Source organism: Neoarius graeffei, chromosome 12, assembly GCF_027579695.1.
Source record: "Neoarius graeffei isolate fNeoGra1 chromosome 12, fNeoGra1.pri, whole genome shotgun sequence".
NCBI lineage: Eukaryota > Metazoa > Chordata > Actinopteri > Siluriformes > Ariidae > Neoarius > Neoarius graeffei.
This window is the reverse complement of record NC_083580.1, coordinates 70,801,157-70,945,335: the sequence shown is the minus strand read 5'-3', so window position 1 is coordinate 70,945,335 and position 144,179 is coordinate 70,801,157. Positions and strand designations below refer to the sequence as shown.

Sequence of the window (144,179 nt, the reverse complement as noted above, 5' to 3'; positions counted from 1 at the left end):
TACTTGGGGCATCATCCAAAACTGGACAGCTGAAAACTGGAAAAACACTGCTTGGTCTGTCCAGTTAATGTCCATTGTAACCTCAGATTCCTGTTCTTGGCTCACAGGAGTGGAATCCTTCTGCTAATGTAGCTCAGCCACCACAAGGTGGGTGATATGATACGGTATGCTTTTTGAGATGCTTTTCTGCTGACCACGGTTGTAAAGAGTGGTTATTTGAGTTACTGTAGCATTTGAACCAGGCTGGACATTCTCCTCTGTCCTTTCTCATCAACAAGGTGTTTCCACCCAGGGATCCCTGCTCACTGAAGAGTATTTTTGTATTTTGACTGAATGTCTGTTGTGCTGTGTTTCATTGTTGAAGCGTTTCTAGACATTAATACAACCCCGATTCCAAAAAAGTTGGGACAAAGTACAAATTGTAAATAAAAAAAGAATGCAATAATTTACAAATCTCAAAAACTGATATTGTATTCACAATAGAACATAGACAACATATCAAATGTCGAAAGTGAGACATTTTGAAATTTCATGCCAAATATTGGCTCATTTGAAATTTCATGACAGCAACACATCTCAAAAAAGTTGGGACAGGGGCAATAAGAGGCTGGAAAAGTTAAAGGTACAAAAAAGGAACAGCTGGAGGACCAAACTGCAACTCATTAGGTCAATTGGCAGTAGGTCATGAACATGACTGGGTATAAAAAGAGCATCTTGGAGTGGCAGCGGCTCTCAGAAGTAAAGATGGGAAGAGGATCACCAATCCCCCTAATTCTGTGCCGACAAATAGTGGAGCAATATCAGAAAGGAGTAAAACAGTGTAAAATTGCAAAGAGTTTGAACATATCATCATCTACAGTGCATAATATCATCAAAAGATTCAGAGAATCTGGAAGAATCTCTGTGCGTAAGGGTCAAGGCCAAAAAACCATACTGGGTGCCCACGATCTTCGGCCCCTTAGACAGCACTGCATCACATACAGGCATGCTTCTGTATTGGAAATCACAAAATGGGCTCAGGAATATTTCCAGAGAACATTATCTGTGAACATAATTCACCGTGCCATCCGCCGTTGCCAGCTAAAACTCTATAGTTCAAAGAAGAAGCCGTATCTAAACATGATCCAGAAGTGCAGACGTCTTCTCTGGGCCAAGGCTCATTTAAAATGGACTGTGGCAAAGTGGAAAACTGTTCTGTGGTCAGACGAATCAAAATTTGAAGTTCTTTATGGAAATCAGGGATGCCGTGTCATTCGGACTAAAGAGGAGAAGGATGACCCAAGTTGTTATCAGCACTCAGTTCAGAAGCCTGCATCTCTGATGGTATGGGGTTGCATTAGTGCGTGTGGCATGGGCAGCTTACACATCTGGAAAGACACCATCAATGCTGAAAGGTATATCCAGGTTCTAGAGCAACATATGCTCCCATCCAGACGACGTCTCTTTCAGGGAAGACCTTGCATTTTCCAACATGACAATGCCAAACCACATACTGCATCAATTACAGCATCATGGCTGCATAGAAGAAGGGTCCGGGTACTGAACTGGCCAGCCTGCAGTCCAGATCTTTCACTCATAGAAAACATTTGGTGCATCATAAAACGGAAGATATGATAAAAAAGACCTAAGACAGTTGAGCAACTAGAATCCTACATTAGACAAGAATGGGTTAACATTCCTATCCCTAAACTTGAGCAACTTGTCTCCTCAGTCCCCAGACGTTTACAGACTGTTGTAAAGAGAAAAGGGGATGTCTCACAGTGGTAAACATGGCCTTGTCCCAACTTTTTAGAGATGTGTTGTTGTCATGAAATTTAAAATCACTTAATTTTTCTTTTTAAATGATACATTTTCTCAGTTTAAACATTTGATATGTCACCTATGTTCTATTCTGAATAAAATATGGAATTTTGAAACTTCCACATCATTGCATTCCGTTTTTATTTACAATTTGTACTTTGTCCCAACTTTTTTGGAATCGGGGTTGTAATAATAATGTAAGTTAATTAATGTAATGTTATTATACATACTTTAGAAAGACTAAATGAATGCTGTGAAGCTTTACAGCTTATTAGTTTACAGCTTCTGGTCATGTTCTTCTGGCCTGGAAAGTAGCTCTCCTTCCATTTAAAGCTTCTAATCTTGACCACTTTTTTAAAAAATGTAGCCAACAAGGGTTATCTCGTTCCACATGGTGTGCACTCGACTGTTTAAATGGGAAGGCTTGTCAGTTTCTTCTTCATGTTTGCAACTCAGAGGAAAGGGTTTTAAAATTTACAAATTGCTTGCAGCAAATGAAAAAAATGTGGCATAAAAAGGCACAGTAATAGTCCTGCTTTAAAAATGAGGGTAGGATTTCATGTGTGTATAAATATATTATATGGACACAAGTGTTGTACTGGGCAGCATGGTGGTGTAGTGGTTAGCGCTGTCGCCTCACAGCAAGAAGGTCCTGGGTTCGAGCCCCGGGGCCGGCAAGGGCCTTTCTGTGTGGAGTTTGCATGTTCTCCCCGTGTCTGCGTGGGTTTCCTCCGGGTGCTCCGGTTTCCCCCACAGTCCAAAGACATGCAGGTTAGGGTAACTGGTGACTCTAAATTGACCGTAGGTGTGAATGTGAGTGTGAATGGTTGTCTGTGTCTATGTGTCAGCCCTGTGATGACCTGGCGACTTGTCCAGGGTGTACCCCGCCTTTCGCCCGTAGTCAGCTGGGATAGGCTCCAGCTTGCCTGCGACCCTGTAGAAGGATAAAGCGGCTAGAGATAATGAGATGAGATGAGATGAGAAGTGTTGTACTGGGAAATATACCACTCATATTTTTCATATGAATTCCATCCAGGATGTGGAGAACTGAAACCGTGACATAAATCTCTCTATGTCACTGATGAAGAAATCGATGAATAGTTTTGATCAAATAGTTTGATAAATGTTTATCTTCTCGTTTTGAAAAACTTGCACTTTTCATATGAAATACATCGCAGATCTGAGTGACATATTTCAATAATATTGGCTGGTGTTGAGTGGTATATCAGATATATTCCATTCAGCTAGCATGATATTGAACAAGTCAAAGATGAGTAGCTGAATGGAATATATCTGATAGACCATGAAAAAAGTCAGCCAATATTATTATTATAATAATTATATATACGCATTCCTTTCGGGTGTTCAACACGTCTTTTTCAAAATTCTCTCAAAATCTTCCGTATTTAACGAAGCAAAACCTGGCAGCCATTTTTGTTAACAAATTGTCACAGTCGCTCGCTAGTGTTGAAGTTTTACATCTTCGACATGTGATGTCATGTTGTCTTGACAACCATGCAATATCGTAAACCATATTCAGTGCTCAGCCTCCGTTAGGTAGAGTGATGTAATACGCATAGGATAAGCAATATGCTAACAATATTGCATGCTATCAAACCAAATGAATGAAAGCCACTAGAAGAGAATAGAACACGTGTTTTTATTCCATGGAAAATGTGTCCTGTGTGTATAATATTTCCCAATATTTCACTCGGATTACGTCACTCCCAGTCAGGGGTGCAGATCCGATGTCAGGATTGGGGGGGACACAAAAGTGATTTTTTTTTTTTTTTTTTGCCCGTATGCAACTCATACCATGCAGAGATGGAATGCAGAGTCAGAAATATATTTGTCAAACATTATTTGTTCCACCATTTCTATCTAAAATGTGAAGAATGTGAAGTCTGAAAATACATTTGTTTGTACAATTTTGAATAATTTAGAGAATTTTTATTGGGGGGACAATTCATGTTTTTCAGAAATTGGGGGGGGGGCATGTCCCCCCCGGGATCTGCACCCATGCTCCCAGTGTTTTCCTGCTGACTAGATGCACATTGTCAAAATGGTGAACTGGTTCAAAATTAAAATTCTTCTGATTAACTTGTGTATTTATTTTTTTTTGTGGAAGTGTCCATATAATATAAACAACATTACATGGTGGTGCGAAAATATGAAGTTTATCTTCTCAGGTTGAAAATATTTTCACTCGTTCACTTCACTCACTATATATATATATATATACAGTGCTCAGTGTGAATGAGTACACCCCCTTTGAAAAGTAACATTTTAAACAATATCTCAATGAGCATGGGCGGCACGGTGGTGTAGTGGTTAGCACTGTCGCCTCACAGCAAGAAGGTCCGGGTTCGAGCCCCGTGGCCGGCAAGGGCCTTTCTGTGTGGAGTTTGCATGCTCTCCCCGTGTCCGCGTGGGTTTCCTCCGGGTGCTCCGGTTTCCCCCACAGTCCAAAGACATGCAGGTTAGGTTAACTGGTGACTCTAAATTGACCGTAGGTGTGAATGTGAGTGTGAATGGTTGTCTGTGTCTATGTGTCAGCCCTGTGATGACCTGGCGACTTGTCCAGGGTGTACCCCGCCTTTCGCCCGAAGTCAGCTGGGATAGGCTCAAGCTTGCCTGCGACCCTGTAGAAGGATAAAGCAGCTACCAGTGAGCACAAACAATTTCCAAAATGTTGACAAGACAAAGTTTAATATAACATCTGTTTAACTTATAACGTGAAAGCAAGGTTAATAATATAATCTTAGATTACACATTTTTCAGTTTTACTTCAAATTAGGGTGGTGCAAAAATGAGTACACCCCACAAAAAAACTACTACATCTAGTACTTTGTATGGCCTCCATGATTTTTAATGACAGCACCAAGTCTTCTAGGCATGGAATGAACAAGTTGGCGACATTTTGCAACATCAGTCTTTTTCCATTCTTCAACAATGACCTCTTTTAGTGACTGGATGCTGGATGGAGAGTGATGCTCAACTTGTCTCTTCAGAATTCCCCAAAGAAAATAATTTCTTTACACCACAAAGGTAAAGGCTACAAGAAGATCAGCAAAGCTTTACTTATCAGTCAGAACACTGTAGCAAAAGTGGTACAAAAATTTAAGAAAGATGGAACTGCAACCATCTCACAGAGACGTCCAGGTCGTCCACGGAAGTTAACACCTCGACAGGAGCGTCTTCTGATGAGAAGAGTTGAAGAAAATCGGCATGCAAGTTCACTGCAGTTATCTAAAGAAGTAGAAAGCCAAACTGGGGTGACTATTTCCCGTGACACAATACAGTGTACACTGCAGAGGAACGGCATGCATGGATGCCGTCCACGAAAGAAGCCTCTCCTAAAGCCCAGGCACAAAAAAGCCCGCCTAGAGTTTGCCAGGGCCCATGCTGACAAAGATGAAGACTACTGGGACTCTATACTCTGGAGTGATGAGACCAAGATAAATGTTTTTGGAACTGATGGCTTCAAAACTGTATGGCATCGCAAAGGTGAGGAATACAAAGAAAAATGCATGGTGCCTACAGTGAAACATGGTGGTGGCAGTGTCCTTATGTGGGGCTGCATGAGTGCTGCTGGTGTCGGGGAGCTGCATTTCATTGATGGCATCATGAATTCACAGATGTATTGCTCTATACTGAAAGAGAAGATGCTACCATCACTCCATGCCCTTGGTCATCATGTACTTTTCCAACATGACTAAACACACATCTAAGGCCACTGTTGGATTTCTGAAGAAGAACAGGGTGAAAGTGATTCAGTGGCCAAGTATGTCTCCTGATCTGAACCCAATCGAACACCTATGGGGAATTCTGAAGAGACAAGTTGAGCATCACTCTTCTTCCAGCATCCAGTCACTAAAAGAGGTCATTGTTGAAGAATGGAAAAAGACTGATGTTGCAAAATGTCTCCAACTTGTTCATTCCATGCCTAGAAGACTTGGTGCTGTCATTAAAAATCATGGAGGCCATACAAAGTACTAGATGTAATAGTTTTTGTTGTGGGGTGTACTCATTTTTGCACCACCCTAATTTGAAGTAAAACTGAAAAATGTGTAATCTAAGTTATATTATTAACCTTTCTTTCACGTAATAAGTTAAACAGATGTTATATTAAACTTTGTCTTGTTAACATTTTGGAAATTGTTTGTGTTCATTGAGATATTGTTTAAAATGTTACTTTTCAAAGGGGGCGTACTCATTTACGATATATATGAACAGGATAAAGCGGCTAGAGATAATGAGATGAGATGTTCACTACTCAAAGGAAAACTTCATATCTCCGTGCAACCATGTAATATCTCACACTGTATGTATTGGTGCATTACAACTTTGATGACTGACTATTGTTCATGTGCTACTAAAGGAAATTCTGTTGTCGCACTGCAAAGAGTACAAACAGCCACCCACTAAACAGCTCACAAGAAATACAAGAAGTCATAAATTATGTAATTAATGATCAGGATTATCAAGAACATAATGATGTTGAGAAAGCTGTAGAATAAATTCAACCTTTTGTCCAAGCAGAACAGAGTATGAGTTCTTTCCAAGAGGAAATTATTTCCTTTTTTGGTGTCTATTCTAGGAAGAATCAATGCCTCTCCGACCCTGAACCCATGTGCTCTACCTTCAGTCCAAATAAAATCAAAACATTACAAGTAAAACATCAACTTCTATACAGGGTAAATGTGACACTTTCACATTTGAGTTGTTTTTGATGGTAAAGTCTCCATTATCCTGTGGGCTGAAACTGGGGGGGGACATAAAGGAAATAATTTGACCAAAAAAGAAAGTGATATAATTTCCCCTTATCATAAATATGAATCAGCTCAGACATATCCATCCATTCATCCATTATCTGTAGCCGCTTATCCTGTTCTACAGGGTCGCAGGCAAGCTGGAGCCTATCCCAGCTATGGGCAAGAGGCGGGGTACACCCTGGACAAGTCGCCAGGTTATCGCAGGGCTGACACACAGAGGCAAACAACTATTTACACTCAAATTCACACCTACGGTCAATTTAGAGCTGCCAATTAGCCTAACCTGCATGTCTTTGGACTGTGGGGGAAACCGGAGCACCTGGAGGAAACCCACACAGACACGGGGAGAACATGCAAACTCCGCACAGAAAGGCCCTCATCAGCCGCTGGGCTCGAACTCAGAACCTTCTTGCTGTGAGGTGACCATACTAACCACTACACCACTGTGTCGCCCCTCACTAAACTTGTGAACCAATTTTCGACTACAGTGTCATCCAAATCACTTCTAACATACAGATGTTAGGCTGTGCAGCAGTTTGCTAGCATACAGCATTCTTCTGATCAAATTTATCCTATGTTGATAAACTTTCTATCCTGATGGGAGTGCTCTGATCCAGTATACAAGCCTATCTGAATGGTTTGACATACAGTACCAGTCAAAAGTTTGTGCACCTTCTAATTCTATGTTTTTTCTTTATTTTTATGAATTAAAAGTCACTTCACGTCTTAAAGTAATGATGGATATAGTTTCTCTTTACTTAATTGAGCAGTTCTGTGTATTACTATAGTTGTAGAATAGGGCTATTTCTTGTATTTTTATTACCTCGCCCGGGATGGAGTCCACCAGGGGGCGAGGTATTGTTTTCGGTGGGGTTTGTTTTTTTGTTAGCAACATTATGGGAAAACAGCTGGACCAATCTTCATGAAACTTTCAAGAAAGATGGGCACTGGTCTCAAATAGAACCTCCAATATTTTGAGGGCCATCCAGTCAAGGTCAAGAAAAAGGTCAAAATCGTTTTTTTCGTGATACCTTCCTTCATATTCATATTTATTTCAAACCAATTCCAAAATGTTCATCTTTCAATTCTGCTTCCATCGATATGCTACATGACAGCGTATCTCTCATAGTTTTCTTTCAAACTCTCATTTGTTTGTTTGTGTGTGTGTGCCTATCTGTTAACAATCTAGCGTCCAGAAGGTTGCACCAATTGACTTCAGATTTTCAGGGCAGGTGGGCAATGTTCCATAGATTACCTTATTAAATGTTGGGGGTAATTGGGTCAAGGTGAAGGTCACCAGAAAGATCAACCTTTTGGTCAAAATAACATTTTCCATTATAACTCAAAAACAGTTGCTGATAGACAGATGTTTACTATTATGAGCATATAGGAACTCCCATATGGCCTTTCATTTGGCACCATGATATTTGACCTTGAGTGACCTTGAAAGGTCAAACTCAAGGTCATGGATTTTCAGAGGGTTGTAACTTAAAAACGGTTGATAGTAGACAGATATTTACTGTTATCAACTTATAGGAAGTGCCATATGGGCTTTCATTTGGCACCATGATCTTTGACCTTGAATGACTCTGAAATGTCAAACTCAAGTTCATGAATTTTCATCGGAATATAACCTGACAGCTGATGATTGAGAAACATTACCATTATCAACATGTAGGTATAAAATAAGTGCTGCTGGGCAAGGTTTGTTTTGCCTGGCAACACTTGTTATTTACTATTTCATGTTTGGTCTCAAATGCATTCAGGTAAGAAATTCATCCACTAATGTTTGACGAGACACACCTGTTAACTGAAAAGCATTCCAGGTGACTACCTCATAAAGCTGGGTAAGATAATGTTAATAGTGTGCAAAGCGTCATCAAGGTAAACGCTGGCGACTTTGAAGAATCTTTAACATTGTTTTACCACATAAACAAAACAAACATGTATGTTCCGTTTGTTATTTTATAGTTTTGATGTCTTCACTGTTGTTCTACAATGTAGAAAATACAAAATACAGAAACACCTATGAATGAGTAGGGGTGTACAAACTTTTGACTGGTACTGTATATCACAATGATATAATATATCCAGATATTAACCCAGTCGAACAGACATTTGCTAGACAGTGCACTCCATCACCATCATCTCAGCCCCTAATGAGGGAACATCTTTAAACAGACTGCATTTGTTCCTCCAGTATCGGTCCTGAGATTTCTAGAATCTGTGACAAGGTGCATTGAAGCTTTCGACAGTTTGGAGAACACTGACTTACAAGTGTCATTTGCAAGATAAAACTTTTCCTCTGCAGAAATTGTACACCACTGATGTACAAGAGCAAGTGACTTCGAAACACTGATGGATAGCGATTGGACACAATTCTCACAACGTCTGCTCCGAATCCATGTGATTATATTAAAACACAAATATATAAATGGTGTTCTGTAAAAGCTTGAGTTTGTTTGAAAACGTCAGCAAATTCTTGACAGATGACTAGACCAAATACAATTTATAATCTATAACTGTGGATCAAAAATTGGAACAAACTGATTTCAAAGTTACTTAACTAACCGATTTATCCTGTGTTCTCTGACAGGCTCCAGGTTGAATATCAGCATTCTGATCATAATCTGTTGGAATAAAATATGCTTTTTTCTATCACTTTTATTTCATGCCAAAACATTTCTGCAATAGCCCACAAAAACTAGTGAAAGGGCCTCAAAAGGGAAAGTGTAGATGATTCTATAAACATGCCAAGAATGAGGTAGTGTCAAGGCACGGTAAATACTGTCAAACTAAAGGTATAATCCTGGCATTGACAGCCCAATCATGTGCCCAAAATAAGCTTTAAAAAAAAAAGCGTGAACAGCAGTAAACATTGAGGTATGGTTGATTGGTGTTGATTCATCCATCCGAGTGGTTTTAACCATCCATAAACATTAAATGTTGTTACAGACTGCTATCCAAGTCCTTATAGTCCTCTGACGAGGAGATGGGTTTAAAAAAAAAAGGTTTGAAGATACACTACATGAACGTTCCCAGGAAATTAAAAGTACCACCCTAGTCAAGTGTTTGTACCCCAAAATGTACTCAACTCCATTAAGTCAGAAAGCTCCAGCTAAACACGAACATACAGAGGCCATTAACAGAGTTACTGTTGTACATACAGAGGCCATTAAAAGAGCGAGTCTTCTCCATAAAATCTGTGCTACCTGCATATGACTCATTCACCAAGCTGCATAGTCTTCCTGAGGTCATGCCCACGTAATGCTGTTATGAGTCAGCGTGACACTGCTGCTATTTTAGACAAAACCCACTTGTCCTGTTAGTGCACCGTGGAGTTCTGTAAATACACGCAGCAAATCATGGGGAAGGCAGTGGGGCTATTAAAAGTTTTCAAAAAAAAAGTAGTGTCCCAGTCATGCAGTCGCACATCTTGAGGGGATCACATGAGAAACATGAGAAACACCAAATCAAAGTCAGACCACACACACACACACACACACAAGGGTTTATCGTTAAAAACATCAAAGCTGAGGCAAAAATCAGAATCAGAATCATGTTTATTGGCCCAGTATGTTGACACACACAAGGAATTTGGTCCCAGTGGTTGGTGTCTCTCTAACAATACAGGGAAGGAAAAAAAGAAAAAAAAGTGTGAATATGTATATGTAAGATATGTATATGTAATAAGAAAAATGTATATATGTATATGTAATGTACAATATAGACATTACAAAAGATAATAAATATGCAATCTAAAATAACTAATATAACTATTACAGGGCTTTCCCCAGAAAAAAAATATATATATATCAGAGCGGTGCTACTGATGTGGCCCAGAGGCCCCAAAGACTGCCAGCGGGGTCCGGAGACATGCTCCTTCAGAAAATTTTTAAATTAGAGACTTCAAACGGTGCATCTTAGTGGCATCTAGGGCTGATTTAGGCACAATTCAACATTATTAAATGTGCTGTTTTTTTATCTTATCAAATATGCAAGGGGAAAAATTTAAAGGTCAAAATCATATTTGAAATGAAAACACTTCGTAGCGTGGGTGGCACGGTGGTGTAGTAGTTAGCGCTGTCACCTCACAGCAAGAAGGTCCTGGGTTTGAGCCCCATGGCCGGCGAGGGCCTTTCTGTGTGGAGTTTGCATGTTCTCCCCGTGTCCGCATGGGTTTCCTCCAGGTGCTCCAGTTTCCCCCACAGTCCAAAGACATGCAGGTTAGGCTTAACTGGTGACTCTAAATTGACTGTAGGTGTGAATGGTTGTCTGTGTCTATGTGTCAGCCCTGTGATGACCTGGTGACTTGTCTAGGGTTTACCCTGCCTTTCGCCTGTAGTCAGCTGGGATAGGCTCCAGCTTGCCTGCAACCCTGTAAAACAGGATAAAGCGGCTAGAGATAATGAGATGAGATGAGACACTTCATAGCATGCCTTTTCATTTTCCAATTCCAGGATGCCAGAAACAGAATTGAGGTCAAATCATGCAACAGTTCCATCTAGTAAACAATGCTTAGAATGTGGTTTTATGTGTGGTTATGAATAGCAGTCAGTTTATGCGGGAAAACCCTTTATTTTCACTTCTGGGTTGAGTACAAGGATAACCTAGACCTATATATTACAATATCTTTCTATTTCTATAGTTATTACTCATTTTCAGATGGGAATAGGAGATATTTAGGTGCGGAAAGTATCCTTCATTGTTCAATTTCTGGTATTTTTTTGTGTGTGTGTGCAAGTGACAGCGCGGCGCTGATGTCGCACAGCACAGTGGAGCGCCACATATCCACGCTTTGGGGAAAGCCCTGCGTAATATACAATATGTCTAAAATATCTGTATTTAAATAATATTGGCTGGCTTTCTTTTTGGTGTATCAGATATATTCCATTTAGCTAGCATGATATTGAACTCGTCTTCAACTCGTTCACTATCATACTAGCTGAATGGAATGTATCTACCACAAAGAAAGCCAGCCAATATTATTTGTAGGTGCAATAGGCTTATCAAATCAGTCTCATGTAAAAAGGGATCAGTCTCATAAATTCATTAATCATTAATTCAAGTGTCGAATAGTTTATAGCTAAACTATTAAAATCAATTGAATAACTTAGTGATGTTGCTATAGTTTTAGTGAGTATTGTAGCTCTAATGTAATACGTTTACTCTAGATCTATAACATTCATATAACAACCAAATGGGCGAAGGCAATTAGAATACTTGTTTGGCAGAGGTTGGCACTCAGTGAATGTTGTAGCAATAGACAGGGCACAGTTTATTCCAAAGATACCATTTATTGAAATAGCTGACATGAATTAGCAAACTAATACTGATCAGATATAGCAACAATAGTAGCCAAGGAATAATTCAATATAAATGGTGATACAATGTATACAGGTAATAATCAGTAGTGTATATGATGATAACTAAGGCACTAATGGTGATCAGAAGTAATAAGCTATATGCAAGTTTACAGTGTAGGGGCGAGTGGATGTTAAAATGTGAGAGGGAAATCACGTGTTTATGTGTGTCTGTGTGAGTGTGTGTGTGAGTGTGTGTGTATGCAGCTGCACAATAACAAGATGAGGAGCTAGGGAGAGAGGGTGTGCGTGACAAGGAGGGGAGTGAGAGAGAGAGAGAACGCATGCACAATCTAACTAAATACGGATAGTAAACAAAGCAAATCAAACGCGGTCTAAGACCGACTTTCATGTGAATCAAAATGCATACATTTAAACCATGAATGAATTCAAATAAATAACAACACTCTTCACATTAACGAGCCACAACTAAGACTAACAATTGCCCAGATGCCAGCCTTACTTGAGATCGCTCTTGCTTGGCGACTGAAAGTACACCGTCTGTTATCCAAAGACAGTGCGGAGCACAGGTCCAAGGAGAAAACAGTTGTTTCTTTTACTTTCACAGCTTGTCAGGTGAAGATCTTTGGTGTCCCGTCGGTCGTCTAATGATCTGGAAGGAATCTTGTTTGTAGTTTGTCGACGTTGTGAAAGGGAAAAGGGATCTGGTCGCCTTTTCTCTTTAAAATACTGCGTGGGCTGCAGTAACTAACCAGTTCAGTTATTATTACAACTACGTGAAGATCAAATACATTGAACTTTGGCTAAAGGTCCGGTATCAATAGCTCGTTCTTTGTCCTTTGTTCTCCTGTAGCAGAGATGTAACGACGTTTCTTTCACGCGTGAAAACCCACCACCAGAGAAGAAGAAACCTTTATTTGTCACATGCACAATTCAAGCACAGTGAAATTCGTCCTCTGCATTTAACCCATCTGAAGCAGTGAACACACGGATGCACACCCAGAGCAGTGGGCAGCCACACTACAGCGCCCGGGGAGCAGTCAGGGGTTAGGTACCTTGCTCAAGGGCACTTCAGGCCAAGGCCGCCCCACGTGAATCTAACTGCATGTCTTTGGACTGTGGGGGAAACTGGAGCACCCAGAGGAAACCCACGCAGACATGGGGAGAACATGCAAACTCCACACAGAAAGGCCCCCGCCGACCACTGGGCTTGAACCCAGAACCTTCTTGCTGTGAGGCAACAGTGCTAGCCACTACACCACCGTGCCGCCCAAAGGAACTGGCCAGAACAGGGAGAAGGAATTTCGATTCCGCCGCGGGTTTAAAGCACAGTCGTGACGTCACTGTATTTGGTATCCGGTATCATCTCTGTATCCAATACCATTACAGGGAGTCAGAAGAATGGGCAGAGATAGAATGTGGCATTGAGTACAGGGATTGGTGTGTTCAATGCTGTACAGTGAAAGGGAGAAGATGGTTCATAAATAGTTACTATGGCTACGGCATGGCAATCCATCACTACATATTATACATACATACATTCCTTTCAGGTGTTCAATGCGTCTTTCTCTTTCAAAATTCTCTCAATCTTCTGTATTTAACAAAAGCAAACTTAGTGGCCATGTTTGTTTACAAATTGTCACAGTCGCTTGCTAGTGCAGAAGTTTTACGTCTCTGACATGTGACGTCATGTTGTCTTGGCAACCATGCAATATTGTAAACCATATTCAATGCTCATCCATTGGGTAGAGTGACGTAATACACATAGGATAAGCGATATGCTAACAATATTGCATGCTATCAAGCCAAATGAATGAAACCCGCAAGAAGGGAATAGAACACGTTTTTATTCCATCGAAAAAGTGTTCTGTATGTATCATAATATAGAATATCTGTCTATAATCTAAATATCTATAATAAAAAAATCTATATTCTACAATATCTAATATACAGTATACATAATTTCTTTTTTAAATCATATTTTCCTGTTTTAGGGGCGGCACGGTGGTGTAGTGGTTAGCGCTGTCGCCTCACAGCAAGAAGGTCCTGGGTTCGAGCCTCGGGGCTGGCGAGGGCCTTTCTGTGTGGAGTTTGCATGTTCTCCCCGTGTCCACGTGGGTTTCCTCCGGGTGCTCCGGTTTCCCCCACAGTCCAAAGACATGCAGGTTAGGTTAACTGGTGACTCTAAATTGACCGTAGGTGTGAATGTGAGTGTGAATGGTTGTCTGTCTATGTGTCAGCCCTGTGATGACCTGGTGACTTGTCCAGGGTGTACCCCGCCTTTCGCCCGTAGTCAGCTGGGACAGGCTCCAGCTTGCCTGCGACCCTGTAGAAGGATAAAGCGGCTAGAGATAATGAGATGAGATGAGAATTAAAACATAATAGAAAGGTAGTAAATACAGAAAGTTTACCAAAAAAAAAAAAAACCCCGAGGTACTGACTAAATCACCCTAACAGAGTTTTAACTCTCCACTTCAACCCACTGGAGAAGCAGTATAAAAATCTTTATTGGAAAAAATCCCAACTCATTATAATACCATCTTTCAGATGAGTGGAAAGTTGTAATTAAATAAAGCAGAATTTTGCCTTTTGATAACTGAAATTATCAAATTCCCACCCATAATCTTCCACAATCCCGGTGCATTTCATTTTTCAATACGACACAACACAAAACAGCATGGGTGTTTCACAGAAGAAGAACCCCATGGTTTCCCAGATCATGAGTGCAACAGACAACTTCTCCACAGGAGCCGTATCGCACCATCAGATGTCCAGGATGAACTGACTGTCATCAGCTGTAGAGAGAGAAAGTAGTGTGAGTTCAGAGCCTGGAAATAGTGACTCCTCCCTGCACGTGGTGTATAGTACACAGCAAGGTTACAGGAACCAACTTGCCAAGAAATCACATGTATTTTTGTTTGCTTGTGTCATGAAAAAAACCCCACCAAAACAATTATTTACCTAGGCCTCACAAAAGGTGACCTTCAGATTAAGAGAAATGGGCAACATGAAGTAGAAGTGAACATTTATGAATGCTGCCCTCTGCCAGAAATCAGGGTGTTATAAGGGCAATTTAAGAGGCACAAAATTGTCTATTCACTGCAAGATTATGTTAGTGATTAACAAGTTTCCCTTTCCTGAGGGGAAAGAAGGAAAAAATGGATTTACTCCAAAAACTCACTTATGTTGGAAGGCCAAGTTAAGAAAACACTTGAGTAATTGTACTTTTTACTTTACATCAGTGTTGAAATTGAACACTTGTACTCGTCCCATGCTCTATGGATGGGAGGAGCATACACTCTCTGCCATGTCAATCAATCACAGTGAGACTAGCCAATCAAAAGCCATCTATATGTTCAGGTATGTGGAAGAGGGCAGATATCGCTTTCTTCGGTGTTACGCTGCCTTGAGTCGCATCATGAGAGGAGTTTGGAAAGATACGGTTGGCTGGCTTCATGCGTCTTGGAAGAAGCCTCGATTTATAGCTGGTGGGTGGAAATTTGCAAGCAATCATATTGGAGAGGAAATAAATGGTAAGGGAAATTATTTTTTTCCATACTCGAGTAACTTTTAGATTGGAGTAGCTTTTTGGTTGGACACTTCCCCATTTAATGGAGTAACGTTTTGACATCTTGAGTATAGTTTTTCGGTATTTTAATCAACCCCTGGTCTAATGGCAGTTTCTATGCTGATTACTTTCATGTAAAAGTTTGAGTGTTACCAATGTAGACACATAAAACCAACACCATGTCCAATGGCGCATCAACACCATGTCCGGCTCACGCCAAGCCCTTTATCGGTGAAGTCGTGTGTTCGCATTTTTTTTTTAATCATTTATTTACCAACATCCCTTAGACATCCATTATAATTGAGTTCAGAGTAAATAAAGTATTCACAAACGTGAAACAAAAGTAAACACAATACAAAAACAAGAGGACAAGAGTCTCACCAGGGAGGTCTTTACAGTCCTCGTTCTGCTCCAACACCTTGTCCAGTGGGTGTGCGGACGGCATGGTGACACCCGGAATGTGAGGGAGACAACACGGTGGAGTTCGTGCAATTGGCGAGTTGCGGAATTCCAGGAGAAAATTCCTATTATAGATGATTCTTGTCCCTGAAAAGAACGGCGTTTAAATAATCAAAAGAACGCCAACATGCATCATTCTTGAATTGCTTCTGTGTGCAAGATCGAGTTAAACACAATCATGGCATCTACAGGGGGCAAGGTGCTTGGCCTTGATTTGCATTTCACTGTGCTTTCCAAAGTGTGCACAGTGTTCAGTTGAAGGATATACAAAAAACATGTTGCATAACAAGTAACCAGAAAGAGAAGGGCTCATTGAAGTACTGTGGAGTCAAGATTTGAAGACACAACAGTTCTGTTTATCTGATCTGTGCTGCCCGAAGAACACCAAACACCGCAGAGAGAAAGGAAACATGATTATAGAGCACTGTACTGGCAGCAAGGACAAATTTATCCAGTACTCTAACTGCATGAGGTTTAACTTCTCTACTCAATTATGATATTGGTTAGCTTAGTAAAACCAAAACGAACTGGCTAATTTTAGATTGCTACATGCTCCCCATTGGTGGTTTAGATGCAAGAACAAGGACCACTCCTCTAAAACATATGAACGCGCACCACCTGATTACTGCTGGAGGTTAAGTCCATGAGAGAGAGTACTGGGGGGGAGCTGTAGAGAGTCGTTGTCATATTCAACTAACTCGTGTCTCATTCACATGTCAGAAAAAAACCTAACATTATCATAATGAATGTAAACAATGAACATGGCTATTGTTAGTCCTCACAGTTGTTGAGTAGCTCGCTAGTTTAGCAATATGTCTACCTAGCCTTGTGAAAGACTCTGGGTCACATGCAACGAATGCACGGGCAGTGCGCGCAGGAAAGTAGACAGGCAGGTAGGCCATCCGATCATGGCAATAACTGGATGGGCTTTTTACAACCCTGTGACTGCCACAGATAGCAGTAGCCACTATGCCATCGTGTTGTAAGAATGAGCGTAACAATAGTGAAACTTCGTAACCAATCCACACTTATCCTGATCAAGTTCGATTACCCATTCTACTCCTTGATAAACTTCATAATCAATCAGAACCAAAAATGAAATAAGAGAAACTTCGTTATAACTTCGTAGTATTGGAAGATAATAGGCAGATAGCTTTAAAAAAAAAAAAAACTTTCATTTGACCTTTCAGAATGACCAAACAAAAGCTGTGATAAGGTAAATTTTCTTTAAATAAACACCACTTGATATCGAATCAGTAGCCTCGGCGAACCACGAGGTGAATTTCGAAATTCACCTCGTGGTTCGCCAAGGCTACTGATTCGATATCAAGTGGTGTTTATTTAAAGAAAATTTACCTTATCACAGCTTTTGTTTGGTCATTCTGAAAGGTCAAATGAAAGGTTTTGTATTTTTTTTTTTAGCTTTTTGGCCGATATATTGAGAAGCCGATATCAAACTTCTGCTATTCGCTTTAATTTTTTTTTAGTCTTTACACTACACTTGTGGCCGGCAAGGGCCTTTCTGTGAGGAGTTTGCATGTTCTCCCCGTGTCCGCGTGGGTTTCCTCCGGGTGCTCCGGTTTCCCCCACAGTCCAAAGACATGCAGGTTAGGTTAACTGGTGACTCTGGATTGACCGTAGGTGTGAATGTGAGTGTGAATGGTTGTTTGTCTCTGTGTCAGCCCTGTGATGACCTGGCGACTTGTCCAGGGTGTACCCCGCCTTTCGCCCGTAGTCAGCTGGGATAGGCTCCAGCTTGCCTGTGACCCTGTAGGACAGGATAAAGCGGCTAGAGATAATGAGAGGAGATCTCAAAAGAAAATTGGTAACCAAAATACTACAAGCCCTGATGCTGCTTGCAAGAGATGACGCGAATATCATTAATAACATGTATATATGCTAATTTACTATATGGACATGAGATCAGAAAAAATTTTCTTTATAAGCAGGAGCCACATGGACCCATAGGGTACCCATTTTTTAATTGTGGCAGCAGAGAGAATGTCTTTATAATGCCTCATCACTTAATTCATCACAGGACAAAAAGGAATGCGATATGCAAAGAAAAAAAAAACAAATTACAGCTTCCAGGTGTGGAGCTGGCCAACTTGCATACAAATGCTCTGTTCAAGGAGTTTATTTAAAGCGATTAAGCAGGAAATTCTGAAATTAGGGGGTTATGAAAGGTCATCGTTATACATTAATACAAGATGTTCTAGACAAAAAATTAACCAGATTTAGCTTCAAACACGTTAAAGTTGTAACATCAGTCTGTTGGGCCATTTCCCTGGGTGCGACCATACTGGATTAGCCAGATACATGGATGTATTAGGAGACGAAAACGAGGGTGACGCTGCATGACGTAGGATTTCGTACGTCTTCCTCGTTCCGTACTGGATCCAAGACGTTTGGTCGAGTGGCTTCAGCAAGTAAAGCGAGAAAACTTTACTCCTGGAAAAAGCAGCAAATTGTGCAGTGAGCATTTTACAGAAGATTGTTTTGTGGAGGACTTGGATGAAATAAATAAATTACTGAGAAGAAGCGAGACGAGGCAGAAATGACAACTGAAGCCAGACGTGATCTCAACTTTGTTTAGCTACAAAACACCGACAGCATACTATGTCACACATCAAACAGATGGAAGCAGGTAAACTTTTTTTTTTTATACAAACTAGCCACTACTTTATTCTGATTCCTTTTTTAATACTGCATTGCCATATTTTTTGTGGAGAAATGTAAAAACTTGACAAAGAAGTCACGCTAGACCATAATTTTATACTATAGTCTAGTATAGCAGGCGGCACGGTGGTGTAGTGGTTAGCGCTGTCGCCTCACAGCAAGAAGGTCCGGGTTCGGGGCCGGCGAGGGCCTTTCTGTGCAGAGTTTGCATGTTCTCCCCGTGTCCGCGTGGGTTTCCTCCGGGTGCTCCGGTTTCCCCCACAGTCCAAAGACATGCAGGTTAGGTTAACTGGTGACTCTAAATTGACCGTAGGTGTGAATGTGAGTGTGAATGGTTGTCTGTGTCTATGTGTCAGCCCTGTGATGACCTGGCGACTTGTCCAGGGTGTACCCCGCCTTTCGCCGGTAGTCAGCTGGGATAGGCTCCAGCTTGCCTGTGACCCTGTAGGACAGGATAAAGCGGCTAGAGATAATGAGATGAGATGAGTCTAGTATAGCATGCACTTGTACACCTCCGCTGTACTCATGGAAAATGATATCACGCACAAAAAAAATAGCCCTGTCTATTTTCATCACTTTATTGGTTATATCGTTAAGAACAAATTCAACATGCAGCTTTTTTATAAAGGATGGATATAAAGACCGACTTTTAGCTCAATTTGTTTATTTGCAAGATGTTTTCTTGAATGTGAAATTATTTTTGTTTTCCAGTTGAAGAGCTGCATCACTGTGCACTCAGTATGGCAGAACACTAGCCATCTTTATTGTTTAATCAGACATGAAGAACACGTTCTCATACAGTCTGATCATCTCACATGATGGGACAACTCATATTTGTAAAAAGCTGCAGGAATCACTCAGTGTAAAACCAGCTTACGTGAGTTTGATATTTGAAATGTTTTTTTTTACTCCCAAACTCACCCATGTTCATGAAGCTCCACCCCAGACCAGGATCTAAAGTGGCCTACAGAGTGTCCGACTGACACTCATGGCTCATCCAACCACAAACAAGTATTCAGGACTGGAAATCAGTTTTCCAAATGGGATTTCTCAGGCACTTAATAGACTAAAGTTTATGACATATATATATATATATATATATATATATATATATATATATATATATATATATATATTTTTTTTTTTTTTTTAAATCATGTTCTATATATATTTCAGGTTATTTCCACAGTTAAGAAAAATAAATAAATAAATTATTGCATCTTTAAGTCATGTTAGATTATTTTATGTAATAAGATAATGGTGGTGTAGTGGTTAGCACTGTTGCCTCACAGCAAGAAGGTTCTGGGTTTGAGCCCAGCGGCTGGCGAGGGCCTTTCTGTGCAGAGTTTGCATGTTCTCCCCGTGTCTGCGTGGGTTTCCTCCGGGTGCTCTGGTTTCCCCCACAGTCCAAAGACATGCAGGTTAGGTTAACTGGTGACTCTAAATTGACCGTAGGTGTGAATGGTTGTTTGTCTCTATGTGTCAGCCCTGTGATGACCTGGCAACTTGTCCAGGGTGTACCCCGCCTCTTGCCCATAGTCACCTGGGATAGGCTCCAGCTTGCCTTCCTGTAGAACAGGATAAGTGGCTACAGATAACGGATGGATGATAACAGTGGCGTGCACAGATAGACACGAGGTGGTGCTCAAGCACCTGCCCCTCTGTCCAAAAAAGTGCCCTTTTGAATTTTTTTTTTTTTACAGTTTACTGAGGCCAATGTCGACATGATCTTTTAGAAAAGCCGCGGCATTAAAAGCGTGTGTGAAAATAATGTCCTGATGTGTGCCCCCTCCGCGCACACACCGGACCTCTGTCTCTCTTGCTCTGTCACGTGAACAAGCATGCAGTGCATTCAATGTGAGATTGCAGCAGCATAGCGTCCTGGAAGCCACGGCCTTGTCGTAGCACAGACAACACATCGGGCAGTCAGTCAGCTCTTCCCCTGCCCCACCAGCCAGGTAACACATGAATCGAGTGAAAATGTATTGTTTGCCCTCTAAGCCCAAGCTGTAATTATTTTGTCGTGAAGTAGCCCGTCACATACAGAAACAACTGCACATAAGTATTATATTTTTTGCTAGACCATTTTCAGATTTAGGAAAACAAAAATTTCTTTTTCTATTTTGTTCAACTAGAGATTCCTGGCAAAGTCAAAAAGCCTTGATGTAATAAATTAACATTAAGTGGTTGTTTTACACCTTTAAAAACTAAAACGGGTCAGTGGCGACCCGAACACAAGAGGAGGGTTAAATCTCAGACTTTTATAATAAGATGTTCCACATGCGCAAAAAAGTGCCCTTTTTTCCCCCCAGAGCACTTGCCCCCCAAAATGTCTGTGCACGCCAGTGGATGATAAGGGGATAAAACTCAGCAGGAAACTTTCAGTTTTAATCATTCTTTTGATGGTAAACAGCTGTTATGATTTAAAAATAAAAAAGTGATAAATTTAACAAATTAAGCCGTTTCCTAATAAACAGGAAAACACTTGATGTGAAAATTATTGTGCGGTTTTTGGATTACTCTCATCTATGAAAGTTTGTTTCCACCATCATTATAATGGTGACTTCTCACAATAATGACTTAATATCTCAAGGAGATAATTTATTTTTTAAACTGTTTACGGTGCATCTTTCCTGCTTTTTTGTTTCTATTATCTCTGTTCTAATTTTTTTTTTAATATCCCTGACTTTTTGTCCTGTTTGTTATTCCTGTAGCCTGTGTGTGTGTGTGTTGGGGTAAAGGAAAAACGAAAAGGAAAAAAAAAAAAGGGGGGGGGGGGGGCTAAATGGTTTTATTTTGAATAATCTAAAATATGGAACTTTTAACACTTTTTGTTTTCTACATAATTCCATACGTTTCATAGTTTTGATGTCTTCAGTGTAGAAAAATCTATGTATGGGCGGGGTGTACAAACTTTTGACTGGTACAAAATCACTGACACTGGATAAAAGTCACTGAAGGATTTATTTTGCAATCTAAAAAAACAACAACTACCTTTTCCCTTTGTTCATTACACATCTCTGGTATTCCCGGTCTATGCACAATTGTCTATTATTTTGTTATACTGTACAGTCTTTGTGTTGGTATAATAATAATAATACATTTGTTCAGAATTATGATTCAGTATTTCATAATTGTGACATTATTATGAGAAAAAAATCTCAATCATGACTTACTATCTCAATTACGACTGAAGGTCTCATAACTTGAGGTAATTCCCATAATGAGTTACTCTCATAACCAGAGATTAAGTCATACTTTTAAGAATGTTCTTATTACTATGGCTTAAGTCATAATTATGACAGGAGATTATTATAAAGACAGTCATTATGACGTACTGCGACTTCGGAAACAGGCTTTCAGACGTCTTTGAAGAGATCTGGTGACATGCAGTCACTATTTTGGAAAATTATGTTAAAATATCCCATGGAAACTTCTTCGACGGGAGCGCGCACTGACTTGTCGGCGTCGCGCAAAAAGGATTGAACCGGTTGCGTTCGAATCCCCAAAGCAACTCGTTCTTTATTTAATTAACACTTTAGATGAGAGAATAAAGCTCTTATCTGGATAAAGACATCAGGTCAGAGTGGCTACTTGCCTCCAGGAGTGGTGGAGAACACGGTACCGCCCGGGGTCTGGCTGTAGGAGTCGGGCAGAGAAGTCCAACACTGTGGGTTCGAAGCAGCTCGGCTGGGAATGGGGCAGCTCGACATGACCTCTGCTCGGGGAAAGCGGACTAAACAAGGCTGAGCAGTGGAACTGGGAAAAGCGACCAGCTGACACTTCAGGTTTTGAGTTCTGTCCGTCGTTCCTGGAGTCAGCGCACCCGACCTGTCTGTGCTGTGTTCTACAAACACAATGTTGTTGACTCCAGCCCGCGCGCAATATTAGAACCCGTACTGATGGGCGGAGCCTAATCATGACGCCATGTTTTATTTATTGCTGTCATTGTGTAACAGCATCACGTTACTGCAATTTCTTTTTAATCTTTTTTTTTTTTACCCCCACAGAGAAATCAACTGTCCCTTTTACCACTAAACTTTAATGTCTTACTTTTAAACTCTTTTTTTTCCCCTCCAGCCACTGCTCCCTTTAACTGCAAAATGACATGTTCCACAAACCCCCTCAGATCAGATAGCTCATGAAACGAATAGTAAAATTTGTATAATTATAAAGCTTTTTATTCTTTTTCAATAATATTCATTGATATTGCTCGGCCAAACATGGACTCTTCCTAAAGGTGTATCATCATATACACTACTTTTAAAGAACCTTTGTTACACTGTAAAAAATAGAATTACGCTTTGTTCAAGTAATTCCATATTCACAATTGAATGGACAAGAAAATATGAATAATTATTAACAAACAGAAAAATCCACATCAAACTGATAGGGTGCACCTCAATGATGTGTAAATATACAATAGTGAATAATCTGAATTGAAAATACATAATTGCCACAGGTGTTTATTCAGCGCATGCTCTTAATGACCAAGACACGGGGTTTCCTCTTCCAAATGCAAGGGCTGGGCAATGTGGTTCTCTCTCCAGTTGAAGTTCATGGCTCAGGTGGATAAGGTGCCATACCATAAATCCGGCGACCTGGGTTCGATTCCGACCCAAGGTCATGTCCTGATCCCTCCCTGTCTCTCTCTCCCGCTCATTTCCTGTCTCTACACTGTCCTATCCAAATAAAGGTGAAAAAAGCCCCCCAAAAAACTTGTGATAACCTCAATTGCCTTTTTGTACTACTGTGAATGCCACTGTTCAGCAAAAAGAGAAATCTATGTTGGCAGAATGAGGAATTGAAAATTGAGTTAATTAAGAATTCTTAATAAAGATAACAGTGTTATCATAGTTTGGATTATCATGGGCGCATCGTTGGCAAAACATAAAATTCTTAATGCAGACGGTTGCCTTGAAATTTCAAGTATTCTCAACTATTCTTTTTTTACAGTGTACATGCACACTTCAAGCACAGTGGGTTTCATCCTCTGCATTTAACCCATCTGAAGCAGTGAACACACACACACACATCCAGAGCAGTGGGCAGCCACACTACAGCACCCGGGGAGCAGTCGGGGTTCGGTACCTTGCTCAAGGGCACTTCAGCCCAAGGCTACCCCATTCATCCATCATCTATAGCCACTTATCCTGTTCTACAGGGTCGCAGGCAAACTAGAGCCTATCCCAGCTGACTATGGGCAAGAAGGGGGATACGCCCTGGACAAGTCGCCAGATTATCGCAGGGCAAACCACCATTCTCACACACAGTCCAACTTAGTGTCACCAATTAGCCTAACCTGCATGTCTTTGGACTTTGGGGGAAACCCACGCAGACACGGGGAGAACATGCGAACTTCACACAGAAAGGCCCTCGTCGGCCACTGGGCTCGAACCCAGGACCTTCTTGCTGCGAGATGACAGTAACCACTACACCACCATGCCGCCTCATGTTAACCTAACTGCATGTCTTTGAACTGTGGAAGAAACCCACACAGACAGACTTGATTTACCAATAATAAGTGTCTTCTGGGCTTAAAAAAAAAAAGCAGTTATATTTGAAAAAGGCAGCTTTATTGACAGTCTCATGTGTTGTATAGTACAATACACATCCTAGCTTCGACAGATGAGGTTAGAGCACAGGGTCCAGCAGTTCATGTTGAAGTTTGGTGGTGTGAGAAGTTGAACCCTGAACCTGTGCAGCTGAAGAATCATTGATCACATTCATAAAATGCAACGTCAACTCCAAAGCTAGGTGGTACAGTGGTGTAGTGGTTCGTACGGTCACCTCACAGCAAGAAGGTTCTGGGTTTGAGTCCAGTAGCCAACGAGAGCCTTTCTGTGTGGAGTTTGCATGTTCTCTCCATGTCTGCACGGGTTTCCCGCCACAGTCCAAAGACATGCAGGTTAGGCTAATTGGTGGCTCTAGATCGACCGTAGGTTTGAATGAGTGTGAGAATTGTTTGTCTCAAAGCATCAGCCCTGCGATAACCTGGCAACTTGTCCAGGGTGTACCCCGCCTCTCGCCCATAGTCAGCTAGGATAGGCTCCAGCTTGCTTAAGACCCTGCACAGGATAATCAGTTACAGATAATGGATGGATGGAACTCCAAAGCTTGTGATCACATTGTAATGTTGAATCAAAGCCAACCTTGAATCATGGGTGATCTTTATGCTGGTGCACATCAGGCTACATGACACCCAAAATTAACTATGTGCTTCAGTATCTATTTAGAGATCACAGTTTATCCCAGACTTAAGATTCATCACTTACAATGGTTGATATATTGGATAAGCACTTTTCCGAAAAAAAAAAAAAAAAGTGTACGTGTTGTGTATTTTATTATGCATCATTCTCATTATCTCTAGCCGCTTTATCCTGTTCTACAGGGTCGCAGGCAAGCTGGAGCCTATCCCAGCTGACTACGGGCGAAAGGCGGGGTACACCCTGGACAAGTCGCCAGGTCATCACAGAGCTGACACATAGACACAGACAACCATTCACACTCACATTCACACCTACGGTCAATTTAGAGTCACCAGTTAACCTAACCTGCATGTCTTTGGACTGTGGGGAAAACCGGAGCACCCGGAGGAAACCCACACGGACACGGGGAGAACATGCAAACTCCACACAGAAAAGCCCTCGCCGGCCACGGGGCTCAAACCCAGGACCTTCTTGCTGTGAGGCGACAGCGCTAACCACTACACCACCGTGCCGCCCTGTTTACTGATGTCCGTGAGTTATCAGAAATCAAAGAAAAGAAAAATCTGTTTGCAGCATTTTAATGTTTCTGTATTTACAGTTGTGCTCAAAATCCTTATAATAGTTTTTATTTCCATGCATTGGGAACACTGCACATTATATTCTACATCAAAACATGAAGAAAAATGTATCAATATTTTAATTACTTTACAGAAAATGAAGAAAAATGAACATTGGGCTGTTCAAAAAAAAAGCAGTGTCTGCATTTTTCATTACAAACTCCAAATATTTACTGTATAAACTGAAAAAATCTTAAGGATTTAATATTCCTGTGAATCACTAAACTAATATTTAGTTGTATAACCACGGTTTCTGAGAACTTCTGGCACCTGTGAACAGGTATTCCAGCCCAGGATGATTTGACAACATTCCACAATTCCTCTGCATTTCTTGGTTTTGCCTCAGAAACAGCATTTTTGATGTCACCCCACAAGTTTATCAGATTAAGGTCCGGGGATTGGGCTGGCCACTCCATAACTTTCATTTTGTTGGTCTTGAACCCTGATGCTGCTCGCTTACTGGTGTGTTTGGGGTCGTTGTCTTGTTGAAACACCCATTTCAAGGGCATTTCCTCTTCAGCATAAGGCAACATGACCAAGTATTTTGATATATGCAAACTGATCCATGATCCCTGGTATGCGATAAATGGGCCCAACACCACAGTAAGAGAAACATTCCCATATCATGATGCTTGCACCACCATGCTTCACTGTCTTCAGAGTGTACTGTGGCTTGAATTCAGTGTTTGGGGGTCGTCTGAAGAACTGTCTGCGGCTCTTGGACCCAAAAAGAACAATTTTACTTTCATCAGTCCACAAAATGTTTTTCCATTTCTCTTTAGGCCAGTCGATGTGTTCTTTGGCAAATTGTATCCTCTTCAGCATGTCTTTTTTTTTTTTAAACAGTGGAACTTCGCGGGAGCTTCTTGCCGATAGATTAGCTTCACACAGGCATCTTCTAATTGTCACAGTACTCACAGGTAACTTCAGACCGTCTTTGATCACCCTGGAGCTGATCATTGGCTGAGTCTTTGCCATTCTGGCTATTCTTTGATCCATTCGAATGGTAGTCTTCTGTTTTCTTCCACGTCTCTCTGGCTTTGCTGTCCATTTTAAAGCACTGGAGATCATTTTAGCTGAGCAGCCCATCATTTTCTGCACTTCTTTACAGTATACGTTTTACCTCTTCAATCAACGTTTTAATCAAAGCACGCTGTTCTTCTGAACAATGTCTGGAACGACCCATGTTTCTCATGTTTTCAGAGAGAAATGCATGTACAACATGTGCTGGCTTCATCCTTAAATTAGTGCCACCTGACTGACATCTGTTTTCACAGAATGAATGATCTCACTAATTAAACTCCACACTGCTATTATTTTGAACACGTCCCTTTCACTTAATTGTTCGATTACACAGACTCAGGAGCATGCATATCATGAATGTTGGGTCTGTTGGTTTTCTATGACTCTACTACACCTACTGGTAAATTATTTGCCATGTAGTAATATAATTTCCACCAAAAACAGTGATTGATCTGGTTAGTCGTGTTGGACTGCTATTATTTTGAACACAAGTGTATGTGACTTCAAAGTAACATTGCTATACATGAAGTGATGATCCAAAATAATCTAGAAGTATAGACAGAAAAAAAATCATAATTAAGAATGATTATGGTCATTTCTAGTAAAATACCATTTGTTTCTGGGTTTTGTTCCTTGAGCCTTTAGGCCAGGGGTGTCCAAACTGATCCATAAAGGGCCATGTGGCTGCAGGTTTTCATTCCAGCCATGCAGCAGCACCCTGATTTGGCTTATTCAATCAACTGACACACCCACCCTTTAATCAAGGGTGGGTGTGGCTGCAAGTATTTGACTGTGTGAAGACAGTTCAGTTGATTGAATGAGCCAAGTCAGGTGTGCTGCTGCATGGCTGGAATGAAAACCGGCAGCCACACGGCCCTTTATGGATCAGTTTGGACACCCCTGCTTTAGGCCAAAAAAAACCCCAAACAAAAACGACTATTTTTCATTGTGGCGGACTATAAAAAGTGTGTAATTGCACCCCCTGTCCACACAGCTGTCCTTTCTGTATGTAATATAAACATGGTGGACAACACTGAAACCTAACACCAACTGCAAATCAGAGGCATGACACGACCTGTATACATTTCCAACTTTTTATTGAATATTAAGGTAAATATTTCACATTAATACAGGCTACATAAAGTAGAGCCACTATACGACATGAAATTTACTCTCATTTTAACCCTTTTTCAGTATGTAAACAATTATACATGTATTTACCACTCTAAAAGGTCTGATTTCTCTCGTTGTGTAATCATCTAGTTCTTGGCCGAGTATAAATAGCGCACTGTCCTATTGAGCCCTGCAGACCAAGAACGCTTTACGTGGGGCTTAAATGTCAAAATGGCTATACTACTCAAAATGTATCCTGTTGAACAGGCAATCAATTTGTTCATAGACAGTGGTAAACACGTTAAAGCCCACACTGGATTCTCTTTTTTTTTGTTTTGTTTTTTTTGTTAGGCACATCAAAGGTGTCCGTCTCTCAAATTTCATGAAACTGTTTAAAATTTTAAGGGGACACGCCTAGGTTAACATTTTGGTAATTAGGTAATTATCTTGTTCTTTAACGTGTACGTCTTGTTACTGCTCCTATGCCTCTCGGTCTCTAGGTTTGTGTTTAGTTGACATGGTTCAGATGCACATTTCCCACATGTGGAGCCCAAGTCCCAGGCCACACCTGAAATAACAAGGTAGACAAATCGGAAAAAGGTGATTAGAAGGTAAATTGGTCATATTCACAGTGATATCTTAATGGATTAAAGTGTACATGTTAATGCAGCTTACTGCAGCTACATATCTCTTGTTCTTGTTAACTAGCTGGAAGGTTACTCAGTTCTTTTACCTGCTGTGGGTCTGAATTCTCAGCTGAGCTGGGGACGACTTTTAAGATGGGGTTCCAGGCAGGGTCAGTGGTGTGGAGCCCATTATACATGGGGCCTCCAGGAGCCTCAGCCATCTGTGGGTGAGGAGGAATCATTGTGCCTCCGTACATGGACATCGGCAACCCCTAGTCATGAAAAAAAAGAAAATTTACATTAGAAAATCAAGCATCTTGAAGGAGAACTGAAGGCAATTTTTTTAAATTGAAATTCAATTCCTCTCATTTTATTAAAAATATAGGAATGCATTTTTGATAGCCATTTTGTCACTGCTACAGCAAGTTATGAGTGTTTGAAATACGCTATGTAATATACATCAGTCCATATGTCAAAGCAAACGAGATTCGCTGAGACCTGTGTGAGACATCGTAGGACGGAAGTAAAACGTACAGCGGAAAATCAAAGTGACGAACATCTGCCAACATTGTCAAAAGACGCACGTGCCCTCTTTCAAATGCTGATGTAATCAAGCCGGAAGTTTTGTTTGTTTTGATAGCAATCAGGAAAGTTTGAAAAAAGTAAGCAGTAATCGTCATTTAAACTTGTTTTTGTGCAATATTTCATTTGGAAAAGTTTTCAAAATGGCGGCACTGACACTTCACATTTCGAAGTCTCGTGAAGATCGCGCAGATAAGTGACGCCTGCCATGGACCAAACGAACTAAATTCAACATGGCTAAAAACCGAACAGGCCGATAAGTATAATGTTTAATTGCAATTAGTTGCCAATACGAGTCACAATATAAGGTTACTAAAACTGAATAACACGTTAATTAAGAAATAAAGCAAGTTTTAAAATGACTTCAGTTCTCCTTTAACACAGGTCTTGCATCAATTACATTATAGCAAAATCCACATTGAGAACCAGCTACATGGGTCATTTCACACAAGTGAGGCAATTCAGGGTTGGTAAGTTTGAAATGCTTTCTTCTTTTAAAAGGTTTTTTTTTTCTTAAAGGAATACGCCACCCCCAAGTGAAATTGAGTCAGTCCCTGCAGTCCCTAGAGTTGGATGAGTGAGCCAAAGCGTTTTGTAGCCAACCCAGCCATTGTCCTGATCTGGAAATGTCCCGGTTAGCTTAGCTTAGCGTAGTCGCTGTAATCCGGCATGTCCAGATAGGATTGTCATTGCAAAAGTGAATCAAATAACTCAAGATTTTTTATAATTATTTCTCATGACCTGTACATTCACATCGAGTACACATATCAATGCAAATTAACACGAAGGGATTTACTAGACCAATTTATATCTGGAACTATTTTCGGCCACAGCACAGGCAAAACACCGCTGCAGGTGCAAAGACACCACGCAGCACCGCAACTTCCGTCAATACACCAGTGTTACCAGGGAAACCAGGGTTTTCAGGTGCTGCGTGGTGTCTTTGCGCCTGCAGCGGTGCTTTGCCTGTGCTGTGGCCAAAAATAGTTCCAGATATAAATTGGTCTAGTAAATCCCTTCGTGTTAATTTGCATTGATTATTGTGTTCTAGAAATGGCACTAAAACTTAGCTTTGAAGTCACAAAATGCAACTTTGATGGAAAAAATATATATAATAAATTGCTTAACTCTCTTCACGTCCAAAGGAGGAGGAAAGTTTTGCTTGTTTTGACATGGCGAATTATTATTAACACGAGGAAATACTTGTAATTAGCAACTAAAAAGACTGCAGCTACACTGGCAGCTTGAACATGCTTTCTAATGCGATTGTGTTGCACTTGCGCAGAACGGTGTCAGTCCTGCGCACCTTAGCTCGTGCACCTGAAGGCGTGCCTTGGGCATGCGCGCCTAACGAGCTTTGGCACGTGTGCCGTTAACATAGAACACCTGTCTTTAATCAATGAACTATATTTGGGCTATTTAAGGACTGCGCCCATGCAAGGATGATGCGAAGTATTATGCCGCGTCTAGGAACGCGAAAAATCTGAAAAATAAATTTCTCCATTCGGGAAACCGGAGATTTTCAAGAGTTTTGTCAAATATCCGGATTTCCAGGTAAATCCGGAAGACTTTCATCTATATAACCTTATGTGCACACTAAAATCTGCATTTTCACAATTTTATTGAAATGTGTCAGTACTGAAGCAGTGCAGAAAACCAGGAGAACAACAACGTCACAGCAAAATATAGCTTTAGTCCAGAAAGATTTTTTTTTTTTTGCCTGTTTTGGTATTGACGACAAAAAAAAAAAAAAAAGGGGGACATGTTTGACTTTAAAAAAAAAAAAATTATATATATATATATATATATATATATATATATATATATATATATATATATATATATATATATAAAAAAAAGCTACGAGACATTACATGCACATTATGACCTAATTTCAGGAATTTAATAGCGGGGTGGCCCTCCCAATTCTAATTTTTGGGGTTCGACCTCTTTGCACCATTTCTGTAGAAAAAGACAAAAATGCAATTTTAAAAAGCATTTTTAATGACTGTACATTGCAGATGTTCTCGGTGCTACTCAAACCTTGGGAAAATCCATGAAGTTAGTGGGCATGGGCTGGTGGAAGGTGTTAGATGGAGCCACAATGCCAGTGTCATCTCGTTCCATAGCCTGGTGCTGGGAGAAGGCAGACTGCTCCTGCAGCTGCTGGTGCATCACGGGTCCTCCCATCATGGGCTGAGACCAGCCTGACATTGCTTCTGTAGAGAGGAGCAATGGAGAAAGAAAATAGGGGTTTCAAAGTTTTATTTGTACCATAGACTGGCTCAAAGCTGGTGATGGAATCAAAATTTTCCTCTTTGTTCACTCACCAGAGGCACTGCCCACTCCGAAAGACCAAATGCCACCCTGTCCGACCGGCGGTGTGTAGCTGGTGGGCAGCATGGCATGGTTAACGGAGCCAGTCTGCCGGATCCGAGCCAGGCGCTCAGTCCCGATAGGCGGGGGCACTTTGCGGTCCTGCTGACTGGAACTGCTAGGCTTGGCTTGGATCAGTGCAGGTGTCACGGTGGACGTGCACAAAGGAGAAGATGCTCCAGATGACACAGAGGGCACTGGAGATTCACCTAAGAAAAACAGACGATACAAGGAATGTCAGAAACATCTGCCTGCAGGTATTTTTTGAAGTACAGCAATGTAAAGGGATAGCTCTACAGCATACAGGACGTAGAGGCGCTCCAAGGATGAGGGGAGAAGTGCTGGCGGCTGAAAGAGGGCGTTCCTACAGGAGCCGGGCCCTGCAGGAAAACAGGGCTAGCTGACATGCTCGTGGCAAAGCTGGTGAGTGCAGTGGAAGAGGAGATGGAATTGCCTGAGGGGTCCATGGGGTGCATGCCTAGGAACAAAGATACCACAGAGATGGAGATCAACAGAAGGCACAAGATTAGCCTAACAATAAGACAGAGTTAATAAAGGGCAAGAAAAAAGAAAAAAAAAAAAAGCACAGGTAAGTTTCATAGCTAGATTTAGGATATGACTGGAACTTAAGTTAAGGCCCACTTTACACGGGGACGGTCTGAAACAAAAACGCAAAAGTCCGTTTTCGTTCTCACTTTTTTCCGCGTCTACACGACCTGTTTTCAAGGAGGAAATCTGCGTCTATACGGTGACGCATAAATGTGTGGAATTCAATTGGATGTGCATGCCAGGCGGCTAGGTGGTGCTGTGAAAGACCTCCGCTATGTCTGCACGCATGCGCGACGTCTTCCGTCTTGTCTGATCTGCACATCTGCGCCGCGAAAACTTTGACTACTCTGGCTATGGTAAGTAAGGTGGGGTTTACATTAGACCGTATCAGCGGATCATCAGATTAACGTTTTTAAAACGATTAGCGTGCACACAGCAACGCCAATACACGGATACGCTAGGCTCCGCAGGCATCCTGCGCTCCAAATCACTCCGCCCTGAACAGCGAGTGCCCTCTGGAGGGTGTGCACTCCGGCCCTGCGCAGCTCACAGAGCGCGCGAGTGAAGTGCACGAGCAGTGATTTGGGACTGAGCCACTGTGTGTGTGATCCCAGTGCATATCGGGCATGCGCGTCACTTACCACTTGCAAGTGGAAGGATGGCAAGCCTAAAGACAATCATAACTACACAATGGGCAGTATTTGCATCAGTATTTGCAGTATTTTCATACTTTTATACTCTTTAATGAAAGGTGATACAAGGCGGAAGTCCGCACCGTTTTTCAGCAGTCGTGTCACATGACCAACGCCAGCGAATCAGGAAGGTGGATGTCACAGTGACGTTGTCCAATGAGACGCCAGCTAGAGCTCAGCACAGCGTATCCGCGCATCCTCAATGTTTACACAGCACCGGACCAGACACGATCTGGATTGAATACGTGGACCCTGGCGGATTCCCGTTTCCCGGCGTTTTAATGTAAACGGACAGTGCATCCGCGAAGAAAACGAGACAGATACGGTCTAATGTAAACTTGGCCTAAGAAAGTAAGTAAAAAAAGTAAGCGCATACTATACCCACCTCTGTTCATTAACGGTATATGTGCAGATTCGGTATAGATGTTCGAAGGACTCCTGGACGTTTATTAAAGCTGCCAGAGCAGCTTGAAGGTCCGTTGGATCGATGTAATCAGACATGCTCTTACTTTTTTACTTACTTTCTTACTTCCCGGGCTGGCATGTACAGTATATGACATATGTATGACGTAAACGCGTACCCGACGTGAGCAGATCCAAGCAGTGTTTCGCGTATTGGGTAGTTTAGACGGATATGCAACGGGGGCTGTTTTTAACTTATCCACTCTGAAAGGCGTTTTCAATTTTTTCCGTTTTTCAGCCTCGGAAACGCCGTCCCCGTGTAGACGAAAGGCACTTCCGATAAAATATTTAGTCGTTTTTACCCGACAGCGTCCTCGTGTAAACGGGCCCTAAGATTACCAGAATCACAGTACAGTAAGGGCTGTGAGAACAGATCGAATTATTCAAATACTGTCTGAATTCATAACACTTGCCTATATTTACCCATCTGATTAAAAAAAAAAAAAAAAAGTGTTCTACTTTAATGTAACTATATACACACAAATTTAAAAACTTAAAAAAAAAAAGTGTAAAAGTGCATTTAGTTAAACTCCAACATCATAAAAATGACTAAAAGAGCAAATCAAATATTTCTCAAATGCCGTTTTGTTGGACATACAGTGCACCATGTAGATTCCAGAAAGCTAGGTTATACTGTAATGCTTGAGAAAGCAATACAATGTGATTTACGACACTGGACACAACGTAGCCCTACTGTTAACATGCCATCTTTTGCAGTAAAAAATAAAGTAAAATTTAAACCAAATCTGAGAAGTTCTTTCTAGAGGACTCACCAATGGGGCTAGAAAGGACTCGCTGGGAGGTGCAGCGATATCCCGGGGCCTTCGAGCCATCAGGAGGGGGCATAGTGCTCTCCATCTGCCCCATCCCTCCGATGTATGCAGGTGGAGCACTGTAGGGCTGTTCTGGCGGAGTGCGAGTTGGAAGGTGACAGGCCCCCCACACCTGGTTGTTGCCTACCTGGTTGCTATCGAAGATGCTCGAAAAGTGATTGAAAAGGGCCGCAGGTCCGAAGTTGGGTGGCAGCTGAGCTTTACCACTGTGAAGGTGCACCTGTGAACCATTTATCATGCCCATCTGAAGTGAAGGTGGTGGCATGTTCGCCGTGGCTAAGCTAGGCTGGGTAGGCTGCTGTTGCTGCTTAAGGGGCTCCTGTGAAGCACCCGGGGGCACAAAAACAGACTGCTGCTCCTGCAGAGGGGCTCCGGGTCCCATGGGGTAGTACGTGGTTGGGGGCTGTAAGCGAGTCGACACCCCAGGTGCAGCAGGTGTGGCGTAGTGAGGTAAGGTGCTGCTGGTGTTGGCGACTGTGCTGCTGACCGTGCTGGGTGGTACAGGACGAGAGACGGGCAGGGTGACGCCTGGTTGGACTGTAGAGGAGGAACTTGGTTCTGTGCTGGAGGTGAAAGGCAAGGGCAGCTGCTGTCTGCCCTCAGGCTGGACAGGTAGTGCAGGCTGTGTAGAGGGAGATGCAGGGAAGTGCAGGGGAGTCGAGGGGTTGGAGCCCTCACATGGGGCGCTAGAAACAGGAACAGCTAGATCAGCCACCGGCTTCTCTTTAGCAGGCGTACCAGCAGGAGCAGATTCTGTCTTCAGGGCCTGAGTATGCTGTGTAGGTGGGGCAATAGGGGCAGGCATAGGTGGAGGGGTCGTGGGAGTGGTGGGAGCACAGCTGATGGAAGCAGGAGGGGCCTGCGCTGCAGGAGTACTGCTTGCAGTGGTGACGATAGCAGGTGCTGCTGTAGGCTTGGGCTCGGCAGAGAAGAGCTGCTTCCTTACAGAGGTGGGTGTGGGTGTTTTGGAAGGGGCAGTGCTGGGGGAAGAGGCAGTGGAACCAGGAGCAATGTTAGCACTTGACACCGGGGCAGGGTGCTCAGCGGTAGCAGGAGCAGAGCTGGAAGGGCGTGGAGGTGCATTGCCACTGTGTTTGGGGGAACTGTTAGCACTGCCAGGGCTCACAGGACGCACAGGGAACGGGCCCCACGTGTTGGGTGAGGGAGAGAAGGTGCCGCCAAACTGTGCCATTGGCAGACGTGGGTGACGAATCTGGTGCATTGTCTGCGCTGCCAGCAGGGCCAACTGGGGGTGTGTGTAAGCCAATGGCGGTAGAGACACAAACGGAGGTCTAACACCAGGTGCCATATTTTTGCCCATTTTGCCAGCCTGCTGAGTGGTCGCGTTGGAGGAGGACTGGAAAGACATACTGGACGAGGGCACAACTGACGACAGGCCTTTTGAACTGGCCGCTGTGGTGCTGGTAGCCCCTGTGGAGGTGGTATAGGTAGAGCCAATTTTGGTGTTTGTGCCGGGCTGACGAATGTGGTTGCGAGGTATCAGGTCCTCTAGCTCTTTGGCAGGGTCCTGGATAAGCGCATTGATCAGTTGGACAGCATGTCGCGTGGACTCTGTGCCACCTCTGAAAAACAGCAGACAGTGTGTCCAAGTTACTGCATGTATAATACATATGAAGAAATAAACATTCACTGGTAAACCAAATATACACGTGACTCAATAAGATTAAATAAATTAATTCAAGTAGAAATAAAGGCCATCCACCTGATAGTGATCATTCTCTCGCCATTTTTGTCTTTCTGTTTGTCAACATCTATGTGCGCACCGGTCACATCTTGAATGGCTGTGATATTGCAGCCACCTCTGCCCATGATCCGAGATACTACAGAGGCTGGGACCGAGAGTTTCTTTGACCTGAAAACATCAAATTTTGAGTGTTAGAACGGTAATAAAGAACCAGGAAAAAGGACAACAGCCAATTAATCTGTTGGTCAGTTACCTTCGTACGACCTCTTTCCATCCTTCCTCTCTCTTTTGGCCCCTCTTTGGGCTGGTGAGGTTCATCTTGCTGTTAGGTGAGGTGACTGGCAGTGAAATGGTCTTGAAAGATGAGGGCAGGGAACTGGGGGTCAAGTCACTAATAATCTCATGACATCTGCAGGAAAAAAGGAACACCGATACCTTATACATGCTTACTGAAACTATACTGCATGAAAAAGGTCAATACAACAGATTAATATTCTGCATAAGTCAGGGGAAAGGGCTGGTGTCCTTCTAATAACTATTAAATCATTAGAAAGCGAAATGTTATTATACAAAGTTCAAAACCAAGCACAGCATGTTCTAGGACCCCAAATGCATCCTAACTTGCTGCTGTTCCAACTTGATACAGGACTCGTTTTGCTCCAATAGCAAATCGGTTTAACCCAAATTGCACAACAAGCAGTCAAGATTTCTGTCTACGCTGGCGAAAGCTCTTACTTCTGTTGTGGTTTCGAAACGGACACGGTGACCTTCTCTTCCCGAGAAGTGGGGTGTGATTGGCCCTGCCTCTTTTCAGTCATAAGTAACGGCTGGCTGGACCCTGTAGGAGCAGAGGAAGTGAATGAGGTGGATGAAGATGACAGGTCAGCCAGGTCCTGGCTTTTACTGCCATTGCTGCTTTCGCTGTTGCAGTCTGTGCTGTCTAGGTTGTCCGAGTCACTGGTGCCTCCAGGTGCCCCGCCACCTCGTGGTTCACCATGGATCTTGTTTTTGTCTGCCTTTTGTTGCGCTAGTGCCACCTGAGGGTCCTGTAGGATGATGGGCTCACTGGATGATTCCTTGGTCTTATTCTTTTTATTCTTTCGGTTGGTGCTGGGCGTAGTAACCACGCTGGCCCGCTTCTTGCCAAAGGCATTGGTGAAGGTGGTGGAGGTGGCAGATATGCCAATGGTGGTGGTGGTAGTGGCGCTTGGGGGCTCAATGGGAACCTCTGGCTCTGCAAATGTAGACAGAAATGATAAAATATGAAGATACCATGCTAAAGTATTTTTTAATGAAAAGTAGTAATCAAATTAATCTATATACCTTCAGCAGAGTCCTCCTTCTGGTCTTGAGTCTCAGAGAACGTATCCTTCACTTTTGCCTCCTCTTCCTCAAGCTTTTTCTTCTGTTCTTCCTTTTTCTTCTTACGTTTCTCTTTGCGCTTCTCTCTTTTTGCTGCCAGAGCTTGTTTTTTGCTTTCTTCACGGGACTATGGTTGAAGAGAAAGAGGGAAACATGACATCCAGTCACTCACTACCAAACATTTTCTATCAAATAAAAAGGGACAGGGTGGAGTTGCTAATTTTTTTTTTTTTAATCCTGATGCATAACCACTATATTGTATTAAGAACTTAAACTCCTAATCAGAATTTCAAGTGTAAGACGCACCTTCTCAAGATCAAGTTCCTTGAGCAGAATACTGGCGTTCTTGTTCGCCTCAGCAGCCTGTTGGTCTTTGGCTTTCACGATAGTTTCCATGCACTGATGACACTTCTTCAGCAGCTCCTGGATGCAAAAGACAAGTCATTAAAACAGTCGCATCAAAATTCAAAAACAGACAGGCAGACATACGACAAAAACTCATCCTGCTGGCTCCAAAAACTTAAGACCATACCTTGTCTGCAATGGTGGCGATGTATCTCATGCACTCTATGTCAGAGGGGAACTGATTCACCTCTTTCACTAAATACTGGACCACTTTCACATGCCCCTAAAAAAAATAAACAAAATCATTCCCGTTCGGAATTTTAAAATCTGACATTTATGCGTCTAACTGCAGTGGAATCAGATCCTCAAGGAGTTCTGCCTACCTTACGGAATGCTGCCATGAGAGGTGTGATCTTGCGGTTGTCTGCTGCGTCCACATCAGCTCCAGCCTGCACCAGCAGCTGCACGACATCAAAATGTCCCCCGTTTGCAGCCAGCCACAGAGGAGTGTTCCCTTTCTTATTACGCACATCAATGTGAGCCCCTCTACAGGAAGAGATACAAAAAAGTGCAACACAATCACCATGGATTAAAGCAAAAAAAAAAAAAAAAAAAAAAAATCATCTGACTGAAAAAAAAAAGCTCCATGTCGTTGGCCCCTACCACGTCAGTGATGCATCAAATTTTAAACGCCGTGTTGTCCATTATCCCCTAGGCCCCTACTTATAGTACATTTACATAATTTTAACAATCACTAAAGCTAAGGCAAGACTTGACCATTGTCATTACTGGCTATTCATGATGAAACATCAAGTTTTCAGCACAAAGTGCAAATTTATTTCAACAATACTTTAGTAATGCACAGCAGTGGTTAAGAGAAAAGTGCAAGTGCAGCCAAACTTGAACCATGCTTTCAAAAGGGTGGAACAGAAAGAAAAATAAGAATCTGTTGAAATAAAGCCAGGAAACAAGAAAAGTAAGTGAAAGTTCACTTTTTCTGCTTCTTCGCAGTGAAGCCAAAGGCATCTAGTTTGGCAACACCTGATGCCTGTTTTTGTTTCTTTTTCCTTGGCACAGCAGCAGGAGCTTGCCATTATCGCCCATTTCATTTCGCCAAGCCCATCTCCACTTATTCTTTACCGTTTTGTCGATGTCTGACACATCTGTGCCTTCATTTAAAAGAAGCGCGTCCATGCTGGCAAAACCGAAAGTAATTTGACGCGCTCTAGTGATGGAAATTGAAGGGCCTATATCCAGTGAAATATGGCCTTATATGCAGTACTCGAGTTGAGGGGGGGGATGTGGGGGGATGGCATCCCCCTTCTGAAATAAAAATCTCAAATATCATCCCCCTTATAAAACGGCCATCCTCCCATCACATCCCTTGGGCCATTTTACCAATTAATGTGGAAATTAGCCTACTATTATTTTAACAAATATTACTACCATTTCAACATTAGAGGCTTTGCGCAGTGATAGCCTACATGTAGCCGGATAAAAAAGATGCATATTTATTTATTCGGTTGCACCTCTCATTCACACCTATACGGAGGTTTCAGTCACTGAAAACAGCTACTTTTGCAAACTCTGGGCAGAGTGGATATTTCTGAAAACTCCATCTTCAGACATGCGTGTAAATCGGGAAAACGAAGCAACAGTGGGTGAGAGGGCGCGCGAATATAATGAGTCATAGGTGTGAATCTTTCACCGAATGCCAATTGTCCCAGTTCTTCATAAAATCGCACGTGCACGCACAAATTCATTAGGTTAACTTTCAAATAACTGTTCTTGTGCACTTGCGACACCGGAGCCACTTTCCTGAATTTTGAGCTTTGGAGTATTCGCTTCTTTATCTATTTAATCAGTGAATTTGTCACATACGTTAAATTACTAATGTAAAACATTAGTAGCCTATTTAAGCAATAGCTGTTTTCTCCACTGTTTTCCGACCTTTTGTACTTGGTGAATGAGATACTTCATTACACTCCACTGACCGACTTCCAATTCCGGACCTTTTTGAAAATGTAAAATATAGGCCTACGAGATGTTTTTTTGGCACTTAATTCACGTTGGTCCGTCACTATTAATTTTTGAGACTGACGAGGCACTAAATACTGCGGAATTATTTTCTCCTTACTATGAAGTTTGGCATCTTAAACAAGTGTTGGGAAATCTTGCAGCCCGACTCTGCAGCCTCCAATGTTTTAGCGAACTGCTGAAACCATAATGTTTAAAGATTAAATCGTAGGCTAATCAAACCAAAGAAAAACACAGCCTTTCCAGAACGCTGTCTGCCGAAGCCTGTTTAACCTACAAAAGGCTTAATAGCATAGATCTTGCTGCGGCTTCAACAGGGCTGTTTAGATTTTTCACCTGATCACCTTTCAATAGGCAAATATTATTATTATTATTATTACTACTACTACTACAACAATAGGCCTAGTATTAGTAGTAGGCAAGTAGTTGCCTAGTAGTAGGACAGCCAGATTGTTTCATCAGTGGAGCCGCCGTTAAAAGGAAATTGATGCGGAGTGCCGCAGCTTGCCTCGGGGTGAATCGCGTCCCAAGGCGCGGGGCTGGCCCACCCTGGCAGCGCTGGTTCGTTGGGGAGAGGGCAGAGGTCGCTGGCTGCCAAGTTTGGAGGGGCTGGGACCTCCCTTGGCCGAGTTACGAGCATCCAAAGTCGGGCTGGAGCCGCCGATAGAAACGAAACTCAAGCCGAGCACCGCGGCTCGCTGCCTACGCCGAGCCTCCCCGGGGCTAGACAGTAGCGTAGGCTGTATTTATTTATTTAGGCCTATCTAATGCAACAACTTATTCCTTTACATATACTCAAACATAGCACAAGAAAGGGTTCAACAACAGGCAATCACAGCAGCTTGGTGAAGTTCTAAATCACATCGGTGTCAGACCTATGGGCCTACCCCCCTTTTTTTTCCTCGGATCTGCATCACTCTCATTATTGACCTTTAGCACTTCCAGTTGACGGAAATCCGTCGTAGCGACGGAAAACTTTAATCCATGGATCACGCAATACTGACGAACGAAAGTACAGTAATACGCTTATCCTAGGCTTGTAAAAGAACCCTGCTGTTTCTTCTAACTCACCTGTTAATGAGAAGCTCACAGAACTTGTAGTGACCCTTGTCTGCAGCGATAGTGAGGGCAGTGTCACGAGAAGAGGGGACAGGAGGGGCGTTGACATCAGCACCTTTATCCAACAGCACACGGCCCACCTCAGCATAACCACCAGACGCAGCTTCCATAAGAGGGGTGAGTCCCGTCTGAGAACGAGAGGTTCAGAATTACTCCAAAGCAAAACATCTCAAACAGTCAAAAGAATTAGGGTTCTAGTTTGGCTCTTTTTCAACCAGCCTGAGAAACAACTGTAAGGTGAAATCATTTAATCCAAGTAGTGGTATATTATTCCACAACGCCTGGATTAATATTTGTTCATGTGCATGTTGCTGAAGGTCTTTTTTTTTTTTTAATATACAAAATGTCCAGGGTTCCAGAATTAAATTGCATTTTAATTTCAGTTAATTATTGATGGAAAATATTGAGCAACCAGTACATTAAATATACACAGTCAACTCAGAATCTGATACAATGCAAATGATCTTATGCTTGTTAGTTCTGGTTTTATTATTTTGTACATCTTGCACAGGTGCAGTTGGGGGGGAAAAAAAAAAAAAAAAAAGTTTATTGCAGTTTTTGTGCATGCTGAAAAGTAAGGTCACCAGTAAAACAGTCTATGCTGTATATCGTATCACAAACCGTGCAAAGCATTGTGGGAAAATCAGTCCGGAATGAACAGTGCTACTAACACTATGTTCACACTGCAAGGCTTAATGCTCAATTCCGATTTTTTTGTGAAATCCGATTTTTTTGTGAGGTCGTTCACATTTAACAAATATATGCGACTTGTATGTGATCCTCAGTATGAACGAAAAGCGACCTAAAAGTGTTCCGCATGCGCATTGCAGGATACGACGACGTCACACGCAGTGAGCATGGCCAGTGTTTACGGAAGTAACCTAAAGTTTCCTGTGTATGACAGTAGCCAGCATGGAGTACCTGGCGATGATGCAGTTGTTGTTGCGACGGAGCCAGAACATGCACAATAGCCTGATGTTAAGGAGGAGGTTGAGAAGGAAGAGGGCAAGGGTTTTGGCTCAGGCGTTCTGCGGGGTAGTGACTGCAACCTCCGTTCAAAGGAATGTGTGGGTGCGGAGTCGCATTGATGTCATGCGCCATGTTGTTGTAACTTTTTTTGAGAGACCCGCCGCCTACTTCAGCGCAGAATAGTGACGTTTGTGGCTTGTTGATGACGTGTAAGTCGGATGAATGCGACCTGGCGGTTCAGACTGAAGTCGCATATGAAAAGATCGGATAGGAATCCGAATTAAGACCACATATCCAAACGGCCTGGGTCGGATTTGAAAAAAATCGGATCTGTGTCGTTCATATTGTCAATAAAAGATCGGATACAGGTCACATATGGGCGAAAAAAAATCGGATTTGAGTCACTTCAGCCTGCAGTGTGAACGTAGTGTAATTCAACCCTCAACTAATAATCTGGCATTGTGTGCAGTTGAAAAAGTTTTCGAAAAATACAAAAGGGTCAGGTAAAGTAGCAAACAGTGTTAAAAACACCCACATATAAATCTAAATTATTATTTTTTTTAAATCAGTACACACCTAACCATTAAAAGATGTTAGTAGTAACTGACCTTGGCGCGATGTTCCACATTAGCCTTGCGGTCCAGCAGCAGGCTGACCACCTCGGCTCGACCCTGGAAGCAGGCCAGCGTCAGTGCGGTGTTGCGATTGGTTTCAATCTGAGCGTTGATGTCAGAGCCCATGTCTAGCAGAAGCTTCACTGCAGGTACATGGCCATTCATGGCTGCCAACATCAAAGGGGAGATGCCCAGCTTGCTGCCCGTCCTGAAAGAGGAGGGGGGAGATGAGCAAAAATATAATGCAACTAACTCTCACACGGTCTCTCTTCAAAGTCAAGATGAATAAAGAACAGAAACAAGGTCACTCCATATACAGTAGATGAGATTGTCTGACCTGGAATTGATCTCAGCTCCAGCATTGAGGAGAATCTTGATTATATTGACGTATCCTCCTGAAGCTGCCAGGCTAAGTGGGGTGTAATCAGACACGTTTCGGTGCTCCTTGTTAGCACCACGGAGAAGCAATAGTTCCACCACCTGTGAACATGAAACTAGAAGTTACTTTCCCTTCTGCCTAACAAACCAACCTGAAGGAAGGTGGTGAATTTCTGTTGTCCTAGAGAGAAACCGAATATTCCATCGGTCCATAATGGCAGTAATATATATTTGGTTTAACACAAATCTGCACTATGGATTTGTTTCAACACCTCTTGTCTGCCGCCTGAGCACGCCAGGGAGAGAGGGGTGTCTTTGGTCCTCTCAGACTGAGCCTCGATGTCTCCTCCTTTGTCCAGGAGGATCTCAACAACGCCAACATGACCCGCTGTGGCAGCCAGGATCAAAGGAGTGAATCCTGTAGATACAGAAGGAAGCAAGCAAGCACACAAGTCAGAAGGAGATTTTACATTTAAGATATAGAGGAGTAGAGGAGGCTGAGAGGGGCCCTACCCTTCTTGTCCCGATGCTCAATGTTGGCGCCACGTGCAATGAGCACAGACACCAGCTCTTCATGGCCACCTGCACAGGCCAGAGTCAGAGCCGTATCATGATTACTCTCCGTCTGGGGGGTAAACCAAAAAAAAAAAAAAAAAAGGTCACCATCAAACCTTTGCACAGTCCAATTTACCACCATTATGCTCATTGCTTAGCTTTCTGACATTTGAATTAATTACTCTCACTTTGTGCATATTTTGTGCACAGCATGAGTAAAACAAATACAAAATTTGACTAGTTAAACTGTAGTAGTAACAAATTAACCGAGGGCTTACATGTGCATCGATGTCTACCGATGGATAGAGTGGGAGCATGGAGGGTGGGGAGACAGTGTTCATGGGCGTCTGTGTTGTGGGCTGAGGTATGGGTGAGGTTGTAGTGTTTAACATGGGCACTCTGCTGCTCACTGCTGCAGACAAGAATCAAATCATGAGCGTCATTACTTACAAAAAACAACCACCACTTAAAATCGTTCCAGTCGATCCAAAAAGAAAGAAAGCTGCTGCTCTAAATGTACCTGCCATGATGTCATCCAGCGTGTCTGTAAGCGTCTGTGCAGGCGTGGCCACCATGAGGCCATCTGGTGCCTGTGCGAGGAGACCAGGCCCGAGTCCAGACAGCTGCTGGCCCAACATTACCCTCTGCAGGTCTGGGCTGCTGCTGCCTGGGTACTCTGCGCTGCCGAAGTCTGTGGACTGCTGTGCATTCATAGGCTGAATGGGGACGAAGCTGGACTGTAGCGGTGGAGGTGGGGGGCCCTGTAGGCTGAGAGACTGAGGTGGAGGCGGTGGTGCTGGTTGTTGTCCTCCCTCCCGGTACAGGATAGTATCCACCTGCGGGAGCTCGGCATAGTCTCCGTCCTCCTCCTCTTCTTCCTCATCTTCCTCTTCCTCCTCCTCCTCCTCTTCATCGTCATCGTCATCATCATCTTCTTCACCCTCCTCGTCGTCCTCATCAGCAGGGGGTGGCTGCTGGTCCTCGACATCGTTGCCATCCTCACACCCTGTACTGGAGCCCAGCTGCGTGGCCTGGGGTGGCAGGGGGGTGCTGGGCGCCTCCACCCCTGCCGCCTGGCCCGGCTCTTCCTTCATCTTGCCCTCCATGTACTCTTTGGTGAACTGTTGCTGCGTCTTGAGCTGCAGCTGCCTCTCCACCTTTTGCAGCTCCTTCAGGATCTTCTTCTTCTTTTGGACCTGCTCCTCCCGGCTCTTCTTCAGCTCTTCGATCTTGTCTTTGGTGAGCGGCTCGCCCTGGATCAGCTCCAGCGATTGCAGTTGGGCCTTCTCGATAGCACTGATGCGCTGGCCCAGCTCGTTTAACTTGCCTTCCGTCTCCTCAACTATGCACTCGAGGGGCTGGTACGGGTGGAATGGAGGGAGGAGGTCAGCGTCCAGCCCGCCTGTGGCCACAGCGTTGCTCTGCAGGGTGCTCAGCCTTTGCTTGGACATTCCTTAAAAAGCAGACCATGCATGGAGTTAGACCGAGCTCATATAAAAATCGCTTGGACAAAACATAACATGGTGTCATACAGGTGACCTTATGGCCATTTTGACACATTCTGGGCTGCGACCAAACTAACCTTTGTTTGTGACGGGTGGGGGAGTGGCAATGGTGGAGGGCACACTGTCTGGCTCCTGAGGGGGTACCACCATGGCCAGAGATTGGAATGGGACACGAGGAGCCTGCATAATATGGACAGGAAAGAAAATTCATGTTAAATAGTCGAACTTTTGCCTTCAAAACAACCCAATGCATTTTTTTTTTTTTTAGACATTTACACGCGCTTCCATAATCAAAGTCGTCTGCAAATGAAGGCATGCTTGTCAAACAGAGGGGTGTATCTTCTAACCTGAGATGTGTCATGGGAGGGGGGTGTGAGTTGAGACAAATCTGGTGCAGGGACTGACAAAATGTTGTTTGGGTAGTCTAGCAGGTAGGACACCACATTGGTATGACCACCCTTAGCAGCTTCAATCAGCATCGTTGAGCCGTCCTATGAGGAAGAGAGAAAAGATGAATTAGCATCCGGTACAGCAGCTACGCAACCAAGAAAGCACTTGGACACCGAACATTACCTGATGGATTCAAACAGTTTACTTTGCCCTTTCTTCAGACTACAAAATAAAATTCCCCAAATAAGTAGTAGCTGTACTTGGGATGTATACTAAAAACCAAATGTACTAGAGCAGGGGTTTTCAAAGTGTGGGAGAGTCAGCCCCCCCTCAGAGAGCAAATAAACAACAGCGCCCCCCTCACAATTTTTGTTGTTGCTATACTTAGGCTACGTTTACATTACGTCGAATCAGCGGATCATCAGATTAATGTTCTTAAAACGATTCGTGTTTACACTAAAACCGTTAGCCGTGCACACCGCAACACCAATACGCGGATACGCTCGGCTCCGCAGGCATCCTGCGCTCCAAATCACTCCGCCCTGAACAGTGAGTGCCCTCTGGAGGGTGCGCACTCCGGCCCTGCGCAGCTCACACAGCGCGCGAGTGAAGTGCACAAGCCACGATTCGGGACTGAGCCGCTGTGTGTGATCCCAGCGCACATCACTTACCACTTGCAAGTGGAAGGATGGCAAGCCTAAAGACAATCATAACTACACAATGGGCAGTATTTGCATCAGTATTTGCAGTATTTTCATACTTTTATACTCTTTAATGAAAGGTGATACAAGGCGGAAGTCCGCGCCGTTTTTCAGCAGTCGCGTCACATGACCAACGCCAGCGAATCAGGAAGGTGGATGTCACAGTGACGTTGTCCAATGACGACGCCAGCTAGAGCTCAGCACAGCGTATCCTCAATGTTTACACAGCACCGGACCAGACACTATCTGGATTGAATACGTGGACGCTGGCGGATTCCCGTTTCCTGGCTTTTCCAGGGGGTTTAATGTAAACGGACAGTGCGTCCGCGAAGAAAACGAGACAGATACGGTCTAATGTAAACGTAGCCTTAATGTTCCATTCGTATTTAAAAAAAAAAAAAAGTTGTACATATTTTTATTTTTTTCTTTTACACATTTTAAACATCTGTGCTTTTTAAAACATTTTTTTTACACATTAAAACGTGCTTTTCTTTTTAAAACATCTTGTTTTACACGTTTTAAACATCTCATAGCATCGTTAGCTAGCACCTCTTGGCAGACAACACACTGTGGCAGTGGAGCATCTTCAGATCCAGTCCATGAAAATCCAAACTTTAAATAATCATGGTCATACTTCCTTCTTTTTTCAGTCCCCCCAGGATTCCGCGGGCCTTTTTTGTGATTGTTGCGGGCTAAAATGTCTGATGTGGCAGGGGGGTTTCCAAAAAATTGCGATGAAAGTTGCGGTGTTTTTTAGGTTTTTGTTGCAATTACATTGCGGGAGGAAGTGAAAGTTGCGAGAAATTGTTGCGATTTTCTCTTTTTGTGATTAAAATTGAGTGATATGTTAAATATTAAGTTATTACCGAAAAAATATTGATCAAAAAAAACAGACACTGAGAAATGGTCCTATAAACAACTTTACCAATATAAAAGATTACCAGGACTACAAAAATGCAGAAAAATAGGCTTTACTTATCCAAATGCTCCTATTGGTTCAAAAAAGTTAGTGCATAGAACCTCACAGCACAACATGAAGTTACCTTAAAATATAATATAAATGCCTCAGCTTTCATGTAAGAAAAAAAAAACTATTAATACTAGTACTGTGTGCAGGCAGTCTCTCCTGAAGACTAAATTAAACAATAATTATAAACTAATAAAATAAATGGCTCAGGCTTCATAGAAGAAAAAAAACAATTGGAACAGAATCTCACAGTATGATGCTGAAGCTGCCTAAACAATGGAAAATAAAATACCATTTTGGCAAAAATGTTGGCATCCATTAATTTCTTGTATTAAGTAAAAAAAATAATGTCAAGTGCACACAGTCCTTCACTGTAAACATAACACACTTTCAGTAACAGAATTTAAGCCGACATAAACACTGACTCGCACATCATGCAATGTTGCCAGATACTGCTGACGTTTTCCAGTCCAAAATATGTTCAAAACCCGCCAAAATGCACTTAAAGCCGCCCAATCTGGCAACACTGCACGCATGCTGCTTCTCTTGAAAGTATACACGGAAGTAAGGCGGAAGGTAGTTTGTCGATGTCACCTCAAGACGACGCCAACGATTGGTCAAATTTGCGGGAAGGTTGCGGTGATTGGATATAATTGCAACACCGCCCTGAATTCGCGGGGATTGGTTGAATTTGCAAATCGCAACATCGCGAAATCCTGGAGGGTCTGGTTTTTTGCTTGGCCCAGACTCTGTCTCCTCACTCACTGTAGCTTTAGGTACTAAAAATCAATCCATTTTGTCTCTGGCAAAGGCTAGCTGAAGTTCGCTAAATGTCCGCAATAGTAACTTATTCTGGTTTATGTTTCCTCACGTTACACCCCCCCCGAAGAACTCTGGCGCCCCCCACACTTTGAAAAGCTCTGTACTAGAGTATTTTATATACCACCTGCAAATCTGTTACAACTCCCTGTTCATAAAGTCCTTATAGATGTTTTTTCATTTAGTGAGTCCAACTTGTTCAGTCCATGTTGTGTTAGCTGCCATTTTAAGCATATTGTGATGCACTTCTTTATTGCAAGTAGTACAGCAAAGTTTGGTGCAATACATTTTAAATGCTAAAAGGCTGAAAAACTGCCAAAGGAAATTTTTTACAAACTAAATCAATAGCCATTTTCATAAAATTTAACACTATATCCACAAGCCGTATTGACAGTCAGATTTCACATAGTAAACGAGAAAGAAATGATTTTAAACACACAATATCACCCAAACCCATCAGTAGGCAAGCAAGATGGAGTTTGAACTTGAACTCACCTTCAGTCTGTGAGTAGGGTCTGCACCATGAGCCAGCAGCAGCTCCACTACAGCCAGGTGACCTCCAGCACAGGCGAGAGACACCACTGTGTGATCATTATTGGCTGTGGCTCTGTTCACGTTAGCACCTACAGGCACACAAGTTACGAATTAGAGGAATTCTAAAGCATTAGACATTGATTTGATTAGTCCTGACATTTAACCATAGTATTTAGGTATACAAGTACAGTTACATTGTATTACGCTGTGTTCTCCCAATCATTTAATTAAAAAATAAATAAATAAATAAATAAAAAGCCCTATAATAACCATCTTTACCTCCACCAAGGAGATTATGTTTCCTGTGCAGCTGGTTTGTCCATCTGACTATAAGCAGTATTTTGCAAAACCAACCAACCCACCCAATTTCCATGATACTTGGTGGAAGGGTGTAGCATGGGCCGAGGAAGAACTGATTACATTTTGGAGTAGATCCAAGTCACAAGACAGATCCATGAATTTAGTTTCACCTCTGCTAACGCTGCAAGATAAGAGCATTTGGCCTTGGATGGAAGTCTGCCCTCAACAATGCTATACATCTTAAAATCCAGGAGATGGCAGTAAAGTTTAATGGTGACAAAACATAACCAATGTAGAAATACACTGACTCAGCACCAAAAGTCATATTCATGGGCATCAGTAATCCTCTGGGGTACACATGCAAGCACATAATTCTCAGTTTTGGAATTATATCCAGACATTGAAAATGGTCACGGTTGCAGACTTGCACATCTTAGAAGAGTCAACTATTGGTGCATCCCGAACAATTACAATCATGAAAAAGTTCATTTTTTCAGAATTCAAAAAAAGGTAAACATTTATATAAATCTATATTCATTACACAAAGTGAAATATTTCAAGACTTAATTTTGATTATGGCTTATAATTCATGAAAATCCAAAATCCACTCTCAAATTATTAGAATATTTCTCAAGATTAATCAAAAAAGGATTTACAATACAGAAAATGTCCAACTTCCGAAAAGTATGTTCATTTATACACTCAGCACATGGTTGGGGCTCCTTTACCACAAACTACTGCATCAATGCGCCATGGCATGGAGGCGATCAGCCTGTGGCACTGCTGAGGTGTTACTGAAGTCCAGGTTGCTCTGATAGCGGCCTTCAGCTCGTCCGTATTTTGGGGTTGAGTGTTTCTCATCTTCTACTTGACAATACCCATAGGTTCTCTGTGGGGTTCAGGTCAGACAAGTTGGATGGTCAATCAAGCACAGTAATATGATCAGCAAACCATTTGGTCATCGTTTTGGCACTGTGGGCAGGTGCCAAGTCCTGCTGGAAAAGGAAATTGCCATTTCCATAAAGCTTGTCAGCCGATGGAAGCATGAAGTGCTCCAAAATCTCCTGGACTGTGATGACTTTGGACTTGACTGGGGGGGGGACAACACAGTGGACCAACAGTAGCAGATGACATGGCACCCCAAATCATCACACACTGTGGAAACTTCACACTGGACTTCAAACACCTTGCTCTCTTCCTCCAGACTCTAGGAGCTTGATTTCTAAATGAGATACAAAATTTACTTTTCATCTAAAAAGAGGACTTTGGACCACTAAGCAATAGTCCAGTTCTTTCTCTCCTTAGCCCAGGTAAGACGCTTCTGACATTCTCTCTGGTTCAGGAGTGGCTTGATATTAGGAATGCGACAGTTGTAGCCCCTTCCCTGAAGACGTCTGTGCGTGGTGGCTCTTGATGCACTGACACCAGCCTCAGTCCACTTATGAAGCTCTCCCAAGATCTTGAAATCAACCTTTGACAACCCTCTCAAGGCTGCGATCATCCCTGTTGCTTGTGCACCTTTTCCAGCCAGCCTTTTCAACAATGACCTTCTATGGCTTACTCTCCTTGTGGAGGGTGTCGATGAGCGTCTTATGGGCAACTGTCAAGTCAGCAGTCTTCTGCATGATTCTGGTTGCATGTATTGAACTAGACAGATACATTGGATTTATGCTGTTTTCCTCAAACTCCTATTTCGAGGTTTTTGTTTTTTTTTTTGCACTGTAGGCCATAATTATCAAAATTAAAATAGAAAAATGCTTGAAAGATGTGTATATGTAATGAGTCTAGAATACATTAAATTTTCCCTTTCTTAAATGACTGATGGAAAAATACTGAACTTTCTCACGATATTCTAGTTGTTTGAGATGCACTAGGTATTATCCTTGTCAGAGGTCCGCACTCCGAGTTTTTTCTTTTGGACTCCCCCCAATTTGGTCATTTGTCAATTCCCACCTACTAGCCAGCTCTCCCCCATCAGCTACCAACCAGGGATGATGAACACATTTCCTCCAAGGTACATGAAGCTGACCAAAGCAGTTTTTCAAAACTGCTGCGATGCAGGACAGAGTAACACTCTTGGATTAAAGTACTACCTGCCCTCTTCTGCATACATGAGCTCATAGATGCCCACATTTCTTCCTAACCATCTTTTATTACTCAGGACTGTGAAATAGAAATGACAAAATCCGAGGAAACAATTTTAGCAGGGGGTCTGGGGGGCGCAGCTCCCCAGGAGCCGTGGGCCTGGGGGCTGCAGGGCCCCAGAAGCTGAACGGATTTTGTGTATATTGATAGATTTGAAGCATCTCCTGAAAGCAAATATTTTCTCAACCATGCCATTTAATTTGAACTGTTATTATTATGTTGAAATAATACAATTTGAACTGATTTACCTTTTAACTGATAAGGGTTCACTGGAAGAATGAAAATACATCAATAACATACCTCATATTGTAAATTCACTCATATTCTTGTGTCGATTTGTATCAATTCATTGGGTACCATAATGTCTTTTCCAGGGGGGAAATTCTAGACTGACTATTAAATAATAGTCACTAATGTTCTTGTTTTTGAACTGATTCAATACCAAAATGTCTTTCTTGTTCATGTTAGACAGATTCTAGTCAAAAACCATATACAACTATTTACAAGTCAATATTTATATTTATTTCCTTTTCTTTGTTAGCAGTTTCTTCAGCTTAGAAAGCCTACTCTTTTCTTTCTGACTTTCTATATGGCTTTTCCTTGCTCTTTTGGTCTCTCTTTCATTACATATTCATGATAACAATGAACAATAACACAAGTTAAAACTACATAAATAATAAATGTGAATTAAAGCCGCAAGCGGCCTCGACGGGCCCTCGCGCCAGCGGCCAAGGGGGGCGGGGGCATGCGTCCCCGCGAAATACCTTCCACAGCTTCTTCGGCAAGAGACATTACTCCCACAATGGCGACAAAGCACAGAATCGGACACAGAGTACACGGTGCGCTGAGATGTTGTCATGGACAGAAAATTTTATGCCATGGCTCCCCAACCAAATTAATGTATTTACCTCCTCAGTCACCAAGCTATAGCTACATAGGATTGTCTTCTGTTAGACATCTATTAGTCTGTATGTAACGCTACACCACTTGCTCCCGACTGCCTACCCATTCCCCACAAGTCATGTGTGTTTAAGGCAACCAAAACAACATACTCCTGGTGCCTCATGATTGTAAACACCTCTCCTGCAACTGATAGAGCGCAATGAGCGCCCCCAGTGGTGAAAGTTCACCAAAATTGGTATACATGTCAAGGGACGTATGAAGAGTTGTTGTGTCAAGTTTGATCAAGTTTGACCAATCAGAAGCCGAGATATAAAATGTTGCCTGAAAACAGCGCCCCCAGTGGCAAAAGTGCACAAAATTTGGGAGATATGTCAGGTGACCTGTTAAGAGTGTGCGTATCAAGTTTGATCAAGATTGAGTAAATAGAAGATGAGATATTTATTTTTGAAGAAAAATGTTTTGGTTTTTCCCATGTCAGAAGGTGGCGCTATGCTGTACATGACCGATTATGAGTTGGAAAAATCAGTGTCTACAACAGCAACGTACTATCACAAGGTAGTGGTGTGAAGGAAAAGCATTAAGGAATTATTTACCAAAAACCCGTTTTGGAGCAATTGCGTCGGCCAAAAACAGCGCCCCCCATGGACGAAAATTCCCAAAATGGGGTATACATGACATGGGAGGTAGTAAGAGGGTGGCCGTGAAGTTTGACCAAATTTGAGGAAAGATTGGATTTTTTGCCCAAAAATAGCGCCCCCAGTGGCGAAATATCACAGAATTTGGGTAGCATGTCAAAAGCCCAATGAGTGATTTGCCTGTGAAGTATGAGCAGTTTTGAGCAAGTAGAAGATTTGTTATGAATTTTTAAGCATGTAAAATTTTGCATTGAAAATTGATTGACGTATAACTTCTGAACGGCTTATCCTACGTGAAAGGTATTTAGGAAGTTTTGTCAGCCATGTCTGTAGATGATGTGTATCAATTTTGGTGACATTCCTATGAACGGCCTAGGAGGAGTTGCGCCGTGTTCGTGGCCATGCATTTCGCACAAAAGTGAAATTACCTCACTTCCTGTTGGGCGTGGCTAATGCATTGGCATTACATTTTTGTCCGGCTTAGTGAGATACATATCCGTACCAAATGGCATGCCACTACTACAAACTACATGGCAACCAGGCACGTTTATGCGGGAGGCCAAAATCACAACGACTTAGGGGGCGCTATAGAGGCCTTGAGGCCCGCCTGGATCTGGGCTTCTGGTTCTCAGTAGCGGTGGCAGTCTAAGAAAAAGGAGCCAAATTTCGTGCGTTGTCGACCATGGCAAGCGCCCCAATAAGGGTCTTGTAAAGAATTTGCTTGCCAAGTTTGACAAATCAGAAGCTGCAGTATCATTTTTGCCATAACCAGCACCCCCAGGGGCGAAAGTGCACAAAATTTGGCGTATATGTCAGGTGAGCTATGAAGAGTTTGCGTATGAAGTTTGATGACAATTGAGTAAATAGATGATGAGATATAGATTTTTGAAGAATAAATTTTTTGGTTTTTCCCATGTCAGTAGGTGGCGCTATGCTGTACATGAGCGATAATGAGTTGGAAAAATAAGTGTCTACAACAGCAACGTACTATCACAAGGTAGTGGTGTGAAGGGAAAGCATTATGGAATTATTTACCAAAAACCCGTTTTGGAGCAAATGCGTCGGCCAAAAACAGTGCCCCCCATGGACGAAAAGTTCCAAAATGTGGTATACATGACATGGGAGGTAGTAAGAGGGTGGCCGTGAAGTTTGACCAAATTTGAGGAAAGATTGGAATTTTTGCCCAAAAATAGCGCCCCCAGTGGCGAAAAATCACAGAAATTGGGTAACATGTCAGAAGCCCAATGAGTGATTTGCCTGTGAAGTATGAGCAGTTTTGAGCAATTAGAAGATTTGTTATGAATTTTTAAGCATGTAAAATTTTGCATCGAAAATTGACGTATAACTTCTGAACGGTTTTTCCTACGTGAAACGTATTTAGTAACTTTTGTCAGCCATGTCTGTAGATGATGTCTATCAATTTTGGTGACATTCCTATGAACGGTCTAGGAGGAGTTGCGCCGTCTTCGTGGCCATGCATTTCGCACAAAAGTGAAATTACCTCACTTCCTGTTGGGCGTGGCTAATGCATTGGCATTACATTTTTGTCCGGCTTAGTGAGATACATATGCCTACCAAATGGCATGCCACTACTACAAACTACATGGCACCCAGGCACCTTAATGCGGGAGGCCAAAATCACAACGACTTAGGGGGCGCTATAGAGGCCCGGAGCCCCGGCCAAGTTTGGGCTTCTGGTTCTGAGTAGCGGTGGCAATTCTCGGAACTGGTGCCAAATTTCGTGCGTTTTCGCCCATGGCAAGCGCCCCGAAAATGGCCCAACAGCGGAGAAAAATAAAGAAGAAGAAGAAGACGGAAGAAGAAGAAGACGGAAGAAGAAGAATAATAATAGTGAACTCTTACAAGAACAATAGGGCCTTCGCCCATAGGGCTCGGGCCCTAACAAGATGGTCTACCTGGTAATCTATAGTTCAACAGCTTCAATTTCACCAATTCCGCATGTTTTTTTCCTTTAACATGGTCAACCAAACGTGTTCTTCCACCAGAACCATACTTCACATCCTGATGGCACAAGATGCAGTAAGCTTTCCCTGGTTCTTTCATCTTCCGTATGTGCTCATGGAGATATTCACTACCGGCTTTAAACTCCAGCCATCGCCAATTCCATGGATTTTTGATGCCGTTTTCCTTGTCAATGTTTTTGACATCGTCGGCCTCACCGTCCTCCCTCTGAACGATGTCCCTCCGTGACGCGAACATACCGCGAAATTCTCCTTTTCAAAACCGTTGATATCGAAAGCGTGTTTAAAGAGCACAATGGTAAAACGAAAAGAACACAAGATTCGCGCCATGGTTTGTAAGCATGGCACAAATGCCGTAAACTGGTCTGTCATTGTCGCAAAAGGGAAAAAAAAAAAAAAAAAAAAGATACCAAAAAAATTACAATGTCGTTACAGAAAGAACAATTTGCGGTAGGCTCTTTCCCAGACTCGCCGGCTTGGTGACACTCGCTGTACGAGACTACTAGCGGTCGGTAGACAACAACCCCTACCCCCCCCCCAATTTGTTATTGCAAAATTAGATGATTTACTAAAATTATATTTTTGGCGGCCAAATTCGCGGAATTCCGCGGATCCTTCACAGCCCTGATTACTACATCTACGATGCAAATATTCAATACAGGAATCACTAAGATATTTTTTAAAAAAACCACAAAATCCAGGAAGCTGTGTACACTGATAAGAAAATTTCACATGCTCAATATATTACTAGGAGTACTGAGCGATAAAAGATACACTACGTTCCTGGCTAACTTTTAATTTTACCATTCAAGTGGATGATGGGTTACGTATCGTGCAATATATCTTTTAGAAAATACAATCTCGCTGTTTGATAAATTAATACTATACCAGGAATGTTAACACCATGTCCTATTCTTCTCTAAAGAGCTTAAAATAGCTAGAGGAGCTTAACAGCTAGTACTCCAGCTCCTTACCTTTACTGATTAGGAATTGCACAGTACAAAGATGTCCTGCTCTGGCTGCTTTCATCAGTGGAGTTCTTCCACCTTCTGACTCGTGCTCCTACAGAAAAAAAATGAAAGGAAAGCAGAGTTCAAGTCAAAGACACCACCACACAGCGGGGGGTAAGAGGGAGTGGAATAAACAACCCTGGAAAGCCACTCACCAGGTCGGCTCCGGTCTGAAGCAGCACATCGGCCACGTCTGTGTGCCCGTTTTCGCAGGCGTACGTCAGCGCGGTGTCCCCCGTGGCTGTCGTGGCATGGACGTTAGCTCCTAAACACACAGGAACAGCGACAGTCAAGGCCTAGAAATCCCAGTACAAAAGCAGCAACTTGTATACACTTGTGTAATTTCAGACAGTAGCCTCACCAGCAGCCAGCAGGTACTTGACCAGCTCTAGATGTCCCTCCTGCGCAGCCTCCATGAGAGGAGTGGAGCATCCAAGCTCGATGTCTGCTCCAGCCTTGATGAGGAAGTCCGCCACCTCCAAGAAACCCCCACAGCAGGCCAGAGTCAGTGCCGTCTCCTGCGTCTCCTCTGTCTGAGCATTGATGTTTGCACCTAATCACAGCACACCGGTCATAAGTTGCAAATCTTATGTCAACATGCTTGCAACTAACAGAATAAAAAGAAGAGGGAAAAGAAAAAAATTAGAATAAAAATATTAGAAGACACAAATTTATATACGTTATAGAAAAACTATAGAAACAGTGCTGTCAAATTACTTCTGATTTCTGAGAACATTTAGTATTTAACTGCTTTCCTTTATTCATGAGCCCATGATTTTATATGGCCAAATAAACACAAATTCAACAATAAGAAAAAATGTTGGTTTGTTTTTTAAAGCGAGACGGCCTTCCGATTTCATAAAATCGGTGAAATTTAGTTCCCTCTGAAATGTCAGTGTGATGCATCTTTATTTCTGTAACATCTCACAAAATCAGGCCGTTCTGTGGCTGGGAAGTTATTTAATTTGAGGGGATTCCCGAGCAAATAATGTGCATGAAATCGCTCGCTTCGCGCACTCAAGCAGACAGAGGAAGTCCGTGTGCGCGCACACGCATGCGCAAGTTTACCTTTGACCGTGCACTGACCGTTACATCATTCTGTCGCTAAACAAACGGCTGATCACACCGAGGTGCTCGCTGACCGCCGATATTTATTAGTTTGATATTTCCTGCGTTTCCTTTCCTTCGTATATAACGACGTCTTTTCTTCTCGCTTTGTTACTGTAGTCGGTCTTTCACGTTTCATTCACGTCCTCCATTTTTCTCTCCCGTTGCAAATTTGTATCCCACAATGCCTTGCACGAACAGGGAAAGCCCACCACGTCATGCATGACGTAGTATCTTGAATTGGATCATGGTAAAGCAGGAAAAATAGCAGAGAATTAAGAGCCACATGGCCCAAAATTCATGAACCATTCTTTTAAAAAAAAAAAAAAAAAAAACCTAATAAAATTGGAAGTCTGTGGTTTGAGTTCATAAGCTTTCAGTTCACGAAACAAAAAATTAAGTGTCAGAAAATTCTTTTCACGACCTGCTCTTGAAAAAATCTGAAAGGCAGAATAGCTTTAATGATTTACCCACAGTAATGCTTGCTTTGTCACTGATATTTAGATTTTTTTAGGCTGTGAGAAATCCATGGGGGGGAAAAAAAATATATATATATACAAACAAAAAAACTTGTACCATCCACGAGAGTAAGCTTCGTATTCACAATATTTTGATACACAGGATAGGGGGTCATCAACTAGTGGACCGCAATCCCAGCAAAGTATTCCACTAAAAACCACTGACGCAGAACTGCAGCAGAGTCAACAAATATATGGAAAATCCTGATTGTAGTCTTTGGTAATTAACTACTAATGTGAAATAAAGTACACCATTAAATGATGCAACAGATGTCATTTGGTTAAAAAGCCAAAAAAGACTTTGGCTCGGTGATACAGGGGATCGGAAAACATTCAAAAGCAGATATTTCAGGTACGTAAAATTATGTGCATGAAGAGTTCAGACCTCAACCAGAAAACCCAGTTAGTGCCAAAGCCATGGTGGGAATCCGTGTACCTTGTGCCAGGAGCAGAGCCACCATTTCCTCGTGACCCTCGCGTGCAGCCTCCATGAGTGGAGTGTATCCCTCATCATTGACCTCCTCTAGGTTGGCTCCCCTCTCGATCAGCAGTGCTGCCAGCTCCACATGCCCTCCGCAGGCTGCCAGGGTCAGCGGCGACTCAAACGAATCCGCTGGCATGTTCACCTGCGCTCCGCTGTCCAACAGCAACCGCGCCACCTCGACGTGCCCGTCCTGCATAAAGGACAGAAGAAAACCTTGCGAGTCACACACTGAAGACTAAGCATAGTATGCACACAGTTCTCGTGCATCAAGGGGTTTCCTTTTATGCTGCATTACTGCCATTATTACACCCATTAGCAGATACTACTACAATATGACAAACCTGCCCTTTCATGTACTCCCGTGAGGTCAGCATTTTTACAGTATGAGATGCAAACTGCAGATCAAAAATGTGTTTTTCATAATGATTGCCTAAATGAACACAGCATTCACAACGAAGAGGAAAATAAAACATGTCAAATGGGAAGCAAATGCGTGTATTTACATGCGAATTAAACGAATCAAGAACGCAGTGTTCTCACCATGCAGGCTTCCATGAGTGCCGTGTGCATTTCGTCTGTCTTGTGTTCCTGGTCAGCTCCTGCCTCCAAGAGAAACCGCACCATGTCCAAATGCCCTGTATTAAAGCCAGAGGACTCACACTCTGTGCCTTCCCACAGCATAAACGTTTACTTTTTTAAAAATACTTTTTCACATGGAAACATTTGCAATTACACCGAGTGCACTGGTTATTCCAACACACACCTTTATAGCAGGCTAGTGTGAGAGCGCTTTCCTTAAACTCATTGGAGTGTGTGTTGATCCCTGCTCCGTACTCCAGGAGCACGCGTGCCACCTCCACATGCCCAGCGCTAGCTGCCTCCATCAGGGGCGTGTGGCCGTTCTCGTTGTGATCTTCAATGTTGGCTCCCTCCTTTAGCAGAACTTTTACCACATCCAGGAAACCGCCAGCACAAGCGTACGTCAGTGCCGTGTTACCTACAAAACAAGCAAAAAAGAAAAGTTAATTCTAAAAATACACCCTGTAAAGTGAATGGCCTTTCAGAGAATTCATATCAGCCATATCGCTTCCGATAGAACCTTGAGACATACCATGACGTTTCTTAAATTTATCCTTTTTAACACATTTTCATGTCGTACCCTCGCCCTTACCGCTAAGGTTGATTCTGACCTCATCCTGCATGTGAGATCACAACCAATACGGGCAAATAAGCTGGCTGGAGGAAAAAAAAAAAAAAAACTTCTCCATTAGTAGGGTAACGTTCCACCTAAAGAATTCACTGTACCTGAAGAGGACTGTGCATTGACGTCTGCTCCATGCACTAGGAGCAGTTTGACAATGTCTACGTAACCACCACTAGCAGCAGCCATGAGAGGCGTGATGTCTCCCTTGATGCCTCGGTCCTCTACGTTAGCGTGCATGGCCAGCAAGACCTACAATTAAAAAATAAATAAATAAAATATTCAAGACGAAAATATATAGCCAACTCCGAGTAAAAACACAAATATTAGAATAAATTTGGTAGAGCAGCATGATAAAAGTTACTTTGAGGTGAGCACTTAAAGAGAAGAACAGACTCAGGAGTACTGCTTACGAGTGTAGTTGGTCAGCAGCAGCATAAAAGAGCAGTGTGCGCGCATAAGGGAGGTGGTGTTTGAGTCTTACCTGCGCGAGCTCATAGTATCCAGCAGAGCAGGCCAGACAGAGCAGGCTCTCTCCTTCTTCTGTGTGCTCGTTGACGCTGTGGCCCTCGTCCAGCAGCTTCTTCACCGCGTTCACGTCTCCGTCGGAGCAGGCCTCAGGCAGGCTACGGCTAAAAATAACCAGACTGCTACAATTACCGCGACTGTGCAGGCAAAGCTAAGCTAGCTACGCTGACTGGCCTTCCGAGAATACGGCTATACTACAGAGATGAACTACAAACATACCATAAACTAAAGCTTTAAGATTACTTAGATATACAGACAATAGCTGACTAAGAAATACTTTGATGGAAACAAAAGCACATTCAGTTTAAAAAATAAAAAAAATAGGGATTGTTTTAAGCCAGCATACAGACAGGTGACAAATATTTTTTTAAAAAAAAGCGCTGGTGGCATCCTGAAAGTGAATTTTCCTGGCCATAAGCCAACCAGCCAGCTAACATTAGTAATCATAAGTTTACAGGTACAAATATACATCACTTTCACCTTGTGTACATCTGGAGGATTAAAAGCGATGACACGGCAGATCCAAAAGACCTCTGTCCATCAGGTTTTAAAGGAGACATTATGAAAAACTTACATTTTCAGTGCTTGTGGACATACATTTTAGATATCTAGAATGCCTACCAAACTACAAACTGGCAAGACAACTCGGACAGTTTATTCTGCGCTGCCCATTTCAGAAAACATGTGCTTCAGACAGTTCAGGTTTGTCTCCTCTTTCTACATCATAAAGGAAGCTCATCAGAATTATGGCACCTCTTCATCTACTCTTACCCTGTGTTTGAAAATCGCTCACTCGTTCCCTACTCCCTATATAGACCCCTTTCACATGACGTCACCGCGCCGCGAGATTTTGTTAGGCGCCATATTGGAAGACCAAGTGCATGCACTCACAATATAAAACAAAAGTACGAGCGAGAGTAAAGTGACACGATGGATGATAATTCGGGTTACGTGAGTACATTACCAGCTGCAGAAAGGGCACGGTATGTGGAGAAACTGGCTGTGATTGATGGGTTTGACCCATATGATAAGACTCAGAAAAAATTATGTGAATCCAAGCACACAGTTTAACGCAACAGTTCATTTATATCCCGACCTTGTCAGCTGTCAGATTTATGTTAATGGACCCGGTAAGCTGGTAAATAATTTTCTTTTTCTCTTTACCAAATTCTAACAGAAAACGAGAGCGCCCGAAAGGGAAAACCGAGCCGAGCCGCCTCACGGCTGTAATGCAAATTGCTTTCCTCCTCGGTATACAAGTGCGCTTCCATGGCAGGGGAAAAAAAAAAAAAAAAAACCTACATTTTGCCGCCTATGTAGTCCCCTATTTAAACAAATAGGAGTCATTCAGGATTCAGCCATGTTTTTGCTCCGTGTTTTTACTCGACCAAAGTTATACAGTATTATGAGCTTTAAATTGCATAAATAAAACCATTTGGTGAAACTTTGAAGAAGAGATTGTACTGGTTTAGTACTAGTTTTTACCGAACGTTTTCATGTCGACTCCAATTAATACACTAGTAGAATCGATGACTAGTTTAGTAGGCCAAAACTTTTTTCAATTTGACTGTACCAGCCTGAAAAAACTTGCGACAGTCAAATGGGAAAAAAAGCAAGCTGGTCATGCTGTACTGGACTAATCTATGACTGATGAGTATAGTAAGTGATACTAGTACTGATACAATAAAACAGACGACTGTAATCTGGTAGGCAGCACGATTTATATTATTTCTCCGTGTCAGATACATAAGGAGGACCGGACACCAATTCTGCCATCTGTTTGCTACCCAGACATTGTAAACTATTTGTTGTTTACACCCAGTGCCTACACTGCTGATGACTTGAAAGCCTACAAAGGGCTACAGGCTTACAATTATGTTGTTAGTGGCTTGGTTCGTGATATTACAGCTGTTATTAAGAATAACCTACACATAGTTATGGCCAAGGTAATCTTGTTGATATTTATCTTTTAATAATATATCTTTTCAGTTGAAAAATTAATACTTTTTGTTACTATTAAGGTATCCGTAATTTAGGTTAATTTATCCAAATTATACATATGTATTTATGATATATGCCTACACCACAGCTATGCTTTATTTATATAATAGGAGGGAGAGCAAGCTGCAAACCATCCTAAATTATTATTATTAAATTGTAGAAGTCTGGGAGGCTTGCTCCTCATACAGTTATCAACTTGAGGCCAATTTAGCATGTTTTAAATCTGAATTTCTTGCGTTTGCTTACCTCAAAGTGTCCACAGATCATGCACAGACTTATCCATTATATCCACAGTTTTTTGCCAAGTCTCACACAGGTTTCTTTCAAGTCTACTGTTGGGCCAATAAATCATAAATAAAACAGCTCAGATGTGTTTGTTTAAGTCGTTTGCCACTCCACTTTATTCTCGTGGGTTCACATACCGCTGCCATTATCACGAGTTTGTTGGTCTTCCAAAATGGCGCAGGGTCTGTTTACTTCCGGTTTCGGGTGACGTCAGTGAAAGGGGTCTATAGGGAATTACTATATAGAGGACTATATAGTGAGCTCATTGGTAAAATGAAAAAACGCTTTCGGACACTAGCCCATCATGCTGGGATTTATGTCGTTACTGTCACACAATTAAAACGTGCCAGATCAGATGGCTACCGTGAGTTGGCCTAGTGGTTAGCGTGTCCGCCTCTCGATTGGGAGATCGCGAGTTCTATTCATGGTCGGGTCATACCAAAGACCATCATAAAAATGGTACCTACTGCCGTCTGGCAAGGCACGCTGCAATACAGCTGCAAGTGGGGAGTCAAACTCTCGCGGTTATCAGAGGACTAGCACCCCACAGTAACCCTAGCTATGTAATAGGCGAGAGGCCGAGGGCTACGGAAACTGAGATCGGCACCACCCTATGCGCCACATGGCGTGGGAAGGGCTTTGATTTGATTTTTTTTTTTGAGATCAGTTGGCTGGTGGGTTTTCAAAATAATAAATACATGCATGTATTTTTGTGATAAATCCATCTTATACTTAAGGTTGCAAAATTCCTGGGAATTTTCAGAGTGGAAAATTTCCATGGAAATTTTGGGAATTAACAGGAATTTAGGAGAACTTTCAGGAATTTTCAAAACCAACTTTACTTAATTGATACAAAAAAAAAAAAAAAAGTGTCCTTTTATTCAGATTAGGCTATTTCTCTGGGTCTCTGTTCTGTTCAGAAGAACATACAAGCAAAAACAAGCATGTAACTAATTAAACAACTGAGAAAATTAATAGCCACCAAATGTTTTACAAAAACAATACAGGTTTTCCCTGGTACACGTACAATGAATTAAACAATAACCTTAGACTTTGTGAGAACTTATCTTCAAAAGCAACTTTAACTCCACTTATGATTTTGAAGACTGCTTCCTGTAACTTTTTTGTTTACTAATTATACTTCAACAACTTGAATTCCTTTTTCATTTTGCAACTGGTTTCTAAACCGTATCCTGTCAAGTAATTTGCTTGCAAATTATCAGATCAGAAGCAACGATTAGGGTATACAACGCTATTAAAACAATGACATTAAACAGCCTTGTTCCAGATTCAAAGAAAAAAGTGGCACTGATATTTTACAAGCAGAAAAACTTTTCATTTCAAGACTACTAGTAATTAGACATTTTTAATTTTACTTTTAATATTCCTTATTTTATGATGTGATACCTGTGATTAAATCTGTAGACAAGTCTTCAAGTTTTGTAAAATTGTGTTGTAAAAATGGTCAAAATTGAGTTTTTGCAAGATTTTTAGAAATCACTGTGTGTTATGCAAGGAGTTAGATTTCCACTTCATTCTTACCAAAGGGTACACTCTAGAAAAATAATGTACTCAATTCAAAATTACTAGATATCTTGTCCGAGGGACACTTAATAGAAATCTATTCAAATGCAAATTCGAGAGGTCCCCAACACACACACACAAAAAAAAAAAGGTATTCAAAATATGTGTAGTAGACCAAGGGATACAAGACCTTCTACATTTTTGTGGTAGGGAACATTGGAATGAGCATTTGACCTTTGACAATTTTGACTGGATTTCTATTAAGTGTCCCTTGGACTAGATAATCGAGATTGAGAAAAATAATTTTTTTTTTTCCCACTGAAAAATCTGAATAATATTGAAAAACTAAAAGCCATTTATTAATTGGCCTTTAGCAATATGTCCTATTCTTAATTAGCACAAAACAGTACATAATTGAAAGAAAGGCTAACATGGGTCTTTGTTTTTCTGGGTGATATGTTTTAAAATGTTTAAAACTTAATAAATGCCAAAATCGAAAATTCACAATATTCCCGGGCCCTTCAAAATTCCTGGAAACTTTCCACCCCTTTGCAACCCTAATTATACTGAGCGTATTTCCCACATCAATTAATGCAAAGCACCTGCATCTTTCAGTTTGTTTTTTTTTTAAATCAAGGCTGAATAATTTCTTCTTTGCCGCTGCCTTTTATTAAATCAAATTTGAAACTTTTAATTTGGATTTCTTTCAGCGCGACCGCAATGCATGACGGGATCTATTGCTTTGGTTCCTGACCGTTGGTTGTGCACTACTTTTCGTGATGCATTGTGGGATACTTTGAGTGCACTATATAGGGTGTAAATAATCCTCACTAAGGTTTCGGACAGCGCTACAAAATGGTGTCCTCACTAAATAGTGAGTAGGGAGCGATTTCAGACACAGGGTTAGCTTGAGAAATGCCTTTCTGAATAATTATTCATGAGGAAGTGCTACCTGATTGGCCAGCAGAAGAGCAGGGTGGAGCAAGCAGTGACTCATTATCATTTAAAGGAACAGGCACTCAAATGAGCCGTTTAGACAGTGAGAAATGAGCTGTGGTCCTTATATTTTGACCAAAGCATGGTCACAGACATTTCATTAAGACCTCAGAGAACTGCGTCAACTTGTGGAAAAGGGGTGTGTCACCTTTAAAGTGTAATATTTATCGATTTCTTGCAAAATACATACAACAGCTCTGTTTCTCTTTAAATTTTTCTGCAGTGGACAAGTCACTGAGCTGCATCTCAAACTTAAAACTCTGATCTTACATGAAAAGTATTTTCTAATCCAGAAGAGAAGAGTGGTACTTTCACAACGTTTAAGAGACTTGTAAAACTCAAACAGGAAAACTGGTTGGTGTTGGTACTCAATAACGGTCAAGAATAGTATATAAAAGTATGTGATATGAGACACATTATTTTGTTTATTCAGTTGTGGACACTTGCATCATGCTACAATGCCTTCACTATTTACACTAGTATTGCACCATGTAGACACACCCTAATAATATGAAGTTCACAAGCATCAGGTCAAATGATACACGCAGCAGCCATCTTGTGTATACATAGTTAACAGCAAGTATAAAATCAGCCTTGTGATGCATTTGCTTTCTCAAAATATAGAACTGTACGCATTAAACAACTGAGTCCATATTGATTTCCCTCACATAAATTTGACAAACCCATTTTAAGTAGTGAAGTGGTATTTAATTTATTGTGGACCGAGTGTGGCCAGGTTGATTTATAATCACATCACATGGTTGAAGACACCTTGATTTTCAGGGTAGGAACTCCAAGGTGAGAAGGATGTTCCCTTTGTTTGTTTTTTTTCCCCCCCAAATCAGCGTTCTGAAAATTTACATTACATGCTTCAGTTAAACACGGCATTATTTGACTCATCACCTTTATCTTTCAGTGAAACGGTATTGCTGGGTTTCAGTCACGTGACTCTTCTTAGCGGTTTTACCTGAAGTGAAATAGCTGGTGGTCTAAACGGCTGCCGTAGTGCAAACAACTAGCAATAAGTTATCAGAGTACGCTCGTAATCTAGAAGCCACTGCTCGCTTTCGATATATTCAGAAGATTACTATGTGCAATGGAATCGACCTCTACAGTCTGGGAAAGAAGGATGCATCATACGATCTCGAAAACTACCCTTCAGTCAAGTTCCCGGACATTTCAAACTATCTGGTGTTGCAGACGTCCTTCTACACCGCAAAACAGATGAAAGCGTGGAAGAGTATGGAGGCTTACAACTTTTTTGTCTGTGGGTGGGTAAAGGACCTCGCTATCAAGTCACTGTCGAATGAATCCTGTTGCCCGTGCAAGTATGTTTTTTTTTTAAGCTTTTCGTTCGCATCTTTACAACGAAGCGCTGCAAGTTGAAGTCTAAACAAAATAGTTTCCTTGATTCTCACTTGTGTTGGCTCTTATCTCTGAGGTAAATCATTCACAAAGATCATCAGAAACCCCTTTAAAGACCTGGATCTTAGTTAAACAAGACGGAGAAGTGATCACGGCGCATTGTAACTGTACGGCTGGGGAAGAATTTTGTCGCAACCTTCATGCATATGGACTTTGTGAGGAGTAAACAAAAACAGTGGGGGACTTTAGCACTTCATGACTTAAAAAAAAAAAAAAACACACGCAGTAAAATAATGACACATAGCAAGTACTTGGAAAACACTAAGGATATAGCCGAGAGGGAGATACAAACCTTTCACGAAGTGATCACTGCAAACTCGAGCATGCTTCGACTCCGCTCCCTTCGATTTCAGTAAGCGGTTCAAAAGCCACCTTTCTCGACGTCTTTGTGAAATCCTGTTTGCTCACCTTTATATTAGTTCACAGGGAACCCTGAAGAAACCTCAGTTTCATGGTTTGATCGATTCGAATAACCTAAAACAACGCAAGCGTAAGGCATTTTTCATGCGAGCAATGCACCTTCTCTGTACAAACGGTTCGTCAACTGAGCTTTGGTAGACCACCAGCTAAAGTTTTGAATAACTAATGAGGTGGATGTGACGACACATGAAACCCAGCAATTATCGTAATGGGCGTGGTCTCTTCCAGGAGACCATGTACAGGGCTCACTGAATGACACCGTTTTTAATACAGCTAACCAATGTTAATCATATACTATGGCTGTCAGTCAGCAGATCTCAACCCAGTTGAAAACCTGTGGGAGATTTGGACAGCATTCACCTCAATCATCATCATCATCATCATCCCACCACCAACCGAGAGACTATCCTTTGTTAGAACGGTGTTCATCGCTCCAGTGACTTGCAGAATCCAAGTCAAGGGACATTGAAGCTACTCTGACAGCTTGCAGCGGTGTATGTTGTTTATCCGTTTAATTTGTCACACATCCATATTACCGATTTAAACAAAAGCAATCCTAATGCATCCCAATTCCAAATGAGGGGTTGTATAAACAGGGCCAATGATTTTCCGTGATCGCGGAAAAAACGGACAGAAATTACGGAATTTTTTAAAGTGAAACGGATTTTTTGACCGCCGAACGGAATTTTTGGAAATAATGGTGTTTTTTTTTTAGTATATCCGCGCTTGTATTCATTTTTTTCAACATTGCTCGTGTGTCAAAGTGTAACTGCCGCAGAAGGCTTCTGCGTAACTGCCATTAACGCCCAAGCAGACATGCCTTTCCGGTCAAGGCAGCTTTGTCGGTGATTGTGACTGGCTTGTGGCACACCTAGCCAGCCAATGAGCTGCTCGTTTACAGATTCGCAACCAGAATGGTGACCGCGAAAAAGAAACGAATGCATCCTATCAGTAGAGTTACAGCTTCTGAGCACGAGAAGCAATTTCAAGACGATTTCTACACTGACAAGGACATTTTATTTTGTAAGTTTTGTGACCACAGCATTGATTTCGTCAGGGTTGACACATGCAAGGACCACCTGAAATCCAAAAAACACACGCTTCATAAACATCTTCTAAATGACAGAAGATTCAGTCTCACGGAGACCAACGCTAAACAACTTATGATGCTCTATCATAATGGCGATATCGAGCAGCGTTTCTAGATACTCAGAGCGCTCAATGATTGATCTGCAAGGAATATTCAGGACTGTCATTACAATCAAAGTTAAACTATTCTAGTCTGTCTGAGAGTGTGTTCTGTGTTTTGTTAGGAAACACTGTTTCATGAATTTGTCGTGTACTAAAAAAAGATGGATATGGAGTAATATTTTTAAACAGTCAGTTATGAGTATTGTCATTACAGGCTCAGTAAGTATTACTGAATATTAATTTATCCCTATTGATTTATCAGTACTCATTATATTGCGATATTATACATGCTATTATATTGCATATATTATATATGAGATGGGTTTTTAGTAGTGCTGTCAAGCAATTAAAATATTTAATCGCGATTAAATGTCGCGACTGTCATAGTTAACTCACGATTAATCGCAATTTAATCACACATTTTTGTCACATGAAAAACCATGCAATTCTCTTATCAGCATAAAAAAGTGAATGGGCTTGCTCACCGTTCGAACGACGGGGGTACTCGGGGGATCCGAGATCCCCTGAAACAGACATGAGATCCCTTGAAAACATGATTTGGGAAATGTTGGGGGGTCTCTAAAATATTGGCAAAATGATGTTTGACATAGCAATCGTGTGTAACGGGAAGCATTTGCATATCCGAAGTGAGCGCGCGATGGAGATCCGCGCTCTGAGACAAGCGCAAGCACCTCCCTCCCCAAGGGAAAAAAAGGGACCCCCCCCCCGAAAATATTGGCATAGTTCGAACACTGGTTGTACCAATGTTTTGGGTTTTTTTTTATTGCAGAGCATAACACGTCTTGTCACAGCCACTGCAAAGTGGGGCTGGAGCCGCCGATGGGAAAACGAAACCTAAGCCGAGCACCGTGGCTCTTCGGGGGAGGGCAGAGGACTCTGGCTGTGCGTGGCGTGGCATTACAGTCTAGTTGCTATCGTTTTTCTAAGCAAAGTCTCTGTTCCAAGTTCCTGGCAGTTTCAAAAGCTTATGAAAAACCTACATCATGTCACAGAGCGTTAATCTCGCGATAAAAAAAATTATCGCCATTAAAATTGAGTCAAGTTAACGCGTTAATAACGCGACATTTTTGACAGCACTAGTTTTTAGTTAACTGTGATCCTAGTTTCTTGATTTATCTGTTATCAGTATGTCAAGTATTTTGAGTTGTCTCAATCTGTGATCCCACTTTAATTTTTCTCATTAATGCAATTTATCAGCCTACTGTCAGTGTAATCGTTTTATTATAATGAATGACTTCATCATGCAAAGGACCATTTGTGTCTAGAGATGCAATACTTTGAAACCCAAGCAAAATTATGCCAGCCAGAATTACTAAACTGGAGCCAAACAGAACAATTTTGAACTGAAATTGTGAAACGGAATTTTCATTGTCCGAAACAGAAAAGGCCAGATTTTGAAGCGGAAAATCACTGGCTCTATATAAAAAGGTGCTTGCATTTGGGGAGACGATTTCATTGCAACTTTCTCTTCCAAAATCCCAACTTTAAAAATGGAGAAAATAACAACCAACAATGATACTTTGGATACACGCTGACAAGTGGCCCAATGATCAGTACAATGATTTCAAATAGAAAAATAATCATCAGTTCCCTTGTTGTACTTGTGTCTTTGGGGGAAGTCAATTTTGATTGTGTAAAAATAAATAAAAGCAAAGCACTGGAAGTAATGAAGTATATAAGAGAGAGGAGATGCCTACTTGTCTGCCTGGTTGGCGTTGAGTGTGTTTTCGGCCCTCATGCGTGTGAGGGCGGCGGCGGCTTCGTCCAGTGCGCAGCTCACCGATGACGTCAGGCGGCGCAGCACCTCAGGATCTGCGAAGGCTTTGCCATCGGCAGTGGACAGTTTACCAATGCCTGCAGCGTCAGCCACACGCCAGCAACACACAGCATTCAAGGCCAAAGGCATCCAGAGTTAGTGCACGCCCAAGTCGCACAAGCACACAATCACACACACAAACACACAGGAAGACACCAACACTGGTTAGTCATGTCCAAAACCATGCAGCGTGGTGGAGTACACAAGATTATAAAAAATTGGGAACTGGTGAGCTTAATTACATACAACAAACGTCATTACACAGCTACAGACTAAACTGTAAGGCTTTACCGTGTATAAATATTTAAAAAAAAAAAAAAAGACAACAGCAACCAACCAGGATTGTGAGATCACTTGTTTCTTCCCTGCTACTGAACAATTTAACCTTCAAGCTTGGCATCTTAAACGCAAAACTGTTTTCAGACAATATGACAAGCAAAACTGGAACATGACAACCTGAAATGAAGAAGTGATTTAAACCTACACAAGACGCATATTCAGCAGTACAGGGCCTGAAATGAACTTCTGTCACTTGAAGTCATCCGAGAGCGGATGTCACAAATATGAAAATCATAACTTTCATGCTGTGTGTATCCGAAGCTTGGCTTGCTATTAACGTAACCTCGGATTCTCTTATCATAATCTTAAACTCTTAGTTGACTTAAAGGCCAAACGTACCATATTTCTTCATCTTTCTCACCGTAAACAAGCATCAGGATTAAAGTTTATGATCTAGGACACAAGAGCTGGAGTTTCAAAACGCTTACTACAGCCACTTAAAATCACTCTCGTATACAACTCTTCACTGATTAATTATATGCAGCTTGTCTGATTTATAATCTCTGGACCCTGATAAAACCAAATCAGATGTGTCTACAGAAAACACTGAAAAAAATATTTCTATATTTCTGCTTTCGTCAAGAACCCTAGACAGGAAGATAAGCTGTTTGACATCTACTTAAAAGCTCATAGGCAACGGTTTTAAGTTTTATGCACATTTGAAACTTGATATGTTAAAAAACCCTCCGTAATTTTCTTCTGGTCCCAAGAAGTATTGTTAATAAGTAATAATTAAAATAAGTTAGCGCAGATCGCGACGAATTTCTGTTCGGCTATTTTCATGACCACTCGGCGCGTGACGTCATTCAAGACAAACCACTTGAGTCGAGTCCACTTCCGTTTACTTACATTGCCGTTTGGCTTGAGTGCAGACGTGCGTTCAGGAATTTCCAAAGAAAAACCATGCCTTATTGTTGTGCAGTGAACTAACAACGGGACCGGTTCAGGAAGAAGTTTTTACCTTTTTCCGAGAGAGGAAAACAGGCGGAGCGAGAGGGTTGGCTTTTTCCGAGAAAGGAGAAGAGGCGGAGCGAGAAGGTTGGCTTTTTCTGGAAGAGGAGACGAGGCAGAGAGTGGACTGTGTGGGCGGCGGGGGAAAATCAAGCAGTCAAAGAAGAAATGGAGCAGCAACGCTCAAGCAAAAAGGAAAAGATTGGAGGTAAATATTTTTACTTTTGCTTGCAATTGACAAGCCAAGAATCCTGAGGGATCCTTTACAATCATTGTGGAAATAAGACAAAGGGATATTTCCTCGCTTAGAATAGTCTATAAATAGTATAATGCCGCGGATGGCAGGCTAATGTGGCCTACCGGCGCACTGTCCAGTAATCGTTCCCTATATCCACTAGGGAGGGCGGTTTAATTATTCTTCAAAAAGGCTCTTGTTTAGTATTATGACGACAGTAGGAATTTATCATAACTAGCAGGATAAATCGTTTGGGCACGAGTCTTGTTGAGGTCCGGGGTCACCGCGATCAGAGTCGGCCAAGTCGCTGTCCGATTCCGAGACAGCACGGTCAAACCAGTGAGCCACATTCACAGATTGCTTCGCAACGGCCATAGGTTCATACATATACCTACGGTTTCACCTCTCGATATTCAATTTGGAGAGTTCCGACTTCAAAATCGCTATCAGACATTTTACACAACCTCTCACGACCAAAGTCCGTACATGTGTGCTCGGTTCACAAGTAAACACAGAACTGCTCCCAGTCTGGCTTAAATGACGTCACGACGACGGTCCCCTGGCGGTGAAAGTGCGCATAAGTGAGATGTAAACAAACCTTTGGAAATTGGACAAAACAGTATATTTTAACTGTTTTATTCAATTTTAGGGTGCAAATTAGACACTAGGAAGATTGAACTTGCTTTTTTGGGTCGTTCTTCTAGACAATAAAAGTTGATATTCTATGTTTCACCTCCGACTGTTGCCTATGACCTTTAAATAAACAAGGAGGAAATTTCCAAACCACCGAATAACGTAGCAGCTCGCAACACCGTCCAGGTACAAACGTGGGTCCGCCAAGTAGAAAGAACTAAATACGTGTGTAACTTAACACTGCTGTTGGATGGGTTGACCACTATATTGACAGACAGACACGCACACGTCATGAACACCACAACTTGAAGAAACTATATGGGGGAATGAGGAGGACACAACACAAGACTCTACACGGCCACAGAGGATTACATGTACACAGATACACACTTCCAGCAAGTTTACTAAATGCCACTGCTGAGTCATGATCAGAGCCGAGGCTGCTGTATTGAAATCTATTGTTCCTCTTAATCTCCCCTGGTGCAGCTCTGAGCTCCCCGTCAGCTCACGGGAGCAGGCTCGCCCCGTACCGCTTAACCCGTCAGACCCAACACGCTGAGCCTCGTCTAGCTAATCACAGCTTCACCACACGTAAATAAATTCACAACACGCTTGAATGCAAACACAAGCACTAAAAGTTGCATGCTAAAAATACACCTTTCACTAGGTCTGTGTAGTTCTATCTCCATCACCTCTAGCCTGTTCAGCCTCCTATAGACACATCACTAACACCCACACTGCGTCTTTGTTTTACCCCGGGGTCAAGTCCTAATATACACACGCAGCATGTTTTCACAGAAAGCTGCTTTACTGTAGCCTATATGTACACCGTCAACAAAGTGCGCTATTTAACAGAGACGACTCGTTACAGCCCAATCTGCTAACGTGGCTGGTGAGACCATAGGTTTTCCAAGATAAAGTGACTGAACATGAAAATCAGGAAAGTAATTTATACGTCAATTCTGGCCTTTGAGTCTTGAACAAGGATACAGAGCAACAGCTTAACACAGCAACACTAATTTGCTTTGAAAATAACCTAGAAAACAGGTGAGTACAGGCAGGCAGGCAGGCGTGAGAACTGTGTCAGCGCTGCTGTTATAAAAACACACGGCTGATGGTGGGCTGAGACACAAAGAGACGTACCTGCCGCCTCTAGTAACGCCTCCAGTCGCGCTTGTGTCTCTGGATCTACTGTTCTGAGGTCAGCTCCGTCAGCTGCACTGGATAGGAGCAGCTCTGACGCCGTCTTTAGCACTGGGTTATCCAGATCCTCCTGGTCCAAGATGAAGGACTCCACCTGCAGAGTAATAAAACAACTATTTAACCAGAGAACACATTTTAACAACCAGTTACCTCATGAACACATCGGAAAAAAGGGGACAAAAACATTTGCACATCATACCAATACACTACTTTCTCTCGTTAGCAGAGAGTTATAGCATACATAAGATCAAACATCTAAAATGCATTTATCTTTGTCTATTACCATCTTAGGGCTGTGCGATGTCCCCTTAATTGGCATCGACGATGTTTACAGTGCAAACATCGTGATGGACGATCATATCGGGGGGGGGGGGGGGGTTAATACCACATTATTAAATATATTATTATTATTATTATTAAAAGTATTAGACACTCATCCGAAGCTTTGGCACATAAAGAAAAAAAAAGCGCTAGGTGATGTGGAATATTTGGCCTTGACAACGGATATGTGGTCCAGCTGCAACATGATGCCCTACATGTCAGTTACCGTACATTATGTGCACCGAGAGTGGGCAATGCAGTCCAAATGCCTGCAGACGAGTTTCATGCCAGAGACACGTTCAGCGGACAATTTAGAAGAGGCATTGCGCGAGACACTTGCCGAATGGAAAATAGAGGAGAGAAAGATCGCCTGCATAACAACGGACAACGGGGCGAATATTGTCGCAGTCATCAGGCAATTGAAATGGCCGTGGTTAAGTTGTTTTGGGCACAATTTGAACCTGGCCATAACCAACTCGCTTGCGCAACAGAGGGCCGGTACAGACCGAGCGTTTGGAGTTTGCCAAGCAGTCAACACTGCGTTTGCGCACAGCTGAGCTGCGCAAAGCGTAGGTGGAAATGAACCTCCCCGAGCACTCACTGATCACGGCAAGATATTAATCAGCTCCAACAATGAAAGACTAGTATTCAAACTATGAGAAGAAACTACACTTAAGCTATTACTCATTGTTTATTTACACATCAATTGAAGATGCGTTTCGGCCTTTAGTGCGCACTTGAACGCGCTAATTTTTCAAATTTATTAGTGTTTGAATTATTGCACCAGCTTTTAAAATCATGATTTAATATTTTTTTTTACTGTCTTTACATTGGTCAGAATCACCTTCATTCTTCTATTTGGTTTGACAGTATGGCTTAGAGTGGACCATTTTGAGTCTGAAAGTAGGCCTATTTACCAGATTAAAGTTATTTGACTTCTGCCGAAGTCTGCGCTTCACTGCCGTTTGATAAGGTGCAATATTTCCCGACTGAAGTCGTTAATAGGGGCTATTTGTTTGAACAACATGACAAATTTTACATTAAAAGTATAGTGTAGGCTAAAAAATGAAGTCAAAATTTATTAGTAGCATACTGTATTTGTGTAACCACATGTTATGTTCACTAGCACGTCCCTGCACCATAGCCTACGTGAACAAGCGGTAATAGGATATTACTTTATAATGATTTATATAATTATGTATTTATATATAATTATATGTTATATAATATATTTATATATTAAACAAAACTAACTAACTAACTAACTAAACAAACTAACAAAAAAATAACTTTTTAGGTTATATTGGCCCAGATGATATATGCATGTTTATGACAGGAGGGGGCGTGGTATCACGATGGTGGCTCTCCATCGTGATGGATGACCACCATCGTCGATGGACGATGGCATCGTCTATCGGCACAGCCCTATACCATCTACCCATTTTTTTTGCCCCCCCCCCCCAAAAAAAATCTAGCTCGAGTGGTTCTCATCCCTTTTCATGTCCAGATGAAAAGACTTCCCAATCCCTTCCCTCAGGACTTGCGATAAATCATACAACCACCACCTTCAGCTCTGTTCACATCTGGTATTAACATCCATCTCAAGAGATCAGATCACAACTAGACCGATGAGACATCGCCATTCACGGCTGGTATTACGAACACGTTTCTAGTGAACGCCATTGATGGTATTTCGTACGTCATTTCTGCTGAAGGAAAGCCATCACTTCCATTTATTACTACTACGCATTTATTTCTCAGCAGAAATATTCCATGAATCATCTCTCATACACCGTTATGGGCTGTTAATCATTTTTGATCTGTGAATGAAATTTATGAATCAAATGACAGAGGAGATGATGAATGAAATGATAAAAAGGAGCTGCTTTCATCATTAGACCGCTTTACTGTTCAGCGCCATTTCCAAATAAACAAATCAAAAACAGTCTGGCAAATGATTACATGTTCACATTTAGTGCCATGTTGATCCTTTGTTGCTGTCGAGGACGCACCAAGACACTTTCATGTTCACACTACAAACATGATGCCCTCCTATGCATCTCAGGATATCTCTGAATGATTGGATGACTGGGTGTCTTCAAGATGCTTTTGACCGCGTTCTCTCTTGTACTTAGTGTTGAGATTTGAGTCTAGGTAGTTTTTTTTTTGGCTCAGCAAACCAGCCTTTCCTCACAGCTAGTCTCGCTTTCAGCTTCAGAACGATAAGATAAAACACCATGCATTTTTGAAAGAAAATTCGATCTCTGAAAATATCGTGACTGGATTAAATCTTTTGTCTTTTTGTTCTAAACACAAATGTCCAAAGATGGTCCTTTAATTTCATAAAGCCACAAAAGCGAAGTTTTAAGATGAGGATCTCATACTGTCACTATTTTTAAACCATAACATTAAACCCTATTTCTGGTTGATTTCATCATGAGCAACGGTAATACTAGTTTCCAACTTGTGCCATTTATGCTGGTTTGTCCTGATGAAGTGAAAATTATTTTCTGTTCAGTCTTAAAGCAGAACAAACTCAAAACTGGTCAGTTATTCGTGATGGGTCTGATGAACCAGTGACCATGTTTGACTTCATTATTACCAGGCTCATGCCAAATCACCTCAAGTGCACACCCTGACTCAGAGACCACAATGCAGCAGTAGATGATCTGACACCAAACGGTTTCTATTTTTAAATAGGACTGGATGACAAAACTCATGCCCTGATACTAATAGGGCTTCTCGTCCAGCAAAGCCAGTTAATTAACACAAAAGGGCTCTCGTGACAAAGTTCACGTGGGCCACGAGGTCCAGCCCTGTAGGCGTGTTGCCTGGAGATGGAACGTGCAATATTTAGGCCCTGAGCCTCAGTGGAATTACAGTAAGCACCAAGACGAGCTGATCAGCGGGTTTGTCCCTCCCCTCGCCGAGCCACGTCCTTGACCTCCACACACCTGCCAAGGCACTACCCCCAAAGCATAACATCCTGTACACACACTATATGCAGCACTCCAGCGAATGCAGGTGTGTAGGTGTGCGCATGTGCGCGCACACGAGTGAGTTGTTGACCCACAGAGTCTCTTGTGATTGGAGGAGCAGCAGTTCAGGCACACAGCAGAGCTGATCTCCATAATTACGAGTGACTTTGACAATAGTGTGCATGGGAGCCCATAATGACCTTAAATGTAATGTGATCCAATTTAACACTTCAGTTTTCCTTTTCTAACACACAGACGTTATACAGCATTTCAGTGGACCTTTCCTGGGTTATGCTGCTTCTACCTGTATTCAGAAATAAACAAAAATCCTTTAATATATCTAAGAAAAAAAGTGTTACTATAGGATTCTAAGCCATATTGCTAAGCATGGATATGATTTAACACCTCCTGGAATGACTGAATGAACATATTATACCATCCATCGGAAGCATCGGCCATCATCTTGACACCAGTTGGCTTTAAAGCAGCAACAATAAAAGGGAAATGAAACCCACGAGATGTCGTCAATGATGGATTTTCACATGTACAACTAATAATAAAATCCATGATAATTCATATGCATTGCAAGTAAAAAGCACATTTATTCTCTCTCTCACACACACAAAATGTGAAAAGGCAGGCCACTGAGTTCCTCTGTGCAGTTAAAAGACAGCCATGTGTAAATAATTCAGCATCTCCCCCCCACAAGCTCTGCTATACCAGCATGGGGAAGTGTGTGTCCGGTAGACACGTGTCCCATCAACCACATGAGAACCAACATTATATACACTTTTTTGGCCTCCTTTCAGAACTCCAAGATCACACACACTATCAAATTGACTGCTCGCTCGGTTATCTGTCTCGTATCATCTAGGAGATCGAGCAATTCCTTCCATTAAGCTGAAGGACAAAATATGACAAGCTGCCGCTCGTTTATACCCGAGCAGTGGTCAAACCAAAAGACACTAAATGGGAGGGGTCTTCCATGAAAGCATTTCCACAGAAAAGACTCGAGGAAGAGCTGGCCCACCAAAAAAAAAAAAAAAAAAAGAAGTGAGTAAGGCAACAAGGGTGGGTGTGGTCAGCAAAGAGTCCATCTGCAGGCAGAATAATTAAAAGCATGTAGAGCTCAGATGGTGGGATGGTGAACAGTCAGTCATACTTTTCTGCTCTCCACTCTGCTTCTGGGATATATATGCGCATCAACAAAAAAAACAAACAAACAAACAAACAAACAAAAAAGCTGACAGGATGAAAGGAAGTGCCCAAGAGGCAGATGGAGACACAGAACGCGTATGGAGATAGAGTCAGGGAGAGGCTGAGTCACGCAAGAGAGGCTTATTACCTCATCAATGCTCTGAAAGCAAGATGGGTTGTTTTTCCTCCAGCTCGGCTCACAGACAGGACAGGAATATTCCAGTTATGGAGAGTTCTGGCTACAAACACACCGGTAAACACACAACTGCAGTTTGGGTGAAAGTTTGGTTATCTTGTGCTGCTGTGACTTAATGCACTCGAAGACACAACTTGGGTTCCTCGTCCTTTACCTCCACCCTAAAACAACTGGAAAAACAAAGGGAGGGGGAAAGAGGGAAGGGGGGGGGGAGCCTTTCCCACAGTCCTACCAGGTTAAGCCTAAACCGAGAATAGATATCGTGCTAGGATTGTGTTTTTATATTCTTCGTCTTCAGTAAAGAAGCAATACATTGTTCTGGACAGTACAGAAGTGTCATCTAATCAGCATCCACTACCGATTCGTTATAAATAACCTTCAAGGCTGAGAGAAATGTGTTTTTTTGCACTAAAACAGAATAGCAGTTAAACTCAGCAAGGTTTATTGAGTCCCTGGACAGAGGCAACTATTCTCTAAACCGCACGGTAGCGGATATATTCACAGACAAAAGCCAAGTAAATTTAGCCCTTTTAGAACCACCCGCCAAGCAACCGGAAGTAGCAGATGAGAGCCGCGTGACGTCGAGTGTATGTTGGCTACCAACAACATGAGCAACTAAAGCAAGCAGGAATTTAGTGAGGGAAAAAATTCAAGTTTTAGCAGTTTTTCATCAGTTCAAGTTGATGACGACGTACTGACAGAAGAGGCCAGCGATAGGGAAGAAAAGAGTGGTATCGAACCATACAGATTCAAGCGGGGGTCAGTGCCGATGACCGGCTTCAGCCGGCCTTTAAACGCCCATAACTTGGCCACCAGAGGTCCCAGCAAAGCCAAATTTTGCAGGAACCTCCCTCTACACGATCCCCTACGAACCAGCATGGGCACGGCCCAGTAGGACTGCGCCTCAGGACTTTATTCGCCCTGGTGCGAGCTCTACTCCGCGCTTCAATTTTCTACACGATTCACAGCAAGGGAAGCTCGCAGCGAGTTGAAATTTCGCAGGCACGTCCCTCTCCCCATGCCCTCGCAAACCAGCACAGGCACGGCCCGCTACGACCGCGCCTCGGGATGTTATTCGCCCTGGTGCGAGCTCACCTCTGCACCTTAAGGAGTTTGGAAGACTGGAAGTTGAAGATGCATTCCTCAAGTTAGTAGCATTACAGCATGTTGGAAACAAAATGCTTTGCAGTTCATTGTAGCAAAGTTTTCACTAATTAGCGATTATCTTTCAGGAAAAGGAACAGGGCCATTCCCTCCATAGCATTTGTGTTGCTGCACCCGGCAGCGATACATCGCTTTCCTTCCCCTTCTCCATAACAGCCATAGATTGTAGTTTAACGACTTCTCTCTTTCTAGATCATGTTCTGTTGCAAGTTTCCGTCAAAATGAATGTAATCTAGCAGATAGTTGGACAGAAGCTACACTGTGTTGAGGTCAGTAGAAAAACCGCCTATAGACCCTTCCCACTGACGTCACCGGAAACCGGAAGTAAACAAACCCTGCGCCATATTGGAAGACCAAATCGGGTTTTCAGAAAAGGAAAGAAAATAAACGCAGGGTCGAAAATACAAAAAAGGAGGCAGAAAAAGCAAAACGAGTTAAGGTAGGACAAATGGTTACTTTTCTGAGGCAGCCCGCCGTGGCTGCAGGCTTTCAGTTGTGTCATTGAATGGTTACTTTTCTGAGGCAGCCCGCCGTGGCTGCCTGCAGGCTTATTTATTATAGCCCATTTAGTTAAAATAGTTGATATAAAATGTTTATAGTTATGTGATGGTTGTCCTCAGTGTTCGAACTATGCCGATATTTTCGGGGGGTCCCTTTTTTTTCCTGGGGGGGTGCTTGCGCTTGTCTCGGAGCGCGGATCTCCAAACACATGAGAAGCCTATCTTGTGCACATATCACACGGACTCCACACCTCCACACACGCATCGCGTCTGAAGTCATAACTCATCAGGGGAAATCGTGTCCGCATTGGCATGTTCAAAAAACAACCTCGCGTCAACAATGATACCACACGCAAGAACAAAAAAAAAAACAGTCAGGCTACTCAACAACCAACCTGGCAGCAGCAGTCGTTGTCATATCGGTTTATTTTATCTTTGATGTAAAACACAACACTTCGGATATGCAAATGCTTCCCGTTACACACGATTGCTATGTCAATAAACATCATTTTGCCAATATTTTAGAGACCCCCCAACATTTCCCAAATCATGTTTTCAAGGGATCTCCTGTCTGTTTCAGGGGATCTCGGATCCCCCGAGTACCCCCGTAGTTTGAACACTGGTTGTCCTGATTTAGACTGGTGTTTTTTTTTTGGGGGGGGGGGGGGGTTTGCACGATGTTGCACCCGGGTCCAGATTAGGGCAGAACCGGCCCTGGCTACATTTCAGGTGTAGTTTGTTTTATGTATGTATGTACTTGCATAGATGTGTACTTGGTCTTCCAATATGGCGACTACCGAAATCTCGCAGCACGGTGACATCATGCGGGAAGGGTCTATAAAACCACTCACACTTGTGATGTCACGCCAAAGCCAGCTAATAATGGAGACAATGGTACTGGGATTCCCTTGGCAGGAAATTTAAACTCGACAAATTCTGAATGTTCCCGACATTTACGACGTGGGTTTCAATGATAAGTTCATATTGTCGGGACTTGTACTATTATTATCCAAGGGGGAAAGGGGTACATTTCTCTCAGCCTTTAATGAAACTCGCATGTTAAATTTGTCAGAAAAGTAAAATCAAAACTTAAAATTATCCACCAGGATTAGGTTTGGAATTATCAAAACGGGATTCACTGATGACTATCGAATTGGGCAATTTAAATGTCTGTCAGAAGACCATGTGTCTGCAGCTTTAAGATTGACAAAAATTGTTTTTTTTATAATATGCATTTGAGTTTTTCATCTGGTTTGTGTCCTATATGCACCTTAATAAACTTCAGTACAACAAAACATTTTTCTATGATGCATCTTGGGGCTTATTTACGTCCCACACCGCCACCGTACTTCCACGTGTCCTTCACGCCGGAACAGACGTTATGCAATACATCCACTACAGGACAACCCAGAGTCAAAAGTTTGATGAACATGGCAACAGTGGAGGAGGTTGCATTAATGTATTGATTAAGAAAGAGGCAAAAGCAGAGGCAGTGGTGTTGATGGAAAAGTAACATACAGATGCTTAAAATTTCTTACTATAAAATCATTACATTTGCTCAAAAAGTTGCATCATTTTAAAAACATCTTCGTTCTGTCTTGCTTGAACCCCACGATTTCTATTGGTTCGACTCCATTTCATCCGTAGACGTAATTTTCAGAAAACGTAGACCAAATGAATGCAGGGTACGGACAGAAGGCTCCATTCATATCCGTATTTAACCCTGAACATAAATAAGCTTCCCTTGTTGTTGTTACGGCACAAACAAAGCCACACCTTCGTCTTCACTTTTCCCTACAAGTCATCATCTAGGATAAATTAAGAAAATGAACCAGCGTGCTGTTCTTCAGACATCTTCACTATACAAGAATGAAATCAGCATCTCCGCTACTGTTCATCGCACAGCACACGTATAGTTTATAGAATTTTATTTACATTTTAGTATGGTCTTAGTTACAGCGAAGAACTCATTACCATTTATCGACAGTCCAGACTAACAAGCATTCCGACCTCGTCAACAGCTAATTTAAGAAAAACGATTAAATGATAATGCTAGCAAATGCAGCTACAGCCAACTCATAACCACGGTATTTTACAGCTGCGATGATGCAACACGCACATGGTACATGTTACATCTATCTGGCCACGCCCCCTCAAAACAACAGACAGTGATTATTCGGGAGCACAATTTGATGAGGGCATATTATACACAACCTCACAAGCCTGGCTAAAATATCGTGATGGATAGTCTATCGTGATGCATCAAATACAGAAGGATTACAAGTTTCTTTATCCACAAAATAAAAAGTGGAACAAGACGTAAAAATGGATACCTTCAGACACGTTTTCACACCTCATACTTGGTGTAAAAATAAGGAACATCTGTTCTCAATTTCAGAGTGTATATTTAAAAATAAGAACACAGATGCAAAATGAGTGAAATGGAACCGATATGGCAATATAACATTGATAGTGTGTTAAACTGCCACAATATGACAATTTTCTGAGTTATCAGACACCATGATGTATTATTTCTTTAAGAATTACAAACAAGAAGCAACTGATGTCAAAATTTAGTTCATCTTTAAAATGATAAAATGTTATTTTTTTTTATTTTGAAATCTCATTTTCCTCAATCATTTCTGTAGATATTAAAGTATCACTGTTTTGCTGGCAGTTTGTGAGCAAACAGACATGACAAAATCAAGACGAATTATTCTACAATAGACTTTTGTGATATGATGGGTATCCTTGACTTGCAAGTGACGTCTAAGCAAAATAGAAACCTGGATGCCGGCCATGTTGGTGGATATATATAAAAAAAATAAAAAACGCGGGGTCAAACGACATTCCATACAAAACAGTCACGCGTGTGCAACTCCGTTTTTCCACTGCTTTAAGCGTTCTTTTAGCTATGCCATCTCTTTGTGCTGTATACGGTTGTAGTCACAACAGTACTCGTGGCACATTCAGATTTTTTAGAATTCCATCCGTGATTCGGAAAGAGGGCGAGGAAACTCTGAGGCTTAGTACGGAGAGGAGACGAGCACGGCTGAACAACAGTCTGGTTAACACCAGACCATATCACAAGTGAAATATGGTCTGGAATCCGCCTATTGAATTTCTCGTAGGGGAGGTGTGGTTTACGATTTGTCAATGGCCGTTTATTGGACGTTGCGAATGTATCATTTGGCGTATACGTAGCCCATGGCCAATCATGGCAGTTGTACCCGGTGACGTAGTTAGAGCGACGAAGAGGCGAAGAAGAGAAGGAAGGAGAAAGAGAAGGCAAAACAAAAATAGGAAAACAATGGCACCGAACGATTACTGCCGTTTGTGCAAGACAAAGCTTGATCGAAAGTTTGGTTCGTATCGCTCGCCGCCATGTTAAACGTGATCCGTAAACAGTCTCAAATAAACTACAAGCTTCCGTTTGTCGAGTAGTACGCGTCACCGTCTTTCCACCCCTCCCCACTCTCTGATTGGCTCCCTAACTCAGGCGAGCCTTAAGACCATAGTTTCCATGCTGTCTTTTCAGATCGGAACGATTGTGCAAAGCAGCATGGGATTTCCCAGGCTAGATCTAACAGAGGCTAAAACCAAAACGACTCGTGTTTGCAGTAATCATTTTTTCTCGATAATATCATGAATTTTATTTCACGTTGCTAGAATTTTGCTACAAAATAAGCGTTCACTTGCCGTGGTTCACTCGGTCGTTATTTTAACACGTGTATTACCATTTCGCTTCTAGGAGTGCCAGCAAAATTATACAACAGACACAATCCAGACTGGGCACCCACTCAGAAAATGGGCTACGTTTCATCCAAGGTCGGACTTGGTTCTTCAGCAGCCGAACCAGATATCTGGGTACTCGATGGTCAGTAGAAGCATCTCATCTCCAGAAAAGTCTGACTTTTTTTTTTTTTAATTAATATAGGTCAAAACCACACATATCCATCTTCGCTCAACTGTTCAAATCATGGCAATACTGAGAAAATTCAGTATTGTTTACAGACACTTTCAGCAGCTGCCATCCTAGTTGCTTTGTATATCCACCATCATGGCGAACGCTCATGACGTCACACATTTTGATCACATGGTTGCAAGTCATCTATCGCAATCTACAAGTTTGCTATTAAAAATAAATTTAAAGCAATTAAAATTGCTGGAAGTCAGAGTTTTTTTAACTTCCTCTTTTTAAATGTAAAATTTTTTTTTTTAAATTGCAGAAAATTTTTAAATAAATTTAAAACTAAAAAATGTAAACAATTAATTAAAACAATAAAGCTTTTTTTTTTTTTACAGATAACTTTTTTTTTTAAATGTGGGAAAAAAATTTGTATGTTTGTAGACATTAAATAAAACAAATCAAAACCATTTTTTCTTTAAATATGCAACACTACTACGTTGTTAGGAAATTATTCGTAAAACCTTTACAACATGATACACGTCACACAAAAACTGCTTGAGAATCACAATATCATTTTCGTCATATCCCCCAAACCCTATTGTGAAATCTTACATTCATTATCCACCAGAACTGCAAAAGTAATGACTCAAACTCAAATAAAATAAATGAGACGCAAATCCACAAACACTGATTCAGCACCTGATTTTAGATTTGGGAATTACCTTTTAGATTAGATTGATAGATAAAAATGGCACACTGAAAATAAATAGGTAAATAAAATATTTTAACGTCCTCATCGTCATTTATATATTTAAAAAAAAACAAAAAACAAAAAAAAACACCACACTGCAAATATATTTAAACTAAAGACCATTTTGTGAAATGTGCCTGAACAACGCAAGTGTCAGATTGCTGGACATAAATGACGAGACGCAATCATAATCCAAGACTAAGGAAAAAGGGATTCGTGTAATCATTTCTTCACACTGGGCTCTGAAACCGCTATGACTACTTCCACTAATCTGGGATTAGTTTTGTTCACACTGACGTTATCAGACACTCGACAAACCAGTCCAATCCACCGTGTACAAATTATGCCCTTTCTCCTCAACTAAAGTCTAATTTAAAAAAAATCCAAATAAATGACAAGTTAACCTGAGTGATACAACTGCATAAATAAAAAGTATATTGTACTATAGTTAAATGAAATAAAATACGAAATGGTGACACACGGCACATCCTCCACTGTGCTTTTATCACCGATCGCTGGTCTGTTCATGCAAACACAAAAGCACCTTTTTTTGCATGTAGTTAACACATTTCGGTTTCTCCCACTCAGATCCACACACTTTTCAGTCACATTTCAACTAACTGATCACGTGATCCAGTCGTGTTACGCATCTACACAGAGTTTGTTCTGATAGCTGTACTTTCACAGAGAATGGAGTGAACACGTTTCCACCCCAGATGTACAGTGAAGGTCCAGGGTGCTCACTATTTAGCAATCATTCAGTTCTTCCATCATTCTCCAAATAAATAGCTCGCAGTCCCGTCATCAGCATTCCTATCGGCTCATAAGACTCGCATCCAAATTCAGATCCCCCCCCATTCCCGAAAGGCGAATCTTATTCACATTTGGTATCATCGTGCATCCTGAATTGAAGCGGACATGCTGTGTATTTTGGGTTGCAGGTGAAATATTTCCTCTGACAGAGCTGCATGAGAGATTTGGACCAACAAGCAAAAAGAGAGAAAAAAAAAAAAAGTTTAAAACACTTTGAGCATCAGATTAATTTCAATACCCCTCTAGAAAACGTATTGAGCACCACTCCATGTTTTCTATGCTCAAGTGACAAATTCTTCACGCAACTGATGAGGTCTGTATTTGGTTCGTTTCCATTTTTCCGTCATATTTCTGACCAATGAATGAGTTGTGCTCATTTTCAGTCCTATACGTCTCTCAACCGTTTTTTTTGTCTGAAGTCATTTAATTACACACAGTGAGATAAACTACATCAAATAAGCGAACTCAAAGTATCAAATTTTGCTCTGATTCAGACTCTGCAACCACATAAGTGTAATCGCACATTTTTTAATTTAAAAAAAAAAAAAAGTATCTTCACCATTCTTTCCTGTATATTCTAATGCCGCTTTTCCACTACCAACGCGGCTGAGTTGGGCTGAGCCGAGCTGAGCGGGGCTGTTGGAGTTGCATTTCGACTACAACCACGCTGAACCGTGCTGGCTGGAAGTGGGTGGACACATTGGGTGGAGTTAGCGAAAGTGGGTGGACGTCACGTGATGTCGTTAGGCGGCGCAAACAGTGACATCAGTGATCTTTTAAGTGGTAATTAGTCTCACGACCCGGATAGTAAACAATAAACATGGAGTCGTTAGTGTTGCTGGTCTTGGTGCTGTGGCTTGTTGTCACCGACAACGCCAGCAGATACTGGCAAGAGTGTATAGATGAGGCGAGGCGCATAAGGCTTCAGAAATTCTCGTAATTATTATTCTTCCGGGTTTACGGTGTTTACAGATCCCAGCCTGCTCGCGGGGCGTGTGTGGGCATGTGAGGACACTCCTCCTCACCAATCAGTGCACAGGGGAGTGTCTGCTCACGCCCCTAGCCCCACTCGGCTCGCTTCAGCCCCACTCCAAAACCGTGCGAGTTTTGGGGGCTGAGCAGGGCTGAGTCGTGCTGCTCTAAGGTAGTCGAAACGCGAGCCGTGTCCGGCTGAAGTAAGCTGAAAAAGGGTAGTGGAAAAGGGCCATAAGACATCACCATTTATGCAAGTGAAACGTTTGCAATGGTTTACAGCACAGGCTTTTTTTATTTATTTATTTATTTATATTATATATAAAAAAGGCACACAACACTAAATCTAGAACTAATAACACCACAGATACACAGTTTCCTGTAGCAGCCCTGAAATCACATTTAGTTGAAACATCATAACTCACTATTAAAAACACTAGCTATCAAACTACAACTACCCAAGGGTTCACCTTGGTACCACTGGAGGTTTCATGCTTTACCATGATCATGCATCGCTGTCTCTCCGAGGCTGGTTATCCAAGAAAACCTTCTCCGTTATTACGCCTGCGGCTCGGTGGAACAAATCATACCGAAATGTTAGGGACAAGTCTTTGTGCCTGAAAGGAGGACAGCCAATTATGTTGGACACACTTGAGCTGGCGTACGATTCGAAATTTCCTGCCAATCAGAACCTGAGGGCTCCGAATTAACGTTACAGGCTTCCCAGGATGACTCACAGCAGCCCGGGAACACAATCACGTTTTACAGCACATTTCTCTTCCTCTGACTCAATTTACACTAAAGCTTTAAAGGTTGTAGTATTAGTTTATGCACAGGGTGCGAATCTGGTATGAACAAGTGAAACCATGAGTCACCAACTCATTTCTGTGGAGGAAGGATTGGTTGAGAAGATGCGCTCAAGTGAGGATTGTCTGTTCTGCAAAGAGAACAGGAGACCCAGCAATGAACAACTGCTGCTACCAGGAACAATATCACGTCTGCTTTAATGTTTGGGTACGACATGACAAAGCGTTATCGTTTTTACATTTTGTCCTCGTTCTCCAACACAAACAGCTGGCTGAGAAACTGGATTCAGGGATTTGCTGCACACACCAGGAGATGCATTTGATTCCTCTCTCTCATCGGCTGTTTTTCATCGCCATTCTTGCTACTAGTTGTGCAGACTCCAACACTTACACTACATAGTTCACTGCCAAGAAAATCAAACACGCATGAAAATATCAGCGCTCCAGAGACTCAGAGACTCAAAATATCACTCAGACTGCTGAAGTCAAAATCTGTTTAGGAAAAATGTATATGGTCAACTACTTACAACACCCACAATACTCTCTAATGAATCATTATGACTGCCAGGATGGTCTGTTATTTGCATGCTTTCCCATGCCTCCCTCCCTTTCGGTAAATTCCAGGCGAGGCTGCGAACCAACAAAGAACGAGTTCTACACACTTTTACACACAGTAATATTCAAAATTTCACAAATGACCTGGGAGAATTTCTCCAACACAAACCTTACTGAGATTCAGGGGTCAACTTTGTGACTTTTCTGACTCAACACAGCAGATTATTTTTTAAATCTTAAATCAGAACTAACTTATTCTTTTGCCATTCTACTCAAAAGTCATAGACAATCAACACTGACAAATAACCTAAGGATTATTTGTTCTACTCATCAACTCTGCCACAAGCGACTCATCATCTCGACTACGACAGTTGGCGTGGAAGTGTACACATACCAGACCTTTCAATTACACGAAACGTGCGACAGATAACGTCGCAGGCGCCCAAATTAAGATCAAGAGCCCAAAACGCGCTACCAAAAAAAACCCCGAAATGTTGATTAAATAAACTTAGCTGCATAGAACCCAATGTCTTGACTTTCTTCTTTAAAAACACTGAAATTAGCGAGAATTAGCATGCATTTCTCGTAATTGACGCAAAAAAAACGCACCATTCCCATGTTGTTCCAGGTTCGTCGAACTAGCCGTAAGCCTCGCGCAGAGCACAAATTCTCCATCAACAGTGATCGGCATGCCATGATTTCGTGGAGGAGCGAGACTCGTGTACCAATGACCAGAGCGGGATTTCTACGTTAGGTAAATCTTCTTTCTCCTTCTTTTCTTTTATGGCAGTTGGCAAACAGCTTTTTACCGCCACCTTCTGGACTGGAGTGTGAACCAGAATGTTTACTACCCTATTGTGCTAAATTCTCCTAATAATTCCTGTATCATTTAAAAACCTGAAAGTAGCCCTATAGCCCACGTTATCTGACCTCAACTGCAACATCTCTCTGATACCTAGTTTCATATGATTTAAAATCAGGTAAGACTCAATAAAAGAGCTATTCAGGACACAACAGTGTGTATTTAAGGTACAGCTTGCATCTTAAATGCACACAGTTGTGTAAATGTGGGTGGAATCAGTGACTTGGAGCTTGGTCCTCTTGTTGATGATCGTCTTAGGCTACAGCCACACGACAACGAGATTTTTTTAAAAAAATAATATCGCGTCCACATGGGCAACGGATCAATAAAATATCAGGTACATATGGCAACGCAACGCTTGCTGAAAACGATGCAATACACATGCCACACCTCTACGTGTGCTGTAAGACGGTCCCATTGGAGACACCAGAACAATAGAAGTAGACGCATGCGCATAAACCCCTTCTTCTGTAGCATCAGCCACAAAGTTTTGATTATTAATCAGGAGCGTAAAATAGTATCTATTGTCTAAGACACTTATTTATATTTCATATTAAAACGTCTATGTAAATTAATACATAGAAAGCCTGGCCAGGCACGGAACGTTCTTCTGCCTTCACTTTAAGAGAAATTCAGGGCGAGCATGAGCCTAGGTTCTTCCCTGTCACTGTCACACGCACACACCTTCTCACTCCCTATCTTATGGATATAGTCCCTTTAAATCACGTGCTCATTTTTTGAATGGAGACACGGAAAGAGGAATGAACGGGGGTAGATGGAGAGAGAGAGGAATGAACGGGGGTAGATGGAAGCCGGTACACCAACATTGAGATCCTCTGGAATTCTTTAATGGTCTGGAATAAATTGAATGCTACACGTTGATGGATTACTTTGTTCTTCTACGCCCTTTTTGAGGAATGTATTGTCGGACTTAAACCAACATCTGAAGAGGTGAGATCGCTCCTTTTTCTTCCCCATTTTTGCTGGCGGGATTGTCATGTGGTTGTTCTGTCATCGTAAACAAATCCGTTCTACTCATCCAGACGACTTCGCAACGGCGCCGTTGCCAGATTTTTCCACTCTGGAACCCGTTCTCAAAAGATTTCGTTTTGGGGCACCCAAAACGCCGGTGCCGTGTGGATGCCAGGCCGAAACGATAAACAATTTTATCAGATTCACCTGAATCCGTTGCCGTGTGGACAGGGCCTTAGACACTGGCCTTTCATTTAAACTAAGATCTTACACACTGAATTGCGCTGCCAATTCTTGTGACGGGACTGAAAAACCTTTTGTGTCGCAGGTCTGCTACAGGTTTGTCTCTTTGATGGCAACAGTGCAGAACTTGCTTTTTCATTCACAGGCTCCTTTCCTCCAGGCTCTCCTCAGGCCCCAACGCATCTTTTAAATACCAACTAACTGTATTCTAATTATTTTTGTCAAGTACATCAAGAGGGATTAATGCTGTAGACATTTTGCAATAAAGGTAAAAATAACATTCACAGATTTCTTGATTTATTCATAACTTTGTAGCTAAAAAAAGCAGCAGCAGGTTTAAACACAGAGCGCTCAGAAAACAGCACTTTGCGCGTCCAGAAAAGCCCAAATTAACCTGCATCACGACGGAAAATGCCCAAATTCAGAAAAACAGGGTGTAGCCCAAATTATGTAATTGAAAGGCCTGCATACCACAGGAAGCTTGTTACAAACCATGTGATTCATTTAGTGATCCATCAGTAGAGATACTAGTATCAGGTGTCTGTCTGATATCATGCTCATTTAGGCAGAATCTAGTTTTTTTGGTCCAAGTACATTACCATGTGATTGTCGTTGATGTAAGCCTAATGTACACTGATGCACGAAGACAGACGCCAGCGATCTGGCTGCATTTTATAATTAGTAATGGCAATCAATCAAAGCAAAACAGACTACAAACTATGGTCTGTGAGAAACATCAAGAGGAGGAACTACAGCATCTTCATACATTACAAAAGGCAAGAAAGAAATTTTCTCCATGGCCAATTCCCACTCATCAGCCAGCTCTCCACATCATCGTTAGGGCAAAGGCTAACATGTGCTTCCTCCCCAAGATGCGCGTTACACAAGGAAAAGAACTATCTACCGTCTTATGCATACATAACCACACAGCCAGCCATGATTGGCTTGCATCACTGTGATTGACAGGGAAAGTAGAGCATGCCACCCCTCCCACACAGAGCCCTTTGTGACATTGCTCAGATTCAAACGCGCGATTTTCAGAGCGGTTCAAACACTTCTCTGTTGTGCTGGTACGTTCTTGATGGTCAGCTGCTCCTGCTCATTGACTACAAGTAATTCTGACACAAAGAAGGCAGCAAAATGTACTTTACTTCCAGCTGTACAGGAGCACTTTTTCTGAGTGAAACAAAGCTCCTTTTTCTGCAACTCTACTCTAACACAATGCAATTTATATCACAATGCAGCTGAATGCGCAAATCTCACTGGTTTGAGGGTGTAGATCCTTTCCCCGAAAAGCACAACCTAGAAAGTAGTTCCAGTTGTAACACGTATGACAGGTTCATACTAATTAATTATTGTTGCTGTAGTAACTGCTCGTAAACGAGGACTTGTACGGCCGATACGCCACATAATCCAAGACTACTAATAAATGGATTCAAAACACATTTAGAGGGGATTAAAGGAAATAGCACGTGCTGATTGAGAAATAATCCAAATCGCTTGATAAATCACCTCCAGTAACTCGGCAAAATTGCGACCAATTGCTTCAATGCAAGTGAGGAAGAATTACGCATTATGAAAGAAAATGCTGTTCCTAAAACTACTAAAGATACTATGAAGTTTGGTCTAAAACTTTTCAGAAGGTAAGGTGGAATTGTGATTTATTTTATCCATTTCAAAACAAAAGTATTTGTGAGTCAGCGTAGATAAGTGACAAGCATGCACCACGCATTTACTACATCTGCATGCTGCTTTTGAAAATTCAAAAAATGATTTTTTTTAATTCAGTTGCATTTAAAAAAAAAAAAAAAAAGACACCTGTTTGTTTATACCAAAACCATTATCTGCCTCAAGCTCAGTGAATAATAACCTTGACTTTGTCTCAGTTATTATTCACCGATTTTCACCTCGCCTTCAGGGAATAATTGTTAAATTTATGTGAAGTTTTGTTCAGAGATATTTAACATTTATTGAAAATGGCTCCGTTGTAAGCTCTTTGTAATGACAGCAGTTTTTGCTTTCTGGTTTCTTGGTAAATTGACAAGCTGCACTTTAGAGAGAGAAAGAATGACTATCGCAGATAGATATGCCATAAGTGAGAACAGGAACTAACTTGTCGCTCAGACAAGATGATCTGCAACATTAAAACTAATTGCAAGCGGTTAAAATGCGAAGTATTGTTCATCAACAAAGCAAACATTGCAATGGTTGGCAAATCACTCTGGGATAACTAGAACACCACACACCAGACCATGCAGTTAAACAAAAACAATGCACTTCGAAGGGGTAAGGCCAATTTATGCTGACAACCCAGTCCTCGCAGACGGTGTCGCAGACAGTGTCTGCGTAGCCCCCCCACCTTCGCAGACGCTCTGCACGCACCTCCCAAAAATTGTGACCACCGCAGAAGCCTCGCAGACAAGAGGGCTCTGATTGGTCCACTCTACCCGCTGTACACGCACTTCCGCTTCCCTACTTTCCCGGTTTGTTTTGTTTTCACGACCGGCATTTTTAAAAACACGAGCGAAGATGGAGCAGCATGAAGAGCGGTTGATTGAGGAAGTACGTACATCTATACAACTCCAGTTCTAGTCATTATAAAAAAAAAAAGTTCTAGTCATTATAAGTAATTATAAGTTATGGGACCACAATGGAAATAAGTGCTTGCACTTTCTTGTGTAATCCTGATTTTAATGTATTTTGTACTTCATTTTACATTATGATCGAATAAAATCAAATCAAATCAACCGGAGGATAAACACTCCACTTACCACACCCACCAACTACTCCTAGCGACTTCGCGCCCCCTTGCGTTGTGCCGGTGAATAACATTGCGCACGCCTATTATCCCCGCTCAACAATAAATTACAACTGTCTGCGAAAAGCTGTCTGCGAAAGTCTTGTCGCACGAGCATGCAGAGGCCTGTAGTGGCACTCCGCTTGCGCGTTGTACCACATCACACACCAGTGTGCGGTTTCCCCCCCTAAAACAGCACGCGTTATTCCTTACTCGTTTAAAGTCAACTCTGATGTTATGAAAAGAACAAGCCTCGCAGTGTTCACTATTCACTAAGCAAACAGCATTAAATAAAATGGTCTTGCTCTCCAGTACTAGGTAGGTTACTCATTTTGCTAGAAATAGTAGAAAAAAAAAAAAACTGTCTAAAAAAATTGCCATCGATGCGCCACAAAACAAACATTCAGCTGTCTAATCAGAGAAGGTGGAGCCTGAGAGTCGGATTGCATCCGCCTAAAATGCCACAACATACAGTACGTAGCATTCACATTAACTGGACTGCGCTCCTGAATAAGCAGTGCTCATGTAGGTCATGAGATCAATGTGGCACCGGTTCCTTCAGCCACCTGTGGGGGGGGACACGACATCCTACACAAGTGTCTGTACAACTGTTACACAGAGTGCTGCTTCCTGCGAAAGACAGAACATTTACAGGAGACATACTGTATCTAGCAACTCGGTATCTGCTTTCTCATGTGTTTATTCTCATTTCTATGGAAAAAAGACAAAAAGCATAAACAGTTACAAACTGATACAGTCTTATCAGTTCACGGTCTTGAGAGATGTACAAATGACCACGTCATCAGGCAAAGAACTAGCAATAGAGGATGCTGGTTATGAAACCCAAAAAACCACCACTAGTTTATCTACCCAGTGACGAGCACATTTCTGTAAGGAGATTACATCATCTCACTGTTGGAATAAGAACTGATCAGCCAGGTAACCCGAGAAGATTCCCATCCCATCCAACAACACGTCTCACGAACACGCTATACCACGAAATATTTCATAGCCGATTTTATGTACAGGTACAAACGTGACTTCAGATCAGTTTACCCACGCTCAGACTGAGAATCAAATTAAGACTCCAAATATGGAAATATTTATTCAAAAAATCAGGCACAGTTAGCAAAAGAAACCCATGGAAAAACAGGCACATTCTCCCCCCCCCCCCAAGATCTACAAACTCGGATTGAAGTTAGATAGATTTGCCAAACATTAAACTTTTTAATACAAGCATGCATGTCAGAATTTTTATACACACAAGTGTATTAATGAGCATTATTATACATCCAGGACACTTTTTCGATTAAATAAAAACGTGTTCTATTCCCTTCAAGCAGGTTCCATTCATTTGGTTTGATAGCATATCGCTTATCCTATGTACATTAAAGTGCACCTGACAGCAAAATCTCATCTCATTATCTCTAGCCGCTTTATCCTTCTACAGGGTCACAGGCAAGCTGGAGCCTATCCCAGCTGACTACGGGCGAAAGGCAGGGTACATCCTGGACAAGTCGCCAGGTCATCACAGGGCTGACACATAGACACACAACCATTCACACTCGCATTCACACCTACGGCCAATTTAGAGTCACCAGTTAACCTAACCTGTATGTCTTTGGACTGTGGGGGAAACCAGAGCACCCGGAGGAAACCCATGCGGACACGGGGAGAACATGCAAACTCCGCACAGAAAGGCCCTCGCCAGCCACGGGGCTCAAACCCGGACCTTCTTGCTGTGAGGCGACAGCGCTAACCACTACACCACCGTGCCGCCCTGACAGCAAAATTATGTTCTAAAACAGGTTTCTGTAATAAAACTACAAACACCACTGATCACTTTCATGATGGAACTAACCACCAACAGAACGAAACTCTTTGTGCGCAGCTGCATCAATCTGGCCAAAGCACCAAGCCGCTGTCAGTGGCCGCCATATTTGCCGTGACGTCACATGCAGAACGACTGCTCGGCCTTCAAGGCAGCTATGGCCGACGAAACGGAGCGATTTTCTGACCAGTCTTCAGAAACTGAGGCCCTTTTTGAGGTTGACACTGGACATCTCGGATTACATGAAGACAAAGCAGTGGGTGGCATCTTGCCTTATCGTTTTGAGCCGTATCTGGACGATTTGCCTGCAGAAGGCGAGATTTCCGACTCGGACACAATACATGTGAATAATACCTCAGACTTCATTCAATCTGTAATTTGACACAATATAACAGGATTACTACATATAATAAATATTTTGGAGTATCTTTCATTACATTTTCGTGACCAAAGGCTCTGTATACAGTTCAGTAAATTTGGAAAGATATTGGCAGATTCGAACTTCTGGGATCAATAACTCTAAGTGAAGCGTTGTTAAAAACACAAAACACGCATATTTTCAACCGTAGTAAGGTAGACAGACAACGAGCAACAACCTAACTTTCATCAAAACGAGCCATCCTCAGAGCCACACCAAGAACATTAGTGTTTACGTGCAGCCGGCTGTGAGAGCAGCACGCAGGGACCGTCTACAACGTGCAACACCAAAAAGAGACATTACAAAAAATATTCAATAACTTCACTGATACAGTGTAGTGTCACCAAACTCACTACACACTTCATTGGTCTCCCACAGATTACACTACAACACTTGGTTTGAAAGAAAGGCATGTCTCAATTTCTGGGAATTTTTAATAGGAATATTAATCAATAACTTCACTATGATACAAGTGTTGTAGTGTAATCTGTAGGAGACCAATGAAGTGTGTAGTGTTTGGTGACACTACACTGTATCATAATGAAGTTATTGATTAATATTCCCATTAAAAATTCCCAGAAATTATGACAAATGCATTATTTGTCCAAATAAGTGTTGTAGTGTAATCTGTAGGGGATCAATGAAGTGTGTAGTGAGTTTGGTGACACTACACTGTATCAGTGAAGTTATTGAATATTTTTTGTAACGTCTCTTTTCGGTGTTGCACTTTGTAGACGGTCCCTGCGCGCTGCTCTCACAGCCGGCTGCACGTAAACACTAATGTTGTTGGTGTGGCTCCGAGGATGGCTCGCTTTGATGAAAGTTAGGTTGTAGCTCGTTGTCTATCTTACTACGGTTGAAAATATGCATGTTTTAACAACGTTTCACTTAAGAGTTATTGATCCCGGAAGCTCGAATCTGCCAATATCTTTCCAACTTTACTGAACTCTGTATACTATAATATTATGTACATGTGAATAATACCTCAGACTTCATTCAATCTGTAATTTGTGATGATATAACAGGATTACTGCATATAATAATTTGGGAGTATCTTTCATTATATTTTCGTGACCAAAGGCTCTGTATACTACATGTAAATAAAACCTCATACTTCATTCAATCTGGTCATGTTCATGAAATTCCTACTTTACGCTAATATCGTCGGTGATTGGAAATTTTAGATGATAGACTGATTTTATACACAAAGCTATCCTGACATTTCCTCCCAAGATACGGTCTGTTTTCAAATGAAAATATAAATTTTGTTATAAATATTGATACTTACACAAACATTTCCCATGTCCGGCACACTTGTTTTGCCCACTCTTCATGTCTGATAGGATCCTTGGGAAAGGTATACAGACTATACCCGGCTTCCCTGGCGTTGGAGCAAAATCCAGCCACACAACGAGCAGGCATATTCACCAAAATAAACGACTCGGACGCAAAAATATTCACTTGCAAAGCACTGGTGAACAACGAGAAGCTGAGAAAATGTCTGTCAGCGGTTCTGCATGCGACGTCATATCTGCCTTCTTCCTCGGCCGTGGGTTGGCTTGCCATGATATCGATTTATCTGCGTCGTGGGCCATTCAAAACGATGTTTCTTACTATTCTGTCGCACGATGTGTGAAGTAAATCTGTCATTTTATTCAACTCAATATGGCGGAAATTAACAAATTAACATGTTTTTTGGTGTCAGGTGCACTTTAAGTCACTCTACCCAATGGAGAATGAGCGTTGAATATGGTTTATGATACTGCACGGTTGTCAAGACATCACACGTCAGAGCGGATGTGAATATTCAACGAGGTGTGCCCATGCGCAGCAGAAAAATCATTTATTTGTGCACCGGTAAAGATAAGTTGAACACGCAAAAGGCTACCAAAGCTTCATTAGATATTCTTCATGCATATTTACAAGAGAAAAACATACCAACGGACATCAAAAAACTGGAAAAGAGACACGTCGGAGACGTAGAACTTCCACGCTAGTGAGCGGCTGTGGCAATTTGTAAACAAACATAGCCTCCAGGTTTGCTTTGTTAAATATGGAAGATTTTGAGAGAATTTTGAAAGACAAAGACGCGTTAAACACCCAAAACGAAGATGTATAATAATATTGGCTGCCGTTGAGTGGTATATCAGATGTATTCCATTCAGCTCACATGATACTGAACTCATCTTCGACTCGTTCAACATCATGCTAGCTGAACGGAATACATCTGATATACCACTCAACGGCAGCCAATATTATTTAAAATATCTTACTCTTTATCCGTCAGTTCTCAGAACACTCCATGATAAGCCAGAACCTTTGTTAATTCATTTTCAGAAATATACACAAACTTTCTAATTTACTAAACAAAAACTGAATGTATTCCAATCAAACTGTAGTTGTAGATCCACCAAACTCATTTTCAATAGCATCAGTGTTAATACTTCATATCGACTGATGGCTGATGTTGGACGTCCCAACTGCCAATATTTTTCTGTACCTAATGCTGCATTTCAGACAGAAATAATGATGAATTAAGCTACATTGCACAAGAAGAAAAATTATCACCATTGTAAGTGATCCGATGTTTCAGAAGAAAACCGGTCCGAGCCCTGTAAACTCAGATTAGGGATTCCCTCAACTGCAGCAATGAATTTTCATAAACATGAGCTAATCAACTTGATACTTTTCAAATGGTGTGTACTGAATGATGTTTGACTTTTCTGGACTTGAGCTTCAGAAATTTAATACAACTATGACCATGTTGTATATTCACCAATCATTGACATTTAATAGCTAAAAAGCTACACCCCCCAATCAGCATTACAATTTTTATTAACTAGTTTATCACTCAAGATGGGAACATGAAAATTGGACATATCCATATTTCTGCTACATGTTCATTCCCATGGTTAACAACTTCAGCAGTGGGTCTTCTCAGTCACAGGTCTGACCGTCAACAACCTGGATACGAGATTGAGCCCTAAACATCATGACTTCTCAGCTAAATGTGAACATATAGCGCATCTAACAGAAACGCTTCTTTGTAAAACCTAGCTAACAGACATTAACATTATTTGAGTTGTATTTAGCAAAGCCTATTACTGCTAATCAAAGTTAGTTTCACCTGAATCAGCGTCCTGCTGCTTCAAAAAGAAAGGTATTTCATCCTTTGATTTTTTTTTTTTTAAGGCATGTCAGTGACCTGATAATCACCAACTAGTGACAGGGAGTTAAGAAGAAACCTTTATTCGTCACTTTACAGTGAAATTCATCCTCTGCATTTAACCCATCTGAAGCAGTGAACACATGCACACACTCGGAGCAGTGGGCAGCCACACCAGAGCGCCCGGGGAGCAGTCAGGGGTTCAGTACCTTGCTCAAGGGCACCTCAGCCCAAGGCTGCCCCACGTTAACCTAACTGCATGTCTTTGGATTGTGGGGGAAACCGGAGCACACCCACACAGATACGGGGAGAACATGCAAACTCCACACAGAAAGGCCCTCGCCGGCCGCTGGGTTCGAACCCGGAACCTTCTTGCTGTGAGGCGACTGTGCTAACCACTACACCACCGTGCCGCCCATATAATCCAAATGATTTGCATGTTAAAGATCTGACCACAAATCCAAAACCTGCTCCAATGCTGTGCAATTCAACACGATAATGATCCGTCACAGAGACCGCACCCTATTATAAACCTCTAACACATTCAACATTAACAAAAACCCAAGACTAAACACAAAACCAGCGTGAAGCATGTTTAATGGGGTGACCCAGGGATCTGGACAAGTGTCTGGGTTCCACCTGAGGGTGAGGTCAGCTACGTGACATTCCTCCCTTTTCAATACACCTCCCCAAAAATTCCAAACCGAATTCCAGCACCACAAGAGACGGGACTTCACAGTCATTACCAGATATAACAGGCAACGGACACACCCTGGTCCGCTAGATAGAGACGGGGGTAAAATCATCAGGTGTGCAAAAAAAAAAAAACCTGTACAAAAAGATCCTTATTCAAAAAGACAGTCAAAACCTTTCATTTCATTAAAAAACTCTAAAGAGCAGTGAACAATAAACTAAAAGTCAAGATTTAGCGCAACAACCCTTTATCTTAAAAAAATAAAATACAACATTCTATTACAATTTCAGGGACTTCTCAGCAACCTCCGATACAATTCGGTGCAGTTTTATAAGGAAATGAGCTGTTAGTTTTCCTGAGCATCTTACAGAACCAGCCTCGGTTCTTCTGGAGGTTTTGACGAACACGCTTGCCTCTTATTCTCCCCCCCCAGCCTTCACTGTTACATAATACGTTGCTTTCTTCATCGACATACAAATATTTTTCTCACTCTTCACTTTGTGTCTGGATATATAAAACATTTGTCCTGACTCGACAATATCAAAGTCTTGTTTATAAATATCTAGAACGAAATTTGTCCTGGTGTGTGAGAATGAATAAATAAATAAATTTAGGGTGTCTAAGACTTTCACACACTTGTGTGCGCACGAACATATGCATTCTTATTGAGAAGCATCACATTACTTGCAAAATAAATAAACAAACAGATAATAATAATAAACTTTATTTGCCGGGTATGTGAACACACGACTCTGGTTTCACTTAGCTCTCTTAGTACAAACATAAAAAGCGTAGACAAAAACAAAAAGCTATGTACATGTAGAAGGGTAAATATATGTATAGACAGCATAGTGCAAGGATGAATTAGTAAACAAATATATACAGTGCACACAGAATGATGGTATGAGTGTGCAGACATTTCACAGTTGATGTTACTGATATTTTTTTCCTTAACACGGGGCGTATTTCTGAGATGCTACTGGCGAGTTTGTTGGAATGGGTAAAAAGCCAAACAAGTCCAAAAGCCTGACGAAACAAGATGATAGTGTGTGGAAATGTGGTCTTCGTGTCATGTCAGAATTGGCCCTATGTATTATAACAAAGTAATCATATGAGGGCCCGAGTACAATTAAGGATCAATTTCACTTATGATTTTGAACTTGTCAAAACTTCGAAATCACTCTTTAATTTTACTCGGTCCCATACGATTACCTATACAAATGTTCAATGGTTAGATGATGATCAAGTTTTATAATTTTGTTAGCTGGTTAGAGAGTTTATTAAATGTTACTCTAATTACTCTTAGTGCGTGTTACTTCTCTGAAATAAAACGTTAAGTCATAACTAACCAAAAATAAAGTTTAACTCAAGGAAACGAATATGATAACAGGGTTGAAATACTGCTGCAGAAACAAACCCAAGTTATAGTTTAAAGCTCCTGGACGTCCATCAGGTTTGAAGTCAGTGTGATGCATGGCTGAAAACTTATGTGCAGTTACTTTCCTGTCAGATCTTTCGTCCTAATGGGTTTGTCTCCAAACCCAGACTGAGACTTGCTCCTCTGATGGTAAACGAGATCCTCCAAACATGAGCAAATCCTCCGGGTAATTCACTAGTTACGGTGTTGACATTATCCTGAGGTGACTTGCAACATGGAGCGCCGTCTTTCTTTCCACAACACTCGGTGTCAGATGTTTGTTGTAGCCGGAAAAAAAAAAAAAACCCGAGTGGACGTCAGGACTGTTTTACAAGGCAAACAAGCAGAGTTTGATTTAATGACACGGGTTTGGTGCAGCCCAAATCAAAAGGAAGGGGGGAAAAAGAAAAATAATAATGATAAAAACACAGTCGGCTGTTGCTAACCAGATAACCACCGATAAGCCGAGCTAGTCTTCCTTCAAAGCTAATATCCAAGACTTACGCAGCTAGCTAACAAAACGCCTCACTATATACAAACATGGCTCCATTTCTCAACGTTACTCTGCCTTTAACATTCCATATAACGAGAACAAATCCGCCCAGCTGCCTGACAGAACTCACTACACGAGGAATATTGTTGAAGGCTGAGGAGCAGACGATGGATGGCGTTGCCCGCTACTGCTGTCTTTAGGCCCAAATCGCAGCCTTCCTCAGTCGCAGCACCATGCTAATGCTAACGCTAACAGGCTAAGCTACGTAGCTAGCACTGCCACAATCCCGAGCTATTTGGAAACGTAACAGGCAACGTGGGTCGCGTGAAATAGCGCCGAAATTGTACACAATGTCCGAGTTATACATGTGAATAGCACTAAAATGTTGTTCCTGACTAGACATGACAGCGCGCTGCTTCATGTAAAACGTTTAAATTAAATTAAATTAAATTCGAGTAACTGAGGGATTTCGTGATGGCTTAAGAAGCCAGTCTTCTGCCGTCACTCTGGTTCAGTAATGCTAGCTAGCTAGGCTAACTAGCGAGCTAGAATTACAAGAGCATACTTGGCTAGCTAAATACATGATAGCTTACCTCAGATACTTCATCCTCGTCGCTGCCGGATCCGGGCCCTGAAGAAAGCACTGCAGCTGCGGTGAGTTTGAAATCGAGTCTATCTGCTGCAGGCCCGCCTGGCTCGCCGAACAAGCGTACTTTTTTGCCCCCGACACCCAACCCGAGGCCTCCGAGTCCGGCTCCTGGTGTAGCTCCAACCCCCATCCCGAGCGCAGGGGAGCGCGGAGTCACCGAGTCAATCTCGTCCTCGAAGCCGTCCGTCAGCATTGCCGTCCCGGCTACTGCATCCTGCATACTTTCTTAAAGAATATGTATGTTTGCAAAGCTAACGTTGTCCTCTCACTTTCTTTGGGGTTATATTTTTATAAAATTATTCCGTTTTACTTCAGAAAAACCCTCAAACTCTCCTGAAGCGAGAAGATATTCTCTTTCCCCCAAGCCATTAACTTTCTAACAACCTACCCTGACGTCGGTCTATTTCTGTATTATCCCACCTATGTTCAAAATCTTCCACTGGGATTGGCTTACGGTCCGGGATTCTATAAAACGATTGGCTGAAGTATATGCTACTCAAAAGAACGTACGCGATGTAAAGGTTGGTTTACGGGAGAGCTTACGCCAGGAAACATCATATGCTAACAGCGATTGGTTATCGATACGTCTGTCAAAAAGTCCTGCCCACTAGACACGCCTATTTTTGTCTTGAGAAAAGTGGAGGATCATTTGCTTTAAGTCTTATGACTGAACATACAAAGTTTATTTTACAATCCGCATAGTTTTCCTTGCTTACTTCTGACTCTTGACAGTAAAACAGATGGGCAGGACAAGGATCTAGGCTTATCTTCTATGAAATAATTAATCCAGAGGAGGAAAGAGTGCATCAAAAACACAGCACGGATCAGGGCGCAACCGAGTCCCGGAAGTGTGAGGCAATAGGCAAGGTATTCTGGGAAATGTAGTTTTAAAAAGCTATAATCTCTCCTACTGGATGTGATCACGATTATAATATGGGGGGTTAATTTAATTTTATCCTGTATGTGGCTGAAATTACAATCCCAAATCGGAAAAAGTTTGAACAGTATGTTGAACTTGAAATTAAAACTGAAAACAATGATTTGTAAATAATCTTTGACCCCTGTTGTACTCAAAACAACACAGCACCACATTATGTGATGTTTTACCTCAAGAATTTTAATTCAGTGTTAACTCTAGCAACATTTTTTTTTTAAGTTGGGGCGGTAAAGCATTTACTACTTTATAATGTTGCCATTTCTTCTCACAACACTTAAAGCATATATGCAGAACCATGTCATTATCTGTAGCCGCTTTATCCTGTTCTACAGGGTCGCAGGCAAGCTGGAGCCTATCCCAGCTGACTACGGGCGAAAGGCGGGGTACACCCTGGACAAGTCGCCAGGTCATCACAGGGCTGACACATAGACACAGACAACCATTCACATTCACACCTACGGTCAATTTAGAGTCACCAGTTAACCTAACCTGCATGTCTTTGGACTGTGGGGGAAACCGGAGCACCCGGAGGAAACCCACGCGGACACGGGGAGAACATGCAAACTCCGCACAGAAAGGCCCTCGTCGGCCACGGGGCTCGAACCCGGACCTTCTTGCTGTGAGGCGACAGCGCTAACCACTACACCACCGTGCCGGCCTATGTAGAACCATGGCCTCACTTTTTGTTTATAAATGCCTTGAGACCTCAAGAATGGCACAGGAATAGTTTTAAGCGTTAACAATAAATCTACAACCCCAATTCCAAAAAAGTTGGGACAAAGTACAAATTGTAAATAAAAACGGAATGCAATGATGTGGAAGTTTCAAAATTCCATATTTTATTCAGAATAGAACATAGATGACATATCAAATGTTTAAACTGAGAAAATGTATCATTTAAAAAGAAAAATTAGGTGATTTTAAATTTCATGACAACATCTCAAAAAAGTTGGGACAAGGCCATGTTTACCACTGTGAGACATCCCCTTTTCTCTTTACAACAGTCTGTAAACGTCTGGGGACTGAGGAGACAAGTTGCTCAAGTTTAGGGATAGGAATGTTAACCCATTCTTGTCTAATGTAGGATTCTAGTTGCTCAACTGTCTTAGGTCTTTTTTGTCGTATCTTCCTTTTTATGATGCACCAAATGTTTTCTATGGGTGAAAGATCTGGACTGCAGGCTGGCCAGTTCAGTACCCGGACCCTTCTTCTACGCAGCCATGATGCTGTAATTGATGCAGTATGTGGTTTGGCATTGTCACGTTGGAAAATGCAAGGTCTTCCCTGAAAAAGACGTCGTCTGGATGGGAGCATATGTTGCTCTAGAACCTGGATATACCTTTCAACATTGATGGTGTCTTTCCAAATGTGTAAGCTGCCCATGCCACATGCACTAATGCAACCCCATACCATCAGAGATGCAGGCTTCTGAACTGAGCGCTGATAACAACTTGGGTCGTCCTTCTCCTCTTTAGTCCGAATGACACGGCGTCCCTGATTTCCATAAAGAACTTCAAATTTTGATTCGTCTGACCACAGAACAGTTTTCCACTTTGCCACAGTCCATTTTAAATGAGCCTTGGCCCAGAGAAGACGTCTGCACTTCTGGATCATGTTTAGATACGGCTTCTTCTTTGAACTCTAGAGTTTTAGCTGGCAACGGCGGATGGCACGGTGAATTGTGTTCACAGATAATGTTCTCTGGAAATATTCCTGAGCCCATTTTGTGATTTCCAATACAGAAGCATGCCTGTATGTGATGCAGTGCCGTCTAAGGGACCGAAGACCACGGGCACCCAGTATGGTTTTCCGGCCTTGACCCTTACGCACAGAGATTCTTCCAGATTCTTTGAATCTTTTGATGATATTACGCACTGTAGATGATGATATGTTCAAACTCTTTGCAATTTTACACTGTTGAACTCCTTTCTGATATTGCTCCACTATTTGTCAGCGCAGAATTAGGGGGATTGGTGATCCTCTTCCCATCTTTACTTCTGAGAGCCGCTGCCACTCCAAGATGCTCTTTTTATACCCAGTCATGTTAATGACCTATTGCCAATTGACCTAATGAGTTGCAATTTGGTCCTCGAGCTGTTCCTTTTTTGTACCTTTAACTTTTCCAGCCTCTTATTGCCCCTGTCCCAACTTTTTTGAGATGTGTTGCTGTCATGAAATTTCAAATGAGCCAATATTTGGCATGAAATTTCAAAATGTCTCACTTTCAACATTTGATATGTTGTCTATGTTCTATTGTGAATACAATATCAGTTTTTGAGATTTGTAAATTATTGCATTCCATTTTTATTTACAATTTGTACTTTGTCCCAACATTTTTGGAATCTGGGTTGTAATACAGTAATTTTTACGATTAAAGTAATTCATATAGGTAGCGGTCTGAGTGAATGACCTTGACGTCCGTAACATCACAGCAGGAAGGCTATCGGTCTCATTGCCATTTCCACTATACTAAAACACAGAGCTGACTGCAACTTTGATTCTCCATTTTGATATAATTTATCGCAATGCCACGTAGATGTGTTGCTGCACCCGCCAGCAACACAACAGAAGGTGGATTTACGTTGCATTCATGGCCCAAGAATGTTCAAACTGCAAAGATTTGGACGCGTTTTGCGAGAAGTTCACGGGCACATTGGGCGCCTACGAAGTGGTCTCTCCTCTGCTCTGCACATTTTACTGAAGACTCGTACGAGACCTCTGATCTGTTGAGGAGCGTTGGCTATAAGCCCGTATTGAAAGAGGGTGCAGTATCAACAATTAAAGGAAAGAAAACTACAAGAAAAGTATTTATTTTATTATTATTATTATTATTATTATTATTATTATTATTATTTTAAAAGCAAAGTTCAGTTGCACCAGTTGTCCCGGAGTGAGCTGAGGGTTGTTGGTAAAACCCAGGATGGAACGGGATGCAACATATCGCTCAGGCAGTGACCTCCCCGTGATTGTTGCTAAAACCGGTGACATCCCGTTCCGTCCCGTCTCGGGTTTTAGTAATTGCCTGAGCCGAGCAGTAAAGACGGAGTACTCCGTATGGACAAAATAGAGAATGAGTGGAGAAGCCGTCTTATTTCTAAACTGGATATTGCTGCCATCTTGCCCTTACGTGGAAGAAGTGAATGAACGGAAAACTGAATGAACAACTGAAAGTCAGATTGTTTTGAAACAATTGGCCACAAGATCGGCCTTCAAGAAGCGAGAACACAGACGGGTAAGCTCCGACTCTCATTTGGATAAAAAAAACAACCAAAACAACACGTTGTTTACCTGCATTTAGATTAATACATGTAACTTGTATTGTGTGTTGAAGTTACCGGTATAAGATTATTTAATTTGCTTCAGAATGTGATTATCTCAGTTCATCTGATTATTTAATTAGCCTTTTATGTTTTATCAGTGAAAATGCATGCATGTACATGTATGTTGCATAAGTTATAACACCTATCCTGTTTTAATGAGAGTCAACCCACAATCAGTGAAGTCAAATCAGTCTTAGTTGAGCAAGTCGGTAACGCTATTTCTTACCTTCACCATAAATTTTTATTTATATGACTTTGGTCTATAGCTGTAAAAGGCCTCGGCCTTAAAACCGGTTACCGCAGTGACGTCACGTACTCAGGGCTGGCTGGCTCAGCGGGGCAGCTCCAATGCCAATTTTGCGGTCGATTTTAACTCTCAAAAAAAAATTTTTTTATTCCCATTTATGCAGCATACAAGAGTCAAGGATGGAGATACTATCCACTTAGAAATTTGTTTAAAAATAAAGGTTCTGCGTATCTGCTTTAAAAGATATTTCAGGACTGAAGACACCAAGTGATGAAGTGTTTCAGGTGTTGTTTTTTTGTCCTATTCTTCCTGCAAACAGATTTCAAGATGTGCAACAGTACAAGGTCATCATTGTCATATTTTTCATTTCAGAATTCTTGACACATTCTCTACTGGGGACAGAAGGGACAGGCACCCTCTTCTTCCACAGTCATGCCTTTGTAATGTTTGCAGAATGTGGTTTTGCATTGTCTTGTTGAAATATCCCTGGAAAAGATGTCGTCTTGAAGGCAGCATATGTTGCTCCAAAATCTCAATGTACTTTTCTGCATTAATGCTCAATTACCGAAGTGTAAGTTACCTTTGCCATGGGCACTGACACAACCCCGTACCATGACAGACTCTGGCTTTTGGACTTGTTCCTGGTCATGGTCTGGATGGTCATTTTTCTCTTTGGTCTGGAGCACACAACATCTATTTCTTCCAAGAAAGACCTGGAATCGTCTCACCTGTATCGTCTCACCATGATACACATTTCCACTTTGTGATGGTCCATCCCAGATGCCTCTGAGCCCAGAGAAGTCAACAGCACTTCTGAACATAAGGCTTCCTTTTTGCACAGTAAAGTTTTAATTGGTATTTGTGGCTGTAACTCTGCATTGTAGAGCTTGACAAAGGTTTGCCAAAGTAATCCCGAGCCCATGTGGACCAAAATTCCTCCAGATTCTTTGAATCGTTGAATGATATTAAGCACCATAGAGAGTAAAATATCCAACTCTCTTCCTATCTTTCTTGAGGAACATTATTTTTAAACATTTTAATAATTTTCTCACACATTTGTTGACAAACTGGAGGTCCTTGAACCACCTTTGCTCCTCAAAGAGGCCTTTCCTGAATACTGATTTTGTCTCAGATCATGATGACAATCACCTTTTGACATAACATCTCATCTCATTATCTCTAGCCGCTTTATCCTGTTCTACAGGGTCGCAGGTAAGCTGGAGCCTATCCCAGCTGACTACAGGCAAAAGGCGGGGTACACCCTGGACAAGTCGCCAGGTCATCACAGGGCCGACACATAGACACAGACAACCATTCACACTCACATCTACGGTCAATTTAGAGTCACCAGTTAACCTAACCTGCATGTCTTTGGACTGTAGGGGAAATTGGAGCACCCGGAGGAAACCCACGCGGACACCATGCAAACTCCACACAGAAAGGCCCTCGCCGGTCACGGGGCTCGAACCCGGACCTTCTTGCTGTGAGGCAACAGCGCTAACCACTACACCACCGTGACACCCTTGACATAACATCATTATTTTAATTGTTTTAGTTCATTACTAGCCCTAAATTTCCCCTGTCCCAATTTTATTTGGAATGTGTTGCAGGCCTGAAATGCAGAAATGGATGTATTTTAATAAATGAAATGAAGTTGACCAAGAAAACATGAAATATCTTGCATTCATACTGTCTGCAATGAAATACAAGTCAAATTAAATTTAGAAATCACTGCTTTCTTTTTTTATTTGCTTTTTCCATATGTCCCAACTTTTTCTTATTTGGGGTTATAAGTGCTGATTGTATGGACAGTATCAGTATGATTTATGCTTAGAGATACTAACCAGTGGGTGGCATGGTGGTGTAGTGGTTAGCGCTGTCGCCTCACAGCAAGAAGGTCTGGGTTCGAGCCCCGTGGCCGGCGAGGACCTTTCTGTGCGGAGTTTGCATGTTGTCCGCGTGGGTTTCCTCCGGGTGCTCCGGTTTCCCCCACAGTCCAAAGACATGCAGGTTAGGTTAACTGGTGACTCTAAATTGACCGTAGGTGTGAATGGTTGTCTGTGTCTATGTGTCAGCCCTGTGATGACCTGGCGACTTGTCCAGGGTGTACCCCGCCTTTCACCCGTAGTCAGCTGGGATAGGCTCCAGCTTGCCTGTGACCCTGTAGAACAGGATAAAGCGGCTAGAGATAATGAGATGGGATACTAACCAGTGTGTATCTATAATAGCTTATTACCACTGGTGTAAGAAAAAAGTAAAATAAAATGTTGATTAAAAATGTGTTAATTTCTGGATCAATTTGAATGTTTGAATTTTTTTTTTTTGAGGTATAGTACCTGAGGCAGTACAGTGGTGTAGTGGTTAGCACTGTCGCCTTGCAGCAGCAAGAAGGTTCTGGGTTCTTGCCCCACAGTTGACGGGGGGCCTTTCTGTGTGGAGTTTGCATGTTCTCCCCGTGTCTGCGTGGGTTTTCTCTGGGTGCTCCGGTTTTCCCCAACAGTCCAAAGACATGCAGGTTAGGCTAATTGGCGGCTCTAAATTGTCAACAGATGTGAGTGTGACTGGTTGAGAGGAGAAAACTTCTATAATAATCCAGTAGAAGGCAACAGGAAACCACTACTGTAATGTTCCCTGGAGACTTTGATAGCTGAAGCTGTCAGAGCAGCCACATCACTGTAGTGATATGTCAAAATGGATGGATAGTACCTGAACCAGGTGCTCTTACATGTTTATTTGCTATTAAATAATTAAAAAATAATATTGTCTGGCATATCAGATACATTCCATTCAGCTACTCGTCTTCGACTCGTTCATCATACTAGCTGAATGGAATATATCTGATATACCACACAAAAAAAAGCCAGCCAATATTATATACAGTTAGGTCCATAAATATTTGGACAGAGACAACATTTTTCAAATTTTGGTTCTGTACATTACCACAATGAATTTTGAACAAAACAATTCAGATGCAGTTGAAATTCAGACTTTCAGCTTTAATTCAGTGGGTTGAACAAAATGATTGCATCAAAATGTGAGGAACTAAAGCATTTTTTAAACACAATCCCTTCATTTCAGGGGCTCAAAAGTAATTGGACAAATTAAATAATTGTAAATAAAATGTTCATTTCTATTACTTGGTTGAAAACCCTTTGTTGGCAATGACTGCCTGAAGTATTGAACTCATGGACATCACCAGACGCTGTGTTTCCTCCTTTTTAATGCTCTGCCAGGCCTTTACTGCAGCGGTTTTCAGTTGCTGTTTGTTTGTGGGCCTTTCTGTCTGAAGTTTAGTCTTTAACAAGTGAAATGCATGCTCAGTTGGGTTGAGATCAGGTGACTGACTTGGCCATTCAAGAATATTCCACTTCTTTGCTTTAATAAACTCCTGGGTTGCTTTGGCTTTATGTTTTGGGTCATTGTCCATCTGTATTATGAAACGCCAACCAATCAGTTTGGCTGCATTTGGCTGGATTTGAGCACACAGCATGTCTCCGAATACCTCAGAATTCATCCGGCTGCTTCTGTCCTGTGTCACATCATCAATAAACACTAGTGACCCAGTGCCACTGGCAGCCATGCATGCCCAAGCCATCACACTGCCTCCGCCGTGTTTTACAGATGATGTGGTATGCTTTGGATCCTGAGCTGTATCACACCTTCACCATACTTTTCTTTCCATCATTCTGGTCGAGGTTGATCTTGGTTTCATCTGTCCAAAGAATGTTCTTCCAGAACTGTGCTGGCTTTTTTAGTTGTTTTTTAGCAAAGTCCAATCTAGCCTTTTTATTCTTGAGGCTTATGAGTGGCTTGCACCGTGCAGTGAACCCTCTGTATTTACTTTCATGCAGTCTTCTCTTTATGGTAGATTTGGATATTGATACGCCTACCTCCTGGAGAGTGTTGTACACTTGGTTGGCTGTTGTGAAAGGGTTTCTCTTCACCACGGAAATTATTCTGCAATCATCCACCACTGTTGTCTTCTGTGAGCGTCCAGGTCTTTTTGCATTGATGAGTTCACCAGTGCTTTCTTTCTTTCTCAGGATGTACCAAACTGTAGATTTTGCCACTCCTAATATTGTAGCAATTTCTCAGATGGGTTTTTTCTGTTTTCACAGCTTAAGGATGGCTTGTTTCACCTGCATGGAGAGCTCCTTTGACCGCATGTTTTCTTCACAGCAAAATCTTCCAAATGCAAGCACCACACCTCAAATCAACTCCAGGCCTTTTATCTGCTTAATTGAGAATGACATAACGAAGGAATTGCCCACACCTGCCCATGAAATAACCTTTGAGTCAACTGTCCAATTACTTTTGGTCCCTTTAAAAACAGGGTGGCACATGTTAAGGAGCTGAAACTCCTAAACCCTTCAATCAATTTTAATGTGGATACCCTCAAATGAAAGCTGAAAGTCTGGACTTTATGTCCATTATATAACTATAACCTGAATATGTTTCAGTAAACAGGTAAAAAAAAACTAAATTTGTGTCAGTGTCCAAATATATATGGACCTAACTGTACATACACACTCTCTTTTTCAGTGTCTGTTGGTATGTTTTTCTCTTGTAAATATGCATGAAGAATATCAAAGTTTTGGTAGCCTTTCAGGTGTTCAATGCGTCTTTCTCTTTCCCTGCAAACAAAGAAATGCTTCTGTGCATGAGCAGCAGAAATCTCTCGTTTGATATTCACATCAGTTCCACGTGACGTCATTTCTTGATAACCATGCAATATCGTAAACTATATTCAACGCTCATTCTCCATTGGGTAGTGGCGCAATACGCTAACAATATTACATGCTATCAAACCAAATGAACGAAACCCGCTAGAAGAGAATAGAATGCATGTTTTTATTCCATCGAAAAGTGTCCTGTATGTATAATAATGATTGTGTTTACTAATTTCACATATTACTGTTTAGTTTTTAAAAATATTAATAGGCATTAAATCTTAAAGGCATTGAGTATAACTTTGCTTTAACCAGCTTTACATAAATACCATTTCATAACTTTCCATGCAGTCTTCCAGAATAGCATGTGTGGCACAGGGAAAAATGTTTTTCTAATTTGTAGCTGTCAAAATCCTACCATGATTTGAAGTGTCATGTGGTTTGTTAATTCTTATGACATTTCTAGGAAACTAACGCCAAAGAATCCAGATGATAGTGGTATTTTCTGAGACTGAATAGAAGCGTGAGACAAATAAATGAATAAATGTATTAATCACACTGCAAGCAATTGTCAATAAAAACGAATTTGAATTTAAAGTAATCCGTCTCCTATATACTGGAGTAAACTATTTATTAAACGTTAGATGTTTGCAGGAATTCGGTACTTTAGACTGAGTGACCAAAAAAAAAAAAAAAGTTATGATTTATCATCTGTTCAGATTCCTTAAAATGTGCGCTTTTAACCATTTTTATTTTCCCTCACACTCCTCAATTCTATTTACTGCTACAAATCAACATAAGAATTAATTCAGGTCACAATTTACCTAATCAACATTGAAAATAAAAATAAAGACAAGCTCAAATCTAACTTTGTGTATCTCAGTGTGAGAACCTACCAACTCGTACAGTAAGTAGGTCTCTATTTTCATTGAGCTCCACAATACGAAAAACACTCATTTGTCAACATTAAAAAAAAAATAACCCAATGTGTTCATATTTACATTATCTCTAAATATCTGAAACGCATATGCAGTTACTATGGAGAGAACAACTCTTGAAACTCATAGGTGAACATACAGTAGAATCTGAGTGTTTCACAGACATTTTCTATAAGTCTGTTTCAAATAATCAGGGTTTCCTGTTCTCAGTACAGGAAAATGTTTTTTTTTTTTTTTAAAACCATACCTTCAACACTGGTAGATAGAAATTCTTTTAAAAACATGCTGGACTATTCCTTTGATTCTCTCCATAGGAATTACACTAAAGTGATGTTTCTTTCTATGTAAGGAATAAAACATAATAGGACATGCTATTACAGGAAAATAAAAATCAATCAATAACAGGGTGGTGAGAAGCAATCCAACAAAAAGCCAAGGGCCATGACCATCCCAAAGTTGATTATCTTCCTACAACACACCCCAAAGTGTTTTATTCCTCTTTAACTTGCCATGGATTATTTTGTATTTATTAAAAAACACATTGTGTTTGCGTTTCTAGGTATATGTAATGTCAAAACAGCCTTGAAAGAAGGTAGTTCCTGGTATAATTTACATTATAGCAACTATAAACAATTGTTCTAATCAGTTTTTTTTTTAAGTTAATAAGACTCAAGAAAGAAAAGAAAAGAAAAAAAAAAGCCGTTCAGTTGTTACTGAGAAACCAAAGTCTATCCTTCAAATTTTCCAGGACAGAAAGGAGAAAAAAAAAATTAAGGAAAGGATACACCTAAACAATGGAAAAGACCCAACACCATTTATTGAAGTTTACATATTTCCACATTTAAAAAAAAATAAAAATACTTGGATTAAAAAAAAAAAAAATTAGAAATAGAAAATACATATTTACATTAATTACATTATTCTGCTCCTCATTCATAGCCCTGAACACACCGTCAGAGGTCCCTGCAGTTGTTTGTAAAAGCTGCTTGAAGATTTTAATGTAAAAGCATACGATATAGAATGTATTTGAGGTACTTGATGTTCCATAAAAAAATAAGCCATATATGTGCACTTAACACACACTTTGGAAAGAGCTTGATTATGTATTAGAGCGTAGACAGGAATTCCTTCACCTGTAAAGAAACAGAATGTTAGATCATTGCTGTAATACATGTCTTTTATTCAACAAGCCTAGATGTCTGAATCATAATATTGTACAATTACTATGATTAGCTGATGTGCAAAGCAAGGCAGACTAAACTCAAGGTGAACAGACCTTATCAAGTATTGCCTGCTGCTTTATTCTGTCATTCTTGAAGTCATCGTTAACATCCAGCACCAGAATGGGGAGATCCTTCAAGTTCCCAAAATCAAGCCTGAAGAAGAGAGTATAATAAATATGTGGATCATAATCAACATTGTTGGGGGATGTTGTGTTTAAATTATTTAAAACACAATAAAACAAAAGTTTGGATATTGAGGACTGAATATCTAGGACTACAGCCATCAACTATTTGGTCGAGTTGGCTTTACTTCCTTCAGTAATGGTGGCTATATAATGTTTAAATAACTCAGTCTTATTTTGGTTACTGAGCGAATGTTAAAGCTACCAAGTGAGTAACTCTTCTACCAGAGAATGCTGGAATGGTAAATATTGCATTTCTATTTCTTAATTATGTCACAAAACTGAGGTAAAATATTGGGGGGGGATATAAAAATAACCAGCTGGGAGGTCCGTATTGTGAAATACCGTGACCGAGATCTTGAAGATACTGACTAAGGCCTCTGGGCCGAGGTCACGGTATTTCACGCTACTGACCGACCTTAAGCTGGTTAAAAAAAGAGGTATATACATTTTTTCTTTACCAAATTCTAACAAAATGAGAGCGCCTGAAAGGGGAACTATATTTAGAACAAACCTGCTACAAGCTCGTTTTCCGCTTTCTCCTGAAATGTTTTCTTTTATTTCGTCTTCATCAGGGTAGTAAAACTCACTTTTGCTGTGAACACTGTCGTTATCGCTATCCATGCTGTAAAATTAACGCTAAATTGCTACTATGTTTTTTGTTGTTGTGAACGAGCGAGTCACCAAAGGTCCATAACCGGGGTCTGGATCGTAGGATTCCAGACCGCTCGCAAGCCAATCAGAGCGCACGATTTGATGGAAACCGGACCACGAAAAAAAATTTATAATAGAGACTGATGAGGAAAAAAACAAGATGTAAATAAATAAAAAAGTAGGTAATCCATTACAAGATGAACTCACTGTGTAGTTCTGTTATAGAGCCAACATTCATGTTTATAGTGAAGCTTCTCCAAGTACTCCAGAGGAACTCCCAGCTCTTCTTCACGACCTCGGTGTTTAAGACGCTGCATACACCTCTGTAACCCAAATAACTGACGTTAGGTTTACCGAGTCAAAATTAATTTATTTTTCCAGTTTAAACCAGATCAGCATACATGCTCAATTAGGTCACATAGCACTTTATTTAAAAAGGTCTAACCTGTGTGAAATGGTGTATTCTTGTGTGCAAGATTGTATAAGCTGTGTGCACTTTGCTCAGCTTGTGTGTGTGTGAGAATTTCAAAGAAACCAAACATTTTTAATCATTACAATGTACAAATGCACTCTCTTATCTGTCATCTTAAAGGACGCCCCCCCCCCAAAAAAAGTAACCAACTCTTCAAGACAGCATTGTGACAAGCCCACAGCTCGCCAATATATCAGACGCATGTCCATTCTAGGCCCAAGTATACTTCAGCGAACATGGTCAAGAACAGTCCATGTGGACACAAAATCTGGGTGCTGAGCAAACTGTCCCATGGACACGTCCGCAAAATAATGTAATTTGAAGACAACCCGGGTCTATGGAAGTGTACTTGGCAGCAAGCATCATCTTTGGAGTTTTACAGAAGCCGGCATTATATCACTGGTACATTTTGGAAGTAGTCTGTTACTGTCTCAAGGTGGAAAACAAAACGAAGCAGATTTTACCTGCAATTCTATTTAGTTTTAATTCCTGTTGTATTGTTCATTGTAGTTTTTGGGTTTAGAGATGAAAGTGGAGCAAAGAAAAAAAAAAATCCTGAACTTTTGAAAGTCAAATTAAGATGGGAGGGGGAGGGGGAGCAACGTCCCCCCAAAAAATTTTAATAAAACAGGCAAAACCCTGCATTCTACAGTAGTGCATTTTAGTACTTTTGACTAAAACAAGTTATAACTTTTAAGCCTTTTTCTTTCATGTACATTAATGATTAACATGTCAAAAATATCAAATTTAATTCCCCTAGTTAATGAGTAATTTTCAGGAGTGCAGAAATGCGGCGATTTTCCTGGCTACACAGTTCATTACTTTGAAAAAAAAAATCAGACAGTTGAAGGTAAGCTCAGCAAAATCCCAAAAACAGTACTGTTAAAAAGTAAAGGTCTGTTAGAGTTTCTAAAGCTTTCAGGTTTCAATGTTGGGGACATTGAGCCTCGTTTATCAATCTTTTAGTAGAGTTGTGTGTTTGCATAAGCTAAAGTGAACTAAAAATTTCCAATTCATATTTATGCGAGTTGAAGCCAGTTATTTACATTAGTTTGTATTGTCTGTAAATTTAAACACACCAATGAATACCAAATTTCTCATGTAAATCAGGGGCGTAGCTAGGATTTTTCGTGGGGGCGGGGAATATCACACACTGACTGGAAGCCTGAGTACATTATGTAACAAAAAATAATTACCATTGCTAGTTTTAGGTAGCTTAGGAACCGGCTCTTCCATTACTGCTGTTTCTTCCACGTTTTCTTGATATTGTTCTAGAAACGCCACTAAAACTTAGCTTCGAAGCCACAAAATGCAACTTTGATGGAAAAAAAATATATATAATAAATTGCTTAACTCTCTTCACGTCGAAAGGAGGAGGAAAGTTTTGCTTGTTTTGACATGGCGAATTATTAACACGAGGAAATACTTGTAATTCGCAACTAAAAAGACTGCAGCTACACTGGCAGCTTGAACATGCTTTCTAGTGCGATTGTGTTGCGCTTGCGCAGAACGGTGTCAGTCCTGCGCGCCTTAGCTCGTGCACCTGAAGGCGCGCCTTGGGCGCGCGCGCCTAACGAACTTCGGCATGCGCGCCATTAACAAAGAACACCTGTCTTTAATCAATGAACTACGTTTGGGCTATTTAAGGACTGCGCCCATGCAAGGACGATGCGAAGTATTACGCCGCGTCTAGGAACGCGAAAAATCCGAAAAATAAATTTCTCCATTCGGAAAACTGGAGATTTTCAAGAGTTTTGTCAAATATCCGGATTTCCGGGTAAATCCGGAAGACTTTCATCTATATTGGGTTTGTTTTTTTTTTAAAAACTAATTTCAGTTAACAAAATTATTATTTTTTCCTCTACTAGGTTTTAGTTTTCATTAAATACATTAACCCTGGTAACAGGTAGACCTTTGATACTTGACACCTGCTATCTGCTCATAGGATTGTAAACCATAAAAATCAGCCATCTCACCCTGAAAGCTCCGTGAGCACAAAATACCCACTCAGCCCTTTTGTGTAACTGTCATGATGACTTGAATTGCTAGTCATAACCATCTATATATTAACCATTTATTTAAAGAAGGAAAAAAAAAATCCCCACAAACACTATACCTCAGGATTGGCCCTCAAATAGATCATGGCATCAAGCTCAAGGTCAGACTCAAACTGAGAGAGAAGCCAGCCATGAAAGTCTTGGTAGATTGCAAACTCCGTTTCATTCAAGTCTCCAGATTCAAATAAGTTTGAAGCAAAAATATATCTGCAAAAACAAAGGCAATTTGCTCAAAATTCACATATTACATTAAAAACATACAGTACATGGGGTCCAGACAGTCCCTTCTTTCTTTCACTAGGTACCTGTCACTGTAGACTGAGCGCTCATAGAACTGGACTGGATGCTCAGCCTGTTGCAGCTTGACAGAGGCAGGCCGAAGCTGGGCACGAACGCGGCTGAGGCAGGCGTAGGTCTGAAAGGTGTAGGACCAGCGGCTGGGCTTGTCATACAACATCTGCAGCAGGTTGCCTCCACTCTTCTGGGATGTGGTCAGCTCCTAAAGAGTTTACCATGGGACAAAAAAAAAAAACTGTATATTTTTATTTTTTTTATACACACACAGATCACTTAAAATGTAAAATTCTAATGTAATTCTCGCTCACATTAAAATTTGCCTTTGCTACCATTTTGAAATACTTGTGAGAATGTTGAGTCACTCATATGGTTTCTAGTACTTAAATCATAATTACAACCACAAATTTTGGCTCGTGGAAATTTGTTTAAAAAAAAAAAAAAAAACTACCTCCCACATACACGACATGAGCTCACTGTAAGAAAATAAGTATCAGAATTTCATACCTCACACTCGTTCTCCGTAGTCTGAACATTGCACCACTTGCCAATGGGCTCAGGGATCACGTCCCATTCCTCCGATTCTCTTTCCAACAACTTCACAAAGGTCGACTTGCCTGCAGCTATTGGAGAAATGGAGGTTAAATTACTTAATTCCAAAAATACCCAATTCTCATGCATGTAGAACCATGAAACAGTAACAAATAACAGAGACATACACTCGCTGGCCCCTTTATTAGGAACACCCATCCACATGCTGTTTTGCGCAGTTATCTAAATCAGTCAATCCCTTGACAGCAACACAATGCATAAAATCATGCAGGTACAAATCAAGAGCGTCAGTTAATGCTCACGTCAAAACATCAGAATTGGAAAAATTGTGATTTGTGACTCTTCAATACAGCATGGGTGTTGGTTTGAGCATTTCAGAAACTGCTGATCTCCTGAGGTTCTCTCTCTCTCACACACACCTCTAGAGTTTACACAGAATGGTGTGGAAAAACAAAAAACATTAAGTCGAGTAAGCAACAGTTCTTTGGATAGAAACAAACGACAGAGGAAAATGGCCAGATTGGTTCGATCTTAGTTTGCCAGGAAGGATATAGCAACGGTGGTGTAGTGGTTAGCGCTGTCGCCTCACAGCAAGAAGGTCCGAGTTCGAGCCCCGTGGCCGGCGAGGGCCTTTCTGTGCAGAGTTTGCATGTTCTCCCCGTGTCCACGTGGGTTTCCCCCACAGTCCAAAGACATGCAGGTTAGGTTAACTGGCGACTCTAAATTGACCGTAGGTGTGAATGTGAGTGTGAATGGTTGTCTGTGTCTATGTATCAGCCCTGTGATGACCTGGCGACTTGTCCAGGGTGTACCCCGCTTTTTGCCCGTAGTCAGCTGGGATAGGCTCCAGCTTGCCCGTGACCCTGTAGAACAGGATAAAGCAGCTAGAAATAATGAGATGAGAATATAGCAACTCTCTACAACCATGGTGAGCAGAAAAGCATCTCAACATGCAACAGCAGAAAACCACATGGGTTCCACTCCTGCCAGCCAAGAACAGGAGTCTTAGAATCAAGAACAAGTTCCTATAAAAGTGGCCGGTAAGCGTATTTTTAAAATAGGATAGTAACAAAGACAGGTAATGCTTAAAAATAATTGGGTCTGGGACAAAGGATCAAGTCCTATAATGATGAAATAAGTGGACCGAGCTGATCACATGCTTCAGAGCCTGGAAAATACACACCATCAGTGACAATGTATAACAAAGATGCCTTCAGAAATCATCATCATCTTCTGGCTGCTCCCGATTAGGGGTCGCCACAGCGGATCTTTCGTCTCCATTGCTCCCTGTCTTCTGCATCCTTCTCTACCACTTTCATGTCCTCTCTCTCACCACATCCATGTATCTCCTCTTTGGCCTTCCTCATTTTCGTTTGCCTGGCAGCTTCATCCTCAACATTCTCCTTCCAACATGCTCTGCATCTCTTCTCAGGATGTGCCCATACCATCTCAGTCTCATCTTTCTTAGCTTCATTCCCAAGCTCTCCACATGTGCGGTCCCTCTGATGCGCTCGTTCCTTATCCTGTCCAACCTCGTCACTCCCATCGCAAACCTTAACATCTTCAACTCCGCCACCTCCAACTTTGCCTCTTGTCTCTTTGTTAAGGGGACTCCAGTCCATACATCACAGCTGGTCTCACTACTGTTTTATACATCTTACCTTTCACTTTTGCTGGGACTTTCCTATCACAAATGACTCCCGAAATCCTTCTCCAACTGCTCCACCCTGCCTGCACTCGCTTTCTCACCTCACTATCGCAGCCCCTATTTTCCTGCACAGTTAAGGCCAATTTATGCTGACAACCCAGTCCTCACAGATGGCGTCACAGATAGCGTCTGCGTAGCCCCCCCACCTTCGCAGACGCTCTGTGCGCACCTCCCAAAAATTGTGACCACCGCAGAAGCCTCGCAGACAGCGTCACAGACAAGAGGGCTCTGATTGGTCCACTCTACATCCGCTGTACACGCACTTCCGCTTCCCTACTTTCCCGGTTTGGTTTGTTTTCACTACTGCCATTTTTAAAAACACGAGCGAAGATGGAGCAGCACGAAGAGCGGTTGATCGAGGAAGTACGTACATCTATACGACTCCAGTTCTAGTCATTATAAGTAACCGGAGGATAAACACTCCACTAACCACACCCACCAACTACTCCTAGCGATTTCGCGACTTCGCGCCCCCTTGCGTTGTGGCGGTGAATAACATCGCGCACGCCTATTACTCCCCGCTCAACGATAAATTATAACTCTCTGCGAAAAGCTATCTGCGAAAGCCTTGTCGCAAGAGCATGTAGAGGCCTTTAGTTGGCCCCAGGTACTTGAATTCACCAACTTTCTTTACGTCGACTTCTTGCATCTTCACTACACTCATCCCCATTCTCACTGATGCACATGTATTCTGTTTTGCTCCTGCTCACCTTCATTCCTCTTCGTTCCAATGCATACCTCCATCTCTCCAAACCTAACCTCCTTTCTACTTTCACCACATATCGCAACATCATCCGCAAACATCATATTCCATAGTGACTCTTGCCTCACTTCGTCCGTCAAGCAAAGATGCCTTCAGAAATAATGAACTTAAATAGATTTCTATATAAAAAATATTGTTAGAAAGCACAGTAAAGAGTAATAGATTTTAAAATGCCTGAGTAAGATTGACTGTGTGTATCATGCTGCCCTGAGGTTCGTCATTAATTGTAGGGCCTTGACCCATCACTGCGAACTATATTCCCGAGTCGGATGGCCGTCACTGTCTACCAGGAGGCTGACTCACTGGTATACCTTTATATACGAGGCAATACTTGGACTACTGCCACCCTACATCAGTAACCTAATCACACTGAGGAACCTTGACTCTCATGGCCTGCACTCCAATGATCATTTGCTGCTCTCTGTCCCATCCGTCCGCACAGAGCTTTTCTCTGCCCCCACCACCTGGAACAAGCTGCAAAAGGACCTAAAAATCTCATCTCATTATCTCTAGCCACTTTATCCTGTTCTACAGGGTCGCAGGCAAGCTGGAGCCTATCCCAGCTGACTACAGGCAAAAGGCGGGGTACACCCTGGACAAGTCGCCAGGTCATCACAGGGCTGACACATAGACACAGACAACCATTCACACTCACATTCACACCTACGGTCAATTTAGAGTCACCAGTTAGCCTAACCTGCATGTCTTTGGACTGTGGGGGAAACCGGAGCACCCGGAGGAAACCCATGCGGACACGGGGAGAACATGCAAACTCCGCACAGAAAGGCCCTCGCCGGCCACGGGGCTCGAACCCGGACCTTCTTGCTGTGAGGCGACAGCGCTAACCACTATACCACCGTGCCGCCCGGACCTAAAAATAAAAGAACTTATTCCATTGAGCGATTTTTAACTCCAGACTGAGAGCACTTGAGACGGTGTCTCTGATTTGTAACTGTTTTAAATGATTTTTTTTCTTTTAATTAGACTCCTGTAAATTGTAATTTTATAGCCTGTGCTGCCTCTTGGCCAGGACGCCCTTGTAAAAGAGATTATTAATCTCAATGGGTCTTTTCTCCTGGTAAAATAAAGCTAAGAAGAAGAAAAACATGTCAGACTAGTTTCTATTAAATTCAGGATATCAGCAATCAAGCAACACATTTTGAGAAAGCAATTCTTTTTTTTTTAACTACCATAGTCACCTGTAGTCTTGCTTTAAGCTTATTACATTCATCTCATTTTTATTTTAACATTAGCTTTTTCTTTTAATAAAAAAAAAATGGACCATTTCAGCACAGTGTTCATGAAGCAGTCCAAAGTGAAGCTACACAAAGACAAGTTAGTCAAAGAAAAATGTTAGAAATTTGACACTGAGTGAGGAAATATTGTACAATTTTATGAAATAATAATATTTCATGTTTTGTTTTAAATAACAGTGCGTTAATAAACCCTGCATACTGAGGTAATTAACCCTTCCCGCCTATTTGTGGCTTTATTTGGCGCCAAACAAACAAGAAAAACTGTATCATGTCAAAAACAGTTAGCATCATGCTAACTGAAATAAACAAAACAGGTTACAGGGGGTTTGGTTTTGTTACTAAAGTGGTGAAGTATATTCATCCATAACTAGAATTATTCCAATAATTCAAACTCACCAATGTTTCCTTCAATGGAAATCTTCTTAACTCTCTTTTCAAAGCTGCTGTTGAAGTCAAGAGAGGAGCAAATTCTCTTCGGAGGAGTCGCCATGACAAAAAAAAGCAGGTCACTGTTATCAATTAAATATAAAATACTTTAAAAATGAATATAAAACCACTGCGCGCGCTGCTCTGACAGCCCAGTCAGGAGTTTGAATCAGTCTTTCCGTTCAAAACGCTCCGCGCATTGCGTCATATCCGGTTGTTGGAGGAACCCACCCACCCAAAAAAAAAAAAATCCAAGAGAAATTAGATTAGATTGAACTTTATTGATCCCTTTAGGAGGGTTCCCTCAGGGAAATTAAGATTCCAGCAGCATCATTACAGGATAAACAGAGAATAGAAAATAGAGAAAAAACTTCTAGATAAATTAAATGAAATTAAGTATTCTCATCTCATCTCATTACCTCTAGCCACTTTATCCTGTTCTACAGGGTCGCAGGCAAGCTGGAGCCTATCCCAGCTGACTACGGGCGAAAGGCGGGGTACACCCTGGACAAGTCGCCAGGTCATCACAGGGCTGACACACGTTCACACCTACGGTCAATTTAGAGTCACCAGTTAGCCTAACCTGCATGTCTTTGGGGGAAACCGGAGCACCCGGAGGAAACCCACACGGACACGGGGAGAACATGCAAACTCCACACAGAAAGGCCCTCGCCGGCCACGGGGCTCGAACCCGGACCTTCTTGCTGTGAGGCGACAGCGCTAACCACTACATCACCGTGCCGCCCCGAAATTAAGTATTTACATATGCAAATATAAAAAGAATAAGATATGGGGAAGAGAGGAGGAGGGGGGCAGCAGGAGAGATATTGCACATTATATTGCACATTGTCCAGTATTGCTTATTGTCAAGCTAGGCTACTGCTCCTTCCCGTCCTCTGTTCTCTTGTTACCCTTCCTCCCCCCCAGAGAGGAGTTGTACAGTCTGATGGTGTGAGGGACAAAGGAGTTTTTAAGTCTGTTCGTCCTGCACTTGGGAAGGAGCATTCTGTCACTGAACACACGGGCACAGATGGGGGGGGGGGGACGGGGGGGATTCGTCCCACCCAGATTTAAATTCACCTCATTCGGTCCCCCCCACTTATAGGGAGGAAAAAATGTCTATGCTGTCTTTCTTTGCATAAGGCAAACCTCACGGAAAAATCAAAAGACTAATTACCATTCGGTTTATTGAGGTGCACAGCAGTACATACATAGTTGCAACTGCGCAGACTGCACAGGTTGCGAGCTCGAGTTTGGTTGCTATGGTTACCCACAACAAGTTTGACAGGCATATCGGGGACAGCTCCTCCTAGTTCAGGACCCCAACATGGCATAATGAAGGGTGCCAAAAGGCAGAAAACGATTGCATCGTTTTTAAAAAAAAAAAAACGACTGTAAGCAAACTGTGCCTTACTTTATCATATCACCTTGCAATTTTTTGATAGTCTGTTCAAAGTAATGTCGTAGTGAAAGTAAAATCGTACGGAGTAGAGATGCCTTTCTGGTAGCCTCCTTCTTTCGGTGGTAGCCTGTAGATACAGTGCTCAGAAGGCAGTTTTAATGTTTAATCTGGCGTTCCCTGCCATAATTTCAGCGAGCATATTGTTTCATAAGGAAACTTTGCGAAGAGTTGTTGACTGACTGCCACTCACGCAACACACAGGCATAGTTAGAAAGTCAGGATGCACTGGTTTACACTTCACACACACACACACGTAGCCCAGCCACATGCTGGGGGTTGGTTTGCTGGCAGCTTTGTCCCCCCAGTTCAAAAAACGTATCTGCGCCACTGACCGAACAGGCTCCTCTGGTTGCAGGCTCCTCTGGTGACTGGCATCGTCCATGATGTTCAATAGTTTGTCCATAGTCCTCTTCTCTGCCACCGTCACCAGAGAATCCAGCTTCATGCCGACTACAGAGCTGGCCCGCCTGATCAGTTTGTCCAGCCTGGATGTGTGCTTCTTGGATGTGCTGCACCCCCAGCACACCACGGTGTAAAACAGGACACTGGTGACCACAGACTGATAGAACATCCACAGGAGTTTCCTGCAGATGTTAAAGGACCGCAGCCTCCTCAGGAAGTACAGCCTGCTCTGTCCCTTCCTGTATAAGTGATTGGTGTTGCAAGTCCAGTCCAGCTTGCTGTCCAGCCACAGCCCGAGGTACTTGTAGGAATCCATAGCCTCCACCTCAATTCCCTCAATCAGAACTGGTCGTGACCTTGGTCTGGACCTCCCAAAGTCCATGACCAGCTCCTTGGTCTTCGAGGTGTTGTGGTTTAAAATTTAAATGTTGACCAAAATACTATCCTAGCACTATATTTTCTGTACTTGTACTCATTCTCCTGATTTCTGAAATGATTCTGAAAACCGGTTCTCCTCTAAAAGTTCATACATAGATTTCCATACATGTCAACCTTTAGTTACCCGTGCCCTTAGAAAATCTGTACTTTTCTCTTACATGCACCCATGAGCCCTTATACACGAGAAAAAAATTCCAATATATAATCCAAAGCACTGATTGTTTTATTCCACATTATACACTCCTATTGTAATAGGCATATTTACAGTGCTCAGTGTAAATGAGTACACCCCCTTTGAAAAGTAACATTTTAAACAACATCTCAATGAACACAAACAATTTCCAAAATGTTGAAAAGACAAAGTTTAATATAACATCTGTTTAACTTATAAGGGGAAAGTAAGGTTAATAATATAAACTTAGAGTACACATTTTTCGGTTTTACTCAAATTAGGGTGGTGCAAAAATGAGTACACCCCACAAAAAAACTACTACATCTAGTACTTTGTATGGCCTCCATGATTTTTAATGACAGCACCAAGTCTTCTAGGCATGGAATGAACAAGTTGGCGACATTTTGCAACATCAATCTTTTTCCATTCTTCAACAATGACTTCTTTTAGTGACTGGATGCTGGATGGAGAGTGATGCTCAACTTGTCTCTTCAGAATTCCCCAAAGAAAATGATTTCTTTACATCACAAAGGTGAAGGCTACAAGAAGATCAGCAAAGCTTTACTTATCAGTCAGAATACTGTCGCAAAAGTGGTACAAAAATTTAAGAAAGATGGAACTGCAACCATCTCACAGAGACGTCCAGGTCGTCCACGGAAGTTAACACCTCGACAGGAGCGTCTTCTGATGAGAAGGGTTGAAGAAAATCGGCATGCAAGTTCACTGCAGTTATCTAAAGAAATAGAAAGCCAAACTGGGGTGACTATTTCCCATGACACAATACGGTGTACACTGCAGAGGAACGGAATGCATGGATGCTGTCCACGAAAGAAGCCTCTCCTAAAGCCCAGGCACAAAAAAGCCCGCCTAGAGTTTGCCAGGGCCCATGCTGACAAAGATGAAGACTACTGGGACTCTATACTCTGGAGTGATGAGACCAAGATAAATGTTTTTGGAACTGATGGCTTCAAAATTGTATGGCGTCGCAAAGGTGAAGAATACAAAGAAAAATGCCTGGTGCCTACAGTGAAACATGGTGGTGGCAGTGTCCTTATGTGGGGCTGCATGAGTGCTGCTGGTGTCGGGGAGCTGCATTTCATTGATGGCATCATGAATTCACAGACATATTGCTCTATACTGAAAGAGAAGATGCTACCATCACTCCGTGCCCTTGGTCGTCGTGCACTTTTCCAACATGACAATGATCCTAAACACACATCTAAGGCCACTGTTGGATTTCTGAAGAAGAACAGGGTGAAAGTGATTCAGTGGCCAAGTATGTCTCCTGATCTGAACCCAATCGAACACCTATGGGGAATTCTGAAGAGACAAGTTGAGCATCACTCTCCATCCAGCATCCAGTCACTAAAAGAGGTCATTGTTGAAGAATGGAAAAAGATTGATGTTGCAAAATGTCGCCAACTTGTCAATTCCATGCCTAGAAGACTTGGTGCTGTCATTAAAAATCATGGAGGCCATACAAAGTACTAGATGTAGTAGTTTTTGTTGTGGGGTGTACTCATTTTTGCACCACCCTAATTTGAGTAAAACTGAAAAATGTGTAATCTTAGTTTATATTATTAACCTTACTTTCCCGTTATAAGTTAAACAGATGTTATATTAAACTTTGTCTTGTCAACATTTTGGAAATTGTTTGTGTTCATTGAGATATTGTTTAAAATGTTACTTTTCAAAGGGGGTGTACTCATTTACACTGAGCACTGTATCACACTGGATCAAGTTAAAGGGATCAAATAAGCATGTACTGAATAAAAATAAATTTTAGATCCCAGAGAAAACAACTTAATTAAAAAGGACTATATGTACAGTCAAGTAAACAATTATCTACTAAAGAGAATGACTGAACTATAAACTTAATTATTTAATATACATTGTATCTGTAATACCAGAATTATTGATGTACATTTTTCAAATAAAATGTATTAATATTAAATAGTTCATAAAAATTACACAAAGTTCTGTTTGACAAGTGTTGACATCACCTACAATATTACATTCCACCAAAGAAAATTACTTGAAATAGAACAGCAGTACTAAGTAGGTATGTTAATTAAAATAGTAGGTTACATGTAATAAATTATATATAATCATATCAAACAGTAAATGAAGGTTAGTAAAAGTTCCATTTGAGAAAAAAGTGTTGACACCGCAAGCAGTGTTCGATCCAACTAAAGATGACTGAACCACATCAAGTATATTATGTAAACAAGGATAAGTGAAAATATTAATAAATTATGAAGTTAAATTGAAAATCTTCCCAGTAATTTATAACAAAAATGTAAATCTTATTCCTTTTTGGAGTGTTCTTTGTTGTACAAAGATGTTGCAGATTTGGCACTAGCTATAATATCACTGCAGTTGTAGCTCCTCATCACAGTTCATTTTAATTTGCAGATATGCAGTTCATGTGTCTGCAGCCGTATTTTTTCTGTACTCAGTATGAATTTTCCTAACCAATGAAAAAGCCCTCTCACTATCTGCATTGCTATGTGGGAGGCACAGCAAAGCAGTAAAAAGTTGTTTCAGCATTGGAAACCTGGCAACACCCAGAGCAGTTTTTACATCGAAGACCTTTCCCCAATATACATCTATTATTTTCCTGGTCAATAAAAGAAAATCAGAGCATGGCAGACATGTAGATGGTGTTAAATTGCTTCCATCCCCTACTATACATTTTAGAGACAGGTTACCAACGGTCGTTACCACCATTACTCTTCATTCAATACTTTTCCAGTTTACTGACAACTGATGGTAGTAACGAGTGTTGGTCATCTGTGTCTACATATAATGTCTATCAGCAATTAAAATGTTTAGGGAAGCGAAACCAGAAATTGCAGGGTAACTACAGTTGCCGTTGTATAAACAGCGACTCCCAGTATCACCTCCCTAAATTATCATGATAATGGAGGAATCTTTCCTACATGCAAACAGTAAAAACTTTAAAAATAAAACCCACAAATGCTCACCTGTGCAGTCTTTGAATCGGGAAACTTTTTTTTTTCGCTAGCTGCAAAAAATGAAAAAGAAAAGAAAGAAATCTTTTATTCATCACATGCACGCTTCAAGCACAGTGAAATTCATCCTCTGCATTTAACCCTTCTGAAGCAGTGAACACACACAGAGCAGTGGACAGCCACACCAGAGCACCCAGGGGTCAGGTACCTTGTTCAAGGCCACCCCACGTCAACCTAACTGCATGTCTTTGGACTGTGGGGGAAACCAGAGCACCCAGAGGAAACCCACACAGACAGAACATGCAAACTCTACACAGAAAGGCCCTCGCCAGCCACTGGGTTCGAACCCTTCTTGATGTGAGGCAACCGTGCTAACCACTACACCACCGTGCCACCAAATGGTCTGCCACAGTCGGGGGGATGTTGTGTTCCATGAGAAATTGGCAGAACACAACTTCTGCAGCCATCACAGAAGTCTGGGCGGTCCGAGCCGATGTACTTAAATGACCGAGAAAACCACGTGCAACTATAAAACCTCATAAATCGAAAATAGTTCCATTTCACTGGGCATGCATGTTTAAAAAAATAAATGGTGGATGCTAAGAAAATTCTTGTAGTAACGGAAAAAATCTCTGATACAAAACATAATTTTCCCGTATGAAAATCAGTGTACGCCGTATTAGCCAAAAAATTGCATTTTCCCGTTATACAGGGAAACCGTATAACTTAACGTGTATGTATTTCATTATAATTTTTTTAATTTTTAACATGATCAAATATGGTATTATTAGTGAAGATGAATGTAGAGATAGCTTATAGGTAAACATCCATCCATTATCTGTAGCCGCTTATCCTGTTCTACAGGGTCACAGGCAAGCTGGAGCCTATCCCAGCTGACTATGGGCGAGACATGGGGTACACTCTGGACAAGTCGTCAGAACATCACAGAGCTGATACATAGAAACAGACAACCATTCACACTCACATTCACACCTACGGTCAATTTAGAGCCACCAATTAACCCAACCTGCATGTCTCTGGACTGTAGGGGAAACCGGAGCACCCAGAGGAAACCCACACAGACACGGGGAGAACATACAAACTCCACGCAGAAAGGCCCTTGCCAGCCGCTGGGCTTGAACCCAGGACCTTCTTGCTGTGAGGTGACAGTGCTAACCACTACACCACCGTGCCACCCCAGGTAAACATAATAATAATCATCAGGTGAACCTGGCGACTTGTCCAGGGTGAACCCCGCCTTTCGCCTGTAGTCAGCTGGGATAGGCTCCAGCTTGCCTGTGACCCTGTAGAACAGGATAAAGCAGCTAGAGATAATGAGATGAGATGAGATGAGATGAGATGAGATGAGATGAGATGAGATGAGATGAGATGAGATAATCGGGTGACATGGTGGCGTAGTGGTGTTGCCTCACAGCAAGAAGATTATGAGTTCAAAGCCAATGGCCGGCGAGGGCCTTTCTGTGTGCAATTTGCTTGTTCTCTCCGTGTCTGCTTGGGTTTCCTCCAGGTGCTCTGGTTTCCCCCACAGTTCAAAGACATGCAGGTTAGGCTAATTGGTGGCTCTAAATTGACCATAGGTGTGAATGTAAGTGTGAATGGTTGTTTGTCTTTGGCCAAGTTTACATTAGACCGTATCTGTCTCGTTTTCTTCGCGGATGCACTGTCTGTTCACATTAAAACGCCGGGAAACGCTGGGAAACGGGAATCCGCCAGGGCCTACGTATTCAACCCAGTTCGTGTCTGGTCCGGTGCTGTGTAAACATTGAGGATACGCGGATACGCTGTGCTGAGCTGTAGCTGACGTCGTCATTGGACAACGTCACTGTGACATCCACCTTCCTGATTCGCTGGCGTTGGGATCACACACACAGTGGCTCAGTCCCGAATCACTGCTCGTGCGCTTCACTCGCGCGCTCTGTGAGCTGCGCAGGGCCGGAGTGCGCACCCTCCAGAGGGCACTCGCTGTTCAGGGCGGAGTGATTTGGAGCGCAGGAGGAAGCGCTGAGCCGCACTGAGGTTTATTTACACATTTCAACCTCCTTCAGGCGCTTAAACTCAGTGAGAACATGAACATCACAGCCAGGTGTGTTTATCTGCTGGAGAAGGTGTTCGCTTGCCATCCTTCCACTTGCAAGTGGTGAGTGAGTTGCGCATGCCCGATATGCACTGGGATCATGTGACGTGCCGTCTAATTAGTCATGTGATTAGCGTATCCGTGTATTGGCGTTGCTGTGTGCACGCGAATCGTGTATTGGCGTTGCTGTGTGCACGCGAATCGTTTTAAAAACGTTAATCTGATGATCCGCTGATTCGAAATAATGTAAACAGGGCCTTTGTGTCAGCCCTGCGATGACCTGGTGACTTGTCCAGGGTGTACCCCGCCTCTCACCCATAGTCAGCTAGGATAGGCTCCAGCTTGCCTGTGACCCTGTCGAACAGGATAAGCGGCTACAGATAATGGATGGATGGATAGTGAAGAGGAATGTAGAGATAGCTTGTAGGTAAACATAATAATAATCGGGTAGCATGGTGATGTTGCCTCAGAGCAAGAAGGCCCTGGGTTCAAACCCAACAGCTAGCGACATTCAGGTTGGGTTAAATGGTGGCTCTAAATTGACCATAGGTGTGAATATGAGTGTGAATGGTTGTTTGTCTCTATGTGTCAGCCCTGTGATAACCTGGTGACTTGTCCAGGGTGTACCCCATGTCTTGCCCATAGTCAGCTGGGATAGGCTCCAGCTTGCCTGCAGCCCTGTAGAACAGGATAAGCGGCTACAGATAATGGATGGATGGATGGATGGATAATACTTTCACAAGGTAGTGGTGTGAAGGAAAAGCAGTATGGAATTATTTACCAAAAACCCGCTTTGGAGCAATTGCGTCGGCAAAAAACAGCGCCCCCCATGGACGAAAATTCCCAAAATGTGGCATACATGACATGGGAGGTAGGAAGAGGGTGGCCGTGAAGTTTGACCAAATTTGAGGAAAGATTGGATTTTTTGCCCAAAAATAGCGCCCCCAGTGGCGAAAGTGCACAAAATTTGGCGTATATGTCAGGTGAGCTATGAAGAGTTTGCGTATGAAGTTTGATGACAATTGAGTAAATAGAAGATGAGATATAGATTTTTGAAGAATAAATTTTTTGGTTTTTCCCATGTCAGTAGGTGGCGCTATGCTGTACATGAGCGATGATGAGTTGGAAAAATAAGTGTCTACAACAGCAACGTACTACCACAAGGTAGTGGTGTGAAGGAAAAGCAATATGGAATTATTTACCAAAAACCCATTTTGGAGCAATTGCGTCGGCCAAAAACAGCGCCCCCCATGGACGAAAATTTCCAAAACGTGGTATACATGACATGGGAGGTAGTAAGCGGGTGGCCGTGAAGTTTGACCAAATTTGAGGAAAGATTGGAATTTTTGCCCAAAAATAGTGCCCCCAGTGGCGAAATATCACAGAAATTGGGTAACATGTCAGAAGCCCAATGAGTGATTTGCGTGTGAAGTATGAGCAGTTTTGAGCAATCAGAAGATTTGTTATGAATTTTTAAGCATGTAAAATTCTGGATCGAAAATTGATTGACGTATAACTTCTGAACGGTTTATCCTACGTGAAACGTATTTAGTAACTTTTGTCAGCCATGTCTGCAGATGATGTGTATCAATTTTGGTGACATTCCTATGAACGGTCTAGGAGGAGTTGCGCCGTCTTCGTGGCCATGCATTTCGCACAAAAGTGAAATTACCTCACTTCCTGTTGGGCGTGGCTAATGCATTGGCATTACATTTTTGTCCGGCCTAGTGAGATACATATGCGTACCAAATGGCATGCCACTACTACAAACTACGTGGCACCCAGGCACCTTAATGCGGGAGGCCAAAATCACAACGACTTAGGGGGCGCTATAGAGGCCCTGAGCCCCGGCCAAGTTTGGGCTTCTGGTTCTGAGTAGCGGTGGCAATTCTCGGAACTGGTGCCAAATTTCGTGCGTTTTCGCCCATGGCAAGCGCCCCGAAAATGGCCCAACAGCGGAGAAAAATAAAGAAGAAGAAGAAGACGGAAGAAGAAGAAGAAGAAGAAGAAGAAGAATAGTGAACTCTTACAAGAACAATAGGGCCTTCGCCCATAGGGCTCGGGCCCTAATAATCATCGTCTTCACAACAAAAACATCTGTAAGCTTCTTTCAACAATTAGAAAATATGACTTTGATAGATAGCTGGATAGACAGCGCAGTGGTTAGCACTCTCACTTCACAGCAAGAGGGCTCTGGGTTTGAGCCCAGTGGCAGACAGGGGTCTTTCTGTGTGGAGTTTGCATGTTCTCCCCATGTCTGCTTGGGCTTCCTCCCCAGTCCAAAGACAGGCCGTTAGGTTAATTGTCTACTCTAAATTGCCTGAAGGTGTGAGTGCGTAGAAAGGAACCAGCCACCCTACCGGTGCAATTCTGACCAAGTCAACCAAACTGATTTGGCAGTGGTGACAAGATAGATAGACACACACTATATGGCCAAAGTTTTTAGACACCTGACTATCACACCCATATGTGATTCTTCCCCAAACTGTTGCTACAAAGTTGGGAGAACACAACTTTATAGACTGTTTGTATTCTGTAACACTGCAAATTCCCTTTACTGGAACTAATGCCCCTGTGCACAAAGCGAGCTCCATGAAGACATGGTTTGTCAAGGTTGGAGTGGAAGAACTCGAGTGGTCTGCACAGAGCCCTGACCTCAACCCGACTCTGCACCTTTGGGATAAACCACAATACCAACCATCAGTTCCTGACTTCATGAATGCTTGTTTTACACAAATGGGCAATGTGCTTTTTACACTCATGCTCTTTTTACACAAATGGGCAAATCCCCACAGATATGCTTTCTCAGAAGACTGAAGGTTAATGTAACAGCAAAGAAGGGAATAAATGTGGAATGGGATGTTCAGCAAGCACATTGGTCAGGTGTCCACATATTTTTGGCCATACAGAGTATGAACAAATTACACACAATGCAAAAGACATCAGTCATGATGATAAGGTGCAGAATAACCACAGACATTCACTACAACCCAATTTGTAAGTCTGTGACTGATGCATATGATTGTATGCATATATCTACAGTATATGAATAAATGAATTGAATTCTGTCTTGTTGTTCATTCATTCTAGGCAGCTGGAGGCAGGAATGTGTGTAGAAATGGAAAGTACGTATTGCTGTGACACCACCTTTGTTGTAAAAGTAATCATGTATTACAAAAATGTTATTACATTTTTGACCTTTCTTGTATTGTATTGTGGAAATAGTGTGCTGGGTTATTTTTTCTACCTGTGATACTACTGTTATTCTTGATTGTATATTGCTTCTTACCTTAATAAAATTAAACTTATGAAATATGGATATTTAGGAAATATTTAGTTTTGTTTAGTTTAATTGAATTCATACAGGGTGGCATGGTGGTGACCAGGCCTTTCTGTGTGGAGTTTGTACTGTATGTTCTCCCTGTGCCTGTGTGGCTTTCCTTCAGGTAGCTCTGGTTTCCTCCATCAATCCAAAGATATGCGGATGAGGTCAACTGGCTTTTCTAAATCGCCCATAGGTGTGAATGTAATGGCAAATTGAGCTAGTTTTGGAATAAGGTTGTAGATCGAAAAAAAAAAAAACAAGCCCACGGGTGGGGATTTTTTGGGGGGCTGGTTTAAAAATAGTCTGCAGCTGCCTGCCAAGATCTTGTTTTCAATCAAATAACTGTCATAAATTGTAACGGACATAGGGTATGGTAAACAAATAAAATGTGTAAGTGCATAGTCAAGTCAAGTTTATCTGTATAGCGCTTTTAACAATAAACATTGTCACAAAGCAGCTTTACAGAGTTTGAACAACTTAAAATATGAGCTAATTTTATCCCTAATCTATCCCCAATGAGCAAGCCTGTGGCGACGGTGGCAAGGAAAAACTCCCCCAGACAACATGAGGAAGAAACCTCAAGAGGAACCAGACCCAAAAGGGAACCCATCCCCATCTGGGCAACAACAGACAACATCATTAACAGTCCTAAAATAAAGTCAGCTTCGTTGATGCTATAAACCCCCCACCGACGGAAACCCGAGCGCAAAACCGTTCATGACAACCGTAGTCCCAAAGTCAGCAAGTCAACTGCAGTCCTAAAGTCAGCAAGTCAACTGCAGTCCTAAAGTCAGCAAGTCAACTGCAGTCCCCAGCCACAAAAGCACCACTGCAAGAGTCCAGAGCGTCCTCCAGGTGTGACCCCCAACTGTCCACATGGGGCCGCCCTTCACATAGCCATTTCTATGGAAGGTCTACCATATGGCCAAAAGCATGTGGACACCTGACCAAGGCACCCATTCCAAAACCATGCTCATTAACAGAGAGTTGGTCCCCTTTCACTGTTATAACAGCCTCACTTTTTTGGGAAGGGTTCACACTAAATTTTAGAACCTGTCTATGGGGATTTGTGCCCATTCAGCTACAAGAGCATTAGTGAGATCGGGCACTGACAAGGCCTGGTGCACAGTTGTCATTCCAGTTCCTCACAAAGGTGTTTAGTTGAGTTGAGGTCAAGGCTCTGTTCAGGCCACTTACGCTCTTCCACTGTAACCTTGACAAATCGTGTCATCATGGACTAAGTTTTGTGCACAGGGGCATTGTCATGCTGGAACAAGTTTGGGGCCCTTAGTCCAGTGAAGTGAAGTCTTAATGCTATGAAGATATTCTAGACGAGCGTTTCTCAAACTTTGTTCGGTCACGGCACCCTTCAGAAGTATGCAAATTCTCAAGGCACCCCCATATAAAATATACGCAGTCACGCTGACCATATGCTGACCCCGGCAGTGACGTTGTGACATAGGAAAGGAGGCCGTGAGACAAATTTTGATGATGCATGAGGCGGCGATGATCTGCATTAGTGTAACTATCTTTTTTGGAATTTTAATTCATTTTATTTATTTCAATGTTGGAATATATAATTTTTGACGGCACCCCTAACGAAGCCAGACAGCACCCCAGGGTGCTGCGGCACCCCGGTTGAGAAAGGCTGTTCTAGACAATTGGGTTCTTCCAGCTTTGTGGAAACAGTTTAGGAAAGGTCCATATAAAGGTGTGATGGACAGGTGTCTACAAACTTTTGGCCATGTACAGTGGGGCAAAAAAGTATTTAGTCAGTCACCAATTGTGCAAGTTCTCCCACTTAAAAAGATGAGAGAGGCCTGTAATTTTCATCATAGGTATACCTCAACTATGAGAGACAAAATGAGAAAAAAAATCCAGAAAATCACATTGTCTGATTTTTAAAGAATTTATTTGCAAATTATGGTGGAAAATAAGTATTTGGCCAATAACAAAAGTTCATCTCAATACTTTGTTATATACCCTTTGTTGGCAATGACAGAGGTCAAACGTTTTCTGTAAGTCTTCACAAGGTTTTCACACACTGTTGCTGGTATTTTGGCCCATTCCTCCATGCAGATCTCCTCTAGAGCAGTGATGTTTTGGGGCTGTCGCTGGGCAACACGGACTTTCAACTCCCTCCAAAGATTTTCTATGGGGTTGAGATCTGGAGACTGGCTAGGCCTCCAGGACCTTGAAATGCTTCTTACGAAGCCACTCCTTCGTTGCCCGGGCGGTGTGTTTGGGATCATTGTCATGCTGAAAGACCCAGCCACGTTTCATCTTCAATGCCCTTGCTGATGGAAGGAGGTTTTCACTCAAAATCTCACGATACATGGCCCCATTCACTCTTTCCTTTACATGGATCAGTCGTCCTGGTCCCTTTGCAGAAAAACAGCCCCAAAGCATGATGTTTCCACCCCCATGCTTCATAATAGGTATGGTGTTCTTTGGATGCAACTCAGCATTCTTTCTCCTCCAAACACGACAAGTTGAGTTTTTACCAAAAAGTTCTATTTTGGTTTCATCTGACCATATGACATTCTCCCAATCCTCTTCTGGATCATCCAAATGCTCTCTAGCAAACTTCAGACAGGCTTGGACATGTACTGGCTTAAGCAGGGGGACACGTCTGGCACTGCAGGATTTGAGTCCCTGGCGGCGTAGTGTGTTACTGATGGTAGCCTTTGTTACTTTGGTCCCAGCTCTCTGCAGGTCATTCACTAGGTCCCCCCGTGTGGTTCTGGGATTTTTGCTCACCGTTCTTGTGATCATTTTGACCCCACGGGGTGAGATCTTGCATGGAGCCCCAGATCGAGGGAGATTATCAGTCTTGTATGTCTTCCATTTTATAATAATTGCTCCCACAGTTGATTTCTTCACACCAAGCTGCTTACCTATTGCAGATTCAGTCTTTCCAGCCTGGTGTAGGTCTACAATTTTGTTTCTGGTGTCCTTTGACAGCTCTTTGGTCTTGGCCATAGTGGAGTTTGGCTGTTTGAGGTTGTGGACAGGTGTCTTTTATACTGATAACGAGTTCAAACAGGTGCCATTAATGCAGGTAACGAGTGGAGGACAGAGGAGCCTCTTAAAGAAGTTACAGGTCTGTGAGAGCCAGAAATCTTGCTTGTTTGTAAGTGACCAAATACTTATTTTACAGAGGAATCTCATCTCATCTCATTATCTCTAGCCGCTTTATCCTGTTCTACAGGGTCGCAGGCAAGCTGGAGCCTATCCCAGCTGACTACGGGTGAAAGGCGGGGTACACCCTGGACAAGTCGCCAGGTCATCACAGGGCTGACACATAGACACAGACAATCATTCACACCTACGGTCAATTTAGAGTCACCAGTTAACCTAACCTGCATGTCTTTGGACTGTGGGGGAAACCGGAGCACCCGGAGGAAACCCATGCGGACATGGGGAGAACATGCAAACTCCGCACAGAAAGGCCCTCGCCAGCCACGGGGCTCGAACCCGGACCTTCTTGCTGTGAGGCGACGGCACTACACCACCGTGCCGCCCCTTTACAGAGGAATTTACCAATTAATTCATTAAAAATCCTACAATGGGATTTCCTGGATTCTTTCCCTCCATTCTGTCTCTCATAGTTGAAGTGTACCTATGATGAAAATTATGCCGCTTTTCCACTACCAACGCGGCTGAGTTGGGCTGAGCCGTGCGGTGCTGAGTTGGGCTGAGTCGAGCTGAGTGGGGCTGTTGGAGTTGCATTTTGACTACAACCGCGCTGAACCGTGCTGGCTGGAAGTGGGTGGACACATTGGATGGAGTTAGCGAAAGTGGGTGGACGTTACGTGATGTCGTTAGGCGGCACAAACAGTGACATCAGTGACCTTTTAAGCAGTAGTCTCACGACCCGGATAGTAAACAATAAACATGGAGGACATGGAGTCGTTAGTGTTGCTGGTCTTGGTGCTGTGGCTTGTTGTCACCGACAATGCCAACAGATATTGGCAAGAGCGTATAGATGAGACGAGGCGCATAAGGCTTCAGAAATTCTCGTAATTCGTATTTCTTCTTCTTCTGGGTTTACGGTGTTTACAGATCCCAGCGTGCTCGCGGGGCGTGTGTGGGCATGTGAGGACACTCCTCCTCACCAATCAGTGCACAGGGGAGTGTCTCCTCACACCCCTAGCCCCACTCGGCTCGGTTTGGCTCGCTTCAGCCCTACTCCAAAACCATGCGAGTTTTGGGTGCTGAGTAAGGCTGAAGCGAGCTGAGTCGTGCTGCTCTGAGGTAGTCGAAACGCGAGCCGTGTCGGGCTGAAGTGAGCTGAAGAGAGCTGAAAAAGGGTAGTGGAAAAGGGCCGTTACAGGCCTCTTTCATCTTTTTAAGTGGGAGAACTTGCACAATTGGTGATTGACTAAATACTTTTTTGCCCCACTGTAGTTTATATTGTGAAGATTGGGAGAAGGAAAAGGGGATTATGGAGTGAATAATGGCTATACCAGAAACTGGCAAAAAACATAGTGCAGATACTGCAAATAACAGATTTGTGCACACTATGGTGAACTTGTTTCCCACACAAAGCCTGAGAGAAAGAAGTAAAATTCAACTCCCTTATCCGATGCCTGAAATTTGGGGGCTATTTTTGTATTTTGTTTGTTTGTTGTTTCTTTTTCCAAATGTAGTTGAGTTAGAAATGTTGCTGAGGCCTGGCAATCCTGGATACAACAAGCAAGACTTCTTGTATCTTGGCACAGGCAACTTTACAGTGAAACAGCCAAATGGAATAGACCTCACTTTAAATAATGGGAAAGCTTTGCAGAGAATGGATAGTGTCACAAGTAGGGATGTCCCGATCCGATCACGTGATCGGAAATCGGGCCCGATCACATGGTTTCAGACTCGATCGGAATCGGGCATTGCCTCCCGATCAGAGATCGGATATATATCTATATAATATATTCTCATTTTTAACACATCAATAGCTATGCGTTGGCACAGAGTGAGACAGGACCTCTTGTCTCAACACAGCAACATCAACGCGTGCGGCATGACATCACTTTGTAGCGGAGACGCTATTGGTTATTGGCTGCCTGTTGCCGGCAAAGTTGAACACGGAAGCAGTTCGAAGCGGAAAGCAAAGAATGAGATCTTTTTTTTTTTTTCGTTGGATGACAAAAGAAACGGGCTCAAACCTGAAAGGTTTGAAATGCATGTTTTCATCAAGAAAAACGTTCATTTCCTTAATTGAAATTACTGTACACCACTGTGAGATGCGTTCTTAAAAGCAAATTACTGGCACTGTGGCACTTTATTTTTTTTTTTTATTTGTTTACATTCCTGCCAGGTATTTTAAGGTTATTTTTTTTTATTTGTTATTTATTGTTCAAACTGCCTCACGTAAGTGCTCTGTTTGCTAACGGAGTTGTTGGATGTTAAAATAAGGTGTTAAATAAAAAATGAGGAACATCCTGGATCCGTTTCTTTCCTCGTCTTTATTTTTTATGGATTATAAGAAGTATCGGATCGGGACTCGGTATCGGCAGATACTCAAATGATCGGTATCGGATCGGAGGGCAAAAAAACCTGATCGGGACATCCCTAGTCACAAGGCTACCCATGTCGTGCAAGCACACAAGATGTATGGCCCAGAATAGAATATATTTTAACTGCCATCAGAAAAGCTGGCTTCTTCATCTAAAATAGTTGAAAAAAATAAAATAAATAAATAAAAAGCAAACAAACAAAAACATTAGCTTGATAACAGCAGTATACTTAGTACGTGAGAGCCTTGATTTATTATTATTATTATTATTATTATTATTGTCATAGTTGTAAAAAATTTCTTTGAAAAACTGAAAATTTGGGATCTGTTTTGATTTTAATACCATTTAAAGATGTTCTCAGAAGGTAGGCTGTAGGACGAGGTGGCCGAGTGGTTAAGGCGATGGACTGCTAATCCATTGTGCTCTGCACGCGTGGGTTCGAATCCCATCCTCGTCGACAAAGCTTATTTTCATCAAACTTTATTTTTCTGGAATGCTGCTTTGCGATAATATCTGTTGTTATAAGCACTATACAAGTAAACTGACTTGACTTGCTTTGAAATCAGCTTTGATTGGCTTCATCTCCTCTGAAACCAACTGATAAGCGGCATCCAAAATGAATTGATGGATGGATGGTCCAAGAATATTCTCAGATCTATTTCTTTATAAAATACAGTATTTAATATAGTCAAGACTGAGGATATTATCGCATATTATAATTGTAATTATATGTTTATACATTAGATTCATCAAATTAGTTGCAATAAGCAATCTCCAATTGAAGATCCATATCTCAGAACCCTATAATCTACCTGAGGATGGTATTTTATGTCTAGGTTGCATTTTTCCTATGTATGGTAATTAATAAACATAAAGTATGAAGGAAACCTTGGTGGATAAAACTGGCCTCTTCATAAGTGAGACATTTTTTATTCAAAGCGTTGAAAAATAGGCTTTGTCTGAGATGCAATTCCCTACTTTCAACACAAGGTGTCACTGTTTTCAAAGTTTTAAAACAGTGAGCGTCAACTTATCAATCAATACATTGGTGATGTCACTTTTTTAAAGAACTTTGTTTTTTGACATTTTGCACACAAAAAAAGGCAAAAGTATTAAGGCACTTGCGAATGGCAGTGTTGTGAGGTATACAGTACGCAATGAAAACAAAACAAACAAACAAACAAACAAACAAACAAACAAACAAACAAAAAATCATAGCAACTACAGGAAAAACAAAACAGTCAGCTTGATCATACTGTATTTCACATCTGAAATAACCTCAATCCTCAAAACAGAATAAAGAAGGAAGAGAGAAAAATAGATACAATAAAATAATAATGATCGTAAACTATGTAAACAAGTAAGAGCTGGACAGAGTGGGATTTTATTCGGGGACAGCTGGGAAAATATATTTTTTCTGTATAAGCACGGAAAGGCCTTCACACCTTCTGGAATTTCATAGAGGATCCATTCAATGTATGTTGGATTTTTTTTTAAAGCTTTAAGTTGTTAAAAATTTATTTTATCCAGAGAGTATGGGAAGGCGGTGTTGGTGATTTCCATCTCATTAATATGAGACATCCAGCCAACAGAGTTACAAAAGCTATCAGATCAGCTTGTGGTATAGGTAGAGGTACCTGAGGAATGCCGAACAAAGCAGTTATGGCATGAGGCTCCATAAGTGTCCCAGTTGTCTCTGATAGAGTTTTAAAAATTGCAGTCCAATATTTACACCAGAGATGGGCATGGACTTGGACATATGGACATAGGGTGATGTCACTTCTGGGTTTTGTTGTCTGTGCACTGTACTGTTTGAAAAAGTTCCAAAGAGAGAGAGAGAGAGAGAAATAGTTACATCCAGATAGTATACTTGTGTTCTGTAGTGTGGATTACTAGTAGCCATCTAATTAACCACCTGAACAACACTGGTGTTCAAATTACATAAGAATTTAAACCAGACATGATGGCGCACATAGACTCAGTGGCTAGTTCATAAAGTTTACCTAAAATACAGGTGAATTCCGTAGTTGTACAATTACTGACTGTAGGACCACCACTAAGAAGTTATTATTTGGATAGTGGACTATTATCAGCACATGTGGTGCTAGCATGAGTGTATCATGTTTAGCAATTTTTCTTGGGTTCTGAAACACTTCTGTGTAACAGTAGGGTTAGGAAACAGTCTAACAAACCAATATCTGAAGGTTGGAGTATAACTAACATAAATTGTGCATGGAGACATGCACTGTAACCTCATACTGTACACCTATAAGATGTCCTAACAGGGCTAGTAAGTCCATCACACAGCTTTGCCTGATAGACTCAAACCTGCACTACACACATCACCATGCCACAACCTAGTATATGGTCCAAACATCAATATATCATCTGAGGCAACAATATATTCAAACTGTGAAGACAACCATTACTAACAAAATACTCAGGGCAACATTTTTCTAGATAAGTTTGAACCCACTTCATGTGAATACACTTAACCCTGTGTCTTAACAGCCTGTTTATCATCTTTGGGAAGCCATTAAAATGGAATTTTATGATTTCACTGAACTTCATATTCATTAAATAGTCTACATTTCTGGCACTTTCTTGCTTGGAGCATGTTTTGACCCAAAGTGAGCCAAGCAATGAATAAAAAGCAATTTAGCAATGAATAAAAAGTTAACAAAGAAGTAAAGACTGAAGGTTGTACACTGCATCAGAGAGACTGGCTCTGTATGAATGATGACACCATCTGTGTGTTTGCAGATTTCCAGCTCTACTGCGTTCTTGGCTGTCAAAATAAGCCAACAAATAAATAACTCAGATATTTGACTTTAGATACAGATCAGGCCTTTTAAGCTGCAATTTCCACAAAAAAAAGTAAAGAAACGAACATTTGAAAAGACCTACTTGTATAGGATATTAAACCGGTAAATTTCAGAACAGAAAAAAAGAGAGTTTATGCTCTTTTCCACCTGAGCTAATAGTTATTTCATTTCCTTCTATCAGTGAATGCATCTGAGCTCTATCACATGAGAGAAATGTTAATTTCAAGAAATGTCATTCAGAAGCCAAGAATGTTTCCATAAAATTTAAAACGGCAAAGTTATCAAAACTTGTTTTTTTAATGTACCAGCTCAGCAGTAATTGTATAAACTAGAGTTTCTCAGACATTTTTTTAAATCCAATGACCCCTTCCAGTAGAAATATACAACATGGACCACCACTACTTAAAAACCTGGTCTGACCAGCGACCAGCTTCCAAAACAGAGACTGAGCTACAGTAGTAAACCATAATATTGATTTTGATCAATAAATATTTGAGATTTTTAACTGCCTTACTGTTGTATGTTGAGTTGTTCTAATTGCTTCTGTCTTTATTTCAGCACCTTAGCCAATTGTTGTCCATCATATTTATTTTTTTTAAAGCCACTGAGGAGTTTATTCCTTATTATTATATCCACATTCACTGGATATGAGCAATCACGCACTCTGATTGGCTACTCTACTACTAGGCTATCAGCTCATATACCGTGAGTGGAGAAAAACAAAATGGCAGAGCGTTTTGCTGAACCAACCGAGGATGAAATAAAAACTCTACTCAAAAACAAAACCCCCCAAAATACAAAAAAAGCAACAAAATATGCAGTGAAAGTATTTGATGGTAAGAATGCATCTTTTTTATTTTTCAAGAATTATTATTATTATTATTATTATTATTATTATTATTATTATTATTGCATTTTTCAGAAATTGCTCCTGACATTTCAGTGGTTTGTTTACATTCTTCCTCTTTAAGCATTAAAATTTGTTGAATTTTTTAGACTGGTTCAAAAGCTCAAAGAAGTTTGAAAATTACATAACTGAAATATCCAAGGAAGAATTAAATAAATGTCTAAAGCTATTCTATACCTCAGCACGACAGCAAGCCAGCACTTTCTACAAAAAAAAAAAAATATTAAAGTAAATTCGTGTAGCCACTGATAAGTTTTTAAGAAGTCCGCCTAAGCAGAAATTATTTTGTCAGACATTTTGGATAAAGTTTTTATTTATCGAATTTGCAAAAAATAAAAATAAAAATTATCTGTTTCTCAAAATCCAGTGAATGTGGATAGAATAAAACAATTATTCCACTCAATCTCGTTGTACATGGCTTACAGCCAACACGCTTCATCAGCTATCAGCTCATGTACGACTCGATTTCGTGAAATAATTGTTAAATATCCCTGCTATAAAACCTTTGTTAAACCAGTTAGATTTTCTATCATATTAACAGCACCTCCGTGAATGTGATGTTGTTTTTTTAAAAGTAGCCTTCATAGCTATGCTTCACAGACCTAGGGCATCCCTGGATCCCTTTAACTTTCTGCAGCCACAGCTCACATGTGATCACATTATATTTTAAACACCACATTTCACTGTTGGGGTGTTAAAGCCTAATATTGTATAAGCCACATATAATTTGTGCAGGAATGCATACAGTTGCTTCACTTCTCAACTTCACACTTGATTTTATTGCAAATTTGAGGCAAATAGTAAATAATTTTTGGAAAATACAAATGAAGTGCATGTTCACATTACAATCAGCCAATTCACATAGGAAACTGTACAATATATTATGTTCTGCAATACACTGCTTTACAATAATCTGGACTAAACAGAATATTTTACTGCTCAAACGTCACTACTTGTATTTGATACAAAATTAATATAATAATCAAACAATTAGCATCAAGATACATGTAACTGAGCAATATGACCTTCCTGGATGTACAGATATTACAAAAAGTTGGACACAGTCAATACAAGGAATAATTTTTGATATGGAAAAAAATGGATATGGTAAAATGCACAGTCAAATCTAAAAGCAAGCTTTATGTAACTTTAGGATGTATGAACAACACAGTACTAATTCCATTCGAACCTCTAAATGTACAGTGAAATACAAATCAAATGTGACTGCATTGAGATATCTTGCTTCATTTCCAACTAGAAAGAAATTTCTGATGTTTTGTCCTCAAAAGTTTCTCAAAATAGTCCAAACCTGCAATCCTTAGAATGATACATAATACCAAAATGACATAATGAGACACAACCAGACATGTCTGAGACACTGCTATTTTTAACAGTCATGTTGTCCTGTGCAAAATTCTCAGGCCTGTGATTTTGCAGCTTTTGATTCAGATGGTTTGGAGTTGGTGGTCCAGCTGTAGCAGTCTGTTACATTTTTGTTGTGTGGCTCAACAGCACAGCTTGTACAGTACACAATGCCCAGTGCTAGCATGACTACGATAAAGACACAGAGAGGAACTAGTAGTGCAACTAGCAACCAGCTTCTGTCATGCTTCTTTTTGCCACCTGGGTTCTGCCCTTGGCTGGAGGCAGATGGCAAAGTATCCTCAAGGATTTGGTGTGTCAAAGGAGTGATCCCATCAGCATCCTCCTTCCACTTTGGTGGAAAAGTTGAAGGTAAGTGGTCTTCACCTTGTGATAATATTCTGCTCTCATCCAACCACTGGGTTATTTCATGGTTAGCATTTGAATCAGCTGGTATATTTGATGTTGTGGCATCCTTGAACCTGTCTGATGCTGGGGAATTGGGGGTTTGCTCTGTCCAGCCAGGTTCTGGTGAGGTAATATCATCTTCCTGTGCTATGTCTGTAAACCAGTCTAACCCTGTGGGAAGTTCAGTAAGCCACTCCAGAGGAATATTGTCAGTCACTATGTCAGGTGCATTACCAGGGTCATCCCAAACAAGCGTTGTTGGATGAACTGGTTCAACAGTTGTGTAATACTCAGCCGTGTCCTCGATAGGCAAGCATGAATAATGATCCTGCTGCAACTCATAGCCTGCCTCACAACTACACTCAAATCCACCTTCATAATTGTCACATATCTGCTCACAAATGTCAGTGAGTTGACACTCATCAATATCTTCACAACGTTCTGGCTCATCAGGTACAGAGGAGAATCCATCATGACAGAGACATATATAGCTTCCTGGAGAGTTCTCACAGGAGTGCTCACATTTGCCTTCATTGCATTCATCTACATCCAAGCACTCACCAAACTCAGACAGCCGATAGCCCTCACTGCAGCGGCACTCGAATGTTCCTGGTGCATTGACACAGACTTGGGGACATGGATTTTGTGAGCACTCATCAATATCAATGCAATTTAGACCATCTTGTGAAAGGAGGTACCCCTCTGGACACTTGCAGCGGTATCCCCCAGGACTTGGCTCACAGTCAAACTCACAGTCAGCATTGTGACATGGATCCAAAGGCTCGCAGCTTTGCCCATCGTCTCCTATCTTGAATTCCTCTGAGCACTCACAGTAATAGTGTGATTCTGCATTCACACAGTAGTGCTCACAACCTCCATTGTCCTCCTCACACCAGTCCGTTGGAGCATCGGAGCAAAGAGGTGCATCCTTGGACCATCCAACTCTTCCATCCTCATGTAGCATACAGAGCACTGACTGATCTCCTTTGATGATGTCTGGACAAGATAGAGTGGCCACAGATCCGTAGGGGATATGGGAGAGCAAGGTACTGAGGAGGTTGAAAGGTGTGATGTAGCGTGCAGGTCCCTTTCCTTCACTCTGCAGAGCTGGACACATCCCTCGGTATGTGTAGTGACACAAGAAACCATCCACAGCAAGCATGCATGAACCATCCAGCCACTTAAAGTTGTTCTGGTCATTGTTACTCTTGTCTGTAGTGTTGTAGGTAATGACCACACAACGAAGGGCAGTACATGCACCTGGTAATTCCTCACGTTGCCAGTTAGTGTACTCTGTGTCTTGATCTCCTGTGATCCAGGTAAAGCCCCTCAGAGGACGTGTGGCTGAGCACTGTCGAGGCTGCCTCTGGAGACCGATCCAGAACCTGAGCTTGGGGCGAGGACCGTGACGCTCCCCAGTATTCAGCAGGTCTTGGATCAATGCTACATCTTCTCGTCGTTTCACCACAGCCAGATTGCCCCCTCTATCCTTGCAACTTCTCCAGGACTCCCGGAAGCTCTTGCGTTGGAGGTGAACTGAGTAGCATCCCTCAGCATTGCACAAACCATCCTGCTCCTGCAAGTATTGACCCAAAATTCCCTGAGGCAGGCAAATCAATAGCATTGTAAGGAAAAGAAAAAGGTATGCAGCAGAGCACATCCTTCTCAGAAACCGGCCTTCCTCTGCTTCTGCATCCATCCTTTGTTCAACTGGCATCTTGTTTTCTTCTTTTGTCTTTTGTGTTACCTTCTTTCAGCCTTTACTTAATTTTTGCAACTGGTCGTGAGAGCCCTTAAAGCTCTGGTCTCAGCACTTTTGTCTGCAGCCTGTCTGCAAAAGAAAGACAGTGAGGGAGGGTACGGACGTATGTTTTTGGAAGAGGGGGCGGGTAATGAGTGAGTAAGTGTGTGAGGAGTTTGGGGGGGGGCTGGATTTTGGCTTGTGGTTTTCTCTGGTGCCGTATGGTTTTCATAAGACTGTTTAAGGAAATAGTTTGTAGCCCCACTAACAAGCCCCCCTACTCTACCTCCAACTCATCTATCATAATCACAAATTTGTCTGTATGCTTGGAAAGCTTTGCTGTCATTTTGCAGCAGGTTTATTTCTTTCCCTATGTTTTTATTTGCATTTGCATTCTTATTTTACTTTTTTAATTTTATTAATTTCTTTTAAGAAGTTTAAATGAAAATGTGTTCAAAACATATGGCACATAAATTGGTACAGATCATGCTGTCTTATTAAACTTTATTACACACATCGTTTCATTTCATTGTTTCATTGCTTGTTTTTTTATTTTTAAATGACTTTGCATTTTGCCAATGCACATTTAAATGTATGAAGCATTTTATGAAGAGAGAATTAAAAGTGATGGTTATCGGATTCAGTCTGGAGGGAGAAAACCATAAAGCAGGATCATACTGTGCATTAGATATCTTTTTTGTCTTGGATCAGAAGCAGCCTCATAAACTTGAATATCATTAGAAGACACAGGTCCTTTTATTTTACATAGCAGGGACAGTCTGTGTCTGTTCTTTCATTCTCAATAAAGACCACAACTCTCCTCCAAAAGTCCCATCAAAAAAATAAATCTTTCTCTTCAAAGGACCTAAACTCTGCCTTACTGTTAAAGCTCTCCAACAAATGTTTCCATGTCTGTACAATGGGGAATTACTTCCACATCCTTTCTTTCACCAGCTTGCAGGTTTAACTGTATGCTTGACTTGGTTTCACATTTCATATTTTTTAATGAATAACTATTGTATCACATTTACACTAGATGAAATGAGAAATAAAATGCCCCATAAAAAGATTAAATGACAAACAGGGTTTGTGAAGCAATTAAGATGAAGTTCAGAAACTGTAGAGGTGCCCATGGTCAGCAGCCAGACAAAGCAATGACTGCTTTTGTTCTCAAACTTTTTCCCCTGTCTGTAAATCAAATCAACCCTCAGTTACCATTTCTCCCAGATCTGAGTTCATTCGAAGCCTCTCTGCTTTGAGTTAAAGTGTACCATTGTAAAATTCCTCCCAAAACTACCCTATCTTCATCCAATTCAAACAGCTCAGTCTTGGCTATGTTGTTTTCCCTGGATGCCCTTAAACTAAGGTGGCCTTGTAAGAACATTTCTAAGAAAAGCCAACCTATGAGTTTATACTTAAGCCAAAAACAAATTTCAAAGCATTTCCAAGCTCTATAATCCTAAGCCATAGAAGATAACAGTGAACAAACTGTATAGTATCTTTTACTTTTGTGTATATAACCCTTCAGAGATGCTAATCTTCCTGAGGCTTTTTTTTTCCAATAGCACATACGTTGGATCATGCTTAGTGCAGACACATCTGGTCTCTAT

General features: G+C 41.7%; 4 protein-coding genes and 1 non-coding gene across 8 annotated transcripts; 1 reads left to right on the top strand and 4 right to left on the bottom strand.

Annotated features, from left to right (window-relative positions):
- Window positions 1–14,048: 14,048 nt before the first annotated feature.
- eif4ebp3 (eukaryotic translation initiation factor 4E binding protein 3) lies at window positions 14,049–22,449 on the bottom strand. The gene is made up of 3 exons (XM_060935212.1): window positions 22,204–22,449; window positions 15,849–16,013; window positions 14,049–14,694 (listed from the first exon to the last, which is right to left on the bottom strand). Exons 1-3 carry the CDS (start codon window positions 22,316–22,318, stop codon window positions 14,663–14,665), a joined length of 312 nt encoding a protein of 103 aa, XP_060791195.1. The 5' UTR covers window positions 22,319–22,449; the 3' UTR covers window positions 14,049–14,662.
- Window positions 22,450–27,534: 5,085 nt separating this feature from the next.
- On the bottom strand, window positions 27,535–100,049 carry ankhd1 (ankyrin repeat and KH domain containing 1). Of its 4 annotated transcripts, none has more exons than XM_060936354.1 (34): window positions 99,190–100,049; window positions 71,481–71,634; window positions 68,061–68,217; window positions 58,457–58,619; window positions 58,077–58,224; window positions 57,535–57,768; window positions 57,312–57,406; window positions 56,724–56,961; window positions 55,024–55,215; window positions 54,818–54,927; window positions 54,627–54,714; window positions 47,649–47,776; window positions 44,624–44,767; window positions 44,354–44,456; window positions 43,292–44,224; window positions 43,050–43,180; window positions 42,730–42,841; window positions 42,489–42,634; window positions 42,176–42,318; window positions 41,833–42,046; window positions 40,208–40,383; window positions 37,483–37,645; window positions 37,287–37,382; window positions 37,061–37,177; window positions 36,716–36,881; window positions 36,128–36,626; window positions 35,646–35,801; window positions 35,411–35,560; window positions 33,628–35,270; window positions 31,456–31,629; window positions 31,106–31,360; window positions 30,819–30,994; window positions 28,301–28,465; window positions 27,535–28,135 (listed from the first exon to the last, which is right to left on the bottom strand). In XM_060936354.1, the coding sequence occupies exons 1-34, from the start codon at window positions 99,463–99,465 to the stop codon at window positions 28,076–28,078; spliced, it is 7,905 nt and encodes a 2,634-aa protein (XP_060792337.1). In that variant the 5' UTR covers window positions 99,466–100,049; the 3' UTR covers window positions 27,535–28,075. The 4 variants fall into 4 exon arrangements, with proteins under 4 accessions (XP_060792337.1, XP_060792336.1, XP_060792338.1 ...); XM_060936353.1 differs by having other exon boundaries at window positions 43,050–43,183; window positions 99,190–100,048; XM_060936355.1 differs by having other exon boundaries at window positions 43,050–43,183; window positions 58,457–58,604; window positions 99,190–100,048.
- A 10,105-nt stretch (window positions 100,050–110,154) lies between these two features.
- zgc:110540 (deoxynucleoside kinase) lies at window positions 110,155–119,135 on the bottom strand. Its single transcript, XM_060936352.1, has 7 exons — window positions 118,915–119,135; window positions 114,747–114,862; window positions 114,251–114,444; window positions 114,005–114,152; window positions 111,624–111,739; window positions 110,634–110,733; window positions 110,155–110,490 (listed from the first exon to the last, which is right to left on the bottom strand). The coding sequence occupies exons 1-7, from the start codon at window positions 119,006–119,008 to the stop codon at window positions 110,464–110,466; spliced, it is 795 nt and encodes a 264-aa protein (XP_060792335.1). The 5' UTR covers window positions 119,009–119,135; the 3' UTR covers window positions 110,155–110,463.
- A 16,566-nt stretch (window positions 119,136–135,701) lies between these two features.
- On the top strand, window positions 135,702–135,783 carry trnas-gcu (transfer RNA serine (anticodon GCU)). Its single transcript has one exon. It is a non-coding gene; the product is annotated as a tRNA-Ser (tRNA).
- A 4,131-nt stretch (window positions 135,784–139,914) lies between these two features.
- On the bottom strand, window positions 139,915–142,643 carry cd248b (CD248 molecule, endosialin b). The gene has a single exon (XM_060935211.1). It carries the CDS (start codon window positions 142,543–142,545, stop codon window positions 140,476–140,478), a length of 2,070 nt encoding a protein of 689 aa, XP_060791194.1. The 5' UTR covers window positions 142,546–142,643; the 3' UTR covers window positions 139,915–140,475.
- Between the last annotated feature and the right edge of the window lie 1,536 nt (window positions 142,644–144,179).

Excerpts from the sequence above, each read along its gene's own strand:
- ankhd1 (XM_060936353.1), bottom strand. The coding sequence starts at position 99,465 with ATGCAGGATGCAGTAGCCGGGACGGCAATGCTGACGGACGGCTTCGAG. Across the intron at positions 42,842-43,049 it reads CGGTAGACATCGATGCACAT|ACGGAGAGTAATCATGATAC; the intron begins GTAAGCCCTCGG and ends TTTACCCCCCAG. Across the intron at positions 35,561-35,645 it reads TGGAAAGAGGTCGTACGAAG|GTCAAAGAAACTCTCGGTCC; the intron begins GTAACTGACCAA and ends TGATGTTTTCAG.
- zgc:110540 (XM_060936352.1), bottom strand. The coding sequence starts at position 119,008 with ATGGCGACTCCTCCGAAGAGAATTTGCTCCTCTCTTGACTTCAACAGC. Across the intron at positions 114,445-114,746 it reads CTACGGAGAACGAGTGTGAG|GAGCTGACCACATCCCAGAA; the intron begins GTATGAAATTCT and ends TAAACTCTTTAG. Across the intron at positions 110,491-110,633 it reads AGCAGGCAATACTTGATAAG|GTGAAGGAATTCCTGTCTAC; the intron begins GTCTGTTCACCT and ends GTTTCTTTACAG.
- eif4ebp3 (XM_060935212.1), bottom strand. The coding sequence starts at position 22,318 with ATGTCGAGCTGCCCCATTCCCAGCCGAGCTGCTTCGAACCCACAGTGT. Across the intron at positions 16,014-22,203 it reads GTTCTCCACCACTCCTGGAG|GGACAAGAATCATCTATAAT; the intron begins GCAAGTAGCCAC and ends CGTTCTTTTCAG. Across the intron at positions 14,695-15,848 it reads GGACTGTAAAGACCTCCCTG|CTGATGACAGTCAGTTCATC; the intron begins GTGAGACTCTTG and ends CTCTCTCTACAG.
- cd248b (XM_060935211.1), bottom strand. The coding sequence starts at position 142,545 with ATGCCAGTTGAACAAAGGATGGATGCAGAAGCAGAGGAAGGCCGGTTT.